Source organism: Sphaeramia orbicularis, chromosome 15 (genome assembly GCF_902148855.1).
Source record: "Sphaeramia orbicularis chromosome 15, fSphaOr1.1, whole genome shotgun sequence".
NCBI lineage: Eukaryota > Metazoa > Chordata > Actinopteri > Kurtiformes > Apogonidae > Sphaeramia > Sphaeramia orbicularis.
In genome coordinates, this window is record NC_043971.1 from 42,523,402 (window position 1) to 42,662,611 (window position 139,210).

General features: G+C 36.3%; 2 protein-coding genes and 1 long non-coding RNA gene across 3 annotated transcripts; all 3 read left to right on the forward strand.

Annotated features, from left to right (window-relative positions):
* The first annotated feature begins 14,644 nt into the window (after positions 1–14,644).
* bean1 (brain expressed, associated with NEDD4, 1) lies at positions 14,645–103,172 on the forward strand. The gene is made up of 5 exons (XM_030156902.1): positions 14,645–15,228; positions 33,335–33,445; positions 76,103–76,306; positions 80,812–80,953; positions 101,354–103,172. The coding sequence occupies exons 2-5, from the start codon at positions 33,421–33,423 to the stop codon at positions 101,754–101,756; spliced, it is 774 nt and encodes a 257-aa protein (XP_030012762.1). The 5' UTR covers positions 14,645–15,228; positions 33,335–33,420; the 3' UTR covers positions 101,757–103,172.
* Positions 103,173–112,421: 9,249 nt separating this feature from the next.
* LOC115434611 (uncharacterized) lies at positions 112,422–114,552 on the forward strand. The gene is made up of 4 exons (XR_003937559.1): positions 112,422–112,604; positions 112,694–112,772; positions 112,864–112,953; positions 114,277–114,552. It is a non-coding gene; the product is annotated as an uncharacterized LOC115434611 (long non-coding RNA).
* Positions 114,553–116,962: 2,410 nt separating this feature from the next.
* On the forward strand, positions 116,963–133,812 carry LOC115434178 (transmembrane protein 41A-B-like). The gene is made up of 5 exons (XM_030155946.1): positions 116,963–117,431; positions 125,280–125,430; positions 127,796–127,957; positions 130,798–130,936; positions 131,023–133,812. Exons 1-5 carry the CDS (start codon positions 117,289–117,291, stop codon positions 131,256–131,258), a joined length of 831 nt encoding a protein of 276 aa, XP_030011806.1. The 5' UTR covers positions 116,963–117,288; the 3' UTR covers positions 131,259–133,812.
* The last annotated feature ends 5,398 nt before the right edge of the window (positions 133,813–139,210 follow it).

A 139,210-nucleotide genomic window follows, 5' to 3' on the forward strand; every position in this document is an offset into this window, starting at 1 on the left:
TTTGACCATAAAATGATGCAGAAATTAAACAAAACAGAGCACTAAAATGCAACCAAAGTGTAGGAAATAAAGCATCTGTCACAAAATCTTTACTAATGTGTCCTCCAAGGGAAAGCCATGCACCAGAAGATTTCATTTTCAACAATTCCCTAATCCTATTTGGTCATTATTTGTGTCTGGCTTGATCATCTGGGTCAGGGCTTTATATCAGTATCCAAACAAAAATAATATCCATTTTTACACATATTTTTTCATGTTAACTGAAATTAAGTTTCATAACAGCAGTTTTCAGTGTGTTTTCACTGACCCAGTTACCAGAATTTTTTTGCCTTTCTTCAATGGCCAAGAGGGTTTATTTCTTCACTTCACATCTCCTTTAGATCAAATGAAAAAAAAACATTCGGTTAAAGTCACATTAAAACGCATCATTACTATACAATTGACAGAGTGGTATTACAGTAATAGTCCAGTGGGTTGACGAAATCCAGTATTCAGGAAAAGATGTGGTATAAATATTACAAAATAGTGTCATTTTAAAAAAAAAAGAAAAATCATGTACACTGTTGCCCATAAAGTTGGAATAATTTTGTTTTCGGATGCATTCCTATTTTTATTCCTATTAATATACATCACTAATTATCTCTTTTTACATATTGAGTCCCAGTTACATGTCATCTATCAAGAATAAATCACATTGTCACAATCATTTCATGAGAAGAAGCACAAATATTTTATTTCAACTTCATAGGCAACAGTATACTTGTATACTTAAATGTCCTTAACCCCAACCACATGTCAGTATTAAACCAAATCCTCAAAATCATGTAGTAAAATAGCATAATTTCTGAGAAACTTTTTAAAAAGGCTGTATGATGCATGAGCAGTGAAAACATGTATCTAGAAATGTCTAAAATCTTTGTTCATAAGCATGGATATTATTCATTCTGTTAGACACTAGAGAACTGTCATGTTTCAATCTGATCATTTCTTCTGTATAAACACACACACATGCACACACAGAGTTTAAAGCTGAGGATGGAGTCGTGTAAAAACAGTCTGCATTAAAGGTAGGGGTGTGAAAGTTGGTTATTAAAGCAGCATGTCACTTTCATCAGAATTTTTTTTTTTCAAATTTGTAAAACCCCAATGATAGCCTAATTATCACTAATCCATTAGTCTTTTTGTGCTTCTCTTATGGTGAACAACTTCAAAGATGACTCCATCACAAACACAGTCTGCTTGTTCACATAACAAACCCAGACGTCACTCGGGCCTTTTCGGAAATTTTGTCGTTAAGTGCATTGTGGGAAGTGAAAGTGGTTTCTCACAGATTCAGCAAGAAAATGAGCCCGATCGCCACAACATGAAATTATACAGTCCACCAGGGTTGTTTTAAAGAATGAGTATAGTCGGTGGATGGAGGTAAAGATGACATTTAGGTTCAACACTCACGAAAAGACAGAAAAATTGCTGCTGCATGGAATTCCCATTCCCGCAATGTACTTTGCGACAAAATTTCCGAAAAGGCCTAAGTTTGTTGTGTAAACAAGCGGACTGTGTTTATGATGGAGTCATCTTTGAAATCGTTCACCGTGAGGGAAGTGATTCAGGTGTGTAAGCACGGAAAGACTAATGGATTAGTGATAATTAGGCTATCACTGGGATTTTACAAATTTAAAAAAAAATATGTGGTGAAAGTCATACGCTGCTTTAAAGGAGTGATATTTTGCTTTTTTTTAAATGGAATTATGCATTTTAAAACATTTCCCTGTGGTCTACATAAACTGTAAATGCTATGCTTAGGTCTGAATTCTTCATTAATTCAACTCCACAGGTCCATCTTCAACCCTACTTCTGAGTAATGACACCAGAGAGGTCTTTTTGAGCTCTGGCCCTTTAAATGCAAATGAGCCACTTCGCACCCCACCCCCTCCAGGTTGTTGGTTGTGCTGCTCTGTCCTATTCAACCAACAACTGAACATTTTAGGTAATCAGCTCAAAGTCTTAACATATTTTCAGTTTTTACGGCAACCGCTGCTGCTCGTAAGCAAATATGTCGTACTCGGAGAAATGTTTGTCGGAAGTCTTGACCTTATATGTGCAAATATTGTGGCGTAATTAGTTATAGACGTAACAAATTAAGTAGGAATTAAAACAGGTTGTAGAAATCTACTTGATTTTTGCCAAAATTAATAGAAAGATAGCTTTGCAGCACCTGGAGGGTTCAAATTCAAACTTTTGGAACGATTAGGGTCCAAATACACAAATAAATTAACCAAAGACAAATAAAAGTGGGTTTAGCAAAATATAACCCCTTTAAGTCAATGGAGAGTCAAGTGAAGGGATGGATTCTCCCCAAGACGTGGTGATACCTGGTGGAGAAAGTCACTTCCCTCTTTCAGGTGCAGCCTGTTGCCTTGACAACCCCTGTCTGTTCAGTCTGTTGTGAAGGAGAATGGGCATTGCTCATCTAACTGGGAGAGATACATTTTTTGTGAGAGCTTTTTTGTTCCTGCACAAACACAGTTGTTACTTCTCAGGGAATTTCAGAGGAAAATGCTGTAAAATAAGAAACTGGAAAGTACATCTTCAAAATGTGTTACTGTGGACGTGGCTTTAATCACTACTAGCCTATATAGACAGATGCTTCAGTTTTAACCTTGTGTGTTTAGACGGCAGAAACAATAGTATTTTCAAAGAACTGGACATACAGCCTCCGAGACATCACAAGGTTAAAGGTTCAAGGTTACTTTATTTATACCCGTGGGTAGATTTGTTTTGCAGACATAGTGATTGCTTTTGGCATTACAACAAAACATACTTTGAACCTGTTAGGCAGGTACTTGATCGAGCATCCAGACAAGACAAAAAGTGCTCAGTGTTCCACCATTCATCAGTATAGCAGCATAGATAAGTAAAAGGATAAAATAAATAAATAAGCTCAAGTAAATAAAAAACAAGATGCAATAAAACACAATAAAAACTCCAAGAAGATAAAAACAGTCTGGGATAAAAACCAGGATAAGAACATAAAATTTAAAAATTAGAAGTCACAATAATAATAAACAGAGCAAAGAAATAGGATAAATAACTAAAAAAGTAAATAAAATGCAATGTCACTATTTCTTATTGAGCTCAGTGACGGCGACAGGAACAAAGCTGTTTTTCTAATGCTATGTCCTGCACCTTGGGACAAAAAACCTCCATCCAGAGGAAAGGAGCAGAAATTCACCTCGTAAAGGATAGGAGTCATTATTAAGAATTGATGAAGCCATCCTCTGTACCTGTTTAGTGTACAGGGAGGCAGGACAAGACTGGGACTCACCAATCAGACGACTGGACCATCTGACTATTTGATTCAGTGAGTTTCTCTCTGCAACTGAGGTCTGACCAAACCATACCACCAGGCAAAAAGGTTAAACAAAGCTAAAATGGTTCGGTCAATGTGGAAGTATGCCAGTTTTCTAAGGCAGTGGAGGCGCTGATGGCCCTTTTTACAGACAGTTCTGCAGTTTTCATTAAAACGCACATTTGTTGGTGGACTCTGGCCATCCCAATCTTGGATTGTGATCACTAGAAACTACCGGTGATACTGAAAATGAAGACCACACCTCTGACTTCAAATCTTATATTAAGTCTCAGCTGCTTGAAAAATTTTGCATATATAGTTGTATTCAGTATTTTTTGAACCAGAAGTGACCATATTTGGACCACAGGGGAGGAGCTGTAAGAGGTGAACGGTTACCAATGTGAAATACTAGCTTACTAACTCAGTTAATAAGTTAAGGAGTCCGTTAATGAGAGTTTGGTTTCGACCAGCTCTGTATGTAAAGTGTCATGAGATAACTTTTCTTGATTTGATTTAATTTAATCAGGTCTTCTCTTCTTGATTCCACCTTTTTCTTTAAAGTGTTGCATCCTGAATGTGAGAATTAGATGTATACTTACAAATGAAATAAAGCTGACAAGATAACACATCTGTCAGCAGTGTGATAACTGTTAGCAGCCATATATAACCTGTATGTAGATTAGCAGGCAGTGTGATGATAGCATTTACTGTGTCTCAGGCTTCAACATAGGTAAATATAGAAGAATAAATCATCATCTGTCAATTTGTGCTGCGATAGTTATAATCAAGCTAAGCTAATGATCAGGATGTTGCAAAGTGGTATGGATATACGTTCAGTAAAACCTTTAAAATGTAAGCGTCCCATTGATCAATGCATCCTTTCATGCTGACTTCCTCTTAGATGTTAAATAGACATAAGTCATAGACAGACACACTGTATGATGGAAGTAAATTTCATCCCAGGTTGTCTTTAGATGCAATACCAGGTTAAAGGTCATCTATGAACATCTAACTGTGGAATGTAAGACCAATGATTTTATTCAGGACTGGAGATATTGCAGCATTTTGTCATCTTTAAATTTAGGAGACTCCAAAATCACACATGTACTTGATTTTAGGATAGTTTGAGTATAATATAAAACAAATTCATGCAAAACCCACGTGGAGAGCATCAAAACAAACTAGAATGACTCTTTTCAGATCTAGTAATTGCACTTAATCTTCAGTGTACTTCAGCAAATTTTGTTCTTAAAGTTTTCAGATGTTTTAGTTGCTTTTTTAATGCACATATATGTACATAATATATGTTTCCCTGAAAACCCAGAGAAAACCTTGTTCATGTGGTTTGTCTCACCTTTACAACGACTCAAGAAACTGAATGTAGACTATCCATCCATCCATTCTCTTCCGCTTTATTCGGGGCCGGGTCATGGGGGTAACCGTCTAAGCAGGGATGCCCAGACTTCCCTCTCCCCAGACTCCTCCTCCAGCTCTTCCGAGGGGACCCCGAGGCGTTCCCAGGCCAGCCGAGAGACATAGTGTCTCCAGCGCGTCCTAGGTCTTCCCCGAGGTCTCCTCCCGGATGTGAATGTAGACTAATTTGTGTTAATGTTTTATTTGGGGCAACTTCAGGTAATTCAAAAGATAGGAGTAGGAGAAGAATAAATAAGCTTCTTCCATTTTCAGGTACCAGTTGTGTAAAATGTATGTTCTTTATATGTATGTGTTTTGTACATAACTGAAATAAAAAATATTCATTCATTCATTCATTCATGGAACCATTTATTTCTAAACTGCAAATAACTTTTTCAAGCGGATTTCACATTTTTCATCAAATCTACCACTGACAGTATTGACCCTTCGCACCGATGTCACAGTTATCACGTGACTATGGGTGCAGCGCCATGGTGGACGGCAAAAGCAACCAACAAACAAACGAATGAGCGATGGATTATGGCTACCAGCTCTGAAAATAAAGTTTTGGAGTTTTCCTCCTAGTGGCTAACCTTACTAGACGGCACAAAGAACGCTATTTGGAGAAGCTAGCAATACCAGGGCTAGCTACCGACCCATATCTTCTCCCTCCTGATGTGTTTACGGATCTTGCAAAATCCTCTAGTCTACCAGAGTTTAATGCACACGATCTGTACCATTGTTATAAATGGAATGTCCCCATACACAGGTGCTGATCTAAAAGCCTACAAAAGTCTAGATGATACCAGTTCTTAGTCTTAGGTTAGATTACCGAGTCGCTGTACTGCACTCATGGCAGAGGAATGGATCTCATAATGGTAATGGAAAGATACAGCTAATGTTAGCTAGCTAGCTGTGTATGTTTTTAACATGTTTCCGCCAGCATGCCATCAAACTCAAATAGACTGTAACCAAAAGCAGCTCTAATTAACTAACATTGTGTAATAACGTTAGTGTCTGTCATAAGTATCCTACAGTATTAGCTCTGTTGTTGAAGTGTCTGCCTTTCTACTATCTACACACAGTAATATGTACAGTTCCACCACTAGAACATATGGAACAGCATAATGACAATAACAGTATTTCATAGAACAGTGTAGCTGGTGGAAAGGCAGCCACTACAACAACAGAGCTAATGTTGAAGACTACTTATGACAGCCACTGGAACATACAGGGTGGGGAAGCAAAATTTACAATGAACATTTAGTTGTTTTTTCTCAGCAGGCACTATGTCAATTGTTTTGAAACCAAACATATATTGATGTCATAATCATACCTAACACTATTATCCATACCTTTTCAGAAACTTTTGCCCATATGAGTAATCAGGAAAGCAAACGTCAAAGAGTGTGTGATTTGCTGAATGCACTCGTCACACCAAAGGAGATTTCAAAAATAGTTGGAGTGTCCATAAAGACTGTTTATAATGGAAAGAAGAGAATGACTATGAGCAAAACTATTACGAGAAAGTCTGGAAGATACTATTAAAGAAGAATGGGAGAAGTTGTCACCCGAATATTTGAAGAACACTTGTGCAAGTTTCAGGAAGCGTGTGAAGGCAGTTATTGAGAAAGAAGGAGGACATATAGAATAAAAACATTTTCTATTATGTCAATTTTCTTGTGGCAAATAAATTCTCATGACTTTCAATAAACCAATTGGTCATACACTGTCTTTCAATCCCTGCCTCAAAATATTGTAAATTTTGCTTCCCCACCCTGTAGTGGCTCATAGTAGTTAACCCAGTCTACCACCTAGCTAGCATTTGGTGGAGCTAATATGCTATGGACACAAACAGAGCCTGTTCTATCTGTAATATCAGGTCCATCAGATCCAGGCTCTGTCTGGAACCAGCTGAAACCACGGGTGTCTGTGAAGAAGGATGGAACTGTTGTGTGTGACCACTGTACGTGTAAAGCAGGGTTAAAAACGAACAAAAACAAGAATGTTCAGATCAAATTCGATATTGGCCGGTTTGCGTGAGCAGAGCGTGACGTAACGTGCAAAGGGTCAGTGCAACCACTTCAGTAATTTTAATGAATGACGCTACACGGTCCAGTATGTAACCTCTTTTCCATCACACAACCCTTCATACTTTCTGATATTTCCTGTAAAACTATCTAATGAGGATTCCTTTGAAAGCTTTCAAAGCTGAGTCTTACGAGTTGCACAGACACCAAATTTGCTTAGTCATCAGTTATTCAGGCGAGAAGGATGGCTGGGAGATGTGACGGATGTCTGCGGGAAGGAGGGAGACTGAAAGGGAAGAAATATGAAGATCAAGAGAGGAGGGAGGCATCTTCTCTTTTACTTCACCAACCTCAGCTCAACTTTGGTCTACTTGTGGCGAGGATGGGACAGGACCAGCTGGCGGCAACATGCTAAACATTACGTTCCGGTCAAACTACAAAACCAGTATATTACACCAAAGCATGCTTTATCCCTGAATACGATTACATGGAGACTGCGAATGGATAATCCTTTGAAGCCTGATCAAAGAAAGTCTGAATTTTGGAAGTGGGTTGCAGTATGTGTTTACATGCTAAAAGAGTTGATATGGTTATGTTTACATGACTACACCATGTAATCCAATTACAGCTCACTCTATGTCTTGTCACAAGGAGTTACGTTTATCTGTCTTAATATGAAACAAATATATATATGACAGTGGCGTGGCTACTTGGGCACAGAAATCTGTCATATTGCATGCACATGAAATTATTTTTTGTGCAAAGGTAGCTTTATAGGTTTCATTTGCTGCAGAAATTATCGCCACTTCCTTCCATCTGATAGATGCATTTGGAAACACTTCCATCACTGACAAGACATCAGTATAAAATGTTTTCAGAAAACTTTAAAAATCAATTGAAAGGTTTGACATCTAAATGCCCCCCTTTTGAGCTCAACACAAGGAAAGTCTCCTATTGTTGGGAGGAAAAGCTTGTTGCTGTAAAATGTGCCAACTTGTCTCCTTGCCCACATCTTTTGATAGAATCTCATAAATAAATAAATAAAAACTCTCTATTGTTGTTGCAGGAGGAGAAAAATGTTTCTTTTGGTTGTCTGTGCAAATATTTCACTGACACAAATGTCACAGACTAAACACTACAGCAAACACAGGTTCAGCCTTGCAATGTATGTCAGGATTTGTGTTTGGGTGTCTTTTGTTTTGTGTCTTCTGTTGGTCTGTAAATGTGATTTTTTTTTTTTTTCTTTGTGTGAGCGAGACATAAAGCTGTGGTATGTAGCTCAGTCGGTAGAGCGTGGCATTGGCAGATTTAGGGGTTCAATTCCCTGAGTGTAAGTCACGGTAGAGCAGGATTACTCAAATTTACCAGGAACCCTCCCATATGGATGCCCACTGGAAACAGGCCTGGTCCTCATTCCTGGTTTGAAAAGCACTGCAGTCAACCATCACAAAAGCAGAACTGAATCAAACATCCCACTGACACACTGACAAACAAACCTGAGTTCAAAACAGCCGCTACAAAAGCAGGAGCTGGTGCAGTCGGAGGCGCCAACATCTCACTGAAACCACAGACGCTCTGCGGTTTCAGTGAGATGTCGCTGTTTACGTTAAATGGATACCTCTGGTAACCAATCAGCTGGGAGAGGCTGCGGCTTTGTGATACAACACTGCTGACACAATTATCTGCTGCATTAATGTAAAACAAGATGACTACACACAAAGGTGATTTCAGCAGTGACGGCCCCGAGCTGTTTGACTAATGTCCTGTCTGGGATTGTATTTACTTCAAAACAATGAGGAGAGGAGGATATCCCCTTTCCCCATCCTATGTCTCATCCTCTATTTGTCAGTTTACTTTGAGCAGCAAAGAAAAAACATCATCATCAAAGTCAGGCTTAAGTGTCTTGGACAGTTGGCCTGGATCCATGTGGAGCATAATCATTTCAGGTTGATGCAAAAAAAAAAAAAAAAAGTACACCACATGGACAAAAGTATTGGGACACACACCACACCATCAGCTTGGAGGATGTCATATTCCAGTTAATTTTTAAATATTATGATAGAAAAGTTCATACCAGTTATTCTTATTCTTAATAAGTATCATATGCTGATATTAAATGATGAATCAATGTTTCTGTCATGTTTAAAGGCTGATTTTTCTTCCTGTGAGAGTTGAAGAACCCAGACAGTTACATAGGGTTTAAAGCTATTATTTACAGACAGAATGGGTCAAATATTTCAGAAGTCAAAACATTACACAACAAAAATTGGAGAGTTGAAATTTCAGGGTTAAAGATTTTAGAGTCAGTTTTCACTCTGACAGTGTAGTTTTAACTCACTGTGAGTTAAATGTCACTCTGAGTTGGGGTTAATGAAAAGAGTTAGTCAAGCCTGTGGAAATTAACTCAGGAGGAGTGTTGTGTTGCATCTCTCCAGTGTTAATTTGCCTGGCCCCTGCATTTCAAACCAGGTGAACCTGTGCAATTTCTATCAGACTGTCACTGTCAGAGAGAAAAAAAGAGGAAAATCAATTTTCTAAAAAAAAAAAAAAAATGCATCAGCTTTCTTTGAGTCATCCTGTTCACATTGAATTTTAAGTCATTTTTAATTGATTCATTTTTTTATGATTAAAATTAACACTACTTTCAGAGTGAAAATTAAGTAAAATGAGTGTTATTTTTGTTACTTTTATGGTGTTAATTTAACTCTGTTTGAGTTAAAGGAGAAACTCTGACAGTGTAAATAATAAATTCATATGGGTTAATAACCCAGGTCGGTGAGATTATGAAGGGCGGCTGTGGCTCACTTGGTAGAGGTCCAATGACCAAAGGGTTGGTGGTTTGAATCCTGGCTCCGACTATCCGTGTGTGTGTGTGTGTGTGTGTGTGTGTGTGAGGAACTGTAAAGCGCTTTGGACACCATGAAGGTGTAGAAAATGTGTTATATAAGTTGAGTCCATTTACCATTTATGAACTCTTGTGAGTGTTGGTAGTTAAATCAGTCAGTGTTAAGTTAACTCAGGTTTCTGAGTTAAAAAGGCAACTCTGGCATAGTGTTAAATAATTAACTCCAATGAAAATGTTAATTTAACTCTGTAAAGTGTGGACCTATATAAACTCTGAAAAAGAGTTAAAATCAACTCTGTGGTAGTTGATTCAACTCTCCAATTTTTGCTGTGTATAAATATTTTTATATAATGATTTTTTTTGAGTCATTATGTTAAGTTTGAAGAAAATAAGATCTGAAACATTTTGGAAGTGTATTAGATAACAGTATAAACAAAATAAGATGAAATAAAAGCATTTATCACAGTGGTATTCATTGCAATATAGAATTATACTGTATCCATGTGTCTCCCCCTACTCCCCCCCTTCCTCCCAGTGTACCCCCCCCCTCTCCTTTCCTCTTCCTTTAACCCTCTCTCTTTAACCCCAGCTGGTCAAGGCAGACATCCTCCAGGAGTCTGGGTCTGCTCCAGGTTTCTTCCCATTAAAAGGAAGTTATTAGTTGTCATTGTCACCAGTCAAGTGTTTGCTCCTGGAGGATTCTGTTGGGTTCTGTAGTGAAGTGTCATGAGATAACTTTTGTTATGATTTGGCCCTATATAAATAAAATTTGATTGACTGATTGATTGATTGATTGATTGATTGATATTATACATTGTTTGTTCTTATAGATTTTTATGGGGACCAGCCCCCTGTTAACTATGCTACTATCTTTTATTTTCAATGTTATTTTGTCTATATAGTGAATTTCAACCCATAAAGACCCAAACATCCACCAGCAACCAAAACCATCTACTCATGTAAAATGTTTAGTACCTGTTGATCCACTAATCCTATTAATACATGTAAATAATTGGTGTAAAATGCAGTTTGTCATTTTTTCATGGTCATCAGATTTAACCCATTTGGACGTTCAGAGGCTCCGTAGCTACTGTGGAAACACTGTCATCTTCTCCAACATTGATTCACCAGTAAAACCCAAGGAGTTGGATCAATGACAGTGGATGGAAACACTGGGTTTATCTTCAGTTAATGAGAGATTTGACTGAAAAAGTCACTTTTTTTTCCAGTTTTCTCTGTTTTTGATATAATAACCCTCCACTTTACTCTTAGCTTTTATGAACACTGGCATGATTAGAAAATTAAATGTAGGAAAATATCCGATTGTCACTGAAAAAGCACAAAATACAGAAGATAATATTACAATTAATGGTGATAAGTCACTTAAGGAAAGTTAAATAGAAAAAAATTCATTTGGGAACTGACACAAAAATAACACTGGTCTTTGAGGGTTGCATCTAAAAAATATAGTCATGACTTTCTATCATTTAACTTACATTTTTTTAATCATGAAACCAATTAAACCAAATAAATGAAGATGTATTTTAATGCTTTAGACGCATATGAAATCCTAAGGAAACAGCAGGAAAATCATTAAAGTTACACAATTTAACACAATGAAGTAATTAAAATCAAATAAAACTAGATTCTGATGCATATGTCACAGTTTTGAACTTTGTGGTTTTATCTGGCTCACTGTGTGGGAGAAATATGAAGCTAATAGAGGAGTGTAAATTAAAAAGGCAGAAAGCAGCTCCATGTGTGAAACTGACAACAGGATGAGGCTCAGGCAGTACTTTGGTGCCACACTGTGGTTTAAAGCATAAAATACACTTTTATATACAGTGTATCTGTAACAGTATAGTATAGTACAGTATAGTATAGTATAGTATAGTATCATATCGCATCGTATTAGGTTGGATTTGTATTTTTACACAAGAAACCCTCCACTTTAAGTTGTTCTTTGATGTTGAAAAAAGTTCAAATCTCATTTCTTCCTGATATGTTTATGTCACAGATAAGACCATGGATACTAGTCAGTCTCCTAGATTGCTTTGCGAGGCTATAAGTTGCACAAAAATTAGTTGCTTGACAGTTTTGATCTGGGTTTTGAACCATAGATCACTTCCTCCTATTGGCTGGATTTAATTATTTTATTATTGTATGGATTAGAGCCCGGTTATACCATATCACTGATTAATCAACATTGGTCAATATGTAACCGATGTATTAACTTTTTTGCAGTGCGGACATTCTGTCGCTGCCCCTGTGTGTGTGTTGTTAGAGGACTAGTAAAGCCTGTCAGTTTCACTTTCACTTCCGCTCTGACAATCACCTCACCCCCCACAAATCACAGGCACTATACCCCCTACTCCGACAAGCACGGACCGCTATCTTTGCTCTATTTATTATTATTGTGACTTCAAATTTTTAAATCTTAAAATTTTTAAATTTTATGTTCTCATCCTGGTTTTTATCCCAGATTGTTTTTATTTTATCTTTTCTGGTTTTTATTGTGTTTTTATTGCATCTTGTTTTTATTTCTTTGATCTTATTTATTTTATTCTTTTACTTATCCATGCTGCTATACCGATGAAGGGTGGAACACTGAACACTTTTTGTCCTGTCTTTTTGTCCTGTCTGTAAGCGTGATCAAGTGCCTGTCTTGCATGTTCAATGTATGTGTTGTTGTAATGCCAAGGCAATCACCTAGACTGCAAAACAAATCTACCTACGGGTATAAATAAAGTAACCTTGACCTTGACCTTGACCTTATCCGCCCCCCACCTTACAAACTATTCACCCCCCACCCCTGTCTGTGCATTTGTACCTCACAATTTCATTCTGCATCCATGCCTGGGTATCAATATTGTATATTAATTGTCACTTATATTTTAAAGAATGATTTACCAAACAATTCTTATATCACTATTCATAAAATACAGACTCACATCTTTTCCCAAAAGTCTGCTCTCCCCAGCATAAAAACTACCACATCTACAACCTGCGGTTCCCCATGGGTCACATATTAGTCTAATATACTGTAAGACTATTATACAGCATTTTAAAGTTGTGTAAATTATCTTTGTGAGATAAACAAAGATGGAACTGTTCATTCACATGTCCACCATTATCTAATATAAGACTATTATATCCTGTGTATATCAATGTTCTTTTATATATTGGCCGATCTATCCGTTATCGGCCAATATATTGGCTTTTTTTTTTTTCCCCAATATCGGTATCCCGATATTATCATTGGCCCCAAAATCCCATCGGGCTCTAGTATGGATGTTACCTGATGGGCTAACAAGACAGGGGTTATACCAGTGTTTTTCAACCTTGGGGTCGCCTGAAATTTCTAGTAATTGATGAAAAAAATAAATAAAAAAAAACTTACTAATAAAAAATATATGGTGAGTTGAGAAAGACAATACCAATACATAAAAGACATGACAAACTGTGAAGCTGAAACTGAAGCACTGTGGGACTGTTTATCTTTCAAATGTTCATTGTGGTCGGTTTCAGATGCTGCAGCTCTTTCATAATTCATAGTTTGAGTTCTTGTTTGTTCAGTATTGATTGTCAGCCTTGTAAATCCAAGCTGGACTGACTGTACATATCCTGACCAAGGAAAATAAAATTCTCCCTTTGTGCAGTAATCTACACCTGGCTTTTCTGCCTCCATCCATAATAATATACATTATATAGACTAAATGTCATCTAAAATTAACATTTATTTGCAACGTAGTATAGCAAACTATTACATAATCAGAAACAAATTAATTTTAGCAAAAAAAAAAAAAAAAAAAGGCACTGTTTTGAATATCTGGGGTCGCCAGAAATTTGTCCTGTTCAAATGGGGTCACAAGCAAAAAAAGGTTGGGAACCACTGGGTTATACACAAACAGATATTTTAATTGAAACACATGATATAGATGCTGTTATTTTATCACTATTTTAACCACTTATTGCACAGCAACATGTTAATACATTCTGTCAAATATACAGGACATTAACTTTGTGATGTGTGTTAACTTTTGAGGACATGAACCTTTATGACTGTTTTTCATCCTTGGGGTCGGGGTCACCTGGAATTCAAATGGGGTCGACTGAAATTTCTCGTAATTGATAAAAATAAAAATAAAAATAAATACTTACTTGTAAAAAATATATGGTGAGTTAAGAGAGAGCATCACAAATACATAAAAGACATGACGAACTGAAACTGAAGCACTGTGGTACTGTTTATCTTTCAAATGTTCATTGTGGTCGGTTTCAGATGCTGCAGCTCTTTCATAATTCATAGTTTGAGTTCTTGTTTGTTCAGTATTAATTGTCAGCCTTGTAAATCCAAGCTGGACTGACTGTACATATCCTGACTAAGGAAAATAAAATTCTCACTTTGTGCAGTAATCTACACCTGGCTTTTCTGCCTCTATCCATAATAATATACATCATATAGACTAAATGTCATCTAAAATTAACATTTATTTGCAACATAGTATAGCAAACAAAAACAAATTAAATTAAAGAAAAAAGGCTCTGTTTTGAATGTCTGGGGTCGCCAGAAATTTTTGATGTTAAAATGGGGTCACGAGCCAAAAAAGGTTGGGAACCACTGATGTTGTTATTTTATCACTATTTTCACCACCTATTGCACAGCATCATTTAAATACATTCTGTCAAATATACAGGATATTAACTGTGTGATGTGTGTTAACTTTTGAGGACATGAACCATTATGAGCTTATTTTGCTGTGATTTTGAGGTGACTTTCTTCTCTCCAGCAGCTCCTTGTTGTAGTGGTGTAGAGGTGGACTATTATGGGATAAATGTTATGCATAGGTTCGTTCTTTCTGTCTCTGAGCCTCACTGCAGTTGTTTTTGGTGAGGGATTTCCTGGAGGGCTCTCTCTCCATCATATGCCCGCCTGGATGATGCGCTTCTTCTCCTCCCCGTGCAGGACACACTTACTGGGCTGCAGAGCCACGAGACGAGCCACGGGACAGCGACACGGGACGGGGACAGAGCCACGGTGAGAAGAGAGAATCCACAGGACACGAGTCAGGACTGAAGGATGCTGAGGATGCGGATGATGGGGATGATGATGAGGGAAGAAGAGGAAGAATAGACGTGTGTGTGTGGGGGGGGGGGGTTGTGTGTGTGTGGGGAGGGAAGGTGGTTATGAGCGTGTTTCTGATGTGAGGACGGGGGGCGGTTGGAGGAAGAGGAGGAGGTGGAGGAGGAAGAGGATGCTCGGACGATCGGCTCAGTGTTGATCGGGGAAAATCTCGGGTATCACCGAGAGTTGAACGGAACGCTATTCTGAGGAGGTGGGCCAAGTCCCGGGAGAGAGAGAGAGAGAGAGAGAGAGAGAGAGAGAGAGAGAGGGAGAAGGAGGAGGAAGGGAAGGGGGGGTGGAGGAGTGGAGGACCGTCGGACTGGGTGCTGCTGATGCTGATCACACCGAGAGGATGATGATGATGATGATGATGATGATGATGATGTTGCTGTTGTCAGTCCTGAGAAGCGACACTGATGAGATGACTCCTGCCACCGTGGGGACACACATTTCTACATTTCTGCAAGTAAGTGGTACCTCTCCCTCGTTTTTTCTCCCTCCATTTCTGTCCACGGGGATCCTATAAAACTAAAAATACAGGCTGCAGGACACTTGGCAAACACAGAAGAGCACAGCTGTAGGCGATAGATAGGAAGAGAGTTTGACGATGATAGTATCACGATGGGTTACATAATCTTACACGGTATTACAAACTAGTGCATTAATGCAGACTATTTGACTCCTTCTGATTGTAATAGTGTGCAGATTTGGGGTAATTTACATTCAGTTTTTAGCTTCATAGACATCTTAATCATACACACACTCACACACAGATTCTGCAGCTGTATAAGGTTTTTCTTTAAGGTTTATTATGTTAAAATCCACCCAAAAGATGCAACTGACTGCACTTTTATTAGTTATGTAATACTTTATTTTTTTCCCATAACAATGCATGAATAGATCTGAGAATATCTTCCATAACTGCTCCTACAGGTGACAATAACGTATTGATTTAAATATGTTATCAAAATAAAGCCCATCGCTCTGTCTGATCGTCATAGTCATGACATATCAATATTATATTTAACAGCTAGAGCAGGGGTGTCAAACTCATTTTAGTTCAGGGGCTACATACAGCCTAATATGATAGAAAGTGGGTAAAATAAAAAGGTAAAATAATATAAATAATAGGATAAGAACTTTTAAGTGAAAAAAGTAAAATGTGGACATCTATGAATTGTACTTGAACATAACATGAGCAACTATGAACAACCTGAAAATTCTTTAGTAAAATAAGTGCAATGTTAACAATATTACGCCTTAGTTTATCATTTATACATGTGAATCACAACTTAGAGATCCCAGTGGATCTACAAATACACAAAACATTAAATAATAGGGAGAATATTATTAAAATTCCACATACTTCTCTTAAGACATTTCATATATTCACATTTTTTGTAAAAGGCTAGTCTTTAAATGTAAACATTTTTGTGTAATTTTCCTTTTTTTACACTAAAACAAAGAGACAAATTTACAGTTTTCATTATTTATAGGATATTATGATAGTAGTTTACTGGTCTGATCCACTTTAAACTGAAATAACCCAAAATTATTTTAGCATCCTTGATTTTTAATATCTTCAGTGTAATTTTTGCATTTCATAAATTCATCCCAGGGGCTGGATTGAACCTTTTGGCGGGCCGGATTTGGCCCCCGGCCCCCCATGTTTGACACCTGTGAGCTAGAGAGTACAGTACTTTCCACTTTTATCATCAAAATATGAACTAATACCTATTGGAGTTAGGGAAATTTGTGGTATTTTTATTGATTCACATGAGGAAAATAACAGCATAAACTTACACTGATGTCTATGTATTAAACAACTATATAAACTTTGATACCTCTAACAAACACACTCTGAGGTCCCCATAGAAATACTGTAGGAGTGTTCAAGTGGTTTTTTGGAAAGGTTTCTTTCTCTCCTCTCTCGCTCTGCTTCCTCCCAGGCTTTCCTCCCACACGCTTTAACTCTCTTGTTTCAGCACTGAAGTACAGTAGACTTCCAACCCCGCAGTAACAGTAACAGTGAGGAGAGGAATTCAGGCCAAATGTTTATTAAAAAAAAAAAAAATAGGTTACTTTATCGCTTAGATTACCAAGCATGTGATTTCTGGTAGTGTTATATAATAACATCTAGCCCCAAAAAAGGAGAGGAAATCCAAACAGCTGCAGGTGATGTAATGAATCCATATGGGTCAAGAAGTTAGACTAAAGCAAGATGGTGAAAATGCCCTTAATACAGTGTTTTTCAACCTTCGGATCGGGACCACACGTGGGGTCGCCTGAATTTTTTAGTAATTGATTAAAAAAAAATTGTGAGTTGACAGAGACAATCACAATCCTTAAAAGACATGACAAACTGTGAAGCTGAAACTGAAGCACTGTGGTTCTGTTTATCTTTCAAATGTTCATTGTGGTCAGTTTCAGATGCTGCAGCTCTTTCATAATTCATAGTTTGAGTTCTTGTTTGTTCAGTATTAATTGTCAGCCTTGTAAATCCAAGCTGGACTGACTGCACATATCCTGACCAAGGAAAATAAAATTCTCACTTTGTGCAATAATCTACACCTGGCTTTTCTGCCTCCATCCATAATACTATACATTATATAGACTAAATGTCCTCTAAAATTAACATTTATTTGTGACATAGCAAAGCAAACTATTACATGATCAAAAACAAATTAATTTTAGCAAAAAAAATATCTCTGTTTTGAATGTTTGTGATGTTAAAATGGGGTCATGAGCCAAAAAAAGGTTGAAAAACACTGCCTTAATACATGCTCCATACATGTTCTGCAGGACAGATGTTTAGCTTTAGGATTCAGAGCTGCAGCAGATGGAGGTTTATTTTGAACAGCAGCACTTAAAATGGTAATGGTTTTATGTGTGAATGAATACAGCTGTTTAGTAAAGGGTTAAAGGGGATATGACACTGTTAGCAGCGGTCCTGGGTTTGTTCCCAGTGTCAGTGTTGGCCTTTTGTGTGTTCCCCTCGTGTCTGCATGTGTTGTCTCCGAGTACTCCACCTTCCTCCCACCATTCAAATACCCATACCATAACTCTGTAAAACCTGACCCATTAAAAACTAGACACAAAATTCAAAATTTTGGGGGTTGAAATGTTTATTAGCCCTTTTAACAGAATCCAAACAAAACATCTTACCAACATCTTATCATTTTGTTTGTGATATTTTTTTGTATCACATTCGATACATTGGGCATTTTTTGGCAAATTTTTGCTCACAATGTTAACTTTAGATACAAAAATAAATGTTATTAGTAACATTTTGAAAATATAGAACATTTCAGGCATTTTTTTTTTTTTTACATGAAACTTTTTATAGTCTTTTTATTTCTCTTGAATGGCACCATAATTTCAGTATTTTTCAGTTTTTGTTTTTTTTTTTTGTTTTTTTTAAATTTTCAATCAAATAACAATGTAAGTGTTTTTCTTAACGTTACTTTTTGAAAATTACCAAAGACTTTCCAACAAAATGAGTGTTGGATGAAATAACATTAGCTGACATATTGAAAAGGAAAAAATAAAAGCATTTCTGTTGGTTGTAGTGGGATGATAATCCACCAGGGGACAGAAAACATGTATCGAGTCATATAAAACAACTTTTTAAGGAAAGTGTTGATGTTGTTGATACAATAAAGGTCTCCAAACCTGTTGTAGCAAATATGATACAAATGGTTTCATAGGGTTAAGTGGTCAGTCTAAATCACACATACGCGTAGGTCTGTATGTTTTGGTCCTGTGATGAACTGGTGACACATTCAGGGTGTTCACCTGTTGGTCACTGGTGCAGGCTACTGCACCTTTGTGAACCTCTCGAGGACTAAGAAGTTCCTAAAATTAATGTACAAATGAATGAATTAAAGGGAATATAAGATGATGTGATGTTTGTGATCTGACTGATGCATGCTTTGTTAACCTGACGATCCTCATGGTGTCTGAGCTGTGTTGTATCTAAGCACAGAGATCCCCACGGACAAGATCAAAACCCTTTCACAGGTTATCTGTGTAAGTGGCTTTCTCTGTCCACGCAGCTATGAAGGTCAACGACTACAAAAAGCCCTTTGACTTCAGAATCTTAACCTTTAAATCCCAGCAAATTCAATAAGACTTTTGTCCACTACGCTTAGATCTAAAGGTATGGAGCATCTGTAGCAGCTTGTGGCTTTTTCCGAATGCAAAAACCTTAGTAAAAAAAAGGTGCTTTAACTGCTAAAGGTTGACATGAATTAAGTTCTTAACTGTTCACTGTGATTATAGGCTGGCTAAGACAAAACACCGACAGCTATGAGAGAAATAAATGATAATGTTTGGCCTTCATCGACACAAATTATGGTGTTCCATTGAACTGTGAGAGGTCTGATCAATATTGAATTTCTTATAGACTGAGTGACTAAAGGTTAAGAATTGGAATCGATATGACTTTCTAGAAATCAATATCATTACAGATTCTGCTCATTGGACCAATTCTTTATTGATCCTCTTATTGATTCCTGATTAATTTTCTGTGTGGAAAAATGTAGACTTATGTGTTTTCAACATCAATGCAGTGCATCTGTTTGTCTAAACTAAAAGAACATCTGCTTAGTCTGTTATGAATTCTGCCAATTTTCAAAGTTTCCTGTCAGGGTTGACATTTATGAGAAGAATGTCAAGAACAAGGCATTTTCAAAATTTAAGCCCATGTTGTTTAAAAATATGTTTCAACATATTTTGCACGTTGTTTCTACAGACAGTACAAATAGGGATTTTAACATCATTAAATGAAGCAACGCCTTGGACCGCTGGTGCAAAAAACATGCCAGCATGAGTCAGAAAACTCAAGTTTGGAGGCATGTAATTGTGATGGATCAGACAACTTGGAATCAATTTTGGATTCTCATGCTTACTGAAGAAAAGCCGGATTAACACTCTAACTGGAGTATTTAAAAATCAAAACCAGGAGAGATGTGAACACTTATCTGATGCACAAAAACAAAAATAACAAATGTGACAAATGAAGAAGAAATTCTGGATAAAATGGATAAAAGACCAGGACTGTAACATACACATGTTTTCATAGTTTTTCTTATATTACATATTGGTATAAATGGTGAGATTATGCCTTTTGCCAGTTAGTTGGAAGAAGAAAGAGGCAGCCTGTGGAAAGAACCCTGGCAAAATATTTACGCCTGAAAAAAATATACTACAGATTAAATCATAGTAGTGATGTTAAATACATTAAAAAATCTGATATTGAACGATATCCCTACATCTACAGTCTCGGCAATTTTGTCCAAAACTGAGACGAGGCTACATAAAAATGCCCTTGATATCAATTCCAAGACCAGTCTCAGAGCACTTTAAGTATTAGTACACACACATCACTTAAGCTCCACTGATATTTAGCATCTTGCAGTAGAGGTGAAAATTTGTATCATGCTGAATACCCCCCAACCTCACCTATGGTGACAGCAAAAAAGCAGAAATCCCTTGTTCATATGTGTAAGGGGATGATAAGGAGACATAGTTATCATCCAAAGGTGCATGACTGTCATCTATAATGTTCTGACATCATCAGTGACTGTAATGAATGCCACCCACTATAATCCTGAAGAACGAGGTCTGTTCTGAGCTACTTTAGAAACATGGACTTGTTCCCTCTATAAATATAAACGTCTTATTCTAAGGTTCTTAAAAAACACATAGATTCTCATTTTCATGTGATTATGCATTAATGACAGCATAATTCTTAAAATTCTATTGCATTTCTGCTGTTAGATCTTTCTGAATACTCCTAAATCTCACACTCCCGACCTTTTAAATACAGTGAAAGTGGGTAAATACTGATAGCACTGGTTGAACTGAACTGCTGACCTTCTCGCTGTGCGATGGAGTCTATGACCAGGCCATCAGGGAACTGAACCCACGGGCTTTCAACAACAGGATGAATGCTGTAACCATGGGTCCGCTATGAACATGAGTTTGTGTGATATTGGTAGTGTTGCCAGGACTGACAGGTTGAATGGATGACAGGGCTTTGTGGGCCAAATAGACTGTCACTGAGAGTTTGGAGGAGATGGATGAGAGGAGGGAGAGAGGGACACAGAGAAAGAGAGCTTCAGAGGTAGGAAATACCCGAAAGGGAGATGAAGAAATGATGGAGTGCTGTTTTGGCTACAGGCAATACCTGATTCCTTCAGTTTCTCTTTCTCAACCTGCTGCTGACCCTCCGTCGCTGCATATATTTTCTCACCACCATTACCTGATTTTGCATTACAAGCTCTGTAAACGGGGAGGAGCTTTTATCCAGCTTTACGTAATTTTTTGTTCAAAGATTTTTTTTATTGTCAATAAAGATGCACAGGACATACAGAGAACTGAGATATTATTTCCTCTCTCACCTGGCAAATGAAATACCATACAATTTTTTAAAAATAAGTAAAAAATAGAATAAGAATGAATAAATGATATGAAAGATAAACTGCAATAGAATGTGACAGATATAAATCAAACCTATTTACAATAAAGGAAATAGTCCAAAACAGTACCAGTTATGAGGTGAGCAGGTGCATAATGGAACAAAACAGCAGCAGATATGACAAAAGTGCAACGTGTAATAAAGTGCAGAAAACAGCTGCGTATGTGAGAAATATCACAGGTTGTAGGTCTACTAAATATATGAATATTTGTCATAGCAATTGTTCTGGAAATTCAGTTAAAGGTGCAATATCATGCATGCTCATGTTTGTGTTGGGAGTCTGTCTTTTGTTGATGTTACCTAACTCCATTTCCAGGGAACAACTCCCACTGTGAGCAGCCTGTACACTGATTTCTATGTGGAGGACATGAGTTTGCTCCCAAGTGTTTCCTTTTCTGCTCCTCTATTACTCCACCATAGAGCCTGTTTACATGCACACTGATACTCTGATCATTATATGATTTCTAGAGTTATCAGATTATTTAAGTGACCATGTAAACAGGAAAATCTGATATGCTTTATCAGATAACAGCAGTAATCTGATTATGAGAAATCTGATTAACATACGTGGATTTCTCCAATGTCTTCCTGCATGTATACAGGTTAATCTGATTAATTTTATTCTTTTGCATCATGTGTAAACACAGTTACAATCATAGAAAATAGAAGTCATGTGGTCAAACGTGAGCGGAAGACAACAGGAAGTTTAAGTCTACCATCACTATGTACGTACCCCGATAATCCGATAATGGACTGAAGCATCTTAACCAGGGTTTTTCAATTATCGCATTTCTTATGTGCATGTAAATGCCTTAGATCTGATTATTACAATTAACTGATTACTTCCAGTTATTGGAGAATGGTCATAGGGCTGAATGATATGGACAAAATGTCATATCTCGATATTCATGCCAGATATCTCGATATCGATACGATACGATATGACTATGGGTTCGGTGAAAACCAAGCATTTTTCAGAAAAATACAAACATCATAATACAAAAGAATGTGGAAAGTGCAGTTTTATTTATAAGAACTCACTGCCAGTCATCAACATTAACATAAAGTACGAATAAATAAATTACAAATCAAACATTTTACTGCAGCTCTCCTTTACCAATAAATAACAAATATATGCAGCAGCTGGTGGAAGGTGAAACACTGAAAGTGCATTGAAGTGCAACATGTTATATTTTTCTAAAGACAACATAACTGTTTGCAGAAAATGCATTTGCTACTCACAGAACAGAGGTAGTTACAGCCCAACTTCTACAGATTCTTTGCCAGGTGCATTCAAGGGCAATCGAAAAATGAAATTTGTTGTGACTTCCAGAGCTGTACATGCAGGGCAAGCGCGGGGGAAATCTATATCGTTTATATCGTTGCTTTTTCGACATTAATATCTTGAATGTTCATATCTAGCTATAGATACGATAATGATATACCTTTCAGCTCTAAATAGTCGTATAAACAGGCTCACTGTGCAATACCACCATTACAACTGCAGTTGGGTAATGCCAAAAATCAACCAGCTCCCAACACAAAAAGTTCATGAAAGCACTACACAACAATTCGCAAATCATCCCACTGAACATTTAAGAAGTCACTTTAAACCACTAAACCATACCTCATGATATTCAGATATTTGTTATTTTATTTTATTCCTAAATCTGTGTTGCGTGGAAGAACACAAAGTCTCCGAAAGGACAAAAATATTGCCAGAAATAAACAGTTTTAGCAATATTTCTTCCCATTTTATCAAGTCCTCAAGCAAAAACAAAAAGAGAAAATAGAGTAGGCTGTTATAGCAGGTACAAAAATAACTATGACTAAAGTGACTCAACTGCAGGTTTCATCTTTTATTGTATGCTACACTTACATTAACATCACCTTAAAAATTGGCAATGCAGAGTATAATCAGTGAAACCAAGACACTATTTTCTTCCCATCCTCTGTTCATCATAGTGTTGTATAACTGTGCAGACTCACATCTCATCTGTATTTGCAGAGCATTAGCAGCAGAGCTTCTGTGGCTGCATGTGAAATTTAAAGAGTATACAGTATTTACACTGCTCAGCCTGTTCAGTCAGAAATTTGAGCATCCTTTCATCTCTAACCAAACTCTCTCTGAGGACATTTCTGTGTGGTTTTCAGAAATTGGCAGTAGTCTCCCGTTGGCAAGTTTTAGAAAATTCAAGTCTGTGGAGAAATGACATCACTTCCATTTTGAAACTGCATGGAAGTGTAAAAAAAAAATCTGGATCCCCTGTGACTTATGTTCATGTTGGTTTATTAAGTCATGTGACATGCATTTGGTTTTCTTCTGTTATTTCACAACAACAACAATATGTGCTAGAATAGGCCTTACAGCAGGTTATATTGCAGTTATACAGAGATATGTGTGCTTCAGTTCAATGTAAAAACCAGTTTTATTTCATCGCCTGTCAGTGGAGTTATATCCCCTTCAACAAAGCAAACCCTGGGCATTATGTCGAAGATACAGTGATAGTATGTACAGTACTGTGCAAAAGTCTTAGACCACCTTTACGTTGTTTTAGCAGTGTTGAAATGAGTATCGGCTCAAATTTACTTAGGGGGTCAAATGAGTGGCCATTTTTGTCAAAAAAAAGTTGTAAGAAATGCATAGAACTGTGTTGAAAGAATACATTTGTGCACAGACTACTGATATTATTTGACAGTGGAAGCTATATTTTCATAAATATTGGATTTTGAATAGCACGTGTATGTGAAAACTTTTGCTGGTGGACGGACGTGACATTACCCATGATGCTCTGGTCAGTACCAGTACTTTATTAGTAATAAACTTATATACTTACTATTGCTAATTATCCTCTTATTCATAAATGTTAGTATTGTGGATCTAAAACAATAACAGCTGACACAAAATGTGTTAGAGGACGGATGTGACATGGTTGTCACAGATCCCATCATACTGATGCTCGGCAGCCATGTCACTGTTTCCACAAAAGATCCCTTTGCAAAAACTAGTACCAGAATTATTTATTGTATAGTTTATCATCATACTAAAGAGTAAATAACAATATAGAATTGTTATTTCTTTATAAAAATGCTTATTATTAGAAAACTGTTGATTTAAAAAATGACGTGTGACATTCTTAATGTATGTATTTGTGTAACATAAGCAGGATGGATCAGCACCATACTCCATATTGCAACCTGTAAAAATAAAACATGTGATATGTAGGATAGAATCTTGGAAGAAAAACTGGGGAATCTAAAAAAATAGAATATTTGTTTTTCAGGTAAATTCAGTTAAAATATAACTTGGCCATTTGTGACATGAAAATATAGCATTAATTGTGGTGAAATTGGACATTTTTGAGCTGAAAACATAGTTCATATGACCATCAACATGTTTCAACAGAACTGAAATCCTGTAAATTTGCATAACCTGCATTTACCAACACAAAGTTCCTTTGGGGATTCACTTATATTGATTTCTTATGCACAAAGACATAAATAAGACCTCTAAGAAAATTTTAGCCAGTATACATATTTATTTCTCATTCTTTTTTATGAACATACAGCATGAAAATACAAGAAATATGTGCACAGCCTTAAGAGACACAAAGACTGAAATAAATGGGTTGTAAAGGTTAAAGTCAGTATTTATTATAACCCCTGACCCCATGACAAGAAGCAGCACAAACAGTTAGAAACATCTGACATGTTAGTATAAAACAGAAAATTAATGCAATAAATCTATTATTATCTGAACAAATGGGTTAAAGCAGTGGTTCCCAACCTTTTTTGGCTTGTGACCCCATTTTAACATCACAAATTTCTGGCAACCCCAGACAATCAAAACGGAGATATTTTTCTCTTGGAGATGTCTTAGCGGGGCCAGGCGGGTGAAGAAATGTTTCCATTCTCTGTTCGGTCTGGTTTTCTGACTGCAACTGTGTGCGGGCAGGTTGAAGCACAGTAACGCATGCAGTCACATGATCGGGTCAATCAAGATATGCCTTCTCAGATGTTATATCCAGCATTTTATTTAAACTTGATTTTTATTAGGAAAATGTGTGGTATTTTAATTATAATTAAATATCTATTGAATCATTTAAAAAATATATTATTAATTAATTAATTTATTTATTTATTTTTTTATCAATTACTAGAAATTTCAGGTGACCCCATGTGAATTCCAGGTGACCCCGCGTGGGGTCCCGACCCCAAGGCTGAAAAACACTGGGTTAAAGACATGTTAAGTACAAAGGGAGGTCACACTAAATACGACCACTTTAGTTTATAGAAGCTGTTTTTCCCTGAGTCTTTTGTTTTTGACTGCTGTACATACTTCACATATATCCAGACTGGATCCTAAAACAGAAACTGACAAATCCTTATGTGGTGTCATTAGAACTGTACTAAACCAACAAACCTCATGGACTTTTCTACATTAATGTAAATCATAATAGTACTCTACTAGAGCAATATTTTGTCCCAACCACTATTTACCTTCCACTTTGTTTCAAAAAACAAATATATGTCAGTAATGATGTAATGGTTATGCACATCATCAAGCTAATATCTACTGTAATTTAATGTTAATATAAAACTTTATGTTAGATAAGACCAGGGTGCGATTTGTTGGGGGGATTGGGGAGAGCAACCCCCCCTCTAATTTTTACATCTCTACCTCTGCTCAATGAATTTCATCGTTGGGGGGGGGGCAACCAACCAACTGAAATAACAAGCAGGTTGTGACAGTTTTCTTCCACCTATATCCTACATTACTGTCACTAACGTTCACCTGAACCCAACTGTCGGCAGTCTCAGAATTCATGAACATCCCCATGCACTGGGGCACCGTAAAGGGGGGGTAAACGTGACAAATTCATGGGGCCCAGCATTTGTGTGTCCAGTGGATACAGGTTAGAAGTTGTAAAAATTTTGTGTAAGATCCTTATACTAGAGGAATAGAACCTGGGAGTTGGACGTTGAAAGTATGTAAAGTTTCACTTACATTTCACGCCAGCGTTAGTTACGTTAGTTATCGACACACTAGGGATGTAACGATATGAAAATTTCATATCACAGTTATTGTTACCAAAATTATCACAGTTATCATTATTATTGCAGTATTGTTGAAATTGTGCTCAAAATGTTCAAAAAATACTGATACATACACTGAGATAATTAAACTAAATTATATTTTGAAAAAAAACAAAAAATAAAAAAAAAACAACCAAATAAAATAATTGGTACAATGTACCTTCTGTTGGCAGAAACATTCAAATATTAACCCTTAGTTGTCTGAGCCTATTTTGTCCGTTTTTCAGTCCTTTTGATTTTACCTTTATATACTATATAAACAAATGTTTACTCTACCCATGTATGGTATGTTCTTTTTCAGCACAACTCCATTTATATCATCTGTTTATTATTTTTTTCACTTTAACCTACTATATCAACACAAAAGGACAAAAACCACAAAAAAATATACAATCTGATTTAAAAAATGTATATAATTTATTGCATAAATAACACAAAGAGGCTTAACAAACCTTTTCAAAGACTTTAAAAGTGAATATTGGTTCCAAATATTAGGCATATAAAATCAAAATTGTAATAAATTCAAACTATACTCAAATATTTGACATAAAAGGAGATCTTTACATAGGCGTTTTCTCCGGAAAAGTGCGGTAATCAAACACGGTTATCATGATAATTAGAATTTTAACGGTAATACTAAATGTCTGTAATTTTACCGCTGTTTATCGTAATACTGGTAATCGTTACATCCCTAGGACACACATACACACACACACCCCACACATCCCGACAAAAAAAATAAAAAATCACCCCCCTTTACGTTTTTTTGACAAATTGCACTCTGGATAAGACTACTCATCTATTGTTAAGCTTTAACATTACTTTAACTAATGTTCACTTGAATAAAATGGCGTGAATATACATCACTAAATGTAATGAGATAAAACTTTATTACATTACCTGTCCTATTGTCACACACTGCTTCACAATGCCATCCAGTATGTCTTTTTTTTTTTTTGTTTCATATTTTTATTGATGTGCATACAAGAAAACAAAGGGTACATGCCAACACCATGGCACACTGATGTCAACATTAACCAGGTTTGTAAACACCATTACTTTCAGATTTGCATATTTTTTTAGTAACAAATAACAATGAAACCAGACAAACAATACAATGAAAGGAATACTAAGACATTGTCTGGATAAAATAATTAAACTGGTGACATAAACATAAGAAAATAAATAAATAAGTAAGTAATAAAGAATAAGGAAAAAAAAAAAAGGGGAGGAGGAAGGGAATTACATCGTCTCAAAAAAGTCCATAACCGCTTGCCATTTATTATAGAATTTGTTCAAGTTTCCTCGCTTCCAGTATGTCTTTCATTGTACTTTTATTAATAGACAGCTGCTTAAATGACCATCTGTGAATATAATAATCATGCGTATCACTGTGTTTTGAAAATGTTTGGAATGTGTGTAGTATTTTATACACATTATGTATACTATGCTTTTATTCCCCAAATGCATCCTCAAAGTTTTGCAGTGGTTCAGAGCTGTGGCATAATTATAGATAATATAACAACAAAAAGTTTAATCCAACTAAATATTACCTCTAATCACTTCAACGTGTGAATTTCCTGCAGGCTTTTTTATTTTGTTTTTTCAGTAGTTGGGTTGGTACCATGCATTCATTATAAACATATTTTACATTTTACAAATTTTGCTGGTAGAAACATGTAAATATATCCACGCTCTAGCTAGAAGAATAGCATTCTGCTGCTCCTCACTTCATGTACACGGTGCAGTCCTGGTGGAGTTAACACAAATACTAGATCTTGGGAGTTGTGTTCACTCTATCTCAAAGAAATTGCACACCACAGGACAAGACCGGGGTGAGAACAGCTCAGTGTGTGTGTGTGTGTGTGTGTGTGTGTGTGTGTAGACTAAAGGAAAGGAATATTTCAGTCTAGCTGCCAGAGTGTGTTGTCTGTAATTTCTGTCTGTGTGAGCAGGGACAGTTATGTAACAACAAAGCAGAATGTATCGTAGGTTCACGAGTCACACACACACATGCACACGCACACACACACACACACACACACACACACACAGTGATGCTGCTGTGCACGTTTTGTCCACTGACAGGAAGTGAGGGACTAAATTGTTCAGATTCATCCAGATTAAGGAGGTGACATGTGACAGCTCATCACAATGACTTGACATTACGTGTATATTGTCCTTATTGGGATGTGTTTACCCAAGTTCTTTGTAAAGACCAATATCCTGTCTCAGTGGGTGGAACGGGGAAAAAGAGTCACTAGGAAATGTATTTCACAGAAACCTTTAAGTGTGGAAAAACAAAAACGAAGAAGTAAAGATAGCACAGGAGTAAACATTTAAAGAGAAGATGTAAAAGAAAATAGAAGATAACTGGGATTATGATACAGCAGTGGGAATGTAGTAATAGAATTTAGGAAAGAAGACCAGTATATTGCTATACAGGGTGTATCAAAAAAATATATACATTTTGAAAAATTACCCCCAGTTCTGCATTTGATAATTTTTGGAATTTTCTTTTATGGACGTCGGTAGTTAGGGGATTGGTGGATATTTGTCCAAATTTACAGACCCAGGTTTTCATGCATGAGTGAGCAGGGGCAAATTGTGCAATCCAAGTTAAAAATGGTTTATGCGAAGTAGGTTTGACCCTAACCCTAACCATAACTTGGCCTGTCCTCAGTAACATTTTCAGGCCTAAACACGTTGAATTAACTTTGAAAGGCTGCAGCTGCCATCATTAAAGAAATGAAATTGACATGGTGGCCAAAGTGTTAATGCTGTAACCTGGCAATTTTGTGGAAAACAAGATGGATGCCCATTATCCCCTCCCATGACCTTTGACTGGATTTAAATCCCACCGCTACTTTGCGCAAACCAGTTTTAACTTGGATCGCACAATTTGCCCCTGCTCACTCATGCATGAAAACCTGGGTCTGTAAATTTGGACAAATATCCACCAATCCTCTACCTACTGACATCCATAAAAGAAAATTCCAAAAATTATCAAATGCGAAACTGGGGGCAATTTTTCAAAATGTATAGTTTTTTTTTGATACACCCTGTATAAACAAAGATAAAATCAAAGCAGCTGTATGTTTCTGCAAACTATGGACACATATACTCTGAACATATATGAGCAAAAACACATTTCACATCCACATCTCCAGATTCCTGTCCAGTCCTAGGCCAACGTTAGGTTTGTTGGTTTATTAAAGTTGTCATGACCACACACTCTCAGTCTTTGTACTAAAATCTAATCTGGATATATGTGAAGTATGTACAGCATTAAAAAAAAATAAAAAATAAAACATCTTCTATAACATGTCTTTAACCCTTTTATTCAGACAATATGAGATTTATTGCATGCCACCCACTACATATTTATAGCATTAATTTTCTGATGTTGTATACCAGGTTTCATTCAACACATGTCAGATGTTTCTGTTTGTGCTTGTCATGAGGTCAGGGGTTTAACCTTCACAACCCACTTAGTTCCGTTTTTGTGCGTCTCTTAAGGTTGTGCACATATTTCCTGTATTTTCTTGTTGTATCTGAAGAAAAGAGAAGGAGAAATAAATATGCATGTGCATTTAAACCCTGCAAAAACAACAAAGCTAAAGGTGGCCTAACACTTGCCCTGTATTTCATATACTGTATGTAACATATATAGACATAGTGTCTTAACTGCTCACACCATTTTCAGCTGTGTCTGTCAGATACATTTATTTATCTGTGTGTAACTATTATTGATTTTTATCGTTAGGGTCAAAGAAAGATACCAGGACATGGTTTGAGACAGAAAAAATAACTTAAACCACATTATAACCAAACCACAGTCATTTCCTCTGTCTAACCCTAACCCTTTTATTTGATACACCCATCCATCCACCTCTTGTTTGTATTGAGGAAAGCGATGCATTCAGTTACACATTGCACTGAAATAACCATAGTTTACAGCAGGGGTCTCAAACATGCAGCCCGGGGGCCAAATGCGGCCCTCCAGAGCTTCCAGTGCGGCCCCTGTGATGAATTTTCAAAGTGCAAAAATTCCATAGTCAAGGCTGTGGAAGTCATTTTAGTTCAGGTTCCACATACAAACCAATATGATCTACAGTCAAATAATAGCAGAATAACCTACAAAAAATAATGACTCCAGATTTTCTTCTCAGTTTGATGTGAAAAAAATATTACACTCTGCCTATAAATGATGACAACTTCATTTATTGCAAAAAATAACATTAAATTATGAAAATATTTACATTTACAAACTATCCTGTAACAATAAAATGTGAATAACCTGAACAAATATGAAAAACCTGAAATGTCTAAAGAAAATTAAGCACAATTTTAACAATTTTCTGCCTGTTACTAAGTGTTTAGTGTATTTGTAGATCTGATCCATAATGCACATGTAGAAATGATAAGTTGAGGCATAATATTGTTAAAATTGTTATTTTTCTTAAGAAATTTCAGTTTTTTCACGTTATTCACATCTTTTTTGTTTGGATAGTTTATAAAAGTAAGTATTTTCCTAATTTAATGGGTTTTTTTTGCACTAAAACAAAGACAACAATCTGGAGTTGTCATTATTCATAGGTTATTATGCTATTATTTTACTGGTCCGGCCCACTGGAGATTAAATTGGGCTGAATGTGGCCCCTGGAAGAAAATGAGTTTGAGACCCCTGGTTTACAGAAAAATGAAGTGGTGACATTTTATTGTAATAACTGGTTCTGTATGTAATATTTAGAGCAGGGGTGTCAAACTCATTTTCTTACAGGGGCCACATTCAGCCCAATTTAATCTGAAGTGGGCCGGACCAGTAAAATAATAGCATAATTGCCAATAAATAATGACAACTCTAAATTGTTTTAGTACAAAAAATAACATTCAATTATGCCAATATTTACATTTACAAACTATTCAAACAAAAAGGATGTGAATAACCTGAAAAAAAAAAAAAAAAATTGTTAAGAAATATAAGTAAAATTTTATCAATATTATGCCTTGACTTATCATTTATACATGTGCATTACAGATCAGATCTACAAAGGCACAAAACATTTAGTAACAGGCAGAATCTTGTTAAAATTGCACTTAATTTTCTTTAGACATTTCAGGTTGTTCATATTTGTTCAGGTTATTCACTTTTTATTGTTAAAGGATAGTTTGTTAATGTAAAGATTTTCATAATTTAATGTTTTTTGCACTAAATCAAAGAGGAGAAAATTGGTGTTGTCATTATTTATAGGTTATTATGATCTTATTTTGGAGTTTGAGGCCCTAACTTGCACTTTGCAAATTCATCCCGCGGGCCGGATCGGAACCTTTGGCGGGCCGGTTTTGGCCCCCGGGCCACATGTTTGACACCTGTGATTTAGAGCAACCCTAAAGAACAACTCAAGCATTTTTGTTGTCACTTGCAAATATTGTTTTTTTTTTCTACATTTAAAATTCCTAAATGATTTATCAACATTTATTATAATATAATCCCCTGCGTGTTGCATTTTCTTATATTTATGGACTAAGGTTATAACAACACAACAGAGAAAATTGAAGAAAAAGCACTATTTTCAGCAAATATATATTTAACTGAACATTAAAATAAGTGTCTGCAACCACTGGTATTTGTCAAACTACATGGGTTTTACTGGTGAATAAATGTTGTAGAAGATGACAGTGTTTCCATGTTCACTGCGGAGTCTCTGAACGTCCAAATGGGTCATATATGGTTACGATGAAAGGCTGAGAAACTGCATTTTACTTGAATTCCACTGGTCTACAGGGAAAATGCTTCCAGAATAAAAGTAATGAAATTTTACCACATGAGAGTCACTGATAAAGAAAAATCAAGTAAAAAATGCTGGTTGGCTGAACTTTCCAAGATACAGCCTTGGGTCAAAATGTGAAATTCAAGAATTAATGAGAGAATGGGTTTGACTCAAAAGGAATATTTGTCTCAGAGCTACAAGATCTACTTCAAAACACTGTCTGCACATTAGAATACATTCACTTTACAGGTTGTATTTAGTGGAAGATTTATAAAACTATTATATAAATGCACATAAACCAATATATATGTGTAATAACACTTAATCATATACCTTGAAAACATCAGCAAACCGGGACTTTTGTCATTTATTTTCCAATTAATCTTATTAAAATACGTAACATTTAGCACATTTAACCTCTGAAGCAAATCATTTCTAAAAAATTGTAGACCAGTGTTATTAACATGTATTGATAGGATTAAAATCTAAAGTTATTAAACCTTTTAGATCAAAAGCTTTTGGCCTTTAGGTCTTTAAAAGGATTCTGCATTCTGTTTAATAGTAGTAGTAGTAGTAGTAGGAGAGGAGCACCACTGTGTTAAAGCTGCAAATCCATGCATGTATACGTGCTTGTGTGGTTCAGATATTGATTGGAACATGTGAACCAGCAGGCGTGGGCGGCCACACACATGCACTCAAGCATGTTGTGTTTCCATGTGTTTAGGGGACATCACAATGGCTTGCATTCATTTCCCGGAGACTTAACTTCATCCTAATTAAACAAACGTTAACCCTTTATTTGAAGGGTTTTCATTGCAGGAACATGGTTTGGTTTCCGAACCTGGAGTCCCCACATGTGACTATGGAAATAGATGAATATCCCTCCAACATAAATAATAACACACACACATTGCCTGAGGCTTTATAAACAGCCGGACTTGGAGGTTGTGACTCGTACATCAGTCTCCTCTCCTCCTCCCTCCCTCCCTCCCCTTCTTCCTCTCTTACTCGCATCTCCTCTCTCATCATTTATATCTTCATTCTCCATTTACCTGCCTGCTGTTTGTTTTGTTTTCCAGCTCTCGGCGGCCCAGCGCCTCACATCTTCCTCTCACTAATCGGCCACTGCTTCTCTCTCCCTCTCTCTCTCTCTCTCTCTCTCTGTCTCTCTCTCTCTCTCTCTTTCTCTCTCCTTTGTTTTCTCTGCTGTCTCTGTGTAGTTACATAGCAGTGTGGTACAGACCAGTGAAACTTGGCTTCCTGCCTGTTGAGATGTGCTAATAGGAGACACTCATAAGGGGGGTTCATGCTGATGAAATTGATCTGCTCAGGTAAGAAACAAAAACCTTTTTTCCATTTCTTTTTTTTTTTTTTTTTTGCATTTTCATTTTCATTAGCAGACATACATAATCCTAAAATATTCCATATATTTGAATATACTAAGGGACAAACATACATATAACTAACATCCTCCTAATTACTGCCTTTGATTTTTCATTCTGATACTCAATATTTATATTTACAAACTCACAAATTGTAGTTGCATGTAGACAGTTAACCCTTTCTAGCAAAAAGTTGAAGTTTATGGCATGCAGGAGTGAAAAATGAAATAAGTTTTATAGTATTGCCCCTGCCCAAACCAATACTTGCAACTTTAATGATTAATAAAATATTTCAGTTGCATAGATTGAGAAGTACACCATGTAAATCCAGTTTCCATTAATATTTCTATCAACACACGTAAAGATAATCAGTCAGTGTTGGTATAGAGTATTTAGTGTGAATATTTGCAGATATAAAGTCTCTAAGTCTTGCTGTTGTGAGGTGCTGTGTGCTTGTTCAGTAGATTTTGATTTGTTGTTGTTTTTGTGTTCTTCTGTTACTTATTTTTAACTGGATTACAGGTTAAGCTTTAAAACTACAGAGAGCAAAGTAGACATATTTATAGAAGCTTCCCATCTCAATAAAAGATGAATCGATGTCTTATGCAACAGTTCACATCCACACTGGAGGCAGCAGGGATGAAACGTAAGGACAGGGAAACGCACAGGATGGATGGATGGATGGATGGATGGATGGTTCCCCTCCAAGAAAATATCAATCCCATTCCTTTTTCTCTCTTCCATACATTTCTCCTCCATCTCCGACTGTCTTTTCTTTCTCCCTCTTCTTTTTATCTGTTTTGTCTTCGTCTTCATTCACTTTTGTCCTTCTCCCACCTTTCTTAAGGTCTCCTCCGTTCTCCCTCTCTTGTCCACTCTTCTTCATTCCCTCTCTGATCTATTATTCACGTCCCTGTCTGACTCTTCCTCTTTCCTTCCCCTGACACCTGAAATCCCTCCGCTTTCTCCGGGGCGTTTAGACCTCCACCGACAGTGCATCCCTCCCAGGAAAAGAAACAGAGTGATGAATAAAAGAACAGAGCGAAGAGACAGATAAAAAGCAGTAGGATAGGTCGCTCTATGGATATGTCAAGGTATCTCTCTGTGAGGCTTATTGTATAGGCTGACATTTTACACAGCTTTACGTAATCTAACAAAAAGCTGCTTCTATTGTAGTCCAACAAGTTGACATTAAGTTTGGATTAAGTTCCTACTTCAAAAGCCTTCATTTTTATGTGGTCTCAGATTCTGTGTTGTTCAATTGCTTTTGATTTCACATGGCATTACAAAGCATTAATGATTTTGGTTAATTCATCAGTCACTGTTAGAAAATTGTGATCATAATATGAAATACATGATTTCATAACACAAAAAATTTTAGTTTTATATGTGCATTACTACATGACTGCATTTCAACCACTCATGGGGCTTTTTGACCTTAGGATGTATGCTCTTATGCATGTTTATTCTGCTTTTAGGAACATTCTTTGGGTATATACTGTATACAGCACATTCAGAGAAATGCATCTTTGGATATTTAATACAGTTTGCAACACATGGCCTTTACGTTAGAGCCCGACCACTTAATCGGCCGGCAGATTAATTGGGCCAATCATAATTTATCACTGATTAATCAACATCGGCCAATATATAACTGATTTATTAACTTTTTTGTTGCGGAGATTCTGTCACTCACTGCTCCTGTGTGTGTGTGCTGCCAGGAGAGTTAGAGGAACAGTAAAGTGTGTCTGTTTCACTTTCACAATCACACTATCACCCCCCCCCCCCCCCCCCCCCCCCACACACACACACACACACACACACACGCACACACACAATCACAGAATCACGGACCACTACCCCTCCCGGTTCCGACAAGGATGGACCGCTATTCCCCCCCACACTCCGACCCCCCCGTCCGAAAATCATGGATTCCCCTGTTCCAACAAGGATCTACTGCTAATTCCCCCACTCCCCCCCCATCTGAAAATTACGGATCCCCTCCCCCCAGTCTTATGAGCTATTCACCCCCACACACACACCCATGTCTGTGTGCTTGCTGTCTTCCTCACAGTTTCATTCTGCATTCACACCTGGGTATTAATAGTGTCGGGGGAGACCAGGGACAGTTGAAACATGGGTCAGTTGTAACTCTTGCAATTGTTCCAATCAGCAACAACTTAGGACTCACCTAATTCACTCTGCACATGCTCAGTTTAGTCCTGAGTCTACATGGGAAGTTGTAGTGCCATGAGGCAGACACATCCAAATTTGTGAGTGAAAACATAATTTTGTGGTAAGTCATATTTTTTGCTCTAATTATTTTTGTGATTCCATACTTTGCTTTGTAGTTGGACTCATTAAAGGTAGGTGTCGCTTACATTTTAAATAATGATTTACCAAACAATTTTTATGTCCCTAATTCTAAAATATAGACTCACATCTTTTTCAAAAGTCTGCTTTCCCCAGCATAAAAACTACCACATCTACAACCTGTGGTTTCCCACAGGTCACAGACTAGTCTGATATAAGACTATTATACAGAGGTTTAAAGTTGGGTTATTATCTGTGTGAGATAAACAAAGATTTATGCAACTGTTTATCCACCTGTCCACAATTATCTAATATAACATTATTATATCCTGTGTAGATCAATGTTCTTATTTCATACATCGGCCAATATATCGGTTATCGGCCAATATCGGATATCGGCCAATATAATGGATATTGACTTTTTTTAGCCCCCAATATCGGTATCGGTATCAGCCCCAAAAATCCCATATTGGTCGGGCTCTACTTTACGCGTCTACAGTACTGGACACAAACTAGCAATTCTGGAGCAAATAGATATGGCTAAAAGAAAAGTCCACATTTCTGGTCAGAGGCAGAAATTTACAGTAATGTGCAAAAGTCTTGGGCCACCTCAAGGGTTTGTTATTTTTGCAGTGGTGAAATGAGCGTATATATGAATTTCTCATTTTCTTTTCTATAGTCAACACAAGAAAATACAGGAAATATGAGGACAACCTTAAAAGACACACAAAAACCTGAGCTAAATGGGTTGTAAAGGTTAAAGTCAGTATTTATTGTGACCCCTTTATGACAAGAAGCAATACAAACAGTTAAAATATCTGACGTGTTGGATGAAACCTGGTATAAAACATCAGAAAATTAATGCAATAAAGCTCATATTGTTTGAATAAAAACTGCTAAAAGGCATGTTGAATGCAAAGGGAGGTCACATTAAATACTACCACTCTGGTTTGTAGAAGCTGTTTTTTTTTTACCGCTGTACATAATTCTCATATATCTACACTGGATTTTAATACAGAGACTGAGAAATGAACATGTGTGGACATTAAAACTTTACTAAAGCAACAAACCTAATATTGGACTAATATTGGGACTTTTGTACAATAGTCTAAATCACACTAAATACTACCACTTTGGTTTTTAGAAGTAGTTCTTCCCTGAATCTTTTTTTTTTTTTTTTTTTTGAACATTCTTTTTATTGAACATTTTCAAAATTATACAGTCTAGCGCAGTACATACAGGTTGTATGAAATGTATAGCAGATACAAAATATGTCCACAGCAAGGATCTCAAAAGTCTGTATTAAATCTATTTCAGGTAGTTGCAGTCTGAGTTCCCAGATATCCCAATACTTTTCCAAACTTTGCTGTAAAGATGTCCTTCTGATCATTAATATAAAATCTTAGTCTTTACAGAGAAATATAGTCTAATATCAAAGACTTCCACAGATGTATTGAAGGAGGTTCTTCTGTTTTTCCCTGAAGCTTTTTTTTTTATCTTAATTCAGGCAAAGTAATGAGTTGCATCAATGGTTGTGATAGGTCATATGAACCGGTGTGCATCAGTCAGTTTTGTGCTATAAAAGAACTTGTCGAAGTGTGTCAAAGATCAGAGTCATCCCTGTGGAGTTTGTAGCTGTATTCCTGTAAACATGTTTTAATGAAGAGGACATTAATTATACTTGTTTTTTATGTTTCATGGAACAGTTTGTGTTCTATGGTTCTTTGATACTTGTGTTAGCCAATAGAGCTGTCATGTTTAGTGAAATGAAACAGTCACAAAACATATCATAAATTCATGTGATGATAACTGTAATAATAGTAATCATAAAGAGGCTGACATGTGCCACATGGCAGATGTTTGTAAGTAAAAATCAATGGGCATTTTTTGAAAATGAAAGATTCGTCATTTAGGCAGTAATTGTTTCCATTCATTTGGTTTCTGCAACAGCTATTTGCTTCAATACATTTTGCAAATTATCTAATTTTCCTTTTCAATATGTTCAGTTCAACCAATTCACTGAAAGAGAATAAACATATTGAGGAAATTCATCTCTCAGGGCCAAACCTCAAACTTTCAGATCTAAAAAGTATTTAGAGTACAGCTTTAGAATTTCACCAAATGTTTTCACATCGAAGAATAAAAAGAGGTGAAAACCGTAAAATTACAAAAAAAAAAGGAACTAAAATGTAAAAGGCCTACAGTAGATAAAAATTGGGTGGTGTATTGGCAAGAATCTGACAATAATGAAACAGACCCTATAAAGGTTTAATCTTCATCTGATTCTAGGAAAATAGAACACACCATCATCTGCATACAATTTACAACAGCGTTTAAACACTATACAAAAAGAACTACCTTTCACTAATATTTGCATATTAAATTAAAGTCAGGGCTGTGTTTTTTGGAATAAGATAATATCACTGTATTCTTGTATCAGTGTTTTCTTTAGTATTGTAGTAGTTGAAACACTCTCACTTTCCCCTTCCCTTAAAATGTCTCACCCTGAATATGTGGTAAGTCATCATGTGATAACTTAAAAAACTAACCAAAATGTCACTCGGGATTTTTCAGAAATTTTGTCGTGAAGTACATTGCGGGAATAGCAACCAAGCAAATGTGGTTTCCCACAGATTCAGCAAGGAAATGAGGTAGGTTGCTACAACATTAAATTACACTGTCCACCAGGGTCATTTCAAAGAATGAGTGTAGTCGGTGGATGGAGGTAAAGGCGACATTTGGGTTTAACACTCACGAAGAGACAGTAAAATTGCTGCTGTGTGGAATTTCCATTCCCACAATGCACTTACATACATTTACACCTCACCTACAAACAAAATTTTCGAAAAGTCCCAAGTGATGTTTTGTTTTGTTTTGTCAACAAACGAAAGTTGGTCACCGTGAGACAAGTGTGTAATGAAGGAAAGACTAATGGATTAGTGATAATTAGGCTATCACTTAGATTTTACAAATTTGAAAAAAAAATTGTGATGAAAGTCATACGCTGCTTGAATAAGGACATGTTAATACTATGGTTATGGTTTGGTTAGTTTTCACCATAATTACTCCAACTACCATGTGCCGGGGTTTTTGGTACTTAATGTCATCTGACCTGACCTGCAACAACGACTTATATTTGTTTTCTTTTTGGACCCTAATGCCGCGTTTCCACTACATGGTATTGGCTCAGCTTGACTCAACTCGGCCTTTTTGCGTTTCCATAACGACAAAGGGCCTGGAATCTGGTACCCGTTACTAGTTTTTTGATATCACCTCCACTGAGGTTCCAGGACTGGGGATCAGATACTAAGACGTGACGTGCAAACACTGCAGACCACTGATTGGTCAGAGAGTCGTCTCTGTGACCCGCCGTTTTAAAAAAAACAGATGCGGAAGTTGACAGTGAATATAGCGGTAGGTTAATCCACATGAAGACAGCCTGCAAAACTACACCAGGGTTTGTCGAGGAGATTCAGACGTAAAAATTCAGCGTGAGCTTGATGAGACAACAAGCAACAAGCGAGTTTATCAGCAACTCTCTGAGCAGACGACACAGAAGTAATGCGCCTCATCGCTATGATGTCCAGGTACTGTAAAGTCTGTAGTATCCTGTAATGGAAATGGTCTCCAGGAATAGGACCTGGTACCTGAGTCAAGCCGGTTCCGCATAGTGGAAACGCAGCATAAGTGTCAAAAAACAGCGCAATAGGAATACACCATATGGTCATAAAAAGGCTCATGACCAAGTGGCAGAATATGGTAACTAGATGAGTGAGATTAACCACAGGATAATTTAAAAGGATAATAATTTTCATATGCTTAAACACAAAGCCAAAGTTACCTCAGACATTCTGTGGTTGTGTTTCTGTTTTACATTTGGCTGCTTATGCTCAAGCCCCACCCTCTCATATTATTGCAAAAGATAAAGACTAAACACAATCTACATATTGGAGCCAGGCGATACGCATGCATCAGATGAGGGCAGATCTGAAATGGGATCTGCTTCTGTTCCCCATCACTGCACACATCATCTATCCATCTATCAGCATTGCACCGCAACGCCTCGCCTTCCAGCCGCCGAGCCATCAATCATCACATTCCCATGCTCTATGGAAATTGGAGGAAAAACCAAATTTAACGGCTTTTTACCTTCTATCTCATCCACCTATCTGTGTCTGTCCGTCCATCTGCATGTCCATTTGTCCCTGCTCTGGTCCAATCTAGTGGCAGAGTGAGGCCGTTTATTTGAATCTATTTAAATGGATATGAGGCACGTGCATATGCAGGGAGATTTCACGGCCCGACAGGTCGGCAAACACCAGGCTGTTCCACCTCACTAACCCCCATCAGGACCCATCAGCAATTAATACACACCACAGGTGGTGGAGGGGGAGGGCACAGTAAACAAATGCTGGCTATCTATCTATCTATCTATCTATCTATCTATCTATCTATCTATCTATCTATCTATCTATCTATCTATCTATCTATCATCCATCCATCCATCCATGCATCCATCCATCTAGCTATCTAGCTATCTGTCTAGCTAGCCAGCTATCATCCATCCGTCTGCCCGCCCATCCATCCATCCATCCATCCATCCATCCATCCATCCATCCATCCATCTATCTATCTATCTATCTATCTATCTATCTATCTATCTATCTATCTATCTATCTATCTATCTATCTATCTATCATCCATCCATCCATCCATGCATCCATCCATCTAGCTATCTAGCTATCTGTCTAGCTAGCCAGCTATCATCCATCCGTCTGCCCGCCCATCCATCCATCCATCCATCCATCCATCCATCCATCCATCCATCCATCTATCTATCTATCTATCTATCTATCTATCTATCTATCTATCTATCTATCTATCTATCTATCTATCTATCTATCTATCTATCTATCTATCTATCTATCATCCATCCATCCATCCATCTAGCTATCTAGCTATCTGTCTAGCTAGCCAGCTATCATCCATCCGTCTGCCCGCCCATCCATCCATCCATCCATCCATCCATCCATCCATCCATCCATCCATCCATCCATCCATCCATCCATCCATCCATCTATCTATCTATCTATCTATCTATCTATCTATCTATCTATCTATCTATCTATCTATCTATCTATCTATCTATCTATCTATCTATCTATCTATCTATCATCCATCCATCCATCCATCTAGCTATCTAGCTATCTGTCTAGCTAGCCAGCTATCATCCATCCGTCTGCCCACCCATCCATCCATCCATCCATCCATCCATCCATCCATCCATCCATCCATCTATCTATCTATCTATCTATCTATCTATCTATCTATCTATCTATCTATCTATCTATCTATCTATCTATCTATCTATCTATCTATCTATCTATCTATCTATCTATCTATCTATCTATCTATCTATGTTGTGAAGCAGAGGGGGGTGGAGCATGAATGAAATGAAAGAAAAGAAGGATGAGGTATAGATGGAAGAAGGAAATGAAGCATGGTGCAGGGAGCAAAATTAGTGCCGAGGGAAAACTGTGGCATCCTCAGGGGGAAGTAGGGGAAAGGAAAGGAGTGGAGAGGGAAATTGAGGGAGGTGGCATGGAACGAGTGAAAGAATAAAGGAGAGTGGAGACACAAAGGCAGGGCAGAGGAAGGAGAAGTGAAGGGTACATGTCTTTGTTAATGTCTCATTGTAATAATATTGACTAACAGTGGCTCCCTCTGACTCGTCTTCACTACATTCTCCTCTTTGGTTCATTAGCTCCGTCATGTGGAGGTGAACACGTCAGTTGAGTTGTCACAGTGATGAATGAATGATGGATAGATGGATGTGTCTGAAGCAAACAGTGCAGCATTAAGTATAAAGCTGACATTAAATGCTTTCACATTACTGATTGTTTTCCAAAGGACACTCTAGCAACTGTAATTAGAATTCATTACTTCTATTAAGTGCAAGTTAGTCAAGAGGAAGTTATTGGAAGTTATTATACTTCTGAAATGTAATTAGTTTTTATTTTTACAAAGTCTTTCAGTTTGCTTTTTTATTTCTTTCTTCTTGCTATTTTCCTGACAGTGAAAGGCAACTGTTGAGTCAAATGAAAACATTTAAAAGTAGCAGAAATTACACTGAATCCATTACTCATAACCTTTTTAACCTGTTCCTTCCCACCTATTTTGTGTTCATTTTGGCCTATTTTCCAGCTGAGAACTGAAGAATCACAAGGCCACAGTTAATCAATAACACCTCATTTGAACACAGAGCTTGTTGCTAAAATACAACCTGAACCACATCAGGGTAAATTAAGCTGAAACAGTTCTTTTTACCCTTCATTTTCTTTATCCATTTTTGTACATCATCAAAAATGGAATGGACTAGTAATGTGACCCATGACCAAACAGGTACGACGTCCCATTAGCTTCAATTGCTATCCAGGTGATTCTTTCACAAATTATGTTTTGGTGCTCAGTAAAATAAACATAGTGACTTAAATATGCAGAATCTAAACTCTCTAACAACAATGCCTGTACTGACAGAGGACATTCCACAGGAAAACCTTGATTTATCTTAAAACAGTAAGATGGGAAAATGCATGACATCAAGTATAATTTACACTGCCATTGTTTATTAAAGGTTCAATTATATGCAAAGCTATTTTATTCGTCTACACCCTGAACCCTTAACACTGAGGAGATTTCATCTGATATTCTAGTTCAGTTTAGTCTTGTTTTCTTTTTTCATGTACCACTACTTATAGTTTCAGTCATAGTTTTTAACAAACATTCCAAACATAAACATGACATTGTAATAAATGCACGCAGATATTTTAGTTTCATGGTTAAAAGACTGATTTCTCTGATGCAAAATGTTCCAACTATCCCTGTACTTAAATGTACCATCCTCATTTGAGCAGTACAGGCAGTGATATTGTATTGGCCTGTCATACCACAGTAAACAGGAAGTGGTCGCCTTCTATAGAAACAGCTGGCACACCTGATCCACAGTAGTTTAGTTGATTTACTGTAGTTCTGCTCTCTAATCTGCCCTGAACAGTTCGACCTTATTATGGACATATGTAGAGGGTGGGGATCCTTGAATCCTTCGCCCTTTTGCCTCTTTGAGCTGATGCACAAATCATTTTCCCCATGCCACCAAGTTAAGATGCTATTCAATAACATAATGTGCTGCACACTTTTAGTCCTCCTCGGCCAAATATAGTGTAAGATTCTGTTGAAAGTTACTGCCCTATAATTTAGATTAGACTGTCTTTGTGTAAAACGTATTACAGTCTACTCTCGTTAAACCGCCCGCCGTTATACCGCCATTTCCGCCTATCACCATCCGCCAGCCCAGTTCCATGCACAAACAACACTTATACCATTGATTTCCCGACCGTTATACCGCCAGCGTGATTGCCATCGAGTACACATAAATTTTAACAATGCACTGAAACAAACGCGCCAGACGCTGATCGCGACAAGCTACGAGTAGGTCTACGGAACGGCCACCGTTCATTTATCGCAGAACACTCAGTAGGTCAGGATGTCGGGAAGAGGACGTGGGATTAAGCCAAAGTCTCAAGATGATGGGGTGTCATTTCCCGACACGGTATAATAATGCTTAAAATGTTTCCCCACTTTAAATGATCCCTTACAACATATCAGAATCAAGATTTATTTAGAAACGCAATTAGAACGGGTTAACGGAGGCAGCATAGACATCATATAGTAAAGACATGCACATTATGGACGCAAACCGTTGTAACGCCATTTTCGCTATACCGCCAATTTGGCCGTGAACGGAAGTTGGCGGTATAACGAGAGTAGACTGTACATACATATTTATGTTTGAAAGTACTCAGATATTATAACTGCACAAGGCCATTTGACCTTGAAAAAGTAGGTCAAGGTCATCTATTTTCAATTGGCTTCTGCTCTATGCCAAGATGCCTCCACAGTATAAATTTGGCGCAGATATCTCAATGCATTCTTCAGATAATGTGATTACGTCGTTGACTGGACAGACAGACAGACATAACAAAACAATTACAATAAAAACTGATTTATCTATTCCTTATTCATTTTATTGGAATTGCTCACTAAAATGTGTACTCTGTTTAATTACTTTTGTATTATGTTGCATGTGTTTACTTCAGTTTCCTCACACCATCCACAGACATGCACCTTAATAGGTTAACCCAGTGGTTCCAACCGTTTTTGGTTCCTGACCCCATTTTAACATCACAAATTTCTGGCAACCCCAGACATTATTTTTTTGCTAAAATTAATTTGTTTTGATCATGTAATAGTTTGCTATACTAGGTTCCAAATAAATGTTAATTTTAGATGACATTTAGTCTATATAATGTAAATTATTATGGACAGAGACAGAAAAGCCAGGTGTAGATTACTGCACAAAGTGAGAATTTTATTTTCCTTGGTCAGGATATGTACAGTCAGTCCAGCTTTTGGATTTACAAGGCTGACAATTAATACTGAACAAACAAGAACTCAAACTATGAATTATGAAAGAGCTGCAGCATCTGAAACTGACCACAATGAACATTTGAAAGATAAACAGTACCACAGTGCTTCAGATTCAGTTTGTCATGTCTTTTATGTATTGGGATTGTTTCTCTCAACTCACCGTATATTTTTTATTAGTAAGTTTCTATTTTTATTTTTATCAGTTACTAGAAATTTCAGGCAACCCCTCTTGAATTCCAGGCAACCCCACGTGGGGTCCTGATCCCAAGGTTGAAAAACACTTGGTTAACCAGTCAATCTAAGTCACCTGTAGATGTGGGAGGGTGGCCATGGCTGAGATCTTCACCCTCCAGTGCTGCTACTTACACTGGTGTATGAATGTTCGGTGGTGGTCGGAGGGGCCGTAGGCATGGATTGGCAGCCACGCCTCCAACAGTTTGCCCCGGTGCAGTTGTGGCTACAGATGTAGTTTACCACCACCAGAGTGTGAATGTGAGAGCAAATGAATAATGGATCCTCTGTACGCGCTTTGAGTATGCATTCATAGAAAGCGCTATATAAATCTAATCGATATTATTTTTCTTCTTCTTCTTCTTCTTCTTCTTATTATTATTATTATTATGTAAATACTTGTATGTCTGTATATGTCACCTTTAAGAAGTTCAGACAGTACACAATTGAACGAAATAGGTTGTAAACTGTGCAGCAAATGAATGAAAATGCAGGAAAAAAAAGCCACAATATTTACATACACATATATTTTTGCATACATTTTATCAGCTGTTTAGTGTAAAGGAAATGAAGAATGAAAGAGCATATTGTATTTCATTGCAGAAGGGTAACGATTTTTGAAAGAACAGTCATTTATTTTAAAATTTTATGTTTAGTAATGTGCTTTTGAGTTTATCATGTGAGAAAATTTTAATAGACACATTCAGACAAACATTTACATTCAGTCGAGTGGTTTACATTTGGATTAATGTGCTTAATGGCAAATGGAAACATTTTTTATGAACACTTTCCAATGCAAACCGTTAACACATGCATAAACATAGCTATGTTTAGCAACAGATATGTGTGGACTGATTTAGAGACCAAGTTATTTCTCTCATCCATGACAACATTGCCGTTGTGGAAAACAGCAACAGAATGCTCTGCTTCATCTACTCTGTTTATTACAGCCAATGTGTAACGGAGCCAATAGGGCCACCTTCTATTCGTAGTTTGAAACACACTTACTTCTTATTTACATTTTCTTTGTATCTGAAGGACAGTGACAATCAAAGACACCTGCAGAGTCTGGTGCAAACATGTAAAAGTGGCAGAAACAACACTGAATCCATTACACATAAGAAAAAACCTGGAGCGAACGACTGGATGGAGCGATACATGTCGAGGAACATACAGTATATTGAGCAGGGGTGTGTATTGGCAAGAATCTAGCGGTACAATACAAATCACAATACTTGGATCACAATGTGATATATTGCGATATATCACGATACTGTTAACAAGGTGATATTTTTGTGGCTTTTTTTTCAGTATTTCCTGGAAAAACTTATAGTGCAGCATTTGGATAAATACATTTTTAACATGCGGCTTTACCAGTACAAAAAACACATAAATAAATAAATAGATGAATAAATAAATAAATAAATAAATAAAGTTTTACAGACATTACAGTTTAAGATCCTGCTTAAATGTTCAGACTCTATTGTGAAAAGAGTACTTAGTGCTCAGTCCATGAATCATCCAACATCACACCATTATTTTTGTGCATTCCCAATAAAAAAACCTAAACATTTGCCTCTTTCAGACAGTAAAGAGTGCTTTTACGATACTTGAATTATCCATTATTTAACAAAACAGCGTTATCAATTTAAAAAAACTACATTTATGACCTGCAATATCACAATACTACTTTTGTAGTATACAAAAAACAGAACAAATACCCACGTGAATATAGAAATACAAGAGCCTGAAAATCAAAAAACAAAAATTGAACCTCTGCCATATCTACATTTGACTAAATACCTAAAAATATCAATACAGTACTTTTTAATATCGATATAGTATCATGAAGTGAAATATCGCAATATATTGCGATACCGATATTTTCTTACACCCCTGATGTTGAGTATTCAGTTTCTTTTTTCTTTTTTCCTCTTCTGTCTCAATGTATTTTATCACCTTCACAGCTCTCCCGAGGAGTGGAGAGAAATAAAGAAAAAACAGAGGGAAGAGAGAGAAAGAGCTCTTACAACATCTTCAAAAGAGAATTTCACATAAAAGAGCTCAGCTTTTAACTCCAAAGGGGAGCGGTCTGTCTGCAAAGGGCCTCTGTGATATAATATAATGTCATATAATGTTTTATTTACCTGGTGATGGGCGGACTGTAGTCCCGTCTGTCTGACCCGACAGAAGAGCAGACAGAAACAAGGTCAGGCAGATTGTCTGATAATCAGTCAGAAAGATTTTCAATAAAACTCACACTGAGATGATGTGTGTGGTGAGTAGTGTGATGTTTGTGGGGAGGACTGTGACAAGCCACAAGTACCTGATTCATAACATGATGATGGTGATGGTGGAACATCCAGCTACACACAGTGAGCTCCCATTACAATATTCTTGTCAAGATGACCTGAGCTAGATAGTGTACTCACTCTGATGCTGTACAATGACCCGCAGACTTGAAAATACAGGATATATTTAAAGGCTGAAAGCACATTGTATTGAATAATAATTTGAGTTTGATTTTCTTCAGGCAAAGATTAAAAAACATGTAATAAATTTGTTCAACTGAGATTGTCTCTTTCAACCTCACTGAAAAATTAGGAATCTAAAGATATAAAATGTTGTTCATGACTGTTTATTTACTGTTTCCTGCCCAATGATACTTTCTCCCTTCATCAGATAAATGTGAGAAAATCTTCAAAGTGTTAAACTTAGCAGAGACATCATTCTACACACTTAGTAAGAAAAAAACCAAACTAACACAAAAAAAAAAAGTTTTTAGCGTGGAAGAGGACAGTTCTAGCAATAATTTAACAGTTCATTTTTAATGAAGAGCAAATAAATGCAAATGCTGTTGGATTTTTGTTTGTTTGTTTGTTTAACTCATGCTTTAGAGCACAGATGTCAAACATGCGGCCTGGGGCCCAAATCTGGCCCGCCAAAGGTTCCATTCTGGCCCGCGGGATGAAAGTGCAAAAATGAACCTGAACAGTCAAGGTTGCCAAAATCATTTGGGTTCAGGTTCCACATGCAGACCAGTGTGATCTACAGTAAAAATAACAACACAATAACCCATAAATAATGACAACTACAAATGTTCTTTGTGAAAAATTATGTGGAAAAAAATTTAAGTGAAAAAAATAACATTACACTGTAAATATTTACATTTACAAAACTATTCTTTCACAAAAAAAATACAAATAAATACATAAATAAAAACAAAGATGAAAAACCAGAAATGTGCAATTTTAACAATATTCTGCCTGTTACTAAATGTTTGTTGCATTTATGGATCCACTGTGATCTGTAGTTGTGTTAATAATGAGAGATGGAATATTGTAGAAATTGTTCAAATTTTAGTTCCAAAGTCCAAAATTTTAACAATATTCTGTCTGTTACCAAATGTTTATGTAACATTGTGTGTAATGTACATGTATAAATAATAAGTTGAGGCATAATATTGTTAAAATTGCACTAATTTTTCTATGAAATTTCTGTTTTTTCAGTTTTTTTACATCTTTTTTGTAAAATGTAAATATTTTCATAATTTAATTAGGGTTTTTTTGTACTATAACAAAAAGAAAAAGTTGGATTTGTCATTATTTATAGGTTATTAAGTCATTATTTTACTGGTCTGGCCCGCTTTAGGTCAAATTGGGCTGAATATGGCCCCTGAACCAAAATGAGTTTGACACCCCTGCTTTAGAGGCACATACTGTTCGGAAATGAATCCAATATTCATTCCTTACACTTGACCATTCTAAATGTATGTGCTACTTATTTAAACATCCAAATATCTTCTTTCTATATGTTCTATATGTGCACACAAATGCAGATAAAATGACCACCATTTATATGCATTTCAAATAATTAACCTCTGAGATTTACCTCCATTTTTCATAAATAATTATCCTCAGATTGTGCCTGGTGCAGTCTGAAAGACCACAGGAGAGAGGAGGGGTGGGGGGTGGGGGGGTGCAGGTGTTGTACTTGGACTTCTGGGGGTAGAGGGTGAGAAAGAAACTGGAAATTAGTCAGTTTTTCCCCAAATACCAGTTCCAGTCCCAACATGCGCACACACTCTCTGGTGCAAAAAGCAATCACAGCTTATATCCTGTATCTCACCATCTGGTCTCAGTGGAAATGGATGTGTGGGTGTGGGTCAGTAGATATGAAGACAGTATTTCTGTCAGGACTCCCCGCGCAATCAGGTATAAATCCGTGTTTCGCTTGTGTCACTTTCATCATTCAGTACCGCTTTTTTCTCATCATCAACCAATCATAACGTAATCTGTAGTTTTTACTGACCAATCGAAGATGGATTTACAGAGTTCACCCACCAATCAAAAAGGATTTCTTGTAGTTATTACTAGGATTTAGGCCACTCAGTGAACATTTTAGGCAGAAGCATCTTTTTTATACAGGATCTTCACAGTCTGTGTGTTGACACAATTAGACCACAGGATATCCAGCCTCGAATTCACCTGCTCATTAAGGCATTTCCCTTCCCTCTATGCTCCAACAGCTGCAAGCACCATATTCCTGTATAGTTTCACAAATGTACCAGTGGGTTCATTTATATTCAGTTGTTTTATGCTCAATTTCAATTTGCACATAAAAAAATACTGAGTGCAAGTTTCAATTTTGAAAAAACTTGGAATATTGCAAACAAACAAATAAATAAACAAACAAACGAATGAATGAATATTTAGTCTTGTGAGAGGTGGCAGAGTTGGTGTATAGACAAAGGGTTAAAAAGGAGTATTCACTCATTTAATACATAAAGATGCTGTGTTATATAGCAACCAGCAGCAAAACGCCTCCACCATGAAGAAAAACCTGTCATGATTCTTTCACAAAGGCTTCAATAAACCATGAAAAACCTCTGTATAATCCAGACTAGTTTGGTTTGGTTCAGGGGTCCAAAGCTAAGGCTAGTTTCAGATTTTTTAAATAAAACAATTCTTATGTTTTTCAGCTCTATAGTCAACTACTCAGAAAATATGATATTGCATGAAATACTACTAATATTAATTAATACTACAACAATGATGAGGACAAATCAGCTGTTAATATTTATATGGCAGTAACTAGTAGTAGTTGATGTATATATAGATTTGAAGTGTATTTTTTTTCTGGAAATTTTGTTTAAATTTGTATTAACATATTTGTAATATATCTGAGTGGAAATATGACATGAAAAATATTAAGTAATTTTGAATCATTACACCACTACAGTTTAAATTAATTATGTGAATCGGCAGAGAGAGAGAGAAATTGCAATTAAAAAGCTTTTACTACAAAAAACGTCTAGTTGAATCATGGGATCTTATTTTGAAAGACTGAAATAAAACCACCACATGTTTTTGCAGTATATATAACAAGCCAAAAACTATCAACTCTGGACGTGCAATGTTTTTCCAGTGAGGAGGTGCTGGAGTCCAAAGTTGGCTAAAAACAGCAGTGATAGCATTCTTTTCACAGCCCTGGTAAACAACAAATGTGTCCAATATGAGTCATATCATATATCAGAAGAAAAGATACACGCTACACTTAATGGTCCAACCACCAACTCAAACAGAAAACATGATATCATCATATGCATCCATAGTTAAATTGAAAATTTCATGATGTTAAACACTACTTGAGCTAATTAGCAGGCTAGCTGGCAGACCATGTATTCATTATGACTTAATGCTAATCTCAGCTAATGCAGCTAAGAGGTCTTTATAGTTTAATTCCATCAACACAACTATTGCAGAGTTGCCTGTCATGAAGAAAAAAAAGGTTTTATTCTATAAACAACAGCTACAATTATCTGATTCAGCAGCTAAGCTAATGCTAATAAAGCCCACACATCACAGCAGACACCGACAGACTGACCTGTCAATCACAGCAGCTACTAATTATATTATCCATGACATTTTTACCTTGGATCATCAGATACATAATTACCACAGACGGAAATGAACTGTTGACACCAAAACTCTTTTTTGTGCCTTCTCAAATGCAGGATTGTGGGTTTTTATTGGTCCACCAAATGTCAGATTAAAGTCTAAGATGTGAATAGGCTAAAATGAACAACTGCTAACACCAAACACCAAGATTTTCCCTTCGGCAAGTAAATTTTAGAAAGATTTCTGCTTCAGCCTAAAGGGTTATAGCAACATTCACACAGGATTAAAAAAAACACAAACAAAAAAAATTCTGTGAAAAATCTTTACTGTTTTTGTGATTTACAGATCCACTGTTTCTATCCTCTGTCTGTGTCTCAGTTTTGGTCGGTAGGTGGTACATTTATGCATTTTGATCCATTACACAAAACACAACCTGCTCTTGATTCAGTCAGATTTGCAGGGTAAGGCATCGAGGACATTTACCTCAGTAAGACGTCATCCGCATTTCTGATACAGAAAAGTCAGAGCTGAAGTGGCAGTTACCTCACAAACCCTTTAATGCTGCTTTGTGGCACAGGCCCCTGACTGTGTAAATGGGGGGAAAAGTGGCTTGGACCTTTCACTCTTTGAGCATTCATGTTCACGTAAAGGACAGAGGGAATGAAGAGACAGAGGACACAGCTTCTGAGGGAACATAGAAGGGAAGGTGAATTGAGCTGAAATATTAACAGTCCTGCTCTGTTCAGGTAGAAGGAAGTTTATTTTTGAGTCTCAAGCAGTCCTGGTCCTCGAGGGCTCTGTATCCTGTATGTTTTAGATGTGTGCCTCTTCCAACACACCTGATTCAAATGATAAGCCTATCATCAAGCTCTGCAGAAGCCTGAAAATGACCGTCAGGTGTGCTGGAAGAGGGAAACATCTAAAACATGCAGGATACCGGCCCTTGAGGACCAAGATTGGACATCCCTGCTCGAAAGCAAGTGATTTAAGTCATAATTATCAACATTAGTTGTGTCTGTAAAGTGTGAATTGTTGTTATTGCTGACAAATATCAAAAATAGGACCAAGGGTCCTGTAGACCAACAGCATATTTGAAGACATTAATTGACCTTTCAAGGTCACTCAAGGTCAAAGGTTATGGCACCAAATGAAAGTCCATATGTGACTTCCTATTGCCAATAGTAATTATATTAATGTCTTCAACTGTTTTGAAGTTATAGCACTTTGAAATTTCCCGTTATAAACCAATGGGGATTTTTTAAAATTGCAAAAATTCATAAAAATTTTAAAAATTCAAAAAATTTTCTTGAACAAGCTCGGTAGATCTTGGCCCAAGGAATCTCTGCTATGGATTTCAATTGATTCTGGCTGATGGTTTTGGAGATGTTTCTAGAAATCTGGACATAGATAACCTTAGGATAGACCTTTCAAGGTCAGTCAAGGTCAAAGGTCATGACACCAAATGAAAGCCCATATGTGACTTCCTGTCTATTAATAGTAGTTACTATTAATAGTAATTATATCAATATCTGTTGTCAACATCTATTTTCAAGTTGTGTCCCAATGTTTCCCAATTCTTTGAACAAACTTGGCAGACCTTACCCCAAAGAAGTTCCACAACAAATATCAAGTCATTCTCACTGATGGTTTCAGAGAAGAAGATTCTTGAAAAATTGTTGAATAGTCCATTGGACCTCTGGCCTGTTGGACTAAAAATAGTCAAAAATGGAAAAATGTAATGCTACCATGTTAATATGAACCCAGCACTGGACATAAAACTCAGTTCCTTTTAATCATGATGTCATCAGAATTAAGCTTGTTTATGAAAAAAAGTGAGCAATGGTAACAACAATGGATGGTAGGAGCTGAATGAGTGGAGAAAGGGGTGGATGATTAAATGAGGGGAAAGCAGGAATGTGGGCCAGCAGGGTGTGATAATCTGTCTCTCTGCCATCCATTCCACATGGGAGGAAGAGAGAGAGAAAGAGAGAGAGATTAAGGGGATGTATGATGTATTCTGACCCATATTCAGACACTGATGTTTGATGACCCACATACTACCTCATCTAAATACACATCCTAATTTAATACTGATGTCTGTGTGTCTGTGAGCACATGTTACCAAGGAGTTGTTTAATAATAGTAACAATCCTTTGAGATCTCGCCTCAGTGGGTAAAGGTAGTATTGTAGATTGGTTTTAGGAGAACTCGAGGTTTTTTTTCTCCATTTTGTCCAGCCTGGTTAAGGTCACAACTGCACCGGTATCACTGAACCACCTGCATATTGTCTGATTTATTTATTTGTTTATTTTTGTCTGATTTATTTCAATCCATTCATTTTCTACTACTCACCGGGGTTCTAGAATCCCAAACAGAGAAGCCTAGACTACCTTGTCTCGATCCCTCCAGTCTGTCCTGGGTCTCCCTGGGGTCTCCTCCTGGTTGGACATGTTCCAAACACCTCACCAGAGAGGAGTCCACTTCAAGAAGCTCCTCTCAATGTGTAGGAGTGGTAACTCTTCTGAGCTCCTCCTATGTTATGGCAAAACTCCTCACCCAATCTCTAAGGGAGAGCCCAGGCACCCTCTGGAGGAAATGCAATTCTGCTGCTTGTTTTTTACTACCTGCAGCCTGTGTTAACTGGTGAGGGTACGAACTTATGCCGCGTTTCCACTATGTGGAACCGGTTCGACTCGACTCGGGTACCAGGTCCTATTTCTGGAGACCGTTTCCATTACAGGATACTACCGACTTTACAGTGCCTGGACGTCATAGCGATGCCGCGCGTTACTTCCATGTCGTCTGCTCAGAGAGTTGCTGAAAAACTCGCTCGTGTCATGTTCTCTCATCAAGCTCATGCTGAATTTTCACGTCTGAACCTCCTCGACAAACTATGGTGTAGTTTTACAGGCTGTCATCATGTGGATTAGCCTACTGCTATATTTACTGTAGACTTCCGCATTTGTTTTTTGTAAAACAGCAGGTCACAGATACAACTGTCTGACCAATCAGTGGTCTGTAGTGTTTACACGTCACATTTTAATATCTGGTCTCCAGTCCTGGAACTTTGGCGGAGGTGATACCAAAAACGTAGTACCAGGTACCAGATTCCAGGTCTTTTTTCGTAATGGAAACGTAAAAAGGCCGAGTCGAGTTGAGTCGAGTCGAGCCACCATGTAGTGGAAACACAGAATTAGAAAACCACCAAATTGACAGTTATGCCTTTTGGCTTAGTTCCCTCTTCACCAGTACAGGTTCTGAATCACTGCTGATGCTGTTCTAAACTCCATCCTACTACAAATGCAACCAGCAACTTGACTCATATGACATTTTTCAGTATAGATGTTGTTGCTGTCTGAAGAAGATTCAGGCAATTTCCCAGAAACTTAACCAATTCGTTTTTTGTTAGTGTTAGAAGAACCTAATACTGTATGATTAGATTGCAAAGTGTCCTTTGTTAATGGGCCCTCTGGAGGAACACAGAGGTTTACACTGATGTCTATAATACAAACTGATAACTTATGAAAGATGGTGTCTTCTCCATTGATGAGGTACGGTGGCTGACAAGGGCCAAACACATTGCAATGACCCAATGCGTTTCAGTTCAGAGAAGACAATGCAAATTCACAAACTCAAACACAAGTCTAAATGAGGCACAAAAAGAGGAACGTGGTGCAAATGAAAAAATGCGCCGCAAGAAACAAAAACAAATGCGTAATCATCAAATGCTCTGCAAATAAAGAAACGATGCAAACCAAGAAAACACCTGCAAACAAAAAACGCTGCATAACCAGTCACTACAACGGAAGTGCTCCAAACCTGTAGGGGGCAGCGTTTATAGACAACAGACTAGTGTCAGATAGAATCAAATAGAAGTCACATGACCGCGCTGCACCATAACTTCAATTTGTTCCCACTGTAGTTTGAAACACTGTCAGTCAACTGTTCTCTGTCTCTCTCTCTATCCTGTGTGTCTCTGCATTGAGCTGTTCTGCTGACAGCGCCCCCTACAGGTTTGGAGCACTTCTGTTGTAGTGACTGGTTATGCAGCGTTTTTCATTTGCAGATGTTTTCTTGGTTTACGTCGTTTCTTTATTTGCAGAGCGTTTGATGGTTATGCATTTGTTTTTCTTTCTTGCAGCGCATTTTTTCATTTGCATCACGTTCCTCTTTTTGTACCTCGTTTAGACTTGTGTTTGAATTTGTGAATTTGCTGTGTTTCTGTACTTGCAGCTGTTTTCTCCAACTGAGACACATTGGGCCATTGCAATGTGTTTGGCCCTTGTCGGCCACCATAATTAGGCAATGCAAAGATCACCAGGTAGGAGTTAGACTGAAGCCAGGATAGGCAGAAAGGACTGCAATGCTTAATTTGAGAAGGATTTATTGGAAAGTGTAGAGTAGGCGACGGTGGATTGGACTGCAGTGGCTACCAGAGGAGGACTAGAAACAGGCAGGGATCAGGTATGAGACAGGTGAAATCTGGAAAAAAAGCAGGGTTGTACAACAATTAGCAGTGATATTAAGGTTTTTCAACACCAAGGTGCAAAATGATGCAAGTTGGTAAAGCAGTGAGTAGCCTCATGTAGCTAAACCTATCTTCATGACTTGAAAAAGTGTAACACACAAAAGGAAATGGAGGAAAATGACATAATTTATAATGAAATAATAGCCAGCAGAGTACATCCTGCGAGCCAGTGAGTGAATGAGGATGAATCATGACAACTGTTCTAAACATATCGCATACATACAGTGCATATTACATACTTTCTAATATTAGAATATAGCAGCGTATGCAGTATGTATGTATGTACACTTCCATGGTTTATTACACTGACATATGAACACCAGGCTTATAGGTTCAGCAGTTACTCCTTAGCTGTTGTTTCTAGAAGTATATGTAGGCTTATACCACTGTCAACTTGTTTGATATGTGTAAATTTGTTAAAAATAAACTGCCAGTGCCATTTGCTACCCAGAATGAGCCACCTTCTTCACTCATTTCGACTCTTCAGACTGTAAAAGTATGCTATCTTTTCCTGTAAACCACCATTTGTTTGAAAAGCATACCGTGCCATTGCATTTTAATGATCACCTGTCTTCTTCCTAGTGCGTGGCTGTTTATACACGGTGCACCACATTTATAGTATGTGGCAGTTTTGCACTTTAACCATTTGTTGCCACTCATCATCAAACAAAAGAAGAAAATGGCGATACTGCAAATTTTTAAGGTCACATGCCAGTTGTAGAGAGTATGCTATTATAAACACACCCATGGCTGTTGTTTTCACATTTAAATGATATCTGTGGCAGTGCTCTTGACACTAGTATTTGTCACATCAGAGAGTAGGGTCACACAACCTGTATACAAGTGTTTTTCAACCTTGGGGTCGGGACCCCACATGGGGTCGCCTGAAATTTCTAGTAATTGATAAAAATTTTAGAAATTACTTATAAAAAATATATAGTGAGTTGAGAGAGACAAATGTTCATTGTGGTCAGTTTCAGATGCTGCAGCTCTTTCATAATTCATAGTTTGAGTTCCTGTTTTTTCAGTATTAATTGTCAGCCTTGGAAATCCAAGCTGGACTGACTGTACATATCCTGACCAAGGAAAATAAAATTCTCACTTTGTGCAGTAATCTACCTTTGGATTTACTGCCTCTGTCCATAATAATATACATTATATAGACTAAATGTCATCTAAAATTAATGTTTATTTGTAACATACTATAGCAAACTATTACATGATCAAAAACTAATTAATTTTGACAAAAAAAAAAAACGACTCTGTTTTCAATCTTTGGGGTCGCCAGAAATTTGTGATGTCAGTAGGGATGCACCAATTCCGATACGAACATCGGGTATCGGCTCCGATACTCAGTGTTTGTACCTGTACTCGTACTCGTAAAATAATCCGATACAACTGTACCGATACCACTTATGGCCGTGTGACATTCCCAGTTCAGTGCAGCAGGTACGAGGAGGAGGAATAATGTGTGAGGAGTGTGAAGAGTGTGGAGATTTAACCAAATAAATGACGGTGATAAAAGTAACGCTGACTGCAAGTAACGTTACAGACACAGACAAACACAGACAGAGCGTTCTGTCCATCCTCTGCGTACATTCCATCCGTTTTCCAGGGGCTGGCAGATGTGTACCCAGACAGAGAATACCAGCGGGAACCGTGGAGGTAGAGGATCTGTTCAAAGAGCGACTGTGTGAGTTAGAGAAAAACTACTGACAGATTTAGGACAACTACCCAAGGCTGGGCCGGGGGTACGGAGCAGTGTGGACCGCCGCCAGTGGGAGTGAAAACCAAACTTATCACTTATTTCTCTTTTCTCTTCTTGCTGAAGCTAAGCTTTTAAACTTTACCTGCGAAAACGCTGCAATATTAGTATCACAGTAGAGTTACCTCTGCCGTCTCCATGTTTGTTATTACTGACTTTCTTCTTCTTCTCAAAAAAATTTTACTCTTCTTCATTGTATTTGTCCAGTATGGTTAATTCAGAGCGGCGCCGCCTGGTGGATTAATATACAAACGCTCATTCCAACACAAATGTCAGTAGCAGCACTTTGTTCCAGTCACACTAATGACAATGACAATAAAGCACATTTACAAAAGGAACTAACAACTGGAATGGGATTATTAAGTACTCGTATCAGTACTCGGTGTCGGCAAGTACTCAAATGTAAGTACTCATACTCGTACTCGGTCTGGAAAAAAGTGGTATCGGCGCATCCCTAGATGTTAAAATGGGGTCACAAGTAAAAAAAGGTTGGGAACCACTGCTGTATAGTCTCCCGTATACTCACCTCAAATGAAGTGAAAGGAAATTATTGATTAGACGGGTAAGAAACTGCAGACACAGAAACCGATATCTGCTTATATTGGGGTCAGATACTGGTCATCATTATCAGTTTCTAAATGTAAGTGTGACTTGTCAACATCCACTCCCACTTCAGTGCGCAACTTTTTTGCCCGGAGTCAGCAGAGTGTCTGGTCGTCTCTCCCCTCGTCTCGTTGTCTTTGTGTTCTTACGACACCTGTCACTCATACTGATGAGCTGTCAACCTTGAACCAGCATCAAGCCTGAGGTGGAGTGGACAACTGTCTGGAAAACCTCCACAAGAAACAAACTGTGAGAACACGTCTGCGTTTCAGGAATATACGCTCTTCTGAACACGTCTAATCTGTCCTACTTTCACTTTGCTAAAGGCACATTCTGTGTCTTCATACTTGAATATCCTACACTGGCATCACCTTGACAGCCATAACCAGCACCAGAAGAGTCCAAAATTCAAAGAAATAGAAAAGGGCCATTACAGAGATTTATCCAAGATGGGTTCAGAGCCTCCTCTTTCTCCCCTGTCTCCTCCTCCTCCTCCTCCTCCTCCTCCTCACCTTGCTCCAGTTGTAATGCAACATGATGGTTTAATGGCCAGTGTCTTCTCCCTCCAACACTAAATCCCTCCTGGCAGCTGTTCAATACAACAGGAAGGACCCAAGCGATAAAATAAGGAAGAGGAGGAGTGAGGAGAAGCAGACAGAGGAGAGGTGTGCTCTCTTTGAGCCTCTCGTTGTCCTTTGACCAGGCTGGACGAAGGTTGGAGCTTTTCCACCACGCTGCACAAGTGAGGTGATGCAAGCTGTCACTGTGTCACAGCCACAACTAAAAATAAAGATACTGTGCATCTCTTACTGTAAAACCAAAGGATTTACAGATATTTTGATAGAGCTCTGAATGTGGACACATTGTCTTCCTGTTTTGTAAAAGGCTACTTTGTTCCTGGCAAAAACACTTTGGACATCATGATTGTGAAAGGCTTATTTTTGATACCACTGTGGCAACACTTGTGTTAGTTTTGCAAAAGCACATCATTGCAAAAAAACGCAAAGGAAAAACTTTTACTATTTCTTTGCAGATAGTTTCTATTCCATATATAGTTTTTATTTCATAACATATGCAGTGCATTTTTAAATTTTGATTTTTTTTTTTAATTTTTAATTAAAAAAAAAAAAAAAACCTGAATTTTGCAAAAAAATAAAATTTAAATTCGCTTGCATTGTGCAAAAGTATACATGCACATACAGGAAATAAAAGCACCATGTTGGAATGAATTCAAACATAGCAAACATTTAAAGGTGGGTTGGGAGATGTTTTCCTGGAGCATTTTTTACTGTATTGTGCATAAAATCCCCTTCACACCCCGATTACAACCAATTAATTAAATGCTCTAACACAAAAATTAAAAATTTTAGTCACCTGCGGAACGGACTGATTTAGTTCAGTCGTTCACAAGGGGAATTGTTAGTGTTAGATTAGCATATTATTAATATATTCAGACCAGTATTGAGTTAACAATTTGTAAAACATCCTCTAACCTTCCGCCCACAGGCCGGGGGTGGCATCTTGTGTGTAGTAGAATATCATTATGAAGAAGGGCAATGATTAGAGGTCGTGAACATGCAATGCTAATTAAGGACTAGTCCTCACATATACAGATACTATCTGAAATGTAATTTGTTATACCCCCACCCACACAGAGGTTGTCCTTCCAGTCATCCTTCCATCTGTCTTTCTGTGCATCTGAGTTTATTGTCCATCCCACTTCTTGGACGCTATTCACCTGATGCTTTTCAAATTTGACACATATGTTCTTTATCACTAGTAGAGGTAAGTGCACAGTTTTGTGACTGGATTTCAAATAATGAATTTTATTACAAGTTGCAAATTTAATAAAAAAAAACAAAAAACAAAAACAAAACAGACACCGGTATTAGTAATGCCGTGTTTCCACTACATGGAACCGGCTCGACTCATCTCAGGTACCAGGTCCTATTCCTGGAGACTGTTTCCATTACAGGATACTACCGACTTTACAGTACCTGGACGTCATAGTGATGCGGCGCATTATTTCCGTGTCGTCTGCTCAGAGAGTTGCTGATAAACTCACTTGTTGCGTGTTGTCTCATCAAGCTCATGCTGAATTTTTACATCTGAACCCCCTCGACAAACAATGGTGTAGTGTTGCTGGCTGTCATCATGTGGATTAACCTACCGCTATATTTACTGTCAACTTCCGCATCTGTTTTTTGTAAAACGGCGGGTCACAGAGACAACTCTCTGACCAATCAGTGGTCTGCAGTGTTTACACGTCACATTTTAGTAACTGTTCCCCAGCCTTGGAACCTTGGCAGAGGTGATACCAAAAAAGTAGTACCAGGTACCAGATTCCAGGCCCTTTTTTGTAATGGAAACGCAAAAAGGCCAAGTCGAGTCGAGCTGAGCCAATACCACATAGTGGAAACGCGACATAAGTTTTACTTACTTTTTTACTTGTTTCTTTTTATTTTGGCCTTTTGACCTCACACCAAAACAGTCTACAATCATTGAAAACAGATCTTTCCAATGACTCCTTCCAGATTGAAGATATTTAGAAACTCCATTTTCAAAGATACTTGAGTTCATGGCTTGTACCCTCATTGTGCAGCGTTATCTTGCTTGTTTGAAGTCAAAGTATACTTTTATATTGGACTTTATTGAGAAAAATTCCCATGTATTTGCAGAGTTTTACACTGCTCAGGATCAGATCACACGAAAAAAGAACCCGATGAATCTCCTGACCTTGAGGTGACGCTAAAATCTTGTGAGGGCTTTGTGAGCACTCCAGCAGCTGTCAGCGATCAAAAGAGACAGGTCTGTAGTGGTTTGTTGCGTTGCTCTGAACAGTCAGTGGCTTCTGAAGCACAGCCTGGAGCAATGAAAGACAGAGCAGGAATAGAGGACAGAGATACTGAAAGATGGATGACAGTAGACAGATGAATGACGGCTGAAGGTAACCTGTATTGTGCTGCAGGTTTTACTGATGAAAAGGCAGAATTGCTCCATAATATATATATATTTTTTTCATGTTTAAAAACTGCAACATGCAAGTAACAGTGAAGTGAATGAGAGACATTTCATACTTTGTCAAGTTTCCAAAGGTTTTAGAAGTCACTTTTAACAACCACAATGTGTTTCTGAAACCTTTTATCAAATTTGGTTAATTATTTAATGTTGCAAATAAATTAGAAGTTAAGTTATGCTTTATTAAACAAAAGGTAAGTTTGTCAGGTGTAGGGATGTAACGATATGAAAATTTCATATCACGGTTATTGTGACCAAAATTGTCGCGGTTATCATTATTATCACAGTATTATTGAAATTGTGCTCAAAATGTTCAAAAAGTACTAATACACACACTGAAATAATTTAACCAAGTTGTATTTTAAAAACATAAATAAATAAAATAAAATAATTGGTACAATGTACTTTCTGTCGGCCGTTTTTCAGTACTTTTGATTTTGCTTTTATATACTTTATAACCAAATGTTTACTATACCCATGTTTGGGATCTTTTTTTCTATCTCATCTGCCAATTTTTTTTTCACTCTAACCTTCTATATCAACATAAAAATATATAAAATCCAATTTGAAAAATTTATATACTTTATTGCATAAATAACACAAAGATGCTTAAGGAACCTTTTCAAAGACTTTAAAAGTGAATATTGGTTCCAAATATAAGGTATATAAAATCAAAATTGTAATAAATTAAAACTATACTCAAATATTTGACATAAAAGCAGATCTTTGCATAGGGATTTTCCCCCTAAAAGTGTGGTTATCAAACACGGTTATCATGATTATTAAACTTTAATCGGTAATACTAACCATCTGCAATTTTACCGCGGTTTATCATTATACTGGTAATCGTTACATCCCTAGTCAGGTGTAAAAACTTGGTCTGTGTGATGCTATTACAAACATACTTTTCAGTATTTTAATAACTGTAATGACAGTAAGAGCTACATTTCCAGTGATCAGGATGAAAAACTAAATAAAACTAAAATAAACATCAGTGTTTCCTTATGTTGTCGAACCTCCTGGGTGATCCGTCTGCTTCGTTGTCTGTGGAAGTACAGTACCACAACACAGTGGGATGTTTCGTATTGAAAAGAAGGGGTTGTAACGCATAATGACAAACTGTCAGATAAAATCTGAGCAGCTGCTTGATGCTTCTGTATAATGTATGCAGCTAATGTACAAAGTGATTCAGCAGTCAATATCACAGGCTCTTAACCTTTATAGCTTATGACACCTAAAAATAAATGAGTACCACTGACCCCTGGGTCTGAATGGATAAATACACAGAAATAAATCAATCAATGATGGAATGTGACTGCCAGAAAGTTTTATTTATTTATTTATTTACTTTCCTTCTTTTTTTTTTTAACAGTTACTGCATTTAGAGGGTTGATGTGTTCCTATTTTACTTCAGTATTTTTGGCATTTAAAACTATAATATGTAACATTTCTACATTAAAATATCAGACACAACTAGGCCTTTCTTTTGTAAACTTATGCAGTTTACATCATATTAAATGTTCTCAAAAATGTTCAGAGAGATCTATAGTTTTTAATCCAGTGTAACAACCTGTTTGACTTGGTCTCCATATTTCCTGTACTAATATTACACTTTAACATTAGTTCTGCATGTTTTGTTGAATGATATGTCTCTAAATCTAATGTGAATAAATCTTGAATTCACTGCTGCATCTGTAAACATGAGTCCTGCCAGATCAGACCACATTTTCTTTTTCATTTTCCCATGATCCCATGCTTTGAATAGTTAAAATAAATCGCTTATACGTTCGTAATATTAATCCTTAACAAGTGTTTTGGCATCTAATAAGCTTAAAAAGTCATCAATGTATTATTAAAGCTGGATCAAAATGTTAAAAGTTAATGTCACAGGATTATGAATATTATCATACTTTAATCTGTCAAAACAGAAGTCTAAGATTTTAGATTATAAAGTGGTACTGCAGTTTTGGTTTGTATCATCAACTTTTTTGCACCACCTGTACTGGCTTTTCTCTTTCATCTTAAATCACATACAGCAGAAAGGAATTTGTTTTTCTACAGTAAATAAAACACTCACCAACATATGATAGCACAAGATATTGTACATGTTTCTGCCTCTTTATGGTGAAAGTGCAACTTCTATTGTTTCAGCAAAATGTGTGACTTTTGATGGAAGAAATCTAACTATTAGAAATATAAAGAAGCTTAGCCTTCTGCGCAACAAATAGCAACAAATAGGCGTTTAAGTCATCAGAGTTGGTGTCAGCCTGGGGATTAAGTCCATGCTCTTTGTAAACCTCTGTAGTATCCAGTGCTAAAAGAGGGTGCATTTACAACAGTAAGCTCTAGTGACAAGCTGTCAAAGTGAATTACTGTTGTTGCTGTTTCATTATATAGGAACATATAGCATACACCCCCTCACACAGCTACAGCCAAGTGGTGCAGAGGTCACTGCATGTCTCTAATGCGTAAGACCCTGCAACTGTAACCTCTGCTGTCTTTGAACCAGGTCCTCTCTGCATGTTGAGCAGGAGCAGCAGAGGAACTATCACTATCTAGTAGGCCTATAACAGTGCATGTACCGAACCGAACCGTTTCGGTACGCACCTGTTCGGTTCGGTACACAGCTGTACTGAAACGGCACAGTATGATGAGAAAAAGAAAAAGGAATGAAAGACGTCGTTCGATGCGGAACTTTAAATCCGCACAAGTTTCACACGGACATATTGAAGGAGCACACATTGAAATAGCAGCTGATATAAGGTTTTAAAAAAAAACAATAAATATGATGTGAACCTGGAAGGAAGAGACTGAAGACCCTCCACCATCAGTCCAGTCCAGTTTGGATCAGTTCAGGTTCAGGTGAAAGACAACAACGTGGAAAGAGACGTTAATAATAAGACGGACGTTGTTTGGCCCCTAGGAACTACAGTAGGTCTAAAACACTTACACTAGCTCTGTCTGTCTGTCTATCTATCATGCACGCTGTATAATAGAGGAATTAATAGAATGCTGAAAGTATGTAAAGTTTCACTTTCGTTTCACGACAGCGTTCGTTACGTTAGTTATGGACCGCACCCCCAGGTATATAACTGCACGCCCCCCCCTACCCCCTGGCTCTGACAAAAAAAAAAAATCCCCCAGGCACACACAAATTTACACAGTGTCCTAAACAGTTTGTTCTCTGTCCTAAAAAAAATAATTTGGTTCATTGTGTTGTCAGTGTTTCTCTTCAGTTTGTTTCAACACAGGCCCGGAGTGGGTAATCGGAGGACCGGGACAATTCCCGGTGGGCCGGTATAATATTTAGGCTGCGAGGGCCGGAGTTCACTTTAAATATATATGAATTTTTAATTTTTAAAACAATTTTTTTTGGGGGGTGGGGGGGTTGATCACATAAACTGCAGCCGCTGTTCCTGGGCCCCACCCCCTCTACTAGCAAGCAGACGCACCGTGACCTGCCGTCATCTGTCCTTGCATACAGTTAGTAGCTCTGTACTGTATCTGTAACTGTAGCTGTGGAGCATATACCATCTGTGCTCTGTAGGCTGTGGATGGTCAGCTGTGTTTGCTGTTTTAATAGAAAGAGCAAGGGTGGCGCAGAGAAGGCAAGAATTAAAAAGAGGAAAGCTCTTGAAGCAAACGCAGCCAAATGTGCCAAAATCTGCAACTTTTTCACAAAAACGACTTCCCGGTTGGAAACAACTAATATGGATGATGAACTGGGTAAACCACCTTTCATGCTAGTTAATTATCGAGTCAGTGAATTGTGTGGCATTGTGGCGTGTAACATAACGTTATGCAATTTAAATAACAGTATGATGCGAGGCCACAGAACTGGGAAACTTTGTCTTGTAGCTCCTCAGAGTCAGAAAGCAGATCCAGCAGCAGACACCAGCCATGAGCCCACAAGTCCAGAGTGGGCAGGTAGGACTGCTCAGAGAGGGAAGATTATTAGAATAAATAGGCTCCAATGAAGAGTATGGTGTAGGCCTGTTCAATATGAAAGGTGCTCGATGATTCAGCACTACATGAATGAAACTGACACCAAGGCTTTGCAAAATAGAAGATTTGTGCTGAGAATTCTGACCATTTTTAAACTGTGCTTTAGTGTCAGAAGCAGAGCCAGGAGCCAGTAGTGATGAGGGGATTGTTCCTGTCAGGATGGAAGGAAAAGGTGAGCTGTTGGAACAGACTGTGTGAACAAGCATTAGTTCCAGTAAAACCACTTTCTATACCCAAACCATAGTACTGGCCTATTTTATTTTTTATTATTAAAAGTGAGACAGTAAATACACAAAGCCCACAACTGAAAGACAATAGCATAAAGTAATATCAAATAAGCCTGCATATTTTTTGCCAATGTAAATATCTGAATTGGTTCAGTCAGTCCAATGTCTGTAGATATTATTTTTTATTGTGATCCAGGTGCAGGCGAGTCTAGGGAAACAGGAGGAAGTGTGAAAGGGAGAGCAGAGTCTACTGATGACAGAGGAGCAGCTCAGCAGCACAACCCTGAACCACTAGTCAGAAATGAGACAGATGAAGATGAGTCTGTTGTTAGCTTTGATTGCTTTACTTGCCCTCAGTCACAGGATATGCATACATATTTTTTCTTATCATCCTCGTCAAACCCCTAATATCACTATACCAAAAGTTTTCAATAGCAAAGATGGAACAAACCGCAAGTAAGTTGTGATGGAAATCTTTTGTTGCAGAGGATACAAAAATGATACAGTTATTAGAAATTGCAGCAGGCTTTATTTTTTGTTTTATTTTTTTATTTAATATTTTTTATATATTCTTTTATTTCATTTCAAACATTTTAAAGGTTTGAAAAATGTTAACACTTATAAGAACAAAAATATAGATTCTGTTATTGTTGTGTTGTGAGGAATAATAATGTTGGAGATGTCGATGTGCACTCACTGTTGAAATAAATCCACATTGTGAAGCAACCTTTACTTGCGCTGAATTGGAAATATTTTAGAAAATACATTGAATTACAAGGCTTTGCAGAACAGTGTGTAGACCTAACATGTAAGGTTATAATTCCATAATTTTAATAATAATTGGTTGTGATCCAAAGTGGGCCGGTCTGAGGTATGAAACTCCAGGGCTGAAAATGAGTCTCAGTCCGGCCCTGCGCCAGCATTAATGCCAACAGTGACTGGAATGATCCAGACGCAAGGAAATGTAACATTGGAGGAGTTTTGTCATAGAAGGTATTGTATGACTTGTCCTTGTGACTGGCTCCAAATCATTCCTATAGTTCATCAAGAAGTTGTAAAATGGCATTACTGGGCAGCTGCGCCAGATTCATTTTAGGTGGTGGCGGTGGGGGGTGGGGTGGGGTGGGGGGGTTGAATTGAATGACTGTCAGGCGCACATAATTTTGTCACACTGTAGGCTAATGTCGGTGTGTATTTTTAATCACAATCATCAGATCAAGTGGAAAAGTGACCTTTGCTACAAGAGTCCCGTAAAGTGTGTGTGTGTGTGTGCGTGTGTGTGTGTGTGTGTGTGTGCATGTGTGTGTGCGTGTGTGTGTGTAGGGGGCACATACATCTCAATTATTTTTTCTTCTGTCATTCCAAAAATGTTCACACAAGGGTGAAAAATGCATTCTCTGCATCTCATTTCATCATTTCGTTGTCTCCTAACCACAGCCATGTGTGCGCAATTACACATCCAAACCATTTGCACCTTCCTTTGAGACGTGTTAAATAAAGACGCATTTCTATGAGCAAAACTGCTTTCAGGTTTGATAAATCACATTGTGTGTTCAAAACTAATATATTTAGATAGATAGATAGATAGATAGATAGATAGATAGATAGATAGATAGATAGATAGATAGATAGATAGATAGATAGATAGATAGATAGATAGATAGATTGATTGATTTCCTTTATTAATCCCCTGGGGCAGGTGTGTCAAACTCATTTTAGTTCAGTTCCACATTCAGCCTAATATGAAATAAAGTGGGCCGGACTAGTAAAATAATGTAAATAACAGGATAAGAACTTAGAAATAATATCAACTCCAAAGTTTTCTCTTCGTTTTTGAGTGAAAGAAGTAAAATTCTGTAATGAAAATGTTTACATCTACGAACCGTATTTGAACATAACATGAACAAATATGAACAACCTGAAAATTCTTAAGAAAATAAGTGTAATTTTAACAATATTACACCTGAGTTTATCATTTATACATGTGCATCACAACTTACAGATCACAGTGAATCAACAAATACACAAAACACATGATAATAGGCAGAATATTGTTAAAATACTACATACTTCTCTTAAGACATTTCAGGTTGTTCATATTTTTTGTGAAAAGCCAGTCTGTAAATGTAAACATTTTAGTGTAATTTTACTTTTTCAACTCTTAAACAAAAAGAAAAAATTTGCTTTTTTCCATTGTTTCTAGGTCATTATGATAGTATTTTCCTTGTCTGACTCACTTTAGATAGAACATGCTTGACTGATAATATCTTCAGTGTGATTTTTACATTTCACAAATTCATCCCAGGGGCCGGATTGGACCCTTCGGCGGGCCGGATTTGGCCCCAGGGCCGCATGCTTGACACCTGTGCCCTAGGGGAAATTCAGAATACAAAATGTGGTCACCGCTCCACAAACACAGCCATACCACATCAACACTCAACAAATAAATAAATGCAGAGTATAAGTAGCTGTGAATAACTTAGATTAAAAAGAAGTACAGGGTGGGGAAGCAAAATTTACAATATTCTGAGGCAGGGATTGAAAGACAGTGTATGACCAATTAGTTTATTGAAAGTCATGAGAATTTATTTGCCACAAGAAAATTGACATAATAGAAAATGTTTTTATTCTATGTGTCCTCCTTCTTTCTCAATAACTGCCTTCACACGCTTCCTGAAACTTGCGCAAGTGTTCCTCAAATATTCGGGTGACAACTTCTCCCATTCTTCTTTAATAGTATCTTCCAGACTTTCTCGTAATAGTTTTGCTCATAGTCATTCTCTTCTTTACATTATAAACAGTCTTTATGGACACTCCAACTATTTTTGAAATCTCCTTTGGTGTGACGAGTGCATTCAGCAAATCACACACTCTTTGACGTTTGCTTTCCTGATTACTCATATGGGCAAAAGTTTCTGAAAAGGTATGGATAATAGTGTTAGGTATGATTATGACATCAATGTATGTTTGGTTTGAAAACAATTGACGTAGTGCCTGCTGAGAAAAAACAACTAAATGTTCATTGTAAATTTTGCTTCCCCACCCTGTAGACTTGAAAGACAAGATGTGTTTTCTACCTATCATATAAAAACATAAAATCATAGAAACCCATTTTCTGCTCTCAGCACACGCAGAATTGCATGTAAACGCCCCATATTACATATTCATTGTGGCAAATGTACTAACTGGATGCAGACGTACTATGTTGCACCTTTGAAACCCTTAGTGCGCACTGTTAGTAAATTATTTTCTTTTTTTTGTTTGAGCGTGCAATGAGTTTGCACATATTTTTATACATGCAGATGTTTAGTAGATCTGGCCCATAGTATATACATTTTACTAATTTGACAGACACCCAGACACCTGGAAGTGAACATATTCACACAGACATGAACTAATTGCAGTTAAAAACACCTAAGTGTGAGTTGATATAAACTACGGAACACAGGATGAGAATTATACCAATATGTTAAACAGACCTTTAACATCACAGACATTTTCAGGTCATTTTAAGTGGGTGTGGTGTCCCTTCGCTGTCTGTGGAGCAGCTGCCACTGGTCAACATTTTTTCTATAAACAATGATCCTTCACAAACTCACAAAAATTGCGTGTTGCTTACATTATTGAAATAAATAGGTTCCCTGTTGCAACTGGTAAATTATGATAAAGCGTACAAAAGTTTTTAAACACTTGGGGCATCTTAAGGGCACCTGCTTTCCTTTGTTCATTAACACTGATTGATTTCAAGGGATAGCTAATATTTTACGTTACAGTCTTTTTCCACCTTCAGTCTCTCACACACATTCACACACATGCACATAAACTCAATTTGTCTCCTCTCTCTGCAGCTGGGTCCAGTCCCCTCAGGGTTCTGAAATATAACACTATCACCATTTATTACAATCCCTACCGTTCTCTCTCCTCCACTGTTTTAAATCAAGTTAAAGTGCAAACACCAAACTGGAAACTTGCAGGACACTCTGATCCAGCGGCTTTCACAAGAACTTGAGGTCATAGAACACACAACCACATGTTTAACAAAGGACAGTGAGTGCGTGGAGACTTTTAGATACAAATCATGAGAAATATACTCTGAGTAAAAGAGAAAGTACAGAAAAAGCCACTTACATTACTTAACCGTGGGGTCATTTACATGGACAGGAGGATTCCATTTAAGATCAGAGGTTTTTTTTTTTTTTTTTTTTACATATCCTGTTTTTGTGTTTGTATTTGTGAGTGTAATATTCTGACTTTAGAAACCTAGATAAATCCTCACCCAGGATCCTGAATTCAGAAGCTGTAGAACTTGTGGCCACTGTTGCTTTGGTTTGTGGTTTTTCCATTTTAAGCCTCCAGTTTGGGAAGTGACCATATTTGGACAAAAGAGTAATTCTGGGGAAGTGCAAGGGGTGAAAGGTGGTCTTTTGCTAAATGTTAAATGCTAAATGCTTACTGACTCAACAAAACGGTAAATTTCATTAAACATTTTCACAAAATAAAAGTACAAAAATGACAAAAAAATTTTGACAAAAATGACTTTTTTGCCTAAATCATGTTTTCATATTTAAGTGACTAAGTTTATTGTGTTTGCTGAAAAATCTGAAAAAATGAGTTAAGCAATCATTTAAGGAAGGTGACGACCTGTTGGCCTTGTTTGTGTATTATACCGTGTGAAAAGCGACTTCAGTCCAGCTGTCTGAGAAAACATAGTTTACACATCTGTGAATAATGAACAATAGGAATATTTTATTTTGCTAAATAGATTCATTCTGGAGGCACATAGTAGCCCAACACGTGAAGGGTGTTTTCACACTGGGTGTCTGGATCCATGCCGTACCTGGATACATTCACACTATTCCCTCAGATGTTGCATTCACAAGCACGTACCGCAGCCTGTGCCTGAGTACGAGTGGGTGTTACAGGACCGAAACAATAGGTGGTGCTGTGGAAGGAATTCTGTCGCTATCCAACAAAGTCAGAAGAAGACAAATCCTTACGTCACAGGTGTCAAACATGTGGCCCGGGGGCCAAAACTGGCCCACAAATGGTTCCAATCCGGCCCATGGGATGAATTTGCAAAGTGCAAATTAGGGCATCAAACTCAAAAATAATATCATAACAACCAATAAATAATGACAACACCAATATTTTCTCTTTGATTCAGTGAAAAAAACATTGAATTATGAAAATGTTTACATTAACAAACTATTCTTTAACAATAAAATGTGAATAACCTGAACAAATATGAGCAAACCTGAAATGTCTAAAGAAAATTAAGTGCAATTTTAACAATATTCTGCCTGTTACTAAAAAATGTGTGCCTTTGTAGATCGGATCTGTAATGCATATGTATAAATGATAAGCTGAGGCACAGTACTGATAAAATTGTACTTATTTTTCTTAACAAATTTCATTTTTTTTCAGGTCCTTCACATCCTTTCTGTTTGAATAGCTTGTGAACGTACATATTGGCATAACTGAATGTCATTTTTTGCACAAACAATTTGGAGTTATCATTATTTATTGGCTATCATGGTATTGTTTTACTGGTTCGGCCCACTTCAGATTAAATTGGGCTGAATGTGGCCCCTGGAAGAAAATGAGTTTGACGCCCCTGCCTTACGTCATCAACCGAGCGACTGTTCTGTGCATTTGTCTACGGTGGCGGTAATACTTTCTATCCGTTAGCCTGTTTGAGGCAAAGTGAAGAAGAGCGACCTTTGTTGTCCCTGATAAATTACCGAGTGGTTTGGTCAATAAGACGAGCCTGTGACGCACGGATCCGAGGCTTTTTCAGGAGACAACAGGAGTTGTTGGTCTCGTGGTGATTAGGTCACTTCCGTTCTGGGAGTGGTGATTAGGTCATGTCTGTTCTTAGGCACAGATCACTGTCACACTGCAACGTACCGTACTGGAGTCCACACAGTCCGTATGGTACTCGCGCACAGAACGTTTGCATTCATATTGATGAAATTAAGCGGACTTTGGAGTCAAACAGACTTGGATACAGACTTGGGTACTCAGTGTGGAAACGCCCTAAGAGGACATGTGAAGTTTTTTTTTTTTTCTTTGTTTTTAATAAAATTTGTCACCTCTCTGCATGTTATGGAAGTATTTTGAAATTGTATAAGAGGTAAATAGAAGAATATACTTTATCTAGAGTTTAATTAGCCTGTGTAGTTTTCATAGTTTACATACAACATGTTGATGTTAGAGCCTTGAATGCTGAATAAAGCTGTGTGCATTTTAAGGACACTGATTTGTTAATAATGCCACATGACCCTCCCACTTCCTCAGTAACAGCAGAATCTCTACCTTGTATCAAATAGAACAAACTGCATAAATGATCAATATTCCTCTATTTGTCCATTCTACATGCACCATTTCCTTTACTGATTTCCTATTCACAATATAGGCACATATCAAATTATAGCATGATACTTTTCATGTCTTAACACGATAAGTTATCACATAATAATATGATAATTTTCATGTTAGAAAGGGAAACTTTTCTCAATATTGTATGATGCTGATTCATTTTTATTTTTCCACATGGCAGCAATATGCTTCCATAGCACGTACATGACTATGAGTTCATCTGCTGCTTAGTGTGTGGAAATTAAATTTATGCGAATTTAATCAATATAATTATAGATTTCCTATAAGGGTTCTCCCTATGGAGCATCTTAGAAATGAAGTTTATGTCAAATGATGAGAAGTAAAATGAAAATCACATTAAAATGGAGACACAGAGGTGTGTGAGAGAGGAGAGGTCTGCTGGGAACGGTTTGGTGAGAGAACATTCTCCTCTTCTCGGGAAACTGTGAAACCAAATTACTGCAGACAACAGAATCAGAGACGCAGACGCTGAAGAGGGAAAAACGTGAAATGAACAAAAGAGACGAGCGGAGACTGAAATGAAAACGATAGTGTGAGTGTAAATCATTTAGTGGTTTGGATTGTTTCTCCTGCTTTATATTCAGAGCAGTAACAGAGCAGTAAACAGCAAGAAGCAACAGGAGACATGTCTTCATACAGTAAAGGCACAAATGTCAGCGGGGGGTGCAGAGACACATGAAGACACAAACATTGTTTTCATGGTTGTAGTGCCTATTGTTGTGACAGGTTCTGTTCCTAATTGCATAAATGGAATATATTACTAGTGATTATATTTTCATAGTGTGTAGTCATCTAGAAATGAAAATAATTATGTTTTCTTTAGTTCCACGTTTTTGTGGACACTGTAGAGCAGTGGTTCCCAACCTTTTTTGGCTCATGACCCCATTTTAAAATCACAAATTTCTGGCAACCCCAGACATTCAAAATGGAGACTTTTTTTTTTTTTTTTTGCTGAAATTTGATCATGTAATAGTTTGCTATACTATGTCGCAAATAAATGTTAATTTTACATGACATAAAGGCTATGTAATGTATATTATTTTGGCAGAAAAGCCAGGTTGGCTGGCAAAGTGAGAATTTTGTACAGTCAGTCCAAAGGCTGCAAATTAATACTGAAAAAACAATAACTCAAACTATGAATTATGAAAGAGCTGCAGCATCTGAAACCGACCATAATGAACATTTGAAAGATAAACAGTACCACAGTGCTTCAGTTTCAGCATCAGAGTTTGTCATGTCTTTTATATATTGTGATTGTCTCTGTCAACTCACCATATATATATATATATATATATATATATATATATATATATATATATATATATATATATATATATATATATATATATATATATATATATATATATATATATATATGTATATATATATGTGTGTGTGTGTGTGTGTGTATATATATATATGTATATATATATACGTATATGTATATATATATATATATATATATATATATATATATATATATATATATATATATATATATATATATATATATTTATTTATTTTTTTATCAGTAAGTTTTTGTATTATTTTTATCAATTACTAGAAATTTCAGGCGACCCCATTTGAATTCCAGGCGACTCCATGTGGGGTCCCGACCCCAAGGTTGAAAAACACTGCTGTAGAGGATAGTGGTCAGGTGGTTACAAGGTGTTATACAAGGGTTTATATGTTCCAAACTGTCAACAATAGGGGAAGTCATGTATCCAAACATACTCAGGACTGCCAAAACCATTAACGATTCAACCCTATGTATCCACAGACTGTATCACTCATTGAATAAACCATAAAGCTTATTATTTACACACATCTATATTATGGTATCAACAAAGTTTTTTCTTCAAATTAAAACTCATAGCTGCTCATTTTGACACTTGGTCACAGTAACACTCTGTCTTATAATCTTCACATGCTGCATCAGCTGATAGTTTACATTATAGCTCCTGTTAGCTTTGCTCTGTTTTCAGACAGAAAACACGCACAGTAAAACCACAAACCACTTTTGTTTTCTGTTAGTTTGTGTCGTCAGTAGCTGCACTGCAGATGTGTTTGGAATGATTCAAACAAGGCCAGAACTGTCACAGTTTAGTCTGAACCATGGATCAATAAACAGCAAATATAGCAAAGATAATAACACCACATAGTAACTTCATACCTTCATAAGCCTCGTAATAAATAATTGTTTGCTGACTTTGACCAAATCTTGCACTTTAAAAAATTACTGGTGACCTAAACTACATTGCACTTTAAAAAGTTTGTCAAACTCTTGTTATTACTTTGTGTTATTACTAAATTTTTGCCTGTTTATTTAATTTTTTAACTTGTTGTTATCACCGATCTTTTAACCTGTTTTTCATTAGGTTCATAACCAATGCAGTAACCAATCACAGAACATGTGCGTCATGTCTGGCACATGTATGTTTCCATTGTTTACCTATTACATTTGCATTCGCACTCTTCACTACCCTGTTAGATTGCACCGTTTACTCTGTAACATGTATGTCTACACTGTTTACACTGTTACATTTGCTGTTAACACTGTTCACACTGTTAAATGGATGTTTACATTGTTTGCAATGTTACATTTGCACATTTTTGTACTACTTTTAATATTCTTAACTCTACCCTTCATAAACTATATCTCTTATTTGCACATATTTAGATTGCACACTACTTTACATCTTATATTTTCCAATACAGTATATGTCTGTGTCTTACTTGTTCTATTCTATTCTGTTATGGTGTGTGCTGCTGACCTCTTGTCTTGGTTTGTTTTGTTTTTGTTCTTTTTAGTTTTTATTAATATCTGGTATTAATATCTGCTAGGAAAAGTTGTAAATGGGTATTATCATATTAGTGTATATAGGAAAAAGGATGTGTGATATTGTTATGCTATTATTATGATTATTATTGTTATTGTTATTATTATTATTATTATTAGTAGTAGTAGTAGTAGTAGTAGTATATTAATATTCATACAAAATAATAATTGCTATATAATGATCATAAGGAATAGAAATTGGGGGTAGGAGTACATAAGTTTTTACTTCTTCCTACTCCTTTTCGAGCATGTATAATTTCATTTCATTTGTTTTAATAATAATAATAATAATAATAATAATAATAATAATAATAATAATAATAATAATAATAATAATTTGTTCATTTATTTATTTATTTTGTTGTTTGTTTGCTTATCAATCATTTATGTACCAGTACTTATATTTTGTTGGTTGACTTTTGTTTTGATTTCACTGTCTACATGTTTGAAATAAAGATTTCATTCATTCATTCATTCATTCATTTAGACGTAAGTGCACTGTCACTGGCAGAGACCACCTGCAATTTTGTTGCACAACTGGTGTAATGACAATAAAGTCTATTCTATTCTATTCTATTCTATTCTATTCTATTCTATTCTATTCTATTCTATTCTATTCTATTCTGGTGTGTGCTGCTGACCTCTTGGCTTGGTCGCCATTGTAAAAGAGATCTTTATCTGGTTGACTTTATCTGGTTGAATAAAAATAAGAAAACTCAGTGTGTAGATGAAGATGTCTTTAGTATCAAACTCTGTCCTTTAGAGCTCATTTAGAGCTGTGTCCAGTGGTGAAAACAACAACAGTTCTTCTAACATGTATCACTTTGTCACTTTCTTTGACTCTAAAATGTGTTTCTTAGCGGTTCTCATCCCATCCACTTTCCGATGCCTTGCTCATAGTTTTCTCATCAGTTTTCCTCACCGTGGTAAACCAGCAGAGTGACTCCCTACTCCCTCTAATGGTCACATAAATCTGTTCCACCATCAGAGGAAATGCAGCCCGTTCATATTTCTACGATCCAGTACACTGGTGTCTTTCCCAAACTTTTAATTCTAAACACTCTAATCATAATTCTGGGCCATTTTTTAATATTTGAAAGTAGAAATACAACACATAGCCCATTTAAATTATATGGTGATTTTTAAAACAATTTAATTGTCATGTTACTTAATTCTGTAATCTGCACTAATACACCTATTGTGTTGTAATATATAAAACACGTTTTCCCTTTAATGCTTAAATGTTTTTAGATTTGTACATTTTGATGCTAGGTACTAACTACATCCACAGATTATGGTTGGATTTATCATTCAAACCTGTAGTCACCTCATTTTAACTCCAATATTTTTTTATTAATCAATCTGTTGTACATTTGTCTGATAATATCCTTCATGTAAACTGAAACTGTGAGCACCTTAGCAACAGCCCTATGTTTGATTTCACTTATTGTGCACCTATGATGTGCAATCTTTAGAATAGAATAGAATAGAATAGAATAGAATAGAATAGAATAGAATAGAATAGAATAGAATAGAATAGAATAGCCTTTATTGTCATTGTGTGCGCAATGAAATCAGAAGTGCTACTCCACACAGTGCAGAGCGAATATGAAATCACAAAAACTAAAAAGGAAAATAAGAAAATACAATATATAATTTAGCAAAAAGTAAAATAAGAATAAAACAAAAAGTGGAATAAATAAAAACTAGACAAAAAACATGAATAGATACAATATAAACAGTATGTATATCTGTGAAGAAATCCATAAAAATAGTGCATTTATGTTTGATAAATATTGCTTTGTTATTGCAATAGCAGAGGATTATTGAGTGACTTACTACCCATGATTCATATTATACACGGTTAAGCAAATGGAAACTGTAACCCACAAACCTGAGTGTTATGGAGTAGGTACAGGAGTCTGAATCCTCTGTGTCACAGTGAGTTAACTCAGGACAAAAACAGTTTGAAGAATGAAAATGAAGAATTAAATAAAAAGAAGCCGTATTGAGCTAGAGAAGAGACAGGCAGATTTGAGAGATGATTAAATAGAAATGGAGAGGAACAAGATCCCCCTGTAATCTAATGATCGTGACGACTAAGTGTGTGTGCATGTGTGTGTGTGTGTGTGTGTGTGTGTCTGTGGGTGTATAATCTTCTAGCTGTAATTTTGTATCACACTGAAAAGGGAAGCCGAACAATGAGAAATAAGTAGAAGACAAAGGGAGGAGTACGCAGCCAGGCCGAGCAGACAGACGGACTATGACCTCCTGTGTCTTCCTCCCTGTAGTGAGCTCCAACCAGAGCCATGGGGAGTACCCAGACTGCAGGAGTGAGAGGGAGTCTGGAGGGGAGGCATCTCTCCTGGTGTCTCCGCTGGTGGTGGCGGGGATCGTTATAGGCCTGGTCCTCTTCCTCTCCTGCATCACCATCATCGTCGGCAGCCTGCGCAAAGACAGCCGACTGCGAAACCCACATCTGCGAGCAAGTTACGGTCAGTCCATAAACCACTTTTGACTTTCTGAGGTGTTCTTCATGTGCTGTTACATGTGTATCACATTCTAACACCGCAGATTATGTAATTAATCAAACTATGCTATGTCTTTGTCTATTAAAACAGTGACTGTAGGTTTTTTGTTTGTTTTTTTATTCACAAAGTGATGTAGCAGACGGCACATGAGTCCCTGGCCAGGACTTGTGATGTAATAATATCCTCCTGAGAACCAGGAAAGTAGAAGTTATGTCTTTTTTACATTAAATATACTGAACAAAAATATAAATGCACCACTTTTGTTTTTGCTCCCATTTTTCATGAGCTGAACTCAAAGATCTAAAACTTTTTCTGTGTACACACAAGGTTTATTTCTCTCAAATATTGTTCACAAATCTGTCTAAATTTGTGTTAGTGAACACTTCTTTGCTGAGATAATCCATCCACCTCACAGGTGTGGCATATCAAGATGCTGATTAGACAGCAGGATTTTTGCACAGGTGTGCCTTAGGCTGGCCACAATAAAAGGCCACTCCAAAATGTGCAGTTTTATCACACAGTACAATACCACAGATGTCACAAGTTTTGAGGGAATATGCAATTGGCATGCTGACTTCAGGAATCTCCACCAGAGCTTTTGCCTGTGACTTGAATGTTCATTTCTCTACCATAAACCATCTCCAAAGGTGTTTCAGAGAATTCATGAAGAAGACTGTGCGAGGAAAATGGTGGTCACACCAAATACTGACTGGTTTTCTGACCCCCCTGGACCACCCAATACAGTAAAAGTGCAAATTTTAGAGTGGCCTTTTATTGTGGCCAGCCTAAGTCACACCTGTGCAATAATCCTGCTGTCTAATCAGCATCTTGATATGCCACACCTGTGAGGTGGATGGATTATCTCAGCAAAGGACAAAGGAGAAGTGCTCACTAACACACATTTAGACAAATTTATGAACAATATTTGAGAGAAATAGGCCTTTTGTGTACATAGAAAAAGTTTTAGATCTTTGAGTTCAGCTCATGAAAAATGGGAGCAAAAACAAAAGTGGTGCGTTTATATTTTTGTTCAGTGTAGTTGCTGTGATTGGAACATTTTTTCAGATACATTTTTTATTTCTTTTTTTATGGAATGTCCTTTGCAGTGGACAGTGTTTTTCTTTTCAAGTAAGGCTGTGAAACTGTTGTGTCCTACAGAGGACAAACAACTACAACAACTGTGTCTCAGGAGGATAGTGAGACAAAGTGTATCTTCTTTATTGTTCTTTTTATTCATTCATTCATCTTCAGAACCACTTTATTCTCACAAAAATACACAAAAATTACACTTTTTTTTTTCAAATCACTTGACATATACATGAAAACAGTCCTATTATACGGGGTGTGTCAGAGAAAAGTAGACTCTCAGAAAAAACAACATAAAACCAAAACATGAAGACATTTTGAAAATCTGGTCATGTGCTTCAGTGAACAACGCTAATTTGAATTGTGCAAACTACAAGTCTTTTGCACATGGAAGTGTAAGGGTTAATATGAGATCTGTTGCCATTTATGACAAGTTCCATTGGTCTTTTATTTGCATACATAAACAGGTAAAAAAAAATTACATATTAACCCCCTACCATCAATACAAAGATTTCACACATCGGTGAGAAACTGAAAATTAATAGCAAAATTTGCTCAGTGAGTCAAGGTTTGGGTTTTACACTTCAGGATTTTAACTGAAGGCACACACTTCTGTTAGTCGAAGGATTCCAGCACGTTTAGTCCTCCACATGGACCCCGTTCCTTGCCACGCACATATGTGCCCTCCTCAGCATATCTGCGACAGTACGTCTAATCATTCCCCTGACCTGCCTCAGGAGTTCCACTTCAGCTGTGATGATGCACTGGATTACGTATGCTGACTGAAATGTTTAAAATTTCAAATGGTCAGCTCAAAACAAGCTGAAAGAATCCTCACTAACAGCCAAGGTTATAATAGTTTTGGATTTTTCATTATTGTTTAGTTTATTTAGTTCTGACTTTTTTTTCTCTAATTCAGTTAGTTTTAATTCGTTTTTAGAGCAGGTGTGCTAGTTTTTATCAGTTTTAATTTTTTTTTCTAAATGCTTAGTTTTAGTTTAGTTTTAGTATTAATTTTATTTTTGTCATATTTTTCTCTTCTTCTCCGTCGTATTCAAATAAGTCCCGTACAGGACTCTGCTGCTTTCTCTCAACTTTAGTCTCCATGTTTCCAGCCAGAGTGGGGACAGGAAGATGACTCTAAATGACAAGTGACGAGAAGTGACGGACTATGAGGTGTCATATGGTGCTGCCAGCTAAAATTGCTAGAGCGAAATAAATCAATTTCATATCAATCCGACATTGACAAAGACGAAATCAAAGAGAATTTTATCCATAATTTTTATACATTTTAGTTAGTTTTGTAAGCACACAATATAGTTTCAGTTAGTTATCGTTTTTTCTCTTAATTATAGTTTTTATTTATTTCAGTTAAGGAAAATGTTTTTTCAATTCTAGTTTTCGTCATTTCGTTAGTTTTCGTTAACAATAATAACCTTGCTAACAGCATTAACCCCTTGGGATTCAAATCTGTCGTTAATGGGAAATCTTTGTATCGATGGTAGGGGGTTAACATGTCATTGTTTTTTTTTCTGTTTTATGCATGCAAGTAAGACCAGTGGAACTTGTCATCCATGACGACAGATCTCATATTAACCCTTACACTTCCTTGCGCAAAAGTCTTTTATTTTGCACAATTCAAATTAGCGTTGTTCACTGAAGCATAAAAACTGACCCAGGACACTGATGTCAGTCAAGGGAGAATTACATGGTCAATAAACACATTTGACCAGATCTTCAAAATGTCTTCACATTTTGGTTTTATGTTGTTTTTTCTGAGAGTCTACTTTTTTCTGATACACCCTGTAGAGCAGGGGTGTCAAACTCATTTTAGTTCAGGGGCCACATTCACCCTAATGTGGTATAAAGTTGGCCAGACCAGTAAAATAGTAACAGTGAAAAAACTAAAATTAAATTGCGATAATGTTTACATCTACAAAAATCTGAATAACATGAACAACTGGAAACATCTTAAGAAAAACAAGTGCAATTTTAACAATATTCTGCCTCAATTATTAATTTATCCTTTACACATGTGCATTACAACTTATATTACAATTACAAATGCTCAAAGTATTTAAAAACAGGCAGAATATTGGTAAAATTGCATTTACTTATCTTAAGACATTTCGGGTTGTTCACATTTTTTGTAAAATAATAGTTTGTTAATATAAACATTTTCATGTAATTTTACTTTTTTATGCTAAAACAACGACAGAATTTGCTGTTTTCATTATTTATAGGTTTAATATTCTGTTGGGTTTCTGTAAATTGACTTAGAGTCTGGTTTTGACCAACTCTATATATAAAATGTAAAGAGATAACTTTTTTTGTGATCTGGCGCTATATAAATAAAATTTGATTGATTGAGTGATTTAATTGGTTTTCCCCTGTAAGTCGCTTTGGAAAAAAGCGTCTGCCAAATGCGTAAACATAAACATAATATGATAATATTTTACTGGTCTGACCCACTTGAGATCTAATTGGTCTGTATTTGGAATCTGAATTAAAATCATTTTGAAATCCTTGATTGTTAATATCTTTAGTGTAATTTTTGCATTTCACAAATTCATCCCACAGGCTGGGTTGGACCCTTTGGCGGGCCAGATTTGGCCCCCGGGCTGCATGTTTGACACCTGTGCTGTAGAGTCCTCAATACTGGCCATGACTTAACCATTAGTTGCAGCCAAGACTTTAACCCTTTCATGCATAGTGGTCACTACAGTGGACAGTTATTCTGCAGCTGTTCTCTTGTATATTCATGGGTTTTGTTGTTTTAGTTCCATATCAGCCAACACAGTGGACACTTACGCATCATGTAACTTTGCTGTTCTTGATAAACCTGATCTGCAGTAACATGTTTGAGTGTGAATCAATTGTTATTAGACTGTAATTATCATTTTTTCTTTAACAAAATGGGTTTTTTGTATATTATCTCCATGAAGTGAGTAATAACTGGTATTAGAGTATGTTTAAATATGAGAAAACATCAGATTAGCAGCATTAAAAGTGTTTTTATTAAATAGTTTTCACTGTATATCAGTCAATATGTGTTTCTTTGCTTCAAAAATTAAACGCATCGTATCCCTTTGAGTGGACATTTTTGCAGCTCCATGAAAAATAGGTTAATAAAAACATGTCGATTGCATTTTTTTTTTCATGCCTAAAGAGGAATAAAAACAGGGGGGAAAAATCATGATTAAGGTTTTCATAATTCATGCATGAAAGGGTTAAATAGACTAAAGGAAACATACAGACATAACTATTCTTTTTATTCTTCTTTTTCTTTTTCTCACCTCTCTACTGCATGTATTCATAACATCCCAATATTACCAGAATGTACAGGGTTGTACATTAAGAGGATTAAACCCATATCTCCTCAGGTCAAGATGGTTTTTCATACGGAGGTTCAGTAGGAGAACTCAGGTCTACCTGCTTAGAGGAATTTCCTCCTGGTTTAGACTTTGACTCATACCGAGAGACTCTGTCGCAGATCAACAGCCTGTATCCCGACTCTCCACCACGGTAAGTCATTTTACAAGACAGGTTACACGTTTCCAGTAGATAATGACAAGCAAATCCCCATAGTGATGATTATTTAACAGATCCACACCTCCACTTCTTAGTGCGTGACACATGGCAGATTATGCAGATGTTAAACACAGCCGTTATCTGCTAAATGACAACATGTCAGGTATTAACATGCTCAGTGCTGTAGCTGTGATTGTACTGAGATATAACAGTTGTGGTTATATCTTACAGGTGTATTGATTTTCAAATTTTAGTGGCAAAATAAAAATGGGGAAGTGATTGCTTTGGGATTGGACAAAAGAAAACAAAAGGTAAACCTTGCTTAGAGGTACTACAATAGTGATGATAAAAATATATGTTAAATGGGAAAGAATTTATGGTGAACAAAAAGTAAAACTTGCCCCAAAATTTCAATCACTAGTTGCTTTCCCGTTGACCCGCAAATGTACAAATATATCTTGCGTATACAAATTTACCTAATGGAAAAACGACAATTTCGCCAAAAGTCTCATTTTTCGATTAAAAGTTTTTTCGCTGACAAGAGGTGGTTTTTCAGGCATAGCGCAAATGGTATATCACACAAAACTGCAATGGAAAGACTTTTTTTCACAACTAGAGTCAGGTGAATTAAAACAACTGGATGTTGACGTACATTACAACAAGCAAAGAAGAAGAAGAAACATGTCGCGGTATGTGTGGACATACCAGGAAACTCAATCGTTTTTTAATTTAGTACGAGATAGAGAGGTGATATATAATAATAATGAATATATCTGTAAATTAACACCATATTTACGTTCATCACCATGTTTATGGAATGACTTCTTGTGTCATCTCGCAATAATAAATAAGTAAATCATGGCATTTATGATTTAATGGAAAAACCGACATTACACACTTCTGTTTTTTCGAGATTTAGTAAATATCGGTAAAGTTTTGCGCAGATGTCCAATGGAAAAGCGACTACTGACTTGACTTTCTGTACTCTACTGTACCACTAGGGCAGGGGTCTGCAACCTGTGGCTCTGGGGCCACATATGGCTCTTTAGCATCTCTCTGTGGCTCCTCTGGTCAAAAAATACGAGGAACATTTTGAAATGACCTGAATGACTCATGACTTTTTAACATTGTTAAAGGCCTAAATCTATTCTAACTTTGTCCATCTGCAAAAATGTGCAAGCTTTACACGGAATAAAATAATTTTTTGACAGCATAAAAACTAAAATGGATTATTTTCTTGCCAAATTCAATACAAGATGCTCCATTTGCATTTGTTCATAGTTTGTAAGTCAGCCATTATACGTGAAAGTTGCACTTTTTTTCCATTACACAATGTAATTATGTTTTGGAAATAGTGTCCATCATTAAAAAAAATTACAAATCTTGAATGTTTTCTTTCTTGTAGTTGTATAATTTCATAAATGCACCAGACATTGCTTTGTTGTATTGGAAATACAAAGTTGAATAGCAAACTAATCACAAATAGACTACAGCAGAGCAGCCACCTCATGGTAAAATGTAAATAGGTTTAAATATTTTTTTCATGGCTCCAGTCAGATTTCTTTCTTTTTTTCCAGACAAAAATGACTCTTTAGGTTGTAAAGGCTGCCGACCCCCGCACTAGGGACACTCTTCCCTTTATTTATTTTTTTACTTTATACTAAGGTTGCTGTTAAGTGATATTAGGCCTTTAAATCCAGATGATAACTGTCTAAAATGCACTAAACCTCTTCCACTATCTCACCACAACCACTGAATGTCTATAAACACACACAGGAAGATACCTACTTTGTCCAATTATGTCAAATGTCAAATATGTAACATTACTGACCGTTCTGCCCCATGTCCCCCTGCCGCGCTTTGTCCGCTTGGTTTGACCCTCCTTCTGTGGTTTATTCTTTTATTAAGGCGTACCTTCAATGCCCTTTGTAAGAAAGACAGGCAAAGAGAAAGAGAGCCCGCTAAAGGCCAATGTCATGGTGTTTTTGATCTAAATGTCAGCTGCTCTAATTGGCACCTTTAATAATTCACATACATCCCTCCTGCGCTGTGTGTAGATGTGTGTAGGTGTGTATTTGTGTGTAATGTGGACGTCCTGCTTCTTGCCTCCCTTATAACCATCTTTCTTTAAACAGTCCTGATTTTTCCATTATCATAATTAAACATCATATAGTAAAGTATATAATGGTTAAACATCAAGGTTATAATTTATATTAAATGTTTTTCTTCCTTTTTTTTTTTTTTTTACCCTTAAAGATCCTTAAAACCAAAATAATCTACTGAAGTAAAATGTTTAATAACTTATGACCCACTAATCCTTTCAATACATGTAAAAAATCAAGTAAAATGCCGTTTTTTTAGCTTTTTATTGTCATCAAATATGACCTATTTGGACGTTCAGAGACTCTGTAGTGAACATGGAAACATTGTCATCTTCTGCGACATTGATTCACCAATAAAACCCATGTAGTCTGACAAATAACACTGGGTGTAGGTGCTTATTTTTTCTTCAATCAATGATTTATTTTACCTGAAAATTCACTTTTCACATTTTCTCTTTTTTAATATAATAACCTTGTATGAACATCCCATGATCCATAAATTAAATAAAGGAAAATACATGATTTTCACTGAAAAATGCAAAATGATCAACCTCTGCATGCAAACTGCAGAGGGGAATATTGTATTATAATAAATCGCAGATGTCAAACATGCAGCCCGGGGGCCAAATCCGGCCTGCCAAAGGGTCCAGTCCGGCCCTTGGGATGAATTTAGAAATGCAAAAATTATACAAAAATATTAACAATTCTTTTACTTCAGGTTCCACATTCAGACCAATTCAATCTCAAGTGGGCAGGACCAGTCAAATACTATCATAATAGCATATAAATACAACTCCAAATTTTTCTGTTTGTAAAAGTAAATATTTTCATGTATTTACACTAAAACAAAGTATAATTTTGCAAAACATGTGAATAACCTGAAATGTCTTAAGAGAAGTAAGTACAATTTTAACAATATTCGTTAGTCAATGTTTTGTGTGTTTGTAGATCCACTGTGATCTGTAAGTTATTTTATTTACTTATTTACTTACTTATTTTACTTATTTTTTCAGTTTGTTCATGTTATTCACATCTTCTGAAAGGATAGTTTGTAGATGTAAGCCTTTTCATAATGTAAATCAACTTTTTTCACTCTAAAACAGAGAAAAGTTTGAAGTTGACATTATTTATATATTATTATGTTATTTTACTGGTTCGGCCCACTTCAGATCAAATTTAGCGGAATGTGGCCCCTGAACTAAAATGAGTTTGACACCCCTGTAATAACTGATGATAAACCACTTAGGAAAGGTGAATTGTTTAGAAAATTTCAATATATATATATGTAGGCCTTTAAGGGTTTACCGTTTGTGTGCTAAAGGTGCAGTGCATGTGATTTTGGGTCATGTGTTTGCATTAATGCACTATAATAGTCAGAATTATGTTGAAATATTACCTGAATATAAAATACTATAAGCACTTTAAATCTTCAGGGACAGGATATCACCTTTTCATTTAGTCTCCCATGTTGCACCATGTTTCTACAGTAGTCCTGAAGAGCACGTACTATGTTTTTAGTGGCCTTCATAGATTCACTGACCTAAGTGGAAGATGATATTAAGGTGAGTGATATTTAGCTGGTTGTGATGTGTAACTTCACCACTGAATGCCATTAAATCCTAAACACTGCACCTCTCAAGGGTAAACGATGCTGCCGCTGATGACTCGTGCAGAATGGAAATACTCTGCTGCAGGACTGTCTAAGTGATTGTCTCATAAAAGCTGTGACTCAAAGGAGTATGCCAGGGTTGTGATGTAGTTGTGCTTCTGTAATCATGCAAAATCTCAATGAATGCATGATCTGATGAGAAAACACCTGGGTGGAACGGAACAGTCCTTGTCTTTTTTGTGTGTTTTAACCCTTTCATGCATGAATTATGAAAAGCTCATTCAATTTTTTTTTTTCCTGAGTATTTTATTCCGCTTTATGCATTAACAAAAACTATGTGATTGAAATTTTTTTATGAACCTATTTTCATGGAGTTAAAAAAATGTCCATTCAGCTGGACACCATGCGTTTAATTCTTGAAGCAAAAAAACATGCATTTACTGACTGAAACTATGAAATTTTTTTTTATAATGCTGCTAATCTGATATTTTCTCACATTTTTAACATGCTATAAGACTAGTTATTACTCACTCAGATTATATGGAAAAAATAAAAACAACTTTTTGTTTAAAAAAAAATACAGTCTAATAACAATTAGCAATTTATATACACTCAAATATGTTCTACAGATCAGGTTTATCGAGAACAGGAAAGTTACAGTAATGGTATGAATTACAGTGTATGGGATGGTGCATAAGGGTCAAAACACAGTATTCGAAATCTCTCTGACAGGACATTTTAGAGACAATTGGACAGATTAGTATTGCTAAATGACCCACATTTTTTACTTTTAAATTCATTTTTGCTTTAGTTGGAGCATAAGGGATTATCCAAAACAAGGAGCTACTTTATATCGAAATAAATGTTGGAATGGCAATCAATTAAAGTTTGCTCTCTGACGGGACATGACTGTGTTTTGACCCATAAGCGTCCACTGTGTTGGCTGATATGCAAGTAAAACAACAAAATGCATAAATGTACAAGAGAATAGTTGTCCACTGTAGTGAACACTATGCATGAAAGGGTTAAACCAGGTGACATCCATTGTTAACAACCAATACTGTCACCTATAATGTCTACATGTGGATCAGTATCTTCTTGACAAAAAAAGATCCAAAAAATCCAGATCAGACAAAACACTTTTGCTGCCACTGTAGGGAAGGGTGAGGGGGGTATTCAGTTGGTTGCAATCTGCCATTTCACCACTAAATGCCACTTAACCCATAAAGACCCAAACAGCCATTGGCAACAAAAAACACCTACTGATATAAACTGTTTAATCCCTGTTAATTCATTAATCCTATCAATATATGTAAATAATCAGTGTAAAATACAGTTTATCGTCTTTTCATGGTCCTCAGATATGACCCATTTGGATGTTCAGAGGCTCCATAGTGAAAATGGAAACACCATCATCTTCTACAACACTGATTCACCAGTAAAACCCATGGAGTTAGAATAGAATAGAATAGAATAGAATAGAATAGAATAGAATAGAATAGAATAGAATGTCTCTATTGTCACTGTACAGGTACAACAAAATTGAAAATTGCAATTGCAATCATCCGAGGTGCCATAAAAAGTATAAATAATGTATATAAAAGAATATAAAAACATGGAGTTGGATCAATGACAGTGGATGGACACATTTGTTTTTATGTTCAGTTAATGATATCTTTGCTGAAAAAGTCACTTTTCCTTCAGTTTTCTCTGTTTCTGATATAAGAACCTTCAACTTTAATCTGAGCTTTTATGAACATCTACATGATTAGTTAATCAAATACAAGAAAATGCATGATTTACACTGAAAAAATGCAAAGTCAGGAGGATAATATTACAAGCAATGGCGATAAATCATTTAAGAAAGGTTAAATATAGAAAAAAAGTTATTTGGGAACTGACACAAAAATAGGACTGGCTCTTTAGGGGTTAATATTACACAGAATAATAATAAAAAGAATAAATAGAACCATTAGTAAATAGCAGGACAGCCACAACGTTCACAGTTTCACAAACAGAAAAAGGATTTTGCTTTATTTCATTGTTTCATTTTATTGACCTGTGTTGAAGGAGCAATGTCTGTGGTGGAGTTTTAAGGACAATGAAGTCAAGTACAATCAAGTCCCATGAGGTTCTTCTCAGAATTTCTACTTCTAATGGGAGCCCAATCCTGTACTGAATAATGCATGGATATGTTTTTGAGCCATTTTTTCTCATATTTAATGACAGGTGGCTTCAGTACTAAAATTACCAAGATACTTTTAACATATGGTTTATAATATTTACGTTTATTTATTAGATGAAATGGTATCCATAATTACACCATGTGTTAATAGAAACTAACTTCTGCATGAGGCCTGTTGAGTCCACTGTCCGTTTTATGCCATCATTAAGAGAGTATTTCCTTTTTCCTGCATTTGTAAACTACTGCAACTACAATTTTTTTTTAGCTAAATTGAAAGCTTTCTGAGACTTTTCTAAGAATGGTTTTGAATAGAGCCCCAGATTTGGATTATCTGAACACACATTATGCACAGATTTGTGCAGATAAACTGTAAGTAGAATTTTCTAAGTTAAAGAGTTATGTTGCTGGAAAAAAAAAAACATAATTCTGTTTCAGCATATTGTAATTGAGTATAGAGGGTATGGCCGGGCCCTCACCGCTCACTTGCTCCTTTCAGTATGTGTATGATAAGCCTACATGATGACATATTCCAAAAAGGCCTTGAAACTGATGCCTAAGTATTGTTTTTCACGATCAGATGACAATTGACGTACAGTGATTCCTTCCATTTCTTCTGACCGGGTAGCGGACATGATTTCATTGCTTGTTTGTTGCCGCTGTGGGTGCGTGGAATTCCCATTCCCACAATGCACTTCGCAACAACATTTCCGAAAAGGCCCGAGTGACGTTTCGGTTTGGTATGTAAACAAACAGACTGCTTGTGATGAAGTCATCTTTGAAGTTGTTCACATTTTACACATTTGAAGAGAAACTTGTGATGAAAGTCATACGCTGCTTTAAGGGCTCATGGAGTTTCTCATCACACTAAATATGCTACTTTGTAAAGAAAAGGAAGAGAGATGGAGAGAGAAGAAAAGCAGGGAAGAGAACTGAAACAACAAGCAGAAAGGGGAGTTAGTTATGTGCGTCAGAGCTTTGGCCGTGTTGTCTTGGCTTGGAGGATGCGACAGTGTCCAGCACAGAAACATACGTACATCCAGTACTTATAGACAAACTGCACACTTTGTTTACCGTAACGTTGGCAGGTTGGTGTTTGGTTCCCTGTCAGCAAGCAGGTAGCTGCATCATGTGACAATCCAGCAAAGTGTGTGTGTAAGTGTGTTTGTATGTGTGTGTATGTGTGTGGCCACAGATGGTTGAGGGAAACTCAGAGAGCTCAGATCAACAGCTCACCTACTGAGGCTGTGAACATAACGCTTCCGACAGAAACACACACAAATACACACTCGCTCTCGCAGACAAACTCACACTCGATGGATCAGCAGCTCACCTGTGGAGACTGAAAGCTTCTGCTTCCTCTCAGGGAGCAGTGGGAAAACATTAGAATGCACACACACATTGTTTTCTGAATGAAGCTGAGGTAAATGTATAAGTTTGGAGGTTTTGATTTGACAAAAGCATAAAAAGAGCACATTTGACACACTTTATCCTGTTGAAAAATGTGTTGAACTCAAGTGAGTCATCTCTACCACTCAGTTTAGGAACATTATGCTGAACAAATCCACTAGAAATTGCCTGCTTTAATTTTTCAGTTTCACTTTCTTACAGGAAATTATTAATGATGGATCCATGTATGAGGGCTGGGGAAATTTTTAAGGACAATCATTCTTTTACATATTCTACTACCACATGAGCGTCCAAATAAAGCAGGGGTGTCAAACTCATTTTAGTTCAGGGGCCACATTCAGCCCAACTTGATCTGAAGTGGGCCGGACCAGTAAAATAATAACAGTGAAAAAAGTAAAATTCTATTATGATCAGGTTTACATCCACAAAGTTTCCTTAAAAATCTGGATAACATGAAGAACTTGAATTGTCTTAAGAAAAACGAGTGCAATTTTAACAATATTATGCCTCGGTTTATCAGTTTATCATTTACACATGTGCATTACAATCGCACAAAACATTTAGTAACTGGCAGAATATTGGTAAAACTGCATTTACTTTTCTTAAGACATTTCTTTTTGTTCATATTTGTTCAGGTTATTCACATTTTTTGCAAAAGGATAGTTGGTATTGTAAACATTTTCACGTTATTTTTCTTCTTTACACCAAAAAAAAAAACAAAGAGAAAATTTGGGGTTGACATTATTTACAGGTTATTCTGATAATATTTTATTGATCTGACCCACCTGAAATCTAATTAGACTTTATGTGTCTGTATGTGGAACCTGAATTGAAATGATTTTGACACCACTGATTGTTAATATCTTCTGTGTAATTTTTGCATTTCACAAATTCATCCCGCGGGCCAGATTGGACCCTTTGGAGGGCCGGATTTGGCCCCCGGGCCGCATGTTTAACACCTGTGAAATAAAGTAAAAATCATTTTCTAAAAACATGATCTGACCAATGATGGACAAACAGCTCCTGTTGAATATTTTGTAACATCATTATTTCCACTCCACCTTTCAGGGGAGTTGGATATACAGTATTAGGCAGGAAGTCAACATTAGTCCCTTAAGATAATGTGTTGGAAGCAGTGAAGTGGGCCACAGAGTGTGATAGAAAAATGACAGGTCAGAACATCTCCAAAAGTCCAGGTCTTGTTGGGGGTTCCTGTTTTGCAGGGGCTGATATTTACGAAAAGGAGAAACAGATCTCAGTTCTGTCGAGCATCTGTGGGTGAAATTATGAACTGATTACTCCTGATGCTTTGCTTTGTTAAATTTGCCTACAATACATGTACAAAATAGTGTTTACTTTTCCAGAGATTTGTTCACCAGATTGTGATTGTACAAGGTTTGGTTATAGCTGTTCTGGCCTTAGACCACCTATTACTCGTGTGCCCTTAGAGTCCATTTTCCTGGCCTTTGATCATTTATCCTGACATGTAACAAGAGGTTAAAATCCAATAGAAGCAGCTGCCAAAACCAACTGGGCTCCTCATCATTACCATCCATAGGGGTTTCTACTGGTACTAATTGGTATGAGAGCTAGCAGGGCAGAGGTGGGGATTAGGGGCGGTGAGAAGTCAGTTAGAAATCAGTGCTTCAACTTTATTCAGCTTTAGTAATATCTGTGCAAGTCATAGTTGGGTACATCCCCTATTGTCTTGGGATGCTGTTGAAGTAGAGAGCTTAGCCAAGATATACCAAGGGTTTTACAGAGCATAACACCATTAGCATCTGTCTAATATGCTGTAGGTCAGTGATTCTCCAATGGTCAGTCACTACCCAAGTTTAGGTCACAGACCCGTTTTCAGTGGGTGACGGGCCTTTGTCTGTGCAAAACATAATGTCAAGAAACAAATCCTGTGTTTTATTTTCTATGGAGCTGAGTGCCGTCCACTCACTCCCCCCAACAGTAGGTGGTGGTAATGCGCTGTAAAACTAATTAACACCAGATATTTCACAGCATAAAAGAAGAACCAAAGGCTGAATCCCAATTCACCCCCCACCCTCCTTACCCCTACCCCTCCATTTTGCATGTACGCGTGAAGGGGTAGTTTTGTCCCAATTCTTGATTAGACGGAGAGGAAGCCCTACAGCTATATAGCCCTTGAAACGGAGATATTTCAGGACCACACTATGAATGGAGGGGTAGGAGAAATTCCCCATAATTCTGTTCGAAACATTGGGAAGATGGAGGTAAACAACCAAAAAGTGCAGCAGTGTGATGAAAGAAACACACAAATGTACGTATTTTCTTCGTAAACAACTTAATCATTTGATTGACCATTTAATGCAGTTTAAATGTGTTATAGATCGCATTTCTGTGGTTTATAGTTGATAGTCGCGAAAAGATGACCGAAGCCCATAGAACAGAGATGGTTACAGCTGCTGATGGCATGGTTAATACTTTCAGAAACAAAGTTGTCACATCTGTTTATAGCGACATTGATGACTACTGATGACGTAACAGGTCGTGAAGCGTTGTCCCATTTCATAGAGGAATGTTTCAACCCCTAACCCTTGCAGCTTCGTTTCAAGGGGTAGTGTCAAGTGCAAAGGCCAAGGGGTAGGGGTAAGGGGGAGGGCTAAGGGGTGAATTGGGATTGGGCCAAAAGTTTCTGTTCAAGTGATGGCAGGGATGACAACAACTACATCATTTATGGTTTTACTTACATTGAGGACATCAACCTCAATGCAATGCTTGAATAAGTGAGTGAATGCACTCAACTGAGCGTACTTTTTGGTTTTGGTTAAAATGTATTTAATTTATTGTTAAAGGGAATATTCCCCTTTTTACCATCACCACCTGCTGGTCAGTTTGGTTTCTCATTAAACTTGTCTTCTGTGTTTTCATACTGTGATATTCTGTATCATCTCAGGTTCAAAACACACCATGTTTTTATTAAAAACATTTGAATACATTTAACTATTATCAATTTGGGTTGCAGCTTGTCATTGAGGGGTGGCAGAGAGTCCTGAAGTCAGACCAGTTGAGAACCACTGGTGTAGTGGTTTAGTACCTTTTGCTACTAAAACATCCCCTACCCACAAGACCTCTGAGCGTGTGTTGTTATATCTGGCACCAACACACCAGCAGCAGACCTTATAAGTTCTCTATGTTGCGACATGGGCGCTCCAATTACAAGATTTGTTTGTCCGCCACCTTCTACAGACACTCAGACAGACTGAGATTGGATTTTCTTTGCACCACTTTTGTTAGTTACAAAGTGCTACACATATAGCACCTCGTCCTTGACCTGGTCAAAGTCACTCAGATCCTTAGGTTTCCCATTTCACTGCTTCAAGCACATCAACTTTAAAGGAGTGATATTTTGCTTTTTTTTAAGAATGGAATTATGCATTTTAAAACATTTCCCTGCGGTCTACATAAACTGTAAATGCTCTGCTTGGGTCTGAATTCTTCATTAATTCAACTCCACAGGTCCATCTTCAACCTTATTTCTGAGTAATGACACCGGAAAGGTTGTTTTGAGCGCTGGCCCTTTAAATGCAAATGAGCCACTTCATGCCCCGCCCCCTCCAGGTTGTTGCTGTGCTGCTCTGTCCCGTTCAACCAACAACTGAACATTTTAGGTAATCGGCTCGAAGTTTGGACATTTTTTCAGTACGGACTACAACCGCTGCTGTTGATAAACAATTACGGCGTATTCGGAGAAATGTCCGTCCAAATCTTGACCTTATATGTGGAAATGTCGTGACGTAACTAATTATAGATGTAACAAATTAAGCAGGAATTAAAACAGGTTATAGAAAACCACTCAATTTTTGTCAAAATGAATATAAAGATAGCTTTGCAGCACCTGGAGGGTTCAAATTCAAAATTTATGATCTATTATGGTCCAAATACACAAATAAATGCACCAAAGACTAATAAAAGTGGGTTTAGCAAAATATGACCCCTTTAAGGACTAAATGTTCACTTGCTTTGCCTAATATATCCAACCCAATGAACAGTATCACTGTAATATGATAATCATCATTATGTATGGTCAGTAAACCGAATGCTATGGCTGATCAGTGTATGCTGCATGCACAATTTTATTCCATTGTATAATTGTACCAGACAGAGATGGGAAGTAACAATGTAAAAATGCTTAATTAATATAGTTTCTTATAGTTTTTTTTTTTGTTGTTGTTCAGATTTTTATTGTGCATCATGTTCCTTCCCAATATCAAGAAATATTTCAGCCTAAATGGACAGAATAATAACATAAAACAAAAGATGCTCTCTTGAAGTATCCATCAGTGATTGTGACAAATGAAGAAAGACAAAAACAACATAAAAGACGAAACAAAACCACACAAAAATGACACCTGCTGTCTCTGAAATTGTAATTTCGTGTTTATTGTGTTGATTGAATCTCAGGGGCAGAATCTAACTTTTTATTCAAAAGAAATAAACACAAAAAAGTAAAGTGGAGAGAATAGTTGTCAAAATGTTGCAGACACTGAAAACAGATTTACACATCAGAGCAAAGTTAGTGTTATTTTTTTTCCAATATTTTCCTATTGTATTTAAGGCTCAGCAAATGTTGCAGAAATGTTCCTCATCCTTTTTACTTTATACGGTCGGGGACACTCTGGTTTGAACCATCTGATGGTTTTATACACTTCATGCTGCTGTGAGTAGCATTTCTAAAATCATATTTCTCAGTCTTCTCATCCATCCTTTTTACTCATGTAGTGCAGCCTGGTTTATTGATGGTAACAGTCTTCATTGATTGAAAATGACGGTGACAGCACGAGTGAACTCAGGTGTGGATTTCTCGCTGTGATTTTTGACACTCAGCCAGAGAACCTGTGAAAAAGAATAATAGCGAACAGCAAGGGTCAAGACTTTACAAGAGAAAGTGTGAGACGGAAGATTAGAGCTGTGGTGGTGCATTTACCAAAACACTGTCCTTAAGGTGCTGAAGTATTCATGTGCATGTATTCTTGTGTGTTTCAGGGACACTTTTTACTACACAGCTGAAGATGCTTTTCAGTGGAGCTGCAAACATTAAATGATTAATAAATGTGTAAAGGGACAAAAAAATAGAAAGTCTTCTTTATTATGGCAAGGGGTAGCCATTTTTCTTACATTTTTAGAAACAAAACAATACAAAACTGAGTACTTTTAATACATTAACTTTTCTTGCAATGCTTTTGTAAATGGTAAGTTGTTTTGTTTGTTTTTTTTGTTTGTTTTATATATTCTTAGGGTATATTTTAATTTTACAGAAGTCATGAATCTGAGTACTTCCAGTACTATGTATCACCTCAGGAAAAATACTGAACTAAACAGCCATTGTCAAATATACTGTCACCATCATCAATTAACCCACAATCCCAAACATCCACCATCTACCAAAACCATCTACTGATCTAAACTATTTAATACCTGTTGATCCACTAATCTTATCAATACATGTAAATAATTGGTGTATAATACAGTTTGTCATCTTTTCATGGTCATCAGATATGACCCATTTGGACATTCAGAGGCTAGTTACCGTGGAAACACTGTCATCTTCTACAACATTGATTCACCAGTAAAACCCATGGAGTTGGATCAATGACAGTGGATGGAGACACTGGGTTTAGGTTCAGTTAATGAGAGATTTTGCTGAAAATGTAATTTTTTCTTCAGTTTTCTCTATTTTTGATATAATAATCCTCAACTTTACTCTGAGCTTTTATGAACATCTACAGAATCAGTGAATTAAACATTGGAAAATGTCTGATTTTTATTGAAAAAACACAAAATACAGAGGATAAGATTAGAATAAATGGTGATAAACCACTTCAGGATGGTAAAATATAGAGAAAAAATCATTTGGGAACTGCCACAAATGTCACACTGGGTCCTTATGGGTTAATCAATCAAAATGCATTTATATAGCACCAAATCATAGTAAAAGTTACCTCATGTCACTTTACATATAGAGCTGGTCCAAACCAGACTCTTGCAAAAACAAAGACAGGATACTTTAAAAACCTTTCAGTATTTGACATAGTGATGTGCATGTAAAACACACACACTGTTTTGCAAAAGTAGTCATCCCCCTTGAACTTTTCAACATTTTGTCACATTACACCCACATTTAAACTTAAATGCATTTTATATAGATAGGAGTGGAAGGAAAATCATATGTAGTGATTTTTATAAATAAAAATCTGAAAAGTGAGGCCTGCATATGTATTCTCCTCCCTCAAATTAATCTATTGATGAACCACCTTTTGCTACAATTACAGCTGCAACTTCTTTGCAAAATAGCCCCAGTTCAGTCCGATTGGATGGAGAGCAAGTGTGAGCAGCAATTTCCAAGTCTTGCCACAGATGAATACTTTGAAACCTTTACCCATGGGACAAATACTTTTGCAAGGCACTGTAGTCTATGATAATGTATACTATAAAAATACTACAGGCATGGATGTAAAAAAAAAAAAAAAAAAAAAAAAAAGAGGACAGAGAAGAAAAAATGTAAATACAGAAGTGTATAATCCATTGCATGTCAGCAAATAAAATAAAGATGTTTCCAGTGGGAGAAAGTGGGTAAGATTTTTGAAGGGGAAAACTTTTTTTTTTTTAGATTTATGAGTGGAAAAACTTAGATATTGTCTGAGAGCAGAGACTTGAAATTTGTAAGATTGTTCTTGAAAATATTCCAGCTTTGAAATTAAAATTGTTTCTCAAAATATTTCCCCTGTCCTCTGACATGCACTTATTATTATTATTTTTTTAATCTAAATGACTGTCGTACCATTAAGACCTGAGCGTTGTTTGACATCAGTCTCAAAACCAGAGTTTTCAGAAAAACTAATAAAATATTCTTGCAGGTCAACAGTCATAAAGTTAAAAACACACAAACATATCACCTGGTAGTGGTACAGGAGGTAAAGACTTAAAGGTTAAAACAGACATATGGTTAGCCTCATAGCATAATTGCCTAAATCATCCACTATATCAGAGATGTCAAACTCATTTTCTTCCGGGGGCCACATTCGGCCCAATTTAATCTGAAGTGGGTCGGACCAGTAAAGTAATAGCATGATAGCCAATAAATGATGACAACTCCAAATTGTTTTAGTGCAAAAAAATGACATTCAATTATGCCAATATTTACATTTACAAACTATCCAAACAAAAAGGATGTGAATAACCTGAAAAAAATGAAATTTGTTAAGAAATATAAGTACAACCTTATCAATATTTTGCCTTGACTTTTCATTCATACATATGCATTACAGATCAGATCTACAAAGGCATAAAACATTCAGTAACAGGCAGAATATTGTTAAAATTGCACTTAATTTTCTTTAGACATTTCAGGTTGTTCATATTTGTTCAGGTTATTCACATTTTATTGTTAAAGAATAGTTTGTTGATGTAAACATTTTCATAATTCAATGTTTTTTGCACTAAATCAAAGAGAAAATATTGGTGTTGTCATTATTTATTGGTTATTATGATATTATTTTTGAGTTTGATGCCCTAACCTGCACTTTGCAGTTTCGTCCCGCGGGCTGGATTAGAACCTTAGAACCTTTAGCGGGCCGGTTTTGGCCCCCGGTCCACATGTTTGACACCTGTGCACTATATGGACAAAAGTATTGGGACACGTTGAATTCAGGTGTTTCTTTTCTAACAGGGGTCTGGGATACAAAACAATAACGACAAATGTCATAATACAGTTTTATATTGTGATAAATATCCTATTGATTATTAATATTAATATTTATATCTCAAATCATCATGAACAGGATATCTTACAACCTATAGTCATGATGTGTCCCAATATTTTTGTCTATATAGTGTATGACCTAAGCAATTATGCTATGAGGTTAATGATATGTTGCTTTTGGTTTTAATAAGTTTAAGTAGTGTGTCGTCTTACAATGTTCTCAAAACCCTATCTTATAACTTAAATTTCATATATAAAAGCTGACCTCTAGTACTCAGAGCTGCTTTGTGTTTCCATTGTACCCTCATGTATGTAAAGGCATGTGAAACAATATCTCTGAGGTTCTTTGCACGAACTCTCCAGGCTTGTACCTCTCACAGTGATGCAGAGCAGAAACATGCCAGCTCTGCACACACACACACATGCTCTCACACACAGTGGACCATATGCTGCAGTCAGAGCTGTCTCCGGTCCAGATCTGTAGAGCGTCACAACCAATGTCTGAACACATGCCAGAGGTCCTCCTCTATCCTGACCTGACCGTGTATCCACTACAGTCAACTCCTTTTAGAGGTCGACAAAGTCAAGACGTTCTGACAGGAAATGATTTTGGTAATCGACCAAATTTTGAGAAAGCGCAAAGAAATTTTTTTTTTTTTTTTTTTTGTACTTTTGCAAACCAACTTAAACCTCCTGTAATTTGATTTCATTTTTGTGGTTTGAAATTCATCTTTGTACCCAGAGGAGCAGTAGATGCAGATGTACAAAAAAAAACAGTTGTGTAACTTCCATGGTGTGTCTCAGAGGAGTGAATTATCCTCACTCAGCAACACCTAGTAGCCACAACTACACGCATGTTACCCAGACACAAACGGGTGTAAAATGCCACATTCATTTTCTGTTTGAGGGTTTTGTACAAACACAGCTGCACACAGCAAAAAGGAGGTGTCAAGGGGGAGCAAGGAGCTTAAAACTCCTCAAAGATTTGACACTTAGGGATTCACAATGTGTTACAACACTCCAGAAACACCCCTGTCCTTCCTGACACACACACTGCAATCTCTCCAATTATCACCTCCACTCGCTTTATTAGCATGAATGTGCAAGTGTTAGTTTTCCCAAAGCTAAAAAACAAAAAAATCTGCAATTAAAAAAAAATACCACAGAAGCTCCCAGTGCTTTGGTATGTGTTGATGTGTGTAGGTGTGAGTGAGACAGGCTTTAACTTTCAGATGAGTAAGTCCTGAGACGACGACGAAAGTGACATTTCACAAGGACAGAGTCATCTATAAAGAGACCTTCACAGTTTAATGGTATTAATTAATTGAGGAGACAAATCTGGACAAACACACTACATACATCAGGACAGAACCTTTCACATATACACGTAGCTTAGTGGAAATCATAAACTAAAATTACAGATTTTTCATTCGCTTTACACTATAACTGGATCAGATAATTAAATATCCTAAAGTGTGATGTTGTCACGCACAAGACCCCAAGAGAGATTCGTAGTGTTTTCAAGAGAGACCCCTAGTGGCTTAGAGAGTAACATAGAAAGATATTTACCACATTTTATCTTTTCATATAAGACATCTACAGACTAAACTATAGACTACGGTGTTTGAAAAAGGTTTTGGTAATGGCACAAATTGATTCCCCGGCTTAAATGTGATTCATTTGTCAATAGAAGTCTTTGAAACCTGTATAATGCTTCTAATTGCTCTTCAATATACCTTAGAAAGACACAGAAACAAGTGGTGCCAGGCACAACAAACCCCGCCCCTTGCACATACTGTAGCTGATTTTGGCATCGATCCAGCTGATGTCATCATGTCTATGCATGTGCTAATGTTAGCATATCACATCTATTCTGGGTCACTGGCAATCTATAAACTCAATTTGGTGTGAATTCAATCAATAGTTTTGCTGCTACAGACATTTGAAATTTTGCCCACTGTAAGTAAATGGGGGGAAAAAAAGATCTGAAAAATTCATTAAAAATTTTGAAATTTGACCTAATTTTCTCAAAATGTAATGGCATTTATTCTGGGTCACTGGCAATCTATAAACCCAATTTGGTATGAATTCAACCAATAGATTTGCTGCTAAAGTGTTAACAAACAAACCGAACCAAAAACAATACCCCTCACCTCCCCTACGGGGAGTGTGGTTAGAAAAAAAAAAGAAAAAAAGAAAGAAAAATTTATTTAATTCCCAGACCTTCTGGCCACAACTGCACTTTTACCAAATGATTTTTGCAAAAATCCCTGAACTGAAATTTAACTGATCTGCAATTTACTGTATTTGTAGTCAAGACCAAAAGTTTTGGCAGTTGTACAAGTTGACACTAAGCATAAATGTGATGTATTGCAAAGAAAGAAAGAAAGAAAGAAAGATGGAGGCCAAATCCAGCCCTCTGCCTCTCCCACACAGGGCTGCAGTGCTGTGGGTCCAGGCTGATACAGTTTACCAGTGCACTCATTGAGTTACTCTGATTTACTGCTTCCTCTGCCTCCATCCTCTACCATTAGACCCACACACACAAACACACCCTCTGATTTTATAACCTGGTTTTCCATTTAGTTTTATTCTATTTTATATGTTCTCTTCACTCTCTGGCTGGACTGGTTGGTAGAAAATTAACATCAGAGAGGCATCTTTCTGGGACCTTTGCCAAGACAGAAGCAAAGAGGCTTACAGAGAAAGACACCCCAGCCCTGACTTTTCCCTTTTACTGTGGCTTTGACTGACGCTGATGGTGAAACAATGGCAAATTGGAATACTTTAAAAAATCTATTTTAGTGATATGAAACACCATTTACATGCACACTAATACCCCGATCTTTATCCGGTTTCTGTAGCTATCAGACAATTCAAGTGATCATGTAAACAATATAATCTGATATGTTTTATCAGGTAGTAATCTGAATAACACATCTGGATTTCTTCCCAGTACTCTGATCTGATAATGTGATTTCATTCTTATACATCCACACATGAGTAAAACAAGACATGATCAAATGTGGGTGGAAGACAATAATAGGTTTGGACATACCTACTCTGAAAGAAATCCGATAATGGACTGAAACATCTAAACCAGGGTTTTTTGATTATTGCATTTCTGAAGAACATGTAAACGCATCTGATCTGATTATTACAATTATGTAATTACTCCCAGTTATCAGATATTTAGTGTCATGTAAAAGGGTCCACAGTTTGCATGGAGGCACAAACATAGAGAAAAATGTTTACCCATATTTGTGTATATGGATAATTTGCTGCCCCAAAATTCTCTCCAAAATAACAAGTCCAAATATCTGATGTGAAACTCTTCTATTCGGTGGCACCATGTATCTACATTAGTGGAAATCATCAGTGTCTTCCTCTGAAATTTGTTTTTTAACCCCTGCTTCTATAGATATGATGAGTGTATTGACCCTACACTATAACTGGATCTGATAATAAATATAATGTTGTCACCCACAAGACCCCCAAACATTAGTGGCTAAAAGCGTAGTGACAGTCAAATGTGGGCGGAAGACAAAAATAGGTTTGAATCTACCATCACGACATATGTACAGTATGTCCAATAATGGACTGAAAGGTCTAGACCAGGGTTTTTCATGTCAGATCTGATTACTACAATTATCTAATTACTCCCAGTTATCAGATTTTTAGTGTCATGTAAACGGGTCCACTGTTTGCATAGGGACCCAACCATAGAGAAAAATGTTTGGATATTTTGTTGCCCCAAAATTCTCTCCAAAAATAACAAGTCAAATTATCAGATGTGAAACTATTCTACTCAATTGCAACATGTATCTTCACCACAACACATCATCAGTGTCATTCTCTGAAATCATTTTTTAACCCCCACTTTTGTAGATATGATGAGTGTATTGACCCTACACTATAACTGGATCTGATAATAAACATAATGTTGACCCCCAAACATTAGTGGCCAAAACAGTAGTGACAGTCAAATATGGGTATAAGACAATAATAGTTTTGAGTCTACCATCACGACATACGTATGTACTCAAAGAAAGCTGATAATGGACTGAAAGGTCTAAATCAGGGTTTTTTGCACCAGATCTGATTACTATAATTATCTAATTACTCCCAATTATCAGATTTTTAGTGTCATGTAAACGGGTCCACTGTTTGCATAGAGGCACAAACATAGAGAAAAATGTTTACCCATATTTCTGTATATGGATAATTTGTTGCCCCAAAATTTTCTCAAAAAATAACTAGTCAAAATATCTGATGTGAAACTCTTCTGCTCAGTGGCACCATGTATCTACATTAGTAGAAATCATCAGTGTCTTCCTCTGAAATTTGTTTTTTAACCCCTGCTTCTGTAGATATGATGATTGTATTGACCCTACACTATAACTGGATCTGATAATAAACATAATGTTGTCACCCACAAGACCCCCAAACATTACTGGCCAAAACAGTAGTGACAGTCAAATAGGGGTATAAGACAATAATAGTTTTGAGTCTACCATCACCGCGTAAAAATGTCCAATAATGAACTGAAAGGTCTAAATCAGGGTTTTTTGCGCCAGATCTAATTACTACAATTATCTAATTACTCCCAATTATCAGATTTTTAGTGTCATGTAAACGGGTCCACTGTTTGCATAGAGGCCCAACCATAGAGAAAAATGTTTACCTATATTTGTGTACCGTATATGGATAATTAGATGCCCCAAAATTCTCTCCAAAAGTAACAAGTCAAAATATCTGATGTGAAACTGTTCTACTCAGTGGCACCATGTATCTACATTAGTGGAAATCATCAGCGTCATCCTCTGAAATAGTTTTTTAACCCCTGCTTTTGTAGATATGATGTGTGTATTGACCCTGCACTATAACTGGATCTGATAATAAACATAATGTTGTCACCCACAAGACACCCAAACATTAGTGGCCAAAAACCCTTTTGGCCACTAGTGACAGTCAAATGTGGGCAGAAGACAATAATAATTTTGAGTCTACCATCACGACATCTGTATGTACTCAAAGAAAGCTGATAATAGAGTGAAAGGTCTAAATCAGGGTTTTTTGCACCAGATCTAATTACTACAATTATCTAATTACTCCCAATTATCAGATTTTTAGTGTCGTGTAAACGGGTCCACTGTTTGCATAGAGGCACAAACATAGAGAAAAATGTTTACCCATATTTGTGTATATGGATAATTTGTTGCCCCAAAATTCTCTCCAAAAATAACTAGTCAAAATATCTGATGTGAAACTCTTCTGCTCAGTGGCACCATGTATCTACATTAGTGGAAATCATCAGTGTCTTCCTCTGAAATTTGTTTTTTTTACCCCGTTTCTGTAGGTATGATGAGTGCGTTGGCCCTGGTGCGACTGAGATCTACATCCCTACAGATGACCCGCCTCCTTACTCCCTATTGGACCCCTGTCAGGTTGTGGCAGAGCAGGACGAGCAGCCTAGCTACCCCAGCCCAGACCCCTCCCCATACTGTGGAGAGAGCTCAGCTGGCACCTCCTGGTTCTCCACCTCTCACTACCCGATGGGACTGCAGGAGCTCCAGCAGCAGCAGCAGCAGCAGCACATCTCATCCATCTCCTTCCCACTGGAGGCCGCACCTCCTTATGAGTCAGTGCTGGTTGACCAGGGTCAGCCCCTCCCTCTCATGCCATGTGACCTTTACAAACACCAATCAGAGACAGGGGAGGGCAGTAACCCGCAGCAACCAGAGGCTAACCAAATCCGGTAGGACAATGAGGTTATTTCTTTCACCTGTGCTGTGTGTCGTCCCCAGTTGAATAAAACAGTTTTCAACAAACAAGGGGGAAAAAATAAGTGGAATAGAATGACATGCACATCTTCCACACTGTTGCTAAAAGGCTGAACTGGACTGAAATGCAGCCAGTGCTCCAGTTTCCAGCAGCATTTTGTCTCTGGACACCAAACACACATCCAATAATAGTGTTCCTGGAAAGACATTTTCACTGGGAAAGCATTTGTTGTTGGGGTGATGCTTTCAGAGGAGAGCGCCTGCCCGCCAACAGCGCCTGGAACAACATCAACTTTGTCTTTTTTTTTTTTTTTTTTTTCTTTCATTTTGACTGTTAATATCTCTTTTTTTAAATCAGGACTGATCCAACTCTTACACATTACATCTTTAGAGTGAATTATTGCTACATACTGTCTTCATCATACTGTAAATGATGGTGAGCTTTGTCTGTAGATGAAGGACTGAGTGTAAACTATCAATGTGGAACTGTAGGTCATAGTATAGTTTAAGGTAAACACAAGCACACAGAGGACTTCCCTTCTGTTTCTGGTGGTATAATCGTGTACCCTCACATGTCAGAGTCACATCAGATGATTGGATACACTTGTTTACCACATCCTTAAGTACCAGCACCCTTACTGATCCCCAGTTTGTGTTAACATCTAGTCCTGTGTGCTCTCCTGTAGCTTCCAGTGTGGTGGTTGTAGCCTAGTGGATAGAAATAATGCCTTTATGATAAGATGGTTTTAGACTCTCTCTTTTCTCCATTTGTCTCTGTTTGAAGCAAACACGACCCCCTGATTGCTCCAAAGACTGATCAGTAGAAAACAATGATTGACTTGTAGTGATTTATCCTATAATTGTCACCAAGTAGATCCCCTGAACACGTATTTTAAGATGTTAGAGGGTAAGCCACAGCCAAAGGGCTGATTTAAAGCAAATGCTTGCATCATTTTGTAGATGTTTGTCTACTCGTGAAGGTTGTTTGATATTTACTGCATATGGTCTGATCACCAGAAGTATCTGTAGGTCCACAGCTAAACATGTTGATGTAGGTATTTTATTTAAGGGCTCTGTTTGTAATATTAGTGATTTAATGGCCCCATAGTACAGATTTATAACAGGAAATAACAACCAGAAGTAATTAACTCATATTTGATTGAGTAAAAGACTAATATTCTATAAATGAGATCTGTTTGTGGTATCGAGAAGGAGTAATACCCCCAGTAAGGTGAACTGCATTTGGGAAAGTAGTGTTGTCACTTAAATTCTACTCTAAGGAGTTTATTTACAAAAGGAAATCTGTGTAGCTCAAACCATCATGATAAGGCTGAGCTTCACAAGAGAAACGTCCATTTAGAGCCCATTTATTTTAATATAAATCTCACTTTTTCTGAAAAATACACCAGACCCCAGCAGCAAAATGTAGCTTAGAGCCCTCCTTAACATCAGGTCGGGTCAAATGCAACACGTTTTTATGTGAAATTGTTGACATTAATGCACTTTTCACTTAAGAAACATATGTCACTGTATAGCTTTGCTCTTTTCTCTTTGTTTTGCTGTCATGAATCAGTCAACATTGTGTGTTGTTAGTTCATTGTATGAGGGCAGAGATCATTTTAACTTCATGACATCATTAAGGTTGTTAGGAAAGTAATAATGTAGTATCAGAGCAGATTCTATCAATTACAAATGTGAATTTAGTTGAGATGGTTATATTTGCGGCAAAATACATTTGGATACAAAACGTTAGCCTCATAGCATAAGCCTAAGTCATACCCTATATGGACAAAAGTATTGGACACGTTGAATTCAGGTGAAAATGACAAACGTCACAGTTTAGTTTTATATTGTGATAAATATCATAAATATTGATGTTTGTATTTCAAATCAGCATGAACAGGACATCTTACAACTGTAGACATGATGTGTCCCAATAATTTTGTCCATATAGTTTATAAACATCAATATTTAAGTTTAGTGGGATATTTTTCTTCCTAAGTGAGATGGGAAGAAAGTAGATGGTTAATTGTGGTAGAAAATTCTTATTTACAGTCAGAGCAAATAAAAAATATTTTTGAAATTTAGAGGTAGAACATTTAAAATCATAGTCATGGATAAAAAAAAATTTTTAAAGAGAAATTAAGTAAAAACCATCTCTGAGGCATTTTGGAAGCACAGATAACAATTTAACCCAAACTAACCAGTGCAATGGGATGATATTCATCACAATATAAAACTATATTATCATATTTGTCATTATTGTTTTGTATCCCAGACCCCTGTTAGAAAAGAAACACCTAAATTCAACGTGTCCCAGTACTTCTGTCCATATAGTGTATGACTTTGGCAATTATGCTATGATGCTAATGAAAAATGGCATCAATGTGCAGCTGTATAATTAATCTTAAGTAGTGATAGAGGACTGGCACTGGTAATATTTAGACTGAACATATTTCTACAATAGTAAGAATGTTTATAGAGTGTGCAGTTGCTATAGGTTGTCATGTACATGTTTGTCTATTACAAAGGCCTAGACATGTTCAGTGATGAAATGAACACATTTTTCCTGATCTTGACAGTTGTGTGACCTGTCATTTTCCACACCCTGTTATCTTTGAGTGAATATGATCAAAATGAATATTTCGTCTGATGTGTTGCAAAGAGTCAGACAACTCAAAAAACTCAGAATCATTGCATTTGAACGCAAAATGTGCAAACCAGCGGTTTTCCCTTTAAAGCAAAAAGACTGAAGTAGGAGTGTAGTGTTTTTTGTGTTTATGTTTGATGGACAGCCTCAACGCAGGTTCTCCTGGAGACACTAAGACCTGTAGACAACAAATCACCACTGAACATCCATTTCCACTCCTAAAAGCACAGCTCCCAGTGTCTTCTTTTGTGCTTTTTGGTACAAAGTAATTATGCAAATATCATTTATGGTATTTTATTTGGTATTCATGTGGGCTTATTTTTTTTCCATTCAAAAATGTTCATTTTATACATGTTACATGTAGTTAAAATATGTGCCTAATAGCCCTCAGACTGTTAGCTCAAACACTGTAGCCATAATAATAATGCAAATAATGCAGTGCTTGGTGCTGTCAAATGTATTACTGTTGTTTGTTACTGTTCATTTGTTAATGATTCAGTATGGAGGATGCCCTCACTGACTTAGTTCTTATTTAATTAGTTTGGTGGACAAATTGGATCCTGGGAAACATATGACGTTTGTGCTGTTTTGTGCTGTTGTTCCAGTGATTCACTTAGATTTGTCATTTGGTTCAGTTTGGCAGCTACAACAGTCCACAACCCATTTTACAAACTCAACTGAAGTGTCTCCATGATGTCTTTTACTGTAGACCTGAGTAATAGTGAATGAGTCACTGTCAAACTAAATTTGAATATTTCTCACTTCCTGCATATATTTACAGTCTCTGGTAAAGTCACTGTTATGAGAGTCCTAAACTGTTAATTTTCTTTGCCAAGTTGAATGTCCTCTGTCAGTCCAAGTGCATATTGTGTCTCTGTTTTGTCCCTTGTTTTCCCTTTAAAAGTGCTATTTTAACATGCAAAGCCATTTACTTTCAATCCAAACATAAACTACTGTTCATCTTAAAATGCATCACATGTTTTCCCTGTTGAATGTGTTTTGTCAGCTTGACAGCCTGTCACATACTGAGATGTGGAGGGATTTTCTTTTTTTATTTTTATTTTTAAGATGTTATTACCATGAAATAAATAAATAAACTTAGTTGAACCCTAGGCAGTTTAGTGATTCAGTGACAAATCTGTCAGTGTGAAAACAGAGTGACTTAAGGATAGAAATGTTCTCAGCCAAGTAGAGGAGTCAACTGATAATGAAGGGACATGATAATGAACTGGTGTCATCATGTTTGTCGCAGTGCACACATAAACCACCCAACAATAAACAACTAACTACACTCGACAAGAACTACCAGAAAACAAACACTTCATTATAGCTGTCTAAAGACTTCATCTACCACATTATGTTAACACAGAATATTTTGCTCATTTTTTCTCCTTTGACGTCAGTGTTTCATGGTTTTGATTTCCACTCAGATACAAGCGTATAATCAAACAGGATGAGAGTAAAACACGATAAAGGACTAATACTGATAAAAAAACAGAATATAGGACAGAGATTTACACAGACAAACTGAAAAAAATAAACATCAGTTAACCCTCCGGTATCCGGGTGCGCCTTTTAGGCACACTTTGCACTTTGTGTTAAAAAACGTCATATTATTTTCCACAGTTTAAATAAGGTTAGAATTCAAAAGTTGTTCATTTTTGTATGATCTTTAAAATTCTGGCCACCAACTAAAATTTTCACATTGTAAACAAAAGAAAATTATAAGACTAGCATCTGTCTCCCAAGTGTGCCTAAAACGCACTATTTCTTCCATTTGATATGTATGATTAGGGCTGACCTTGATTTACAAAAATAAAATCAAATTAGAGCAGAAAAATAAATCAATATATAATATTTAATAGTTTGATTTAAAGGTGTGCCTTTTACGCACATTTGGTGACAGATGCTAGTATTCTTGAACATTTGACCTAGCGCCAAAAATAATAATGCAAATTAACCAGTGTTGCTGTTAATCATTGAAATATGCCAGGCTGCAAAAATTAAATAATATGTGATCCACTTTTTGTGTAGCATATTGAAAAAAAATATTTTTTTGTGTTTTCTCCATCCAAAAAAATGGTTTGTTTACAATACAAACACGGCATTTAAAGGGTTAAAAAATGTGTTATTGAGTATTTGGTATTTTTATTCATGGCTCAAGTTGATGAAATAGAAAAAAGTGTAAAAGAATTAAAAACAAACTGTATGAAAATTTTTTTGACATTATTCCACAAGTGTGCCAAAATGGCACACTTGGTGCTTAGTAAGGTGGTGCTGGACGGGATACCGGAGGGTTAAGTAACGTATTTAGCCCTTATAAACAAATAATAACCCACTGGTGTGCACAAACTGCCCTCTTATCAGTCAACATACAGTACTGTACAAAAGTCTTAAGCCACCTTTAGCTTTGTTGGTTTTGCAGGGTTGAAATGAGCATATGTGTTTATTTCTCAATCTATTTTCTTCAGATACAAGAAAATACACAGAATATGTGCACAGCCTTAAAAGACACACAAAAACCTGAACTAAATGGGTTCTAAAGGTTAAAGTGACTATTTATTGACCCCTGACCCCATGCAAAGAAACAGCATAAACAGTTAAAACATCTGACATGTGTTGAATGAAACCTGGTATAAAACATCATATACATGTAACGTGTCATGACATAACTTTTGTTATGATCTGATGTTATACAAATAGAATTTGATTTCATTTGAAAGTTAATGTCATAAATCTCATGTTGTCTGAACAAAAGGGTTAAAGACATGTGAAGTGCAAAGGGAGGTCACATTAGAAGCTGTTTCTATCATGTACACTCAAAGAAATAAAATGTTAGAATTGGTTGGATTAATTATTATTCATTAAAAATGAAACTTGTTCCACGAAATATGGTTATTTAAATGTAAAAAGATGTTGCGGTTAATTGCAACGATAACCTACTAATAAATCCAAAGTAATTGTTTCAATAAATAAAATAAGGTGTTGCTTTAACCTCCTAAGACCCAGCTATGGGCTCTCTGTCCACATTTGTGGACAAGAGTTTCACAACTTTATACAAAAAAAAAAGAAAAGAAAACTGTCCACCACAAAGGACATTCCAAAAAAATTTTAAAAACTGCATCTGAAAAAACTGATGCATCATGATGTTTCCAATATAGGCACTTATTTAATAAAAAATGAAAAACGCTTGTACTTTGCAGACATTTCCTGGGTCTTAGGAGGTTGAGGCTACAACTCAAGAATTACATTTTCTAATCAGCAGTATTAGTTTGGATTCACACACATTCTGTTGTAAATTTAGTGATGGGAAGTCCAATTCTTTTAACTAACTCAATTCTTTTGGTTTGTTTATCTGTCGCGAATCAATTCATTAATTTAAAAAAACATCCTACATCAATTCGGAATCGATTTGCAACAGACAAATGAACCGAAAGAATTGAGTTAGTTAAAAGAATCGGACTTCCCATCACTAAGTTTAAAACAAAATGTGTGTAAATCCAAACTAATACTGTTGATTAGAAAATGTCATTCTTGAGTTGTAGCATTAAAGCAACACCTTACTTTAGATTTATTGACACAATTACTTTGGATTTATTAGTAGGTTATCTTTGCAATTAACTGCGACATCTTTTGAAACTTAAATAACCATATTTCATGAAACAAGTTGCATATCATTTTTAAGTATTTCCAACATAATCCAACATTTTATTTCTTAGAGTGTATGTTTTGTTTTTACTGCCGTACATACTTCACATATATCCAGATTGTATCTTAATACAGAGACTGAGAAACACATGTATGTGGTCATTTTAAAAGTGACCTACGACTTTTGCACAGAACTGCACATTCTGAAATTCTGTTGAAAACATCCTGAGCATTACATTAAAGTTCATCTCACTAACAAACTGAACCGTGAAGAAAAACTTTAGAAAAGGTTTTTACCCACCAGGTGGTGCTGCAGAACTGAGTTTTAATTTATCAAAAACAAAAATATCCACACACTGAATGAAAGTGAGATCAGCGCTTGGCCATTGTGTGTTTTATATTAAAGGTCTGATGTAAAAGCTCAGTGGAGTTGTTAGAGTCACAGTAATAAACACCACGGCTACTATTGGGATTGAGGCTAAATTTCCAAATCAAAGTGTATTTTTCAGTTACCTGAGTCCAGAAAACCTGTTTATCCACAGATTTACTGTTATTTACCCCAGTGGGGATGCCACCATATTGTGTTTGTGTTTCTTCCCTGTACACAGATGTGCATAAATGACTGTCATGTTTGATCACTTCCCCTCTCCTCTCCTATCTTTTGCTGTCTGTCAGCAGGCAGCGAGTGTCATGTACATAATAGGAAATGCAGTTACTGAAGTTTCTTTATGGTCTGTATTAGAGATTTTGTTAAATATTTTTCTTCCGTAGAGAAGAATGAATAAATCTCAACTCTTCTATGAATCTGATCGGCTGTGGTTTGTTCTAACAGTAATATGTGGTTCTTATTACCTCTGCCAGGAGGTATTGTGATCACTTTGCTTTGTGTGCGTGTGTGTGTGTGTATGTGTGTGTGTGTGTGTGTGTGTGTCTGTTTGTTTGTTTGTTTGTTAGCAAGATAACTCAAAAAGTTATGGACAGATTTTCATGGAATTTTCAGGAAATGTTGATACTGGCACAAGGAAGAAATGATTAAATTTTGGTGGTGATCGGGGTGGGGGTGGGGGGGTGGGGGGGCAGATCTGTCTTGGTGGAGGTCTGCGCTGTCCGAGTGCTTTTCTTGTTCTAATGTGTGCTTTGTTCTAACACTAATATGTGGTTCTAACACTAATATGTGCTTTGTTCTAGCACTAATATGTGGTTCTAACACTAATATGTGCTTTGTTCTAACACATATATGTGGTTCTAACACTAATATGTGGTTTGTTCTAGCACTAATATGTGGTTCTAACACTAATATGTGGTTCTAAATACCTCAGCCGGGAGGTATTGTGATCACTTTGCTTTGTATGTTTGTGTGCGTACGTGTACTCAAAAAGTTATGGATGGATTTTCAGGAAATTTTCAGGAAATGTTGATACTGGCACAAGGAAGAAATAATTAAATTTTGGTGGTGATCGGGCGGATCTGTCTTGGCGGAGGTCTGCACTCTCCAAATGCTTTTCTTGTTCTAATATGTGCTTTGTTCTAACACTAATATGTGGTTCTACTTCTAATATGTGCTTTGTTGTAACACTCAGTGAAAGGTCAGGAAATTGCAGCTCATAAATGAGGTTCTACTTGTTTTTCTGGTGTGAAATGCGCCACAGGGTTAAGCCTAAAGCTGCTGTTCATTCTGGTCACTCTTATCGATGCAAATCACCATAAGTGTACTGACAAGAATCTCTGTCATGTTCTTAACTGGACATTTCCTGCTGAACACCTGGGGCCGTGTTCACAAACATGCTGAAAATCCTGTCAGAAAACCTGTATCTAAAAAAGGAGGGAAAAACTATCTAAGAAAAACAAGGGGAAAAGCTTTTGTCTATGTGAGGAGGCTGAGTTAACGCAACACATTATATTGAAAGATATGATTAATTTATCACATTTAAACAAGTGTTATGTGATAACGGACAGCTCAGGGTTAAAGACAAAATGTAGATGCTTTTAGACTCGATGCAGAGTTTTATGTAAACACCTACAAAACCTCTTTTTTAGTTTCGCAAAGGTTGAAGGCGATTGCATTTGTCACACCATAGAATTATAATCTGTGCTCTGAAATGGCAAAGGATGCTCAGCTCCATGAATGAGAATAAAGATAAAAAAGCATAACAAACTGTATAGATCTTAAAACTATAAAACATACACAGTCCTGTTTGTGCAGATCCAGACAGTCCATATCCTGTTTGGTTTAGACTGAATTATGTATGTTTAACACTTTGATCTATATCCAGTTTGAAAAGTTTTAATGTTGCTTTTCAGGTATCATAAAGAAAGACAGCTCAATAAAAAATGAGACAATGATGATTATATGACAGAAAAAACATTGTTTATTAAAGATAAAGACTCCATTCTGTGAAAAAAATGTATTCATGTATAACATAACATTTCAGAAAATGTAAACCAAACTGGTTTACCTGAAATCCTGTGCTGTTTTAATGTATGTTGTATTATTTCTCATGGTTTTTCCATGTTTGGGCTGTGGTTTATTATTTTTCCTTTGCTAGATTTAGTTTTAAGCTTTTTATTTTTTGTTAACTTAAATAACCTTTTCTCTTTGTCCTTCTGTCGTTTTCTCCTCTGCTTCAGAAACTGTTCTCTTTCAAGTCCTCCGCTCTATTCCTACATTTTCTTAATTTTTTGATTTTTTTATTTTTGTTGTATGTTTACGGATTCAAGCGCTTTGCAGTGTTTTTATTTGTACTAACATCTACTTTCAACTTTAAGAGGAACTTCTTAAAACACAAACATAATCCTATGAATTTTCTTATAGTTTTCTTCACTGGAGAAACTCTTTATTAAAAAACTTAATGAATACAACCTTAGACTGAAAGCAAAAATACAAACTTAACTTATAAAACGTACTTTTTTGTTTGTTTGTAGAAACACAAAGAATGTTGAACAAAGTAGGAGTTACAGGAGGTTTCAGTCTTAAAAAAAAAAAAAAAAAAAAAAGTGGAACAAAACCATCAATTACTCTATATAAAATGATAATAATGCAGAGTAGCACAGTAAAAGACACAAAGATGTGAGTTAGAGCTAATAAAAGTTAAGCTGAATCAAATAATAAGGTACATTAAAAAATAAACTCCAAGATGGTGGCAAGCTTGACAGATTTCAATCAATCAAATTTTATTTATATAGAGCCAAGTCATAACAAGTTTAAGTTATCTCATGACACTTCAGCACTTAGAGCCGGTTGAAACCAGACTCTCAGATTTGTGGGCAAATGTTTCTATTTCTAGTTTATTTTTTATCAAAATGGCACAAATAGATGCAGCACTCGTCTGACACAAATGTAAAAACTGTCCAATTAAAGTTGATTTGATTTGATTTATTTATTTATTTCAAACATGCAAAGAAACAAAATAAAACAAAACAAACACACAAAAAATTTAATGGAAAGAATCTATCTTCAAGCACATACAAGTCTGAATTTTGCATGGTCGAAAAGGAGTAGGAAGAAGTATAAACTTATTAAATCCTACCTCTCAGTGCTTTTACACCTTTATCACTAACTTGATACAAGAATCAAACAATACTATTTTCCTCATTTTAACATCAAACCACAACAAATACATAATGCAGTAACTGAATTACACACAACAATATGATCATGGCAGTACAGTCATACAAACAGACTCAACAATTCAACCATTTTCTTCAATAATTACAACAGATTTATCAATACAACATCATCCATAAACAAACAGGCCTCGTTTTCATTATTAAATACTGTACCGCTCAAGAATCTTTTTTTTTTTATATATATCTTTTTTAAACTGAATTATGTTTGATATTTGTTTTATCTCCACACACAATTTGTTCCATAATTTTACTCCACAGATGGTGACACAGAAACTTTTTAACGTAGTGCATACTTTATGAATCTTTAAATTTAACTTTCCCCATAAATCATAGCCTCCCTCTCTTTCACAAAACATTTCTTGAATATTGCCAGGCAGTAAGTTATTCTTTGCTTTATACATTATTTGAATAGTTTTGAATTCCACAGGTTAATGAGTTTTACAGTTTTAGATTGGAAAAATAGTGGATTTGTGTGTTCACGAAAACCAACATTGTGAATGATTCTTACTGCTCTTTTTTGCAGGATAAAAAGTCTTTGTAAGGAACTTGCATATGTATTTCCCCATACCTTCAAACAGTAACTTAAATAGGGTAAGATGAATGAATTATACAACATCTGAAGTGATTTTCGAACTAAGATCCCCTTTGCTCTGGCCAGGACTTGAGATGCTTCTGGATAGTTTGTTTTGTAAGTTAAGGACCATTCTGTTTTTATTATTATTCACAATGTGTTTGATGTGATGTGTCTCCAAAAAGTGAACAGGCTGGACTGGTGAGATCCTTCACATCAGACACACCCACTTAAATGCCAGGAAGTCAGGTGTATAAATAACCACAACACAGAGACACAATAGACATAACTTCACATTTAAAGGGTGCTGTCTGCTGGTGTGACATTTGAGGTGAGTGATGTTTAATATTTCATCTTTTTCAGTCTTTTCAGCTTTTCCTCAGTGTAAAGGACTGCACTAAAGTCACAGTTTTCTCCTAGAAAATGAAACCTCAGGTTGTGTTCCTGCTCTTTGCTCTTGTGCTCATGCTCACAGCTAATGCTGCTGATGACGATAAAGGTATGAACAGTACATGTTTTTCTGAATAGCTGCGATCACTTCAAAGTCTCCACAGTTGTGACAGACTGTCGTCTGCTCTCCAATGTTAAAGTCATTCCAGGGGAAGAAGCCCTTGCACAGATCCTAGGACACACCGTCCACGCCAGCACAGAGACTCCAAGTCCTGTACCGAATGAGGAGGGTGAGACCTTCTGTCATTTCAGTCAACTCTGTTTGTTTTTAAATCCCTTCTTAAAACCCATCTTTTCTCCTTGGCTTTTGAAACCATGTCAGATGTTTGAAGGTACTATCTTTATTCTGTTGTTTTTATTTGATAGTGGTTTATTGTTCTTATTTATGTATGTATGTATTTATTTATTCATTTATTTTTGTTGTTTTTAATTGTATGGCTTTTTAATCTAATTCTTGTATATTATTCGTCTATCTGAGTTCTATTTATTCTTCTGTAAAGCACTTAATTCTTTTTTGTACAGCTTCTAAGTCTTTAAATCTATTTCTGTATTTTATTCTTCTATTTTGGTTTTAATTATTCTTCTGTACAGCACTTTGGTCAACTTTTTGTTAAAAAACAAAACAAAAAAAAAACAAAAAAAACCACAAAACTGTTTATTACAGTCTAGTAACAGTTTGCCATTTTTGACACTCAAACATGTTACTGCAGATCAGGTTTACCTAGAACAGCAAAGTTACAGTAATGGTATGAACTGCAGCGTATGGGATGATGCACAAAACAACAAATCTATTAATATACAAGAAAACACCTTTGATCAGCTGTCCACTGTAGTGACCACTATGCATGAAAGGGTTAAAGTGCTTTACAAATAAAGTTGGATTGGATTGGAACTACAAACTATCACAGATTTACTTAGACTTAGACAAACTGTATTGATCTACAAGGGAAATTACTTGGTCACAGTAGCTCAGTTGCATACAAAAACACTTTTTAAAAGTAAACAGCAAAAAAAGAAAAAAAAGAAAGTAAATGTGAAGAGATAAAAGCAATAAATAATATAAACAGAATATAAATATACACTGTATATATACAGGTGTGAAAGTGACTAAGGTGCAGTATTGTGAATGTATGAGTCAAACTGATACTGATAATATGTCGCTTCAATTATGAAATGATCGTGTTATTTCCTGCAAATTCTGTCCAAATTTATATTTCAAACTCCTATTGTAACTTCACTCTCAAATCTAATAACATTTACAGCTCTAAACCAGAATATTTTTGTATTACCTGTGCAGATTGAGCTGATTATTAATATAAACAATGGTGCCAAAAATAAAAGAAAAATACTTCTTATAATAATAAACTAAGACTTGGAAAAATGTCCTCTAAGCCACAGTCAAGATAATCTTATACATTCATCACAAATACAGTCACATTCCATGTTTGCATTAAACGGCTGATCAATGAGGATTAAGAAAATGATTTATTGGTGCTGCAAGTGTTCTGTAGTTTTCTTTTGTGTCTAAATATTCTTCGTTTTTGTTTTTTTAGATGGACCTGGAAATGAATGAGCGCCAAATGAAAACCAGCTTTGAAATCCTTTCTTTAAATTTGTTCAAAACTGTTAACCATGGCATTTATTAAAGACTGGATGCAAAAAAAAATGGTGTTGTGTTTGTTTCAGTTTAATATGTAGTTTGAGTGAATATCAAAAAGAGTTGTAGTGAAACCCCAGAGGTTACATCATAGGGACAAAAGATTATGACTAAAATATGATTTTTGACTATGTTACATCTGGTCTCATGATAGTTCTTTGTTCTTCGTCTGTAGCTACTAGTCATAGCCGAAAGAAAATGAAAAAAAAGAATCATAGTATTCATACAGCACACAAAAGACACCTAAAAACACAACATTAATATTATGCCCTTAGATCATTATATAATGAAGGCAAACATCACAAAATATGAAATTATACTTATGGTTTCTTAAAACTTGATTTGTTTTTAAAATGTCATTACAATACACAATACTGAGCAAATGTCATATGACACAAATAGGTTTTAGTCATTTATGCATTTCTCAGTCACTATATATGTAACTTCAATATACAGGAAACAGCATTAAAAACTAAAATTACAACATCTGCACAGGGATGAGAAATAAAAGACAGCAAATGTCAAAGGACAAACTTTGGGACAATCTGAAGGAAGTTAAATATAAATAATAAAATATACCACATGATAATTAAAGAAAACAACCAGAGTTGATCCAAGAGTATTTAAACTGTACTAAATCCAAACACAGGTCACACTAAATACTGACATTATCTGTAAAAGTCATTTACATCTGAATTTGTGTGTGTGTTTCAATACTGCACATATTTCTTCCATTTTGTTTTTGTTTTTTTTAAACAAACACACTGAGAAATTAATTTGTAAAATAATTAAAACCCTAAAAAACAAAAAAAAAAAAGCCAAAAGTGACCTGAGACATCTGTGCAGGACTGTACTTATGGTTGAGTCTTATTTAACTCTCATTATATTTTTTTATGGGGAGGGGGGGTATTTAAGGGGATGAAAGAATGCAAGTTTTACTCATTTGTAATTAAATAACATACGTTTATTTATTTATTTATTTTTCATTTTTTTTAATATTTCAAATTTTAACCCTTCCATGCATACTGGTCACTACAGTGAACAGTTATTCTCCAGCTGTTCTCTTGTATATTCACGGATTGTGTTGTGTTACTTCCATATCAGCCAACACAGTGGACACTTATACATCATGTAACTTTGCTGTTCTTGATAAAACTGATCTGCAGTAACATGTTTGAGTGTAAATCAATTGCTGATTGTTAATAGACTGTAACTGTCATTTTTTCTTTAACAAAATGTTTTTTTGGGTTTTTTTTTGTATATTATCTCCATGAAGTGAGTGATAACTGGTATTAGAGTATGTTTAAATATGAGAAAACATCAGATTAGCAGCATTAAAAGTGTTTTTATTTAATAGTTTTCACAGTATATCAGTAAATACACATTTCTTGGCTTCAAAAATTAAACGTATCGTATCCATTTGAGTGCACATTTTTGCAACTCCTTGAAAAACAGATTCATAAAAGCTGTCAATCACAATGTTTTTTTGTTTTGTTTTTTTTATCCCTAAAGAGGAATAAAAACAGGGGGGAAAAAATCATGATTAAGGTTCTCATAATTCATGCATGAAAGGATTAAGTGTGGAAGTGTTTGAAATATTATTATTTTTGTTGTTGAGACTTTTTCGGCTTCCCTATATTAGCTTTACTTCACATAATTGCCTTGCCAAACAAAAAAAACAAAAACAAAAACAAAAACAAAGCCTGAATAAATAGATTAAACATAAATATAACTTCTAACTTGCTCTTTTCATGGGTCGTTCCACGTTGGTAGAACGCCCTACCAAGTGCTACAAGAACAGAGGCATCCCTGCCTATCTTCAAGAAGCTCCTGAAGACCCAGCTCTACCCAGAGCACCTCCTATCCTAACACTTTCAAACATTCCATCTTAAATATTCTAATAAGGTTTTTCCCAGGATTATCACAGATTCTTCCAGGATTATTTCTGGACCTGCTACGGTGGTCCTGCCTCTTCCCTGCCCTCATCATCACCACTCACTTATCCTCAACTGCCTCCATGTGTCTCCCCCTCTCCCCCAGTCTCTTTCTCTACTCTCTCTCTTTAACCCCAACTGGTCCTGTCAGTCGTCCATCCTCCAGGAGTCTGGGTCTGCTCCAGGTTTCTGCTGTTAAAGGGAAGTTTTTCCTTCCACTGTCACCAGTCACAAGTGTTTGCTCCTGGAGGATTCTGTTGGGTTTCTGTAAATTGGCTTAGAGTCTGGTTTTGACCAACTCTATATATAAAGTGTCATGAGATAACTTTTTTGTGATCTGGCATTATATAAATAAAATTTGATTGATTGAGTGATTTAATTGGTTTTCCCCTGTAAGTCGCTTTGGAAAAAAGCGTCTGCTAAATGCATAAATGCATAAATGCAAATGCATAAACTTCACCATCTTAGATTTTCAGCAGCCATGTGTTTGATCCCATCAGTTGTAGTTTTAACCACACCGCCATCTGCTGGTACTTCAGTGTAAGTGCACCCAGTACAATTAAAAACAGTGGGATTTACTCAACCTTCCCTGGAATAAATAAATCCTTCCAGAACTTTTTTTATGTTTAATAGTAATAATAAAGTCGGTACTAAAAGCTGACAGGAAGTAACCAAACCGGAAACGCTCCGTGTGATAGATTTGCACACATGTCCGCAGTGGCTCTTCTGTCCGCCTTCAGACAGCCGTTGGTCGCCGGTCGCCATGTGACCCCCGGGGCCGAACCTCCGCCAGGACCACCGCCGTCATACGCAGCCCTCCGACCGGTAAACGACACCTCCCGTCCCCGGTGTCGTCCAACTGAACAGCAACACGTCGCCTTAACTCCAGCGGCGGCCTCTTCCGTTTCTTAAATCCACTTACCGGGGCTGCTCAGCTGTCTACCGGACCTCCAGTGCCTCTAACCCGGGGAACCATGCGCTCCTTAGCCGGACTGGCTGCCATTGTGGCGGCGGCCACCGTCTACCTCTACCTGCTGTCCAGTCATCTGCCCACGGGACACAAGCACCTCCAGGCGGACACCGAGGAGGCGGAGGAGCCGGTGGAGCAGGAGTACAGGTAGGTGAAGGGAGAGAGCAAAACAACACACAACACACTGAAACTTCAAGAAATGCTACTACATTTTCTGTTATTACTGTTTTTTTTTTTTTTTTTAATTTTATTTTAACCCTTTCATGCACGAATTATTAGAACCTTAATTAAAAATTTTTTCCTGAGTGTTTTTATTCCTCTTTAGGCATGAAAAAAACAATGCGATTGAAAATTTTCTTCTGAAAAATAAAAAAAATAAATAAAAAAAAAAAATAAAAAATAAAAAATAGAATAAAATAAAATTAATAATAATAATAACGAAAAAAAAAAAATTCTTATGAGCGTATTTTTCATGAAGTTGCAAAAATGTCCACTCAGCTGGACACCACACGTTTAATTTTTGACGCACAGAAACATGTGTTTACTGATAAATTGTGTGAAAACTATGGGGAGTGCTTGTGATTCTGGGGGTTTATGCTCAGGAGAGATCTACATAATGTTCCAATTCATGCCAGAAAAGATATGTTGTGTCTTAATACTTCAATAAAGATATGTGTAAAAAAATAAAAAAAACAAAAGAAAAGAAAAACAAAATCCATGAATATACAAGGGAACAGCTGTAGAATAGCTGTCCACTGGAGTGACCACTGTGCATGAAAGGGTTAAACCAGCTCAATTAAACTTTATCAGCATATTTACTGTTGAACCCTTTCATGCAGTGGTCACTCCAGTGGTCACTCCAGTGGACAGCTGTTCAAAGCTCTTCTCTTATTCGTATATTCATGGGTTTTGTTGGTTTTTTGTTTAGTTCAACACATTGGACGTTTATGCACCATCACATACACTTTAATTCATCCCATTACTGTAACTTTACTATTCTTGATAAACCTGATCTGCACTAACATGTTTAAGTGGAAATCAATTGCTTGTTATTATTATTAAACTGTAATTAAGTTTGTTTTTTTTTTTTTTAAAGAAAAAGTTTTTTTGTGCATATTATCTCCATGAAGTGAGTAGTGGGGGCAGCCGTGGCTCAGGTGGTAGAGTGGGTCATCCAATAACCAAAGGGTTGGTGGTTCGAATCCCACTCTGTCCATGTGCTGTTGTGCTGTTGGGCAAGACACTTCACCCTCCTTGCCTCCAGTGCCACTCACACTGGTGTATGAATGTGTATGAATGCGTATGAATGTTTGGTGGTGGTCAGAGGGGCCGTAGGTGCGAATTGGTAGCCATGCGTTCATCAGTCTGCCCCAGGACAGCTGTGGGTACAGATGTGGTTTACCACCATCAGAGGGAGAATGTGAGAGTGAATGAATAATGGATCAATAATGTAAAGCGCTTTGGGTGTCTAGAAAAGCACTATATAAAAATCCAATCCATTATTATTATTATTATTATTATTATTATTATTATTATTATTATTATTATTAGTGACTAGTATTGGAATATGTTAAAATGTGAGAAAACATCAGATTAGCTGCATGAAAAATGTTTTTATTTCATAGCTTTCACACAGTATATCAGTAAATACATGTTTCATTGCTTCAAAGATTCAACGCATGGTGTCCGGCTATGTGGACATTTTTGGAACTCCGTGAAAAATAGGTTCATAGGAAAATTTTCAATTGCATTGTTTTTTTTATGCTTAAAGATGAATAAAAACACTCTAGAAAAAAAAATCTTGATCAAGGTTCTCGTAATTCATGCATGAAAGGGTTAATGTTTGCATTTTAACTGTATTTTAATTACGTTTCAAATTGTATTTTAAACTGGATTTTAATTGTCTTGCACTGTAAAGCACTGTGTGACTCCCTGTCTGTGAAAGGTGCTCTATAAATAAAATGTACTTACTTACATAAACAGTATACTTCACAAAACAAAAAACTAGGGAATAAAAGTAAAAATTAAAGTAAAAAAAAAAAAAAACAACTGTGATAAATGTAATAAAAAATCAACAAATAATAAAAAAAACCCAAAACAATAATAGTAATAATTATACTCATTATTATTATTATTATTATTATTATTATTATTATTATTATTATTATTATTATAAAACAATAATAGTAGTTATTATTATTGGTAGTAGTATTGTTATTATTATTATTAGAAATCAGTAAATGTGAATCAGCTCAAAATATCAAACTACTTAAGTCTTTCTATTATCACTAACAGGGTTCAAAAAGTGCCTGACGTTAGGTAAAAAAAAAATACAGCTTTCATAATAAATCAGTTTATTAGGTTACTGATAATAGAAGGTGATATTTTGTCATAACCCAGAATTTCCAACAATAATCATCCCAGACTCTATGTCACGACCCTTCCTTAAAGGTTCTGCAAAAGTCACCTCAAAGTTATTAAAATCTGCTTTAAATGACCTGTGTGAATGCTCCTCAGAGGTGCTGCGAAGGTTTCTGAAAACTAACCTGGTTGGTATGCTCCTAGAATAAATATCCCTCATCTACCAACCCTTCCTGGAACATTTTTAGAGGTTATGAAAGACGTAACCAAGTGGTACCTCAGGGGGAAATCTCAGGAAGGTTCCCAGTTAGAGGGACAGTTGGTCGTACTGAAATGGAGAGGATCTGAGTCACTTTTGCATCAGTTTGTTACTGTTTCTGCTGTAGAGGTCATGTGATCCCCTCCGTTTGTTCATCTGTCACTTTGTCAACATGCCACCTACTGTTAAAATGTGAATCAGATTTAATGTCTCCTTTACGATGAGCTTTTATGTTTTTAATAACAAGGGACAAGTGAGAGCAAAGTACTGCAATCTAGAGCCTCACCACTAGATGTCACTAGATATATTACACACTGAACCTTTAATTAAATTAATTTGACAATGATGTAAGGTGAGAAAAGGCCTGGATGTCATCGGTGAGCTGTGAACAGTGTTTACATACTTCAACCCCAGTGCATGCTGGGATTATTTTTTCAATTTTTTCCCGCAAAAACAGTTTTCTTCACCAAAACATAGTGCCATATATGAGTGTAATAATATATAAACAACACGATGAGGTGAGAGTGTGTGTGCATCACTTGTTCAGATGCCACCAGTTGAAACATTATTACAATTAATATACTGTGCAACAACAAACAGATTGCTTGTTGAGTTTTTGTTTTTCTCCATTTTTGAAAGCAAAAATATGTTTAGTCATTTTTGAGGTTTTTGACCCTACGTTTGGGAACTCTTAGATCTTGCTGTGTGTCTGTGCACTCTAACTTTTACATTTCACTCAGACACCATCAGCTTTACATCAGTATCTCATGTCAAAAGCATTTATCAGCAGCTTTGTGTGGCTTATATTGTTTATTTTGAAAACATTAAAATCAGTAACTGTCCACTTGAAGGTGTTAATCCTAAAAAACAACTCAGAGATTACTGGAATAGAATAGAATAGAATAGAATAGAATAGAATAGAATAGAATAGAATAGAATAGAATAGAATAGAATAACTTTATTGTTGTTGCAAAGGTGTGAGGTGCTCAGAGTAAAATACAGACATCAATTATAAAAACAGTCAAGAATAAAAATATGAATTTAAAAACAATCACGTAAAAATACACACAAACACACACAAGCGAGTCCAGTGTCAATAAAATGTGCAGGATGAACAGGTGACAGTAACGTCTAGAAATGTCAAGTACTATGCACTACTAAGTAAAGTGAGTAGTGCATATAGTGAATATTGTCCAGTACACTCCGGACTGATCACATTACCGTACTTCCACAGAGTGTGCTTGTGTTTGTGTATTTCTTATGTGCAATGGATCAGTGATGTGATCTCATAGTGGCTTTGCATTAGTGTGTGTATGTGTGTGTGATTGTTGTAAGGGCATGCTGTAATGTGCCAGACGGTCAAGTGTGAGGTTGTCTAGGGGTGATTGAATAACGCCGACCAAGTCACTCTGAAGCCAAGATGAAGACGCATCACTCACTCTGTGTGTGTGTGTGTCAGTAAAGTGATATTACTCTTATTATACTTTATCTTAGCAAGTCATTTAAGCAGGTTATGAGTGTACCCAAAGACATTTGCTGGCAGATTCTTTGCCCAGTCATGCATGTGTGTTAGTGTTAGCTGTGGGTCTAATGACACTAATGACGGATCAGTCAATATTATATCTAGTGACATCTGGTGGTGAGGCTGCAGAATGCACTGCTCCACCCTCAGCTCATCGTCCCCTATAGTGGTCGTTTTAGATACGTTGGTATGAACTCTGTGATGGTATTGTACATTAGAGCTAGAAGACACTTCATTCTAAGGCCATGCAAGCAGAACTGATGATACGCTAATGCAAATATAATTATAAATATAATGTTCTAGGTTGAATTATGTTATAAATGTGTACACACTGAATTTTTACATTAAGTAGGATGTAAATATAAAACTAATAGGTCAAGTTTTAATTAGCTTTTAACAACTTGGCCAAAAGGGGAGAAATTATGCAACAGGGATGTGCATGAAAACAGTAAGCATTGGTGTTTTTTAAAGAGTGGTCTAAGTTTTATTTTGGAGGGATGGGAAGAGATTTATGTTTGTCTTAATAGAGACACAGAACTAATGTTAATGTTACTGTTTCTGCTGCATCTTTTAAAAAGTGAAAGAGCGTTTTTAAAAATTAAAAACATTTTTTTCAATTATTATTATTTTGGTTTGGCTGGAAGACAATAGGCTCTTTGATATGCTTGATTATTCCTTTTTTAAAAAGTCATTAAAATGCCCATACCTAGTATGAAATACTGTAACTTAAGAGTCATATTTAATACTAACACAGTGCACACAAAGTAGTGTTAAACCTCTAGAAGTAATGACTTTTGTACAGAAAATTAATATTATAAGTGCTTAAAATGGATTAAATTCAGTCACTGAAAGATATTTGTACACTGATTTACAAAAATTACATTTGGTATCTCTAAGGCTACGTTCAGACTGCAGGCAAATGTGACCTGTACCTGATCTGTTAAAAACAGTTTGAACAGTACAAATCCGATTTTTTTCAAATCCGACCCAGGCCACTTTCATATGTGGTCCTAAATCCAATATGTATCCGATATTTTGCAATGCGACTTCAGTCTGAACGGCCAGGTCACATTTATCCGACCTTTGCGTCATTGAAATGTGAGAAACGTCACAATCCTGCATCCCAGGAGGAGGAGCGGCGGGAAAAACATATTTACTTCCTTAAACACAGTGTGTACCTGTGTGTCACGTATTCTATCAGGACCTCTTTTGCACAAGCGGGTCACTTCAGGGTCCCATTCAGTTCATAGTTAAAACTGATAGAAGTCGCATTTAATGTGAAATATGAATAAGCTCACAAAAAAGTTGTATTTCACCAAAAAATCTGAATTGTGCATTAAGACCTGTGTGAGAGATGTGGTTATTAAGTCAGTTAATAATAACAATAATAAGTTTTATTTGTACAAAATTGATATCTTGGTAGAAGTAGGAAATAATACAAAACTTAATGGAAATGTGCATCAAGACTAGAAGAACAGCATCATGGAAATGGACTGTATCAGTTAGCACCATCATTTTTAGAGGAAACAATAAATTAAAGATTGGAAATGCACCTAAACTATAAACTACATCCTTACATCCTTTAAGAAAGTCTTTTTTAGAAAAACTAGATACTGAAAGAGAAACCAAACACTGTATCTATGATCAGATTATTCACAATACGTCCTTCTAGCTTAAATATTTAATCAACACAACCAGACATTTACTATTTAACACTTTAGGTGTGATGGTTTGCTACTATTTTTTTTGATACTACATCAGGGTTTTTCTTAAGAAGTAAGCAATTGAATGGATAGTGCAAAGAACATGTAGTTGTGACCGCTGTTCTCAGATGTTCTGTCACCAGCTGACATTAAACATATGACTCAGATTGTAGATGTGGTCAAGTGTCTTCTGGGTTTAAACCCCCTTGATGTCATGAGGCGTCAGCGTCCACATGATTATTTGCGTGTGTGTGTACGCTGCATTGCGTGATGCAGTGTTTCCCCCAGGGCTGTGTGTAAGTAAAATTAAAAGTGCCCACGATGACACATTTTCCTCCTTAAATACTGAACATACGTCCTGCAGTCTCACATATCCCAGCATGCACCGACCAATGACGGAGTGGCGTGTTTGTCCGCTGACCACTAGAAACGAGGAGTGCTGAATGTCAGAGCAGGTGCCTCCAGGAAAGTGGCATCTTGAGTTTCAGAGGGGGATTTTTCTGTCTGACGATGTGTGTCTTAAGGAGTGTCCTCCTTTCCTTCCCTCTGCATAAGACGACTGACATGATGCTATTTCTGTTCCTCAATCAAACATATCCTGTTACTCCTCCTACCGCACAAACACACAGGACGGCTAACAACTCTGGTCCTTCCTTTTATAATTTCTTTGTGAAACATTAAGAAATTCGATCATGATATAAAATAAAATGACTACTTTTTTAAAAACAAGTCTCATATCCAGAGAAATGGTGCAGGATGAACACATTTTACCATGAAAAAGTATTGTGGGATGAGAGTAGAATGAAAAAATAACACTGACAATGACCATTATATATTAATATTATCAGTAAATTGCTTCACGCTGAATGGTCATTTTGCTCTGATGTTATGGCCTTTGCACTCATTCTGTATATTTGTTTATAGCACTTACATTTGCAATTATTAGACTCATTGTACATCATGTAGATATTGTTAATATTGTATGGTCTCTACTTTCTGCATTTACTGCTATTGCACTTTTGGCTAGGTGCTAAACTGTATTTTGTTACATTTGTAATAACAGTAAATTAAATCTGAATCTGAATTACACAGCACTGACACACATGATGTGAAGCATTTGTAATAATATAAAATAGAACTTAATAGGAAAAGTTATTCTCACTGACAAACACTAAATGTCCTTGTCTGGTGCTACAATGCACAAATACTGTCAGATAATAACTAAGCGGCTAAAAAATATAAAGGTTTATGGTCAAAATTGAACTTGAGTTATACTGGTATCATGTATTCTCAGTGCAGTTTTGAAGTACTAGTTTTAAAGTGCAAAGCCTTCCCATTAATGCAGCTACTGAATGATAATTTCACTTTTACTGTATTTTGTTATTCAGTATTTTATGCCGTTTATGGTAATATATTACAATAAATACACAGCCTGACCAAAAAAATCCCATAACACTGGACTCCCTCTAACATTAGATACAACATGCATTTAAATATTCAGTGTCATAACATTTGTTTCCATCTTTTTTTGACTCTCTATACTGTAGGAACTAGGCATGATGGGTAATCACTACATCCACTTCACTTCTCACCCTGCTGCATCCATCACAGTGGAACAGGGTCAGTCTGGACTCATCAGACCACATGACCTTTTTCCATTGAAACTCAGTCTAATCTTTAAACTCTGTATTAAACTGATGGATGTTTAAGAAGTGAGAAGCTACTCACGGCATCAGTTCTGGTTAAAGAACTTGTAGGAGCTGAAACATATTAATCACTGTAGTAATTATCCAATGGAAGGAAATCTGACTATTTATTTAGTTAAATCAAGGTGGCAAGATTTTGTTTTTTTTGGTTTTTTTGGATGGGTTGTGTAAATTGGTAATCACTGACTGTGAAATTTTGATGCTAGTATTGAAAATAACAATTCAGCCAATACAGATGATGTTTTATTTAAACCGGCTTTATCTACTAAGGAAACGCATAATATTCTTATAAAAACTAACTGAGCTATTTAAAAGTCTTTAAGGCCTTCATTTAACAAATGTCTTTTGTCTGTAAATATCACATCATTTATAAATACTGTGTTTAGAGATGCTTAATAAAAACATATGATCGAATCCATTCTTTTCTGGTGGTTTTGGACACAGACTGAAGTTCCCATCAGACCTCGATGAGCTGCGGGATCTCGCAGAGATGCTCAAGTTCTATAAACAAGAACATTACGGCTACGTCCTGCTGCTGTTCTGCAGCGCCTACCTGTACAAGCAGTCCTTCGCCATACCAGGCTCCTCCTTTCTGGTAAGACGCCAACAAGTCACAACATTTACACCTTAATAAGGGTTTACAATCCACTGTTTTTTATATGACTGTTGAATTTATACATTAAAAAACAGTTTATGGATAAAAGGAATAATTGCAGTAGAAACAGGTTTTGTGAATAATTATGTGTCCGTATGTTTGGACCAAGTAAGAAAATGAAACATTCGCTGAATCCTAGACATATTGAACTGAACCAACAATGAAAACACCACTATATATGAAGAGAAACATAAACAGAATTTATACAGTTTAATAACCCACAGCAGAAATAAAAACTAAAATCAGCAGGATTTTTTCCAAAATACTCCTTACATGTCAACTCCTCCACCAACAGTTCAGGTAGTTTTTTTATTGCATCTGTTTCATCACAAGATGATGAAACAACTGTAAATATTTATACAAAAAACACACATTTAATTGTGATTTTCTTGTGTCACTTTATTTTAATATATGATACATTTAATAATAATAATAATACATTTTATTTTTACAACACTTTTTAAAGATACTCAAAGTCACTTAACAAAAAAAGACTGTCCAACATTCAAGACTATAAAACATCCGGTATAGAGGCTAGAGGTAAAACAGCAGTATGAAATCATCAAAACAATCACACATCAATCAGACGAAAAAACTCAAAAAACATCACACATGTAGAACAAAAACAAAAAACAAGGAACAGGAAGTACACACATTTGGATGGAAAAAAAAAACTGCGCTTTTCTTGACGATTACCAAAAAGTTGTACTTTTTTTTCTTTCAATACTATTTCTGTTTTCCTTTTTTTCAGGAAAAGCATAGTAAATATGTTTTACAAGAGTACATATGTGAAACAGAACTGACCACAACCAACCATGTCATGATACCATCTGACAGTAGAGGGGATTTTCTCTACAGTGAAGGTCTTTCTTCATCTGTTTGAATCAGATACTTGTCAAGTTTCTATAGTTTTTTGGACATAGACTTAATCTAGTTTACCGTCTGACACAAGTTTTCTTAAAAGTGGACTTAACTGTTGAAACAGGAGCCCTTCACCCTGACACATGAGCGGGCCTTCACACACAGCTGGACTCATCACTTTAACGACGCCTTCATTCCACTTGCTGTTTTTTTCTGGACATTTCAACCGACTCACTGTCTGTGAAACCATGAACACTTAGAGCCAACGCATTTATCAAGTGTGACAAACAGAAAACCTATGTTCTGTTTATTGCTGTATGATCTGTCTCATTTCACGTCTTTTTTTTAACCAATAAAGCTTGATTTCTTCTACTGTGCTTTTACTGTTTGAGGAGTCTAAGAACATTTTAAGAAAGTATTTAATTGAACTTAACATTTAACTAATGATAAACAATGTTTTGCTGGTTTGCTGTGAGATTATAAGATTCATTTCATTAACCTCATAGCATAATTACCTAAGTCATACACTATATGGACAAAAGTATTAGGACACTTTGAATTCAGGTGTTTCTCTTCTAACAGGTCTCGGATAAAAAAAAGAATAATGACAAATGTCTTAAGATAGTTTTATGTTGTGATAAACATTATAAATATTGATGTTTATATCTTAAATCATCATGAACAGGACATCTTACAGCTTTAGCCATGAGGTGTCCCAATATTTTTGTCCATATAGTTTATAAACATCAATATTTCCTTAAAGTTTGATGGGAGATTTTTGTTCCTTAGTAAGTTGTGAAGAAAGTGGATGGTTAGTTCTTGGAGAAAATTATTATTTACAGTCAGAGCATGAAACATATTTAGGTAGAACATTTCAAATCATAGGCATGGACAAAAAAAACAAACAAAAAAAAAATCAATGTTGAGAGAAATTCAGTTAAAAAACATCTCTGAGGCATTTTGGAACCAAAGATAACAATTTAAACAAAACTAACCAATGCAATGATATTTATCCCAATATAAAACTATATTATGACATATGCCATTATTGTTTTGTAACCCAGACCCCTGCTAGAAAAGAAACACCTGAATTCAACGTGTCCCAATACTTTTGTCTATATAATGTATGATTTAGGCAATTACGCTATGAGGCTAATGATATATAAAGTTTTGCAAACGGTATAGTTTTAAAGATGGTGTGTAAAGAGTCTTTGAGAAAACATGAAAGCGACTCAAGCTGATAAAAAAGAACAGAACATTGCCATCAGTTATCTATAATTACTAATTATAATTCTAATTAATATATGCATTTTCCTCAAACAGTCTGCTGTCAAAAAAGACGACTTCATCCAATTAAAAGAAATTTAGAATATTTTTGTTAACAGAGTAATCTACTGTCAGTGTCATTACACAGCTGTGTTTCTGTCTTTTCATCTACATTCAGAACATGTTGGCCGGTGCGATCTTCGGGCCCTGGGAGGGTCTCCTGTTGGCCTGTATGTTGACCACGTCAGGCTCCACCTTCTGCTACCTGCTCTCATCAACTTTCGGAAAGCAGTATGTGGTTCAGCTGTTTCCTGAGAAGGTGGCGCTGCTGCAGAGGAAGGTAAGACCATGAAAGACGGAGGAAAATGGACCCCCTCTCTTTATAAAGCTATGATGCTTAGGAAGCTTTTTTTTTAGTTTTGTCACCTGGATGCATATTAAATTCAGCACTGTGCCAAAGTCCTGGGCCAACATTAGGTTTGTTGGCTGGGTAATGTTCTAATGACCACACATTTACAATTCTCAGTCTTCATATTAAGATCCAATCTGGGCGTATGTGAAGCATGTACAGCAGGAAAAACAAAAGTTTCAGGGAAAAAAAGTGGTCGTGTTTAGTGTGTCCTCCCTTTGCACTTAACAAAGACAATATGACATTTATTACATTAATGTTCTGTTTATGTTTTATACCAGGTTTCATTCAACACATGTCAGATGTTTCCATTATAAACTAAATAGTAACTTTAACCTTTAAAACCCATTTAGTTCAGTTTGTTGTGTGTCTCTTAAGGCTGTGCACATAGTCCCTGTATTGTCTTCTTAAAGAATAAGAAAAGAGAATGAAAAATAAATATGTACAGGTTGGGGAAGCAAAATTTACAATGAACATTTAGTTGTTTTTTTCTCAGCAGGCACTACGTCAATTGTTTTGAAACCAAACATGTATTGATGCCATAATCATACCTAACACTATTATCCATACCTTTTCAGAAACTTTTGCCCATATGAGTAATCAGGAAAGCAAACGTCAAAGAGTGTGTGATTTGCTGAATGCACTCGTCACACCAAAGGAGATTTCAAAAATAGTTGGAGTGTCCATAAAGACTGTTTATAATGGAAAGAAGAGAATGACTATGAGCAAAACTATTACGAGAAAGTCTGGAAGATACTATTAAAGAAGAATGGGAGAAGTTGTTACCCGAATATTTGAGGAACACTTGCGCAAGTTTCAGGAAGCGTGTGAAGGCAGTTATTGAGAAAGAAGGAGGACACATTGAATAAAAACATTTTCTATTATGTAAATTTTCTTGTGGCAAATAAATTCTCATGACTTTCAATAAACTAATTGGTCATACACTGTCTTTCAATCCCTGCCTCGAAATATTGTAAATTTTGCTTCCCCACCCTGTATGTGCATTTCAACCATAAAAAACAGCAGAAAATGAATGAATGAATGAATGAATTATTATCTGAACAAAAGGGTTAAAGGCATGTTAAGTGCAAAAGGAGGACACACTGAATACAACCACTTTAGTTTGATGTTTTTTCCCTGAAATATTAGTTTTTACTGCTGTATATACTTCCATGTCATCACATTTCCTGTTACTGTCCTGACTACACACAAATAAAATCGGAAATATCGGTTCTGCAATATATCGCGATATTTAATTTCACAATACTGTATCGATATTGAAAAGTACTGAATCGATATTTTTAGGTATTTATTCAAGTGCAGATATGGCGGAGGTTCATTTTTGTTTTTTGGTTTTCTTTATTGTTTATATCTTATTTATTATCATTATTTAACACTGTTTTATTAAATAATGGTTATTTGAAGCATCCTAAAAGCGCTTTTTACTGTCTGAGAGTAGCAGATTTAAGTTCCTTTGGAAACTAGGATAAGTAGAAAAATTTTGTGATAGAGCATTAGATCCTGTTGTGATAAAAAAAAATAATAAAAATGTGTTTAGTATTTGTACATATTTCTGGTGTAATTAAGTTCTTCCAGGAAATAATCTTTAAAAAAAAAAAAAAGGAACAAACAAAAATTTGCCTTTTTAACAGTATCATGATGTATCGTGATTAGGGATGTAAGGATTTTCGGTATAACGATAAACCGCGGTAAAATTGCAGATGGTTAGTATTACCGTTTAAATTCTAATTATCATGATAACCGTGTTTGATTACCACACTTTTAGGGGAAAAAACCCTATGTAGAGATCTGCTTTTAGTCGTAGTAGTGGTAGTAGTTTATTTCAAGCACATAGAATCATCAGATAACAAAGAATCATACAACATGGTCAAAACAAGTAAATAAATACAATTTTTTTGCACTTGAAAAGGACTAGGAAGAAGTATGTCAAATATTTGAGTATAGTTTTAATTTATTACAATTTTAATTTTCTATACCAAGTATTTGGAACCAATATTCACTTTTAAAGTCTTTGAAAAGGTTCGTTAAGCATCCGTGTGTTATTTATGCAATAAATTATATACATTTTTCAAATCGGATTTTATATTTTTTTGTATTTTCTGTCCTTTTATGTTTTTATAGTAGGTTAAAGTGAAAAGAATAATGGGCAGATGATATAACTGAAGTTGTGCTGAAAAAAAAGATCCCAAACATGGGTATAGTAAACATTTGTTTATATAGTATATAAAGGCAAAATCAAAAGGACTGAAAAACGGACAAAATAGGCTCAGACCCCAAAATACAACTTGGTTAAATTATTTCAGTGTGTGTATCGGTACTTTTTGAACATTTTGAGCTCAATTTCAAAAATACCGCGATAATAATGATAACTGTGATAATTTTGGTCACAATAACCATGATATGAAATTTTCATATCGTTACATCCCTAATCGTGATATATTGTGTCATGATCCTAGTATTGTGATTTGTATTGTATCGCCAGATTCTTGCCAATACACACCCCTACACACAAACTGTGAAGCAGAATTTGAACTTATTTTAAAATCCAGGTTCAGTGTCAGGTCGTAGTTTTCATTGGTACATTTTGCATCTCTGTCTGGTCAGAGTTGAATCCATCCTATGTAAATAAACTCTCTAAAAGGAGTGTAAATCCAGCAGCAGCTCATCCCTCTCTGCTCCACTTCTTTCCTTTTCCATCGTCTCTGTTTTTCTTTTTTCCTCCCTCTGTGTCTTTTTCCTTCTTCTGTCAGGTTGAGGAGAATCGTAGCAGTCTGTTCTTCTTCCTCCTTTTCCTTCGTTTCTTCCCTATGACTCCTAACTGGTTCCTTAACATCACCTGTCCCGTCCTCAACATCCCTATGCCCATTTTCTTCTTCTCTGTGTTCATAGGTGAGACTGTACTCACTAAAATCACACAATCGCAGACACACACATATCAATGCTGGACACTGAGCCGGTGTCGTTGTCTCCTCCAGGGCTGATCCCATATAACTTCATCTGCGTCCGAACGGGCTCCATCCTGTCGGAGATCTCCTCCATGGATGACATCTTCTCCTGGGGGACGCTGGCCCAGCTCCTGGCCATCGCCGTCATGGCCCTGGTCCCCGGAGCGCTCATCAAACGTTACAGCAAAGGACACCTGAAGGTGGACGACATGGACTGCAACGGGCCCAGCCAGGCCGACGTGAAGCAGGACCGAAAGAGGCGGTGATTTCAGGGACCTAGAGACCCTAACGGAACCTCCTGTGACTGGAGATGAAAAACTCTCAAGTGGTGGGCATGTGACCTTTATCCACTCCAGTCTTGTGATTTCTTTCAGGTCACATCACAGGCTTGTCATACCTTCACCATAATCTGTCTGAAATTTTAGAAATGTCTTGAGGTCATGTTGCTCCCTGTGTGAGACCTTCGTTTCCCTCTGTGACGACTGCAACCACTAACTATACCTTTACACAAAGTATGTAAACACTTTTATTTTATTTTATTTTATTTGCACATCATAAAACAGCAAGAGAAAAATTAAAAGACAACAACATTCAAACAACTAACATCATCGTGCAAGAGAGGATAGAAGTAAAAAAAAAAAAGGCTTATGTGAATACCTCCACGGAAACTTTATGAAGGCAGATACAGTATTTAAGGCTTCTTGTCCATAATAAGAAATAAGAGAAATAAGACTGTAAATGAGGTGAACAGTTCACTTTCTGAGAAAAATCTGTGATGCAGATTAAGATTAGATTAGATTACATTACATTAGATTACATTAGATTATATTGAACTGTATTGATCCTTTGGGCAGAGCCCTGAGGAAACTGAGGTTCCAATAGCACCACAACACCGAATGCACACACACAAGAGATACCACAAGAAAATAGCAAAACAATAATTATAAAAAACAGAAGTGAAAAAAAACAGACAACTGCACATTAGGAAGTACTAGTAGAAAGTAGCAAAGTAGTAATAATAAATCATAATAATCATAAATCACGTCATAATAAAGCGATAAGAGTAGTAGTAGTCATAACAGCGTAAGATAACATAAGTAAGATTTGCCTAAATTGTTCATAGTACTCTGATTTCCTGACATAATGAGAAAGTCATTGAACACTTCATTTACAAGCACAAAATACTCTGTTTTCTTTTCCTCATTGTGAAAAAGACCTTATCCCCCCTAAGCTCTTTACATGGTTCTGACATGCAATATGGAGGATATTGTTGGCATCACAATAGGACTTTTTTTTTTTTTACATGTTTGAGCGTCCCTTCACCACCCTCTAGAAAAGATCAACGTTGTAATATTTGGTCTAAGTCTTTTTAGTGTTGAAGTAGGAGGTTTTCTTCCCTTGGATCAGAAGTATGGGCTTTTCTTTCAGTTGTACATCTTTACATTGTTCAGAACTGACTGTAAACAGGCACAAACTGAGGTAAAAACACCAGTGGAGATTTATATCCTGAAAGAGTAAGAATACTCTTAAAACCCAAATAATACCCACATACCCTCAATATCTATATTGGAAAAACCTTCATTCAGAAAAACACCTGATACGAGTATGTCAACACTGTGTCCATGATCTGTATTCAGTAGTTCAATTATTATGCAGCATGTAAATGTCCTGACTGAGAAAGGAGTGAACACATTTTTCTATTCTTGCCATAATACCCTCAATTTATAGTGTTTTTGAAATTATGAGATGACATTGAAACATTAAGTGGCTTTATATTCTAAATTATGAAAATTCTATGCTTTATACATTTTATAAAAGATTTTTTATGATCTGAATTTATATAATTGAATCATACATTTTTTCTTAAATTTACTTGTTAAAAAACAAAAACAAACATATTTTACAATTGATATTTTCCAAATGATTTTCTAATGCTGCATCTGTTCCAAATTATCCACTAGGGAAAATTTGCCTTATTTTGTTTTTTCTGTCCTCCAACATTTCTACGCAGCAACTCAAGATTTTATAGACTCAGTGTCACTGAATGGAGCACTGTTTTGCAGATGTTCAGAAGAGGAAACACTCAGCAGGACAGTCTGTTCGACCTCTCACATGTTGATTCGGTTTGCAGTCATCCCAGTTCGTTAACATCAGAAATATGTTGTAGCTTCAGATGTCTGTCTGTCTTTTCCTACATGTTTTAAACCTTTTACACGTGTGTCTTAATGAGTTTGTGGCTGCGTTTACAGACAGGATGTGATCCTCTCATGATGGTTAAATGAAGAAAAGACTGAAAAATACTCATGTGAACATGCTTCTCCAGTGCGACGTGGTGCTGTAGGACTGTTGTCATTAGTGTTACTGAATTACTGTTCAGGGTTGAACTTGCACTATTTATTTTTTCAAGACAGTATTTTACAAATAAGAGAATATTTTTAGAGAATAGTCTTAAAATGCAGATGTTTTCAAGAAATCTAACCAGCATTATTGACGCCTAGTGCCTTTGAATGTGTTTGGAACACATTTTTCAGATTGAGGTGTTTAATGCCTGATAATGAGATGGTTTTTTTTGTGAAATAGAAGTAGTGTCTTGGATACTAAATGTTGTTTCCTGTTTGACAGTGTTTGGTTAAAGTTCAGGGGTTTTACAGTCATAGTTTAATATCTGCTTCTTACTTTTTCTGTAAAACATAAGCAGTACAATCTCATTTTAATAATGATAATTTCATAATCAATGTTTACTTTCTGCTATGTAACAGAGGTTTTTGTGTCCTGATAAATGTAAAATATGTTTTTTTTTTTGCTGCTGACAATGTGTGGTAAAAAAAAAAAAAAGAAATTAAAGGGCTGTATGTTTGTGGGTCTCGGGTAAGAGATTAGTGTTCTTCTCTTTGACCAAAAATAAAAATCCAACAATGCAGCTGTTGTGTTGAATATAGTAATAGTCTGTACTGTTTGTTTTCTGCTGCTTTCACATTATAATATCCTCCTGACACCCAGGGAAGTTGCTGCATTTTTGCATGAAAAAAAAAAAGTTATAACAGCAGGACACCAATTTTTTCAGATACATTTTATTTTTTTATGACTCTCCTTTGCAGTGGACAGTTTTTTCTTTAAAATAAAGCAAAGAAACTTGTTCACAAAAGTGGACAAAAACTCAGAGCTGGGTCTTAGAAGGATATTGATTATTTCATTATGATGGGACCTTTTAGTGGGTTGGATATATGAGGCCTGGGCGTCAAACTCAGTTTAGTTCAGGGGCCACATTCAGCCTAATGTGATCTGAAGTGGCCAGTAAAATAACAGTTAAAAAAGTAAAATTATAGTATGTAAACGTTCACATCTACAAAGTTTCCTTAAAAATGTGAACAACCTGAAAGTTCTTAAAATAAATGCAATTTCAACAATATTATGCCCCAGTTTATCTTTTACTCATGTGCATTACAACTTACAGAGCACAGTGGATCTACAAATACACAGAACATTTAATGACAGGCAGAATACTGCTAAAATTATGTTTACTTTTCTTAAGACATAGGTGTCAAATATGCGGCCCAGGGGCCAAATCCAGCCTGCCAAAGGGTCCAGTCCGGCCCCTGGGATGAATTTGTGAAATGCGAAAATTACACTAAGTTATTAACAGTCCTTTTAGTTCAGGTTCCACATTCAGACCAATTCAATCTCAAGTGGGCAGGACCAGTAAAATACTATTATAACATACAAACAATGACAACTCCGCATTTTTCCTCTTTGTAAATGTAAATATTTTCATGTATTTCCACTAAAACAAAGTTTAATTTCACACAAAATGTGAATAACCTGAAGAAATATGAACAACCTGAAATGTCTTAAGAGAAGTAAGTACAATTTTAACAAGATTCTGCCTGTTATTAAATGTTTTGTGTATTTGTAGATCCACTGGGATCTGTAAGTTACGACGTACATGTGTAAATAATAAACTGAGGCAGAATATTGTTAAATTACACTTAAAAAAAAAAAAAAAACTATAAATACTGACAACTCCAATCTTTGTTCTAGTGTAAAAAAAAAGTAAAATTACATGGAAACAAACTATCCTTTCACAAAAAAGTAACCAATCTGAAACAATAGAAACCACCTGAAACGTCTTAAGAAAAGTAAACACAATTTTAGCAGTATTCTGCCGGTCATTAAATGTTTTGTGTTTGTAGATCCACTGTGAGCTGTAAGTTATAACGTACATGTGTAAATGAATAAACTGAGGCAGAATATTGTTAAAACTACACTTATTTTCAGTTTGTTCATGTTATTCACATTGTTTGAAAGGATAGTTTGTAGATGTAAACCTTTTCATCATGAAAATTTACTTTTTTCGCTGTAAAACATAGAGAAAAGTTTGGAGTTGACATTATTTATATATCATTGTTATTATTTTACTGGTTCGGCCCACTGCAGATCAAATTTAACTGAATGTGGCCTCTGAACTAAAAAGAGTTTGACACCCCTGCTATAAATGCTGGATTGGTTGATTTCTGGTTGTTCTTTAGACACTTTTGGTAGGTTCTAACCACTTTATGCTGGGAATGAACAAGATCTGGAAATGCTCTGACCCTGTGATTTGACCATCACATTTTCTTTCTTGTCAAAGTTGCTCTGATCCCTACTCGTACCCATTTTACTGTTTCTAACACATAAACTTCGAGGGCTAAATGTTTCCTTGCCGCCTCATATATCCTACCTACCGTCAGGTCCCATCAGAATGAGGTAATCCAAATGAATAGTACTTCCCTGTCAGTGGTCAGAATGTGATGGCTGAGTGTATTAACTGTAACAGTGTATTAAAACGGTACAAACAGGCAGGAATTTGGATGCAAACAATAGTTTATTCATTTGTGTCTTTCTTACGGTCACAGTCATTAACCCTGATTGACTTACAGCAACGTACTTCACACAAAACAAACACAATTACACGCAGCATCAGCCCTAAATAAAATCCTCTGTTATATCACTCTTTTTCCACACCACTTAAAAACACTGGAGACTGTTTTCATGCACGCGGACACACACACACATACACACACTTTCACTAGATCAGACAGGCACTCCTTGACAGAAAGTAGATTTAAAGAGCTCATTGTGTAGAAGTATTTGTGAGTTTTTTAGCAGAAGACACAAAAACAGAAACATATGCATCTTTATAGATTAAAAGGAAAAATCAAGTCACTAGTTTTCAGTATTACTGCGACATCTGTGTTTCCTCGTAGTATTTTTTTGTGCATATTAGCATCCGTCTTCCACACGTTGAACCTCAACAAAAACAGGACAAACAATATTATCCATCAGCAGTAACGTAGCAGCCAAATAACAGCTGTAGTGAACTTAGTGCAACCAGTTGCTGAATGGAAGACAAGCAAACTGTAAACACTTCGGTTATGACTTTTCATCCATGTGATCTCGTGTACGTGAAAAATAAAATAAAAATTCAATGGTGTGACTCCAGAGTGGACTACTGGACTTCAGCACTACTAAGGCCCTGTTCAGACCTGATTTTAGGTAATTAGTTCTCAGCTCTGTATGCATATAAACAAGCATATTTACAGCCTTAAACAAAGCTTAAGCTTCCATTTCAAGTTATAGAGACTAGTTTTGCAAGTATTGTGCAGCTCCAATACTCGTGGCAGCTTTTAAGTTGGAATATTTCCTTGCCTGAACATCATGAGGTGATATTTTCAATGTGATGACTTCAACCATTTATGTTATTGAATCTCTTACAGGATACACACTTTAGTGATGATTCAATCTGCAGGTTTAAGAACTATGGATATTCTGTTTACTTCTGTTGTACTGGGACACCTAGGCAGCTCTACACATATTATACACTTCAGGTTTGTCAAAATGTTTGGATGTCTTTTTAATGCCACTCCTGGGATGCTGACTTTCCATTACAGAGGAAATCAGGTGAATAGACAGTCCTTTAAACTGTCCTGGGCTGCATTAATATTCACACTGTTATCAGAATCTGGACATGTGTGTCCCCGATCAGCGCCAAATGCATCCCAAGTGATTTATTTCCATGCATCAACTGGCCACTTGTGATTCTAATGCCAGGTCTGAACAAAGCCTTAACTTCTTTACTAGGTTTAAAGAAACGTAACCTCAGAGCGGCTCGCTTTCGTCATAATCTGACTCGAGAGGCAGCGCGTGCAAATTTTCCATCCTGAAAAGTACCATTAACACAGTCACAAACAATTATCTGAAATGAACAGCAGCAAAAACAACAACCATATCGATGCAAACAGAACATCTTCAGCAACTTCATCACAAGTATCCAGTGGCTGCATAATAAAATGTGAAATCTGTCAGTGTTCAGTCAGTGCAAAAGGTTCAGTGCCGAGCAGACGTCTATGCTGCTCTAAATCATGCAAGTACACCAGAGTGTGTTAAAGACACTGCGTGCAAAATATCAAATACAGAAGCAACAGGTATTTCATTTTAATCAAAAAAACAAAAACGAAGCTCATTGGCTCTGAGTTACTTTGTTAGTTCTTACTTCACAGAAAAGTCAGATAATAGAATATCTAAAGATGGCAGCCTGTTGAATGGCCATTTATTCACTTATATTTGTTCTTTACACTAAGACACAAATCCTCCTTGTGAAGTTCCACCAGCTCAACTGTGGGTGGTCCATGTAAACGGAAATCCTGAGCGACAAAAAGTTCATAACCCACTTCTGTGTCTGACTTTTCTTCACATTAGTCTGAAAAAATGAAATACTTCAAGGATATACTTAAATAAACAACTGAACAAAAAAAAAAATGGCCTCATTGGTCAAACCTCCACCTCTAACAAAAATACCCAAATGAATCAGGACATGGCACGAGACCTGGACAGACGAAGTACCAGCAGAGGGTAATGCCCACTGAGTAACATCTAAAATTGCCCCTCCTACTTTTGGAAATTAACTTAATGATGCTTCTTTGTGGCTAAAACCAGTAATGTTTCTATAGCGGCAACAGATGCTGGTTGGACAGCCAAGCAAGAAACTGCATTAATAAGCCATAGTGGGGAAATAAGCATGAAATGCTGTGTCAAAATTGGCACCGTTGCAAACTTCAAACACGGTCAAATTAGCTGAAGTTAGAGAAGCTGAAAAAATATGGCATAGAGACAAGTTCAGAGTCTTAGATCAATGGGACACTTCAAAACTATTGGTATCTGCAAAAAGTTGGGTCCAATAGGGGATGATGGCAGATCCATCTGGATTAAAAACTGGAAATATTAACTTCGAGGGAAACTAATAGCTCAAATACCACTGAGATTTTTCATGGTTAACTTTATATGAACTCATAAAGACCCAGTGCTACTTTTGTGGCAGTTCCAAGTTTTCTTCTATATTAAACCTTCCTTAAGTGACTTACCACCATGGATTGTAATACTATTCTCTGTATTTTGCATTTTCCAGTGTAAATCATGTATTTTCCCATATTTATTTCACTGATCATGTAGATGTTCATTAAAGTTCAGAGTAAATTCAAAGGTTATTATATTAAAACAGAAAACTAAAGAAAAATTGACTTTTTCAGCAAAGATATCATTAATTGAACATAAAATCAACTGTTTCCATCCACTGTCATTTATTAAACTAAATAGGTTTTACTTGTGAATCAGTGTTGTAGAAAATGATGGTGTTTCCAGGTTCACTACGGAGCCTTTGAACATCCAAGTGGGTCATATCTGATGACCATAAAAAGATGACAAACGGCATTTTACACCAATTATTTACATGGAATAATAGGATTAGTAGTCAACAGGTTTTAAATATTTAAGATCAGTAGATGGTTTTAGTTGCTGATTGATGTCTGGGTCTTTAAGGGTTAAGATGTCCAAATGCATTGATAAATTAATTTAGGTTTGATATCTAGTGGTTCAGTTTTATTTATTTAGGTATTACTAGATGTTCCAGTCAACAGTTATTCAATGCCTAATAAAGTGAAAGAGATGCATATTCAGTATCTAATTTTGGTAGAGAGGCTGTGGATGAAACTGATCAGTTATCTATTATCAGCTTCCCCCTTCTGTAAAATATCATTATTATATTGGTCTTTAGAAATCCACTATTTGTTGACATCAGGCTGCCTAAACACTGTGCAGTTTTTCATTACATCAAAATCAGCTTCTTCTCAGTCCCTACAGGCATTAAATGTTCATCAGAGCTTATTCATAAAAGGTTTCCATTTGC

Bases quoted from the DNA above. Each gene is read 5' to 3' on its own strand.
- bean1 (XM_030156902.1), top strand. From the start codon at position 33,421: ATGCTGATGAAATTGATCTGCTCAG. The intron at 76,307-80,811 runs GTCAGTCCATAA...ATATCTCCTCAG, and splicing joins ACATCTGCGAGCAAGTTACG to GTCAAGATGGTTTTTCATAC. The intron at 80,954-101,353 runs GTAAGTCATTTT...CCGTTTCTGTAG, and splicing joins TATCCCGACTCTCCACCACG to GTATGATGAGTGCGTTGGCC.
- LOC115434178 (XM_030155946.1), top strand. From the start codon at position 117,289: ATGCGCTCCTTAGCCGGACTGGCTGCCATTGTGGCGGCGGCCACCGTC. The intron at 125,431-127,795 runs GTAAGACGCCAA...ATCTACATTCAG, and splicing joins TACCAGGCTCCTCCTTTCTG to AACATGTTGGCCGGTGCGAT. The intron at 127,958-130,797 runs GTAAGACCATGA...TTCTTCTGTCAG, and splicing joins TGGCGCTGCTGCAGAGGAAG to GTTGAGGAGAATCGTAGCAG.